The sequence below is a fragment of the Neovison vison genome, chromosome 7, assembly GCF_020171115.1.
Source record: "Neovison vison isolate M4711 chromosome 7, ASM_NN_V1, whole genome shotgun sequence".
NCBI lineage: Eukaryota > Metazoa > Chordata > Mammalia > Carnivora > Mustelidae > Neogale > Neogale vison.
In genome coordinates, this window is record NC_058097.1 from 200,633,128 (window position 1) to 200,766,326 (window position 133,199).

Sequence of the window (133,199 nt, forward strand, 5' to 3'; positions counted from 1 at the left end):
GTAATCTCTATATCCAGCGTGGGCTCGAACCCACAACCCCCAGACCAAGAGTTGCATGCTTCTCGGACTGAGCCAGCCAGATGCCCCATCACTGCACTTATTACTGGTATGTTAACTCCTATCACTTGGTGACGGTCATGTCTGTCAGAGTTCTCCCCTTTAGAATCACTATATTTTATCTCATATTTCATAAGTGTCTCGCAGGGAGATATTTTGAGACTCTGCAAATAATCGGTCCCTTATCACATTCCCTCCACTATTTAAGAATTCACTGATAATCGCCTGACCTGATTACTGCTACAGTGTTTGACTAGTGGTGATTCTATTTCTGACATTCCTCTGACATTCCTTTGACATTGGTTAACTGGAATTCTTCTTTTTTTTTTCAATATTTATTTATTTGAGAGAGAGGGAGAGATCACAAGTAGGCAGAGAGGCAGGCAGAGGGGGAGGTGGAAGCAGGCTCCCTTTCTGAGCAGAGAGCCCGATACGGGGCTCGATCCCAGGACCCTGAGATCATGACCTGAGCTGAAGGCAGAGACTTAACCCACTGAGCCACCCAGGCGCCCCTGGTTAATTGGAATTCTAACGCTGTTTCTTCTCGTTTACTCATTCAATTACTTACTTAGAGCAACATGGGCTCATGGATATTTACTCATTCTATAGGTTTTAACCCATCATTATCATTATTTTCTTACTTAACTTATTCCAGGCTTGGCCGCTGAGAGCTCCTTCAAGTTCACTGCCTTCATACATTGAACAAATCGCCATTATTAGAGTATTTCATATTGATATATAGTTCACATATCACACAATTCACCCCTTTAGAGTGTAAAATCTAGTCATTTTAGTATATTCACAAGATTGTGAAACCAGTACAATGATCAAATTCTGGAATATTTTCATCATGCCAAAGGGAAATTCTATTTCCATTTGTAGACACTTCTTTTTAATTTTTTTTAGCAGCTAAATTTGTGGTAATTTATTTTTATTTATTTTTGAGGGAGAGAGAGTATGTGAGTGGGGAGGAAGAGTAGAGGGAGAGGGAAACAGAATTTTTTTTTAAGATTTTATGTATTTATTTGACGGAGAGGGAGAACACAAGCAGGGAAGAGGGGCAGAGGGAGAGGGAGAAGCAGAGGGAGTGGGGAGTCTGATGCGGGGCTTAATCCCAGGACTCCAGGATCATGACCTGAGCCGAAGTCAACCACTTAGCCCACTGAGTCACCCAGGTGCCCCCCACTTTGCATGTTTTTTGATTAGGTTGTTTGTCTCTTTGTCATTGAATTATAATAGTTTTTGATTTATGTTGATACTAAACCCTTATCAGATACATGATTTGCTAATATTTTCTCCCATTCTGTGGACCGTCTTTTCATTTTCCTGATCGTGTCCCTTGATGCACAAATTTTAGAATTTTCAGTGTAGTTCATTTTACCTTTGTTGCTGTTTATGTTTTTAATATCATACCTAAGAAACCATTGCCAAGGCTAAAGTCCTAAAGATTTACCCCATCTTTTCTTCTGTTTTATAGCTTGAGCTCTTACATTTAGCTCTTAGTTAATTTTTGCCTTAGAAATTGCATATGAATTTTTAGGATCAGCTATTCCATTAATGCAAAAAAAAAAAAAAGACTGTGATGTGAGGATTGGACTAAACCCATAGACAATTTGGGGGGAGTATTACCACCTTAACAATATTCAGCCTTTCAATCCATAAACATGGATGCCTTCCCATTATTTACATCTTTAATTTCTTTTGGAAATGTTTGTAAGTTGTCAGTGTACAACTCCTGCATTTCCTCGATCAGACTTATTCTGGGATATTTTATTCTTTCTGATGTTATTATAAATGGAATTTTTTCTTAATTTCCTTTTTAGATTGTTCATTGCTAGTGTATAGAGTTCAGTAGACTTCCTTGAGATCTACCATATTGATTATTATGTTGTTTATGTCTTCGATCTCATTCCTTATTTTTGGTTTTCTTCTTCATCTGTCTTTAACCGAGTGTGATATATTAAAATCTCCTGTAATTAGTGTATTTCTATTTCTATTTATTTGCCCCCTCTGCAGTTTCTACATCTTAAAAGTGTTTACTGGAGTGTCTGACTGGCTCAGTCAGATGAGTGTGTGACTCTTGATCTTGGGGTCATGAGTTTGAGCCCCACGTTGGGCATAGAGATTACTAAAAAAAACTAATTTGCTATGCTATTTGGTGCATAAATATTGACAAATGTTACAGCTTTGTTGTGAATTATGGCTTATAATATTTAAAAATGCCCTTTGTGTCATGTCTAATCTATTTGAATTTAATTCTATTAATTTAATTCTATTATTCTATAATTCTATTCAATTCTTTTATTCTGATTTTCTATTTTAAAAATCAGAGCATTATCTCTGATTTTTTATTGTTTCCATCTGCCTGGTGTACCTTTGTCCATCCCCTTATCTTTAGTTTCTCTGAATCATGTTGCTGTAGCTGTTTCTCTTGTAGAGAACGCATAGTTGGGTCTTGCTAGTTGAGCTCCATTAAAAACTTTAAAAAAGGGACACCTGGGCAGCTCAGTCAATTAAGCATCTGCCTTCAGTTCGGGTTATGATCCAGGGTCCTGGAATCGAGTTCTGCATTGGGCTCCTTGCTCAGCAGGGAGCCTGCTTCTGCCTGCTGTTCCCCCTGTTTGTGCTCTTTCTGGCTCTCTGACAAATAAATAAATAAAATCTTTTAAAAAATTGAAGAAATAGGTGAGTTAAGCTTTAAATGTACATTTATCAATATAATTGTTATGTTTGGTGTTAATTCTCTGTCATAATGTTTTATAGTTATGTTTGTTATATTTAATATTCTTTTTCCTCCAATATTTTATTTAAATTAAAATTGTTCATGTGTAGCATAGTATTAGTTCCAGAAGTAGAATCCAGTGATTCATCACTTACATATACTACCCAGTGTTGGGGCGCCTGGGTGTCTCAGTCACTGAGCATCTGCTTTCGGCTCAGGTCATGATCCTGGGGTCCTGGGATCGAGCCCCACATTGGGCTCTCTGCTCAGCAGGGAGTCTGCTTCTCCCTCTCCCTCTCCCCCTGCCTGTATTCCCTCTATTGCTGTGTCTCTCTCTGTCAAATAAACAAATAAAATCTTAAAGAAAAACAAACACGTGGTGTTCATCACAGCAAGTGCCCTCCTTAATGCCCACCATCCTTGTAGCCCATCCCCCACCCACCTCCCCTCCAGCAACCTTCAATTTGTTCTCTATAGTTAAGAGTCTCTTATGGTTTGCCTCACTCTCTGTTTTCATTTTTCCTTCCCCTCCCCTATGTTTGTCTGTTTTTCTTAAATTCCACATATGAGTGAAATCATATGGTATTTGTCTTTCTCTGATGGGCTTACTTCACTTAGTGTAATACCCTCTGGTTCCATCCACGCTGTGGATTTTTTTTCTGTATAAAAATCTTTATTTTAACATTTAAAAGAGTCACATTTCACTCTGACAGTTTTATCAGGCTTGGCCACCCAGTAAGTTACACATATGTCAGTACTTAGAAGGTTTGCATCCCTCTTTAACAGTGGGAGTCAGGGTGAAGTGGCCAGTCTCCCCACGGTCAGACCCCAACTTGCAAATGGCAAGATGTCATTTTTTTATGGCAAGTTATATTCCATTATATATATAATATATGCTATATATTATATGTAACATATATCATATAATATCTACATTATATAATTATGATTATATTTATATAATTTATATGACATATAATATATAAATTACAATTATAATTATATAATATTTATATATATATTATATATATGATATATATGCATTACATCTTCTTTATCCACTTGTCAACCAATGGACATGTCAACTCTTTCCATACTTTGGCTAGTGTTGATAATGCTGCTATTATATTGGGGTGCATGTGCCTCTTTGAATCAATATTTTTTATAGTAGTACAATTACTGGGTCATGGGGTAGCTCCATCTTTTCTTTAGAATTTATTTATTTTTTTGAGAGAGAGTGGGGGGAAGGGGCAAAGGGAGAGGGAGAGAGACAATCTCAAGCAAACTCCCTGCTGACCACAGATACGGGGCCTGATACGAGGCTTCATCCCATGACTCTGAGATCATGACCTGAGCCAAAATCAAGAGTCGGATACTTAACTGACTGAGCCACACAGGGGCCCTGGATAGTTCTATTTTCAACTTTTTGAGGAGCCTCCATACTGTTTTCCAGAGTGGTTGCATCAGCTTGCAATCCCACCAACAGTGGAGGAGGGTTCCCCTTTCTCCGCATCCTTCCAGTACCTGTCATTTCCTGACTTGTTAATTTTAACCATTCCGACAGGTGTGATGTGGTATCTCATTGTGGTTTTGATTTGTATTTCCCTGATGATGAGTGATGTTGAACATTTTTTTTCATGTGTCTGTTGACCAATTGTTATGTCTTCTTTGAAGAAATGTCTGTTCATGTTTTCTTCCCATTTCTTAATGGGATTTTTTTTGGGGGGGGGGTGTTGAGTTTGATTAATTCTTTGTAGATTTTTAAACTAGTTCTTTATCTGACATGTCATTTGAAAATATCTTCTCCCATTCCATCCGTTGCCTTTTAGTTTTGTTGACTGTTTCCTTCACTGTGAAGAAGTTTTTTTTATCTGAATGAAGTCCCAATAGTTCACTTTTGCTTTTGTTTCCCTTGCCTCTGGAGACGTGTCTAGGAAGAAGTTGCTATGGCTGAGGTTAAAGAGGTTGCTGCCTGGGTTCTCCTCTAAGATTTTGACGGATTCCTTTCTCACATTTAGGTCTTTTCATCCATTTTGAATTTATTTTAGTATATGGTGTAAGAAAGTGGCCCAATTTCATTCTTCTGCATGTTGCTATTCAATTTTCACAACACCATTTGTTGAAGAGAGAGTCTTTTTTTCTATTGGATATTCTTTCCTACTTTGCAAAGATTAGTTGGCCACATAGTTCTGGGTCCATTTCTGGGTTCTCTACTCTGTTCCACTGATCTGCGTGTCTGTTTTGTGCCAGTACCATACTGTCTTGATGATGACAGCTTTGTAATACAGCTTGAAGTCTGGAATTGTGATGCCTCCAGCTTTAGTTTTCTCTTTCAACATTACTTTGGCTATTTGAAATCTTTTCTAGTTCTGATATTTCTTCCTCTATGCGGTGTATTTTCTTTGATACATTTTTAAAGGATTTTATTTATTTATTTAGAGAGCGTGAAAGTGTGAGCAGAGGAAGGGGCAGAGGAGAGAGAGACTCTTAAGTAGACACTGTGTGTGGGCAGAGGTGGGATCTCTCAACCCCGAGCTCATGACCTGAGCCCAAGAGTCGAATGCTCAATCAGCTGAGCCACTCAGGAGCCCCTATTCTTTGATCTTCCATTTATAAGTTTATAGATACACAGGAAAGCTTATATATTTTGTTCTAGCGTTTGATATTGTGTTTATACTTAAAAAAAAAAACTCTCCATTTCAAAACTCTATCTGGCTTATCCATTTTTACTGGCACCTTTAACCCTCCCCTATTGCCTGTTTTATCAGCCAGGGTCCAATCAGGAGAGAAATCACACAGTAATTTGAACACGGGAAGTTGTTTTTGTTTTTTTTTTTTTTTAAAGATTTTTTATTTTATTTATTTATCAGATAGAGATCGCAAGTGAGCAGAGAGCAGGTAGAGAGAAAGGTGGAAGCAGGCTCCTCACTGAGCAGAGAGCCCCAGATGGGCCTGGATCCCAGGACCCTGGGATCATGACCTGAACTGAAGGCAGAGGCTTAACCCACTGAGCCACCCAGGCGCCCCTGAACGGGGACGTTTAATATAAAGAATTATTAACCATAATAGGTGGCTGAAGTTCCAAGACATCGGCCAGCAATAAGAAAAGAGAACTCCAGGGGCGCCTGGGTGGCTCAGTGGGTTAAGCCGCTGCCTTCGGCTCAGGTCATGATCTCAGGGTCCTGGGATCAAGTCCCGCATCTGGCTCTCTGCTCAGCAGGGAGCCTGCTTCCTCCTCTCTCTCTCTGCCTGCCTCTCTGCCTACTTGTGATCTCTCTCTGTCAAATAAATAAATAAAATATTAAAAAAAAAAAAAGAAAAGAGAACTCCAAAGCATATAGAAATAGCAGATAAAAGAAACATGACCCAAGCTGAAGGCAGACGCTTAACTGAGCCAGCCACCCAGATGCCCCTCTCACTGGAGATACTCTGATGCAAAACCGAGGTGAGGTGCTGGGAAGTGCCGTCAGGCCCTAGAGGAGGCTGGTGCTGGCAAAGCCATGGGTGCTGGAGCTGCCTGATGCCTGGAGCCCAGGTACCCGAGAAGAGAAGCGCGGGACATTGTCTTGTGAGTCCTGCGGAGACTGGAAGGCAATCTTCCTGCTGCAGTGGCTCCTCTGCGCCCTCTGCTGACGAAGCTTAGTAATGAGCCAACTGGCCAAGACCAGTATTTGAAGGGCCCAGATTTATTTTCACAGAGCAGCCAGTTAAGAGTGAATTTGGAGCCGAGAGTCACCCATACACCATCAATGGGCTTTACCCTATTTCCCTCCCTCTCCCTTCTTATCCACGCTTTTAATTACACTAATTATCGAGATAAACATTTTTACTTATTTACCCTCATGCCCCCTTTGGTTTAGCCTTAGGTGGGAGATACACGTGTATCATCATGGCTGGATGAAGCACCTTCTCTTTCAGACGGCTCCTGGGTGCCGAGTTCCTAAAGTACTCGTTGAAAAACAGAAAGCTCTTTCCTATGGCCTTCACACTTGCAGGACGACTTGTTTGAATATAAAAATCCTTGGTTCACACTTTATTTTTTTTTTTTTAAGATTTATTTATTTATTTATTTGACAGATAGAGATCACAAGTAGGCAGAGAGGCAGACAGAGAGAGGAGGAAGCAGGCTCCCTGCTGAGCAGAGAGCCCAATATGGGGCTGGATCCCAGAATCCTGGGATCATGACCTGAGCCATAGGCAGAGGCTTAACCCACTGGGCCACCCAGGTGCCCCAATAAATAAAATCTTTTTAAAAAAGTTATTTGATCTTTCTTTCTGAAAATCTTGAGCTAGCTTTCTTTCTTTCTTTCTTTCTTTTTTTGAGATACAGAGAATGAGCATGGGAGCAGTGGGGCAGGGGGCAAAGGGAAAAGGGGAGAAGAGAAAGAAAATATTAAGCAGAGCCCCACCTCACTGAGATCCCGACCTGAGCTGAAATCAGGAGTTGGAAGCTTAACCAACTGAGTCACCCAGGCGCCCCTAGAGAATTCTTTTTTAAAAATATTTTGAAATCTAATAATTTTATGAGGATGTGTCTCAACATTGATTGTTCTGGGTTAGTTTTCCAAAGTTCCCAGGGGGCCCTTTCAAGGTGCAGATATTTTTGCTCTTGGAAAGTTTTCTTATAGTGTTAAATATCAGTTCTGGTTCATTGGTTTTTCTTCTAAGACTCCAATAACACAAACGGGATTCCTTCTTTGACAATGTTCTGTCATAATTTTGTTCGGACTTCTACTTTTTAATCTCATGTTCTTGGTCATTTTCCTGTCTTTTATTATACATTTATTTGAGTCCATCCTCCCTCGGGCATTTTATAATGTAATCTATATTTCTGGATAATTTTGTATGTTTCTTCCCTTTCTCTCCTGAGTTCAATCAACCTTCTATATTCTTCTCCTGGGTTTTATCTATTTCCATTCTTTTCAAAATTTCTCATTCTGGGGAATTCTGCATATCTTCAAATGCCTGTTTTGTGTACACGTAGTTCTGTTTAGAGTGCTGTGTTTAGCTTTCTCATGTTTTGTGGCTGTTTATTCAGGAGACTGTGTAAATTTTCCTTCATTGACATGCCATGAAATCCATTTTTTGATATTTTGCCATGACTCCATGTGAACCTGTTAATCTTTTCTTGCACGTTTCTGTGGTGCTGGGTGTTTTATTCCAAGTTCAATGCTCCCTCTTCTGCCAACTCGGAGAGTCCAGATGCTTTCCCGGATTTTTTTTTTAAAGGTTTTTTTTTTTTAAAGATTTTATTTATTTATTTGACAGAGAGAAATCACAAGTAGATGGAGAGGCAGGCAGAGAGAGAGAGAGGGAAGCAGGCTCCCCGCTGAGCAGAGAGCCCAATGCGGGACTTGATCCCAGGACTCTGAGATCATGACCTGAGCCGAAGGCAGCGGCTTAACCCACTGAGCCACCCAGGCGCCCAGCTTTCCCGGAATTTTGTTCGTTTGGAGAATGGGGAAGGAGTTTTGGGTCCTTTGATTTTCTTCTTTTGTCTTGCGGAGCCATGAAATTTCTCCATTTGCTTCCCGTTTGAAAGCCAAATGCCAAAAGGTACTTCTCCCTTCCTTTCTGCTCTTGGCTTTCCCTGAATCTATGTGTTTCAAAGACAGCCCACTCAAATCGCCGGGTACTTTGAAATTCCTCCCTTGTAGTCAAAGCTCTGACCTGCTCTAGACATGTCTTCACATTTTCCGATTTCAGGTGGACTCCGTCTTTCTGGGAGGTCTTCCATCCAGCGTTGGCCATTACTAGCTCTAGTTTCTCGCCGCCAGTCTGCCCAGAGCCTGTGCAGGGTGGGGTTGGGACGGGGACATGGGTGATGTTTTGCTGTCACTTGTTTTTTGTTTTTACTTACATGTACTTTTTTAAGTTTGAGCATTTTATCTTCAAGTTATACTAAGGGTTACTTGGTTTTGTGTAATTTATCTTTCTCTTTTCTTTATTCCAGGTTATTTGGTTGGGGGCAGGAGATGGGCACCTGCGTTGCTACCATCATCTTCAGCAAGCTGGAAGCCTCTCTCAAATATTTGTTTCTCATCCCTCCAGCTTTGGACCTTGCTAGTTCAGAGTCCTTACTACCCAAGCATGAATGCTAATGGACCCAACACTGGTTCTTTTGAACTGGAGGGGAAGACCGCTCCCTTGGCATGTTGCCTCGTCGTGCCTTGGAACCAACAGCTCTGGAAGGTTGATTGGTCCTGATGATCAAGGAAGAAATCATTGCGGCCACACGATGGAGAAGGGGAGTCCCCAGGACTCAAGGAATGAAAAGACCTTCGACACAGGCAGGCTTACAAAGGACTCAGACTTCTTAGGGATGAAGGTCACCTTACTAGGTAAAGAGCCTTGAAGGTTTAAAAAAGAAATAAGATATAAATACCAATCTGGGGTTGAGAGATAAAATACAAGATGCCTGATTATATCTGAATTTCAGAGAAACAATTTTTTGGGGGGTAAAAGTATGTTCTAATGTTTGGGACCTATTGATACTAAGAAATCATTTGTCTTTTCTTTGAAGTTAACTGGGCACCCTGTACAATATTCTTGTTTGTGAAAGTTGGAGGTCCCCATTATGGCCTTGCAACTCGTTACACAATACTTTCTTCCTTGCAAGTAAAATATAGCTTGACCAATATCCCTCCTATGTCTTTCCTCTTGTGTCATAGGAGGTGTGTGTTATTAATGATTGCCGTCTTAATCCAGCGACTTCGTTACAGTATACCGAGACGGGATTGTGACTCAACTCTCAACACCTCCATATCCATGAACATTTCCATAGCGGCCAGGCCAGGGCAGGAGAGGGCCAGGAAGCCGAGTGGTTAGCAGTGAATGTTTTGCCCCAGAATGGACCCTCTGGGTTTCAGTAGCCCGAACAGATCTCATGGCTGGGCCCAACCTCAGGCAGGTGGGGAAGGCTATGAACCTACAGGAAGTGGAGAACCAGCAACTGGAGAACATCGCTAATGTCCAGATGGGTGGCCAGCGGCTCCTGGAAATTGGGATTTTCCCTTTGGGGAAGAAATCTTGGTTGTAGGAGGGGTTGTCGTGGGAGCAGGCTGGTGTTGCTATGACCTTCGAGAAGTTGAAGTGTGAGCTGGGGTATATGGATGGGCGTGTGCCAAGGGGTGGATGGCGGTGGATGGCGTGGGCTGGTTCACTCATGTCCATCTCTACCTTCCTAGGCAGACTGCGAGCAGGCGGAGACACCTCTTAGTCAAGTCAAGCCCCTGCATGCCTTATGATTCAACAATTCTTCTCCTAGGAGTGTGTATCCCAAGGAAACTGTCACATAGACACAAGGAGGGGACATCTATGACACCCACCGTGACAGATGTGTGGCAGGGGTCGAGGAGTTGGGGGCCTCTGGGGCCCAGCACTGGAGAATTGGGCAGATGCATGGATGGCTAGACAGATGGAAGAAAGGGTGGCTGGTGAGTCCTTACACCGGAGTGATCTCCATCTTTGGCTAAGGATTAACCCTACATCCTGTGGCTGAGGGCAAAAAGAGAACAGGCAGATTTTCTGGACTCCCCTGTCCTGGAGGTCTGTGGGAAACATACGGCCCACTCACGGGAAGCCTCTGAAGGACGTGGATGGAGGAAACCAGGCCAAGGCCGTTGTGCAGCTTCAGGGGCTCAGTCTTTCTATCGGGTGCCAGACGCAGGAATCGTGGGGGTCAGGAGGCCCTGCTGGAAGGCCCATCCACCTGCTGACATCCGGCCCCGCCCCTGGTGCTGAGAGAAGTCAGACTCCAGGCGGGGCCGTGGGCTCTGGAACTCGGCGGTGCCGCGGCTGGCTCCCAGAGGCCCCTCCTGGAGCCTTCCCAGCCACCTTGGAAACAGTTGGTTATCCGCAGTCCCTTTCTGCCGCAAACAGCTGGACAAGCTTGTGTCCTGGAACCAGCCCCTTCCCGATCGGCTGTGGCTGGCTCAGCTCCCACAGCTGACTACCGTGCCTCAAACTTGGCACAGACCTCCTGACCTGACCTGGAAGAGCCCCGCTTGTCCCAGGTCCTGCTCTCCCTCTGGTCCTGCCACAATCCAGAGGGCGGGACTGGCTCCCAGAAACCTGGGGGCTGGGAGCCCGAGAGGCAGGGACCACGGAAGTTAGGCCCCAAGCCCCTGGTCCTTCTGGGGTCCAGCACTTCCTACTGCTGCTCCCGCAGCCTCCTGAGGGCTGGCCCAGGCCTCTGTGGCCCTCCGGCCCGTGCAGCTCTAGCTTCTGACGATGCGGTTATGGAAACCTGCTCCGAGGTGACAAAACACGATTACTAACCAGCTGGGTGACCACAGGAAAATCATTTAACCCCTCTGGCCTACAAATTTCCTCATCTGTGGGGCCCTGCTGAGCTGTTGCAAGCATGGCGGGAGGCATGGTCTGTGGAAAAGACCAGCGCGGTGCCTGGTTAGCAGAGCAGCTTTGCAATACATTTGAAGCTGAGGTATCTCACATATTTGGAAAAAGGTCAAGGGGAACGAGTTTGTCTAACCTAGAAGATTCTTAGGTCCTCAGGTGGGGTTGGGGGGAGGAAAAGTCAGCTTCGTTGTAGCCCACAGCTTGGAGCCTCTCTCTCTCTCGTCTCCCGAACTATACTGACCAGCCCTTCCTTGAGCTGGTTCCAGTCAACGTGGCATGGAGACCCCCTCCAACCCCGGGAGGGGCCACCGGACCCCTGCAGCTTCCTCTGTTTCTGTCCTTTGGTCAGACATCCTAGCTAGGCTGAGCTCCCCGGGGCAGGGACCCCGCAAAGCTTGGAGGAGGCCCAAAGCCGGCTCCCACATTCCTAAGTTACTGCATGGCTTCCAAGCGGGGCCTGACCCTCTTTGGGAAGCAGAGATACGGATGCTTTTTCTCCCATTTGCCCAGCAGGGCAGCGGTTCCTTCTCTGAAGGTTTTCCTGGAGCCTCTCCTCCCCCAAGCCCCCTGTGCATGCCCCCAGCCAGGGCTCAAAAGGAAACACACCCGTGAAGGTCATTAGTGAATATGTTTGTTTTTTTCTTTTCTTTTCTCATCCCCCCGCCTTTTTTTTTAAAGAAAGGAGCCACAGGACTGTGTTCTGGCCCTCAGGGCCCCCCCTGAGCAAGACTGTCTCAGGGTCTTGCCTAGTGTCCGGGTTCAGCCAGCAGCTGAGAGCCCACGGAGGTAGTCCCCGGCCAGAGGCAGCACAGCCCAGTGGTCCGTGCGCAGGGCCACAGGCACTCCGTCGGCCTGGGCCGCCTCCAGTCGCAGCAGCAGCCTCGAGTCTGGGGGCAGGCGGATGGCCACATGGTAGCTGGTGGGGGGCTGGGCCACCACCACAAAGGGCTCCAGGTGGCGGGACACCAAGGCCTCCAGCCCCTGCGGCCCAAGAGGGCACCAGAGGCGACTCTCGGCGCCCTTTGGCAGGCAGGAGTCCCAGAGCTCCTCAAAGAAGCCCTGCTTGTCCCCGTCGTCGGGGGCCTGGGGGAAAGGCAGGAAAAGGTCCTCGAAGTTCACGGGCACAGGCGGCAGGTGGGCGTGGCACGTGAGGCCGGCGGGGGTGGCGTACAGGGCGCGCACGCTCAGCTGCGTGGGGGCCGGGAGCCGGGGCTGCAGCGGCAGGAGCAGAGGGCTGCAGGGGCGGCCGGGGCGCAGGCAGGGCACGTGGACCGCGTCCAGCGGCGCGTACAACTGGCCTTGCACGCGGAAGCGCAGCTCGAGAGAGAACACGGGCTCCAGCACCTCCACCTGGAGCTGCAGCACCGGGCCCGGGCCCGCTGCTCTGCGGGGCCCCACACTTAGCCGAATCGGGGCCGGGGCCTCCTGCACCATCAGCACGGCGGCAAAGCCCTGATTCTCGGCCACCAGCGAGGAGGTCAGTGCCGGTGCGGCCAGAGAGGGGCCCAGGGCCACCCCTAGCTTAGGCCCCGCCAGGTGGGCCAGGAGGATGTAGTAGAGCCGGGCATGGTCCCGTCCGTCAGGGTCCTCCAGCTGCCTGGCCAGTGCCTGCAGCAAGTCAGCCAGGCCTTCCCGGACACCCGCCAGCATCAAGGTCCGGCAGACCCGCAGCAGAGCCTGCTGGAGGCCCCAGTCTGTGCAGTGGGCCGCCGCAGCTCGTAGGAAGCCTAGGGTGGCACTTGGAGCATTCCCGTCGGCCACTTTCGCCAGGATCTTCAGGTGCCAACGAAGGGCCTCGTCTCTGCCGGGTCTGGACACCACCTCCTGCCGCAGCACCACCCTCAGGGGCTCCCCCAGCTCGGGGCCCACCCTATCCAAGAGATCCACAAAATGGGGAGCCAGCGCAGGCCGGGCTCGGTATAGCTCGGCCAGCCCGTGGGTCAAGGGCGTCAGCACCAGAGGTTGCGTGGCTAGGCAGCGAACGACCAGGTAGGAGGCCTGGAAGCAGAGAGCAGCCAAGGCCCGGGGGCCCCCATCCAAGGCTGCCCTCTGGCGCAGGCCAGCCAGCAGCTCCCTTAGGTAACGCTGGGGGCTCCAGTCCTGGCCTTTCTCCTCCTTTTCTTCATCTTCGGCACAGAGCAGGCACAGCAGGTGCAGGCGGGCCAGGAGAGTCATCGGGTCATGAAGGAGACTGGGCAGGAGGCTGCGGCCCAGCCGGGTCCCCAGCAGCAGGGGGGCGGCCTCCTCCCCGCCAGGGCCTAGAGGGCAGTTCTCAGGGAAGCTCAGCAGACAGTGCAGGTAAAAGAGGTGGGCGGGTAGGGGCAGGGAGGGGTGCTGGGCGGCCAAGGTGAGCCTGCGGAGCAGCAAGGCCTCATCCTGGGCTGTGAACAGGGCTTCGCCAAAGGCCGCCTTGAGTGCCAGCACCGCATGCAGGAGTGCCAGCTGGGCCGTGCCCAGCAGCCGTACCAACTGTGGCTTGAAGAGCACTGGCGGCTGTCCCCGGAGACCCCGCAGAGCCCAGCCCAGCAGCCACAGAAGCTGGGCCTGAGCCACAGGAGTGAGTAGGTAGGAGGAGTCCAGAAGCTGGGCCACAGCAGCCCGCAGCTCCCGGGCCTCCTCAGGACTGGGCTCCAGCACTGCAAGGCCACACTCCTCGTCCTCGGCTGCCGACCAGCTGGGTGCCTGGGGCTGCGGGTGGGCACCCCCCTCCTCAGCTAGTGCCCAGTTCCAGGGACCACCTGGGGTGGGCGCATCTCCGGCCACGAGCAGGCCCTGCAGTCCGGCCTTGGCCTTGGCCCGTATCACCAAGGCGTTGCGCAGAGCGAGTGCCAGCAGCAGGCTGAGCGGCTGGACCGGGCCTTCTTGCCCCAGCAGGCGCCGCAGCAGCCCCAGGCAGTCCCCCAGCAGCCCAGGCTTGCAGCTCTCCAGCTCCCGCAGGCACTCACACGCCGTGGCCTGCAGGGGGCGCTGCTCCGAGGCGGGGCCAAAGCCTCGCCCCAGATCGCGGCCCGAAGCCAAGCCAAGAAGTAGTGGCAGGAGCCGGCGGGAGGCTCCCGAGGTGGGGCCCAGCGCGTCTCCGGCCGCCAGGGCTGTGGTGGCCGCCAGCAGCAGGGGCCGCCGCAGGGCTGAGGGCCGTGGGGGCAGAAGGACCAGGGTGTCCAACAACGAGGTGGCGGCTGCCTCGGCTGCAGCGGCGTCCGGCCACAGCTGGGCTGGGTACTCCAGGCTCAGAGCCAGCAAGGAAACCTGGGGATGGGAGATTTCGGTGGGAATCACGACTATGTGGTTCGAGCGCGGGGGCCTGAGGTGACCAGATGGCCCAGGGCGGGGGGATGCACGCAGGGCCTACCTTGGTCTGTTCGCTCAGCTTCTCACTTCTCAGTTCGATCAACAGGTCACGACCCAGATCCTCACCCTCGGGACCGGCCATGAAGGCGGACGGGCTGGCCCGGAAGGCGCCCAGGCGCTGGGCCCAGGTTTCCCGACTCGGGGGTCCCATGGTGCCGCACCCAGGTCCCTGCGAAGAAGCGAAGGAAGGTCAGGCCCGCGGCCGCCAGAGGGCGCGCGAGCACCTGCACGCACCCCGAAGGGGCCGCCGTCACCCCAGGGCCGCCTCGCAAATCCCAGCCGCCCCCTGCCGCGCGCAGACGCCAGCGGGGGACCCCGCGCCCGGACCCCGAGATAAAACCGAGAGGTCTCGGGGGCGACGCCCGAGCGGGCAACCAAGGGTCCCCGCGGGGCAGGGCCGCCGGCGCCCGGTGCGTGCCGAGAGCTCATTACGCCGCCCGCCCGCTGTCCGCACCGAAACCACAGCGCCGCCCCGGCCCCCGGCGCCCGCGGTAACGGGCCGGCAGCTCTCACCGCGCCTGACTCAGCCGCCGCGGGCGCTCGGGCCGGCCGGCTCCTTCCGGGCGGCGGCGCGCGGCGGGGCGGGGCGCGCGGCGCGTGGGCGGCGGGGGCGGGGCCGTAACGGGGCCACCGCCTCCCCTCCCGCCCCGCCAGCAGGTGCCGACTCGCCGGTTTCGCTGGGGCTGAGTAACTGTCCCGCTGCGTGCGGGGCCCCCCTTCCCCGAAACCGCCTCAGGCCCGGGCAGAGGCGGTGGAGCTGGGTGGGCCCGGGCTCCCGGATGCCGGGGTTCCGTCCGGGCGGGGGCCGCGATCCCAGGGCCTTCCGACAGCCCGGGCCCGCCGAGCCCGCGAGGATGGCCACCAGCACGTCCCCCCTTCCCCACCTGCCGGCGTCCGGGCTCTCCGCACCCTGCGGAGGCCGTGGGGTGCGGGTCTCCGGGCTCCCAGGGTGACCGCTGGGCGGTGTGCAAGGTGCGGCCCCAGAGCGCCCGCAGGAAGTGCTCCTCGCAGCCCCGGCCGAACCGGTCGGGCGGGCGCCTCCGGGCTTGGCTTCGCTTCTCCGACGCCGGCCCCGGCCACCCCCATCCTCCCGGCTGGGCTTGGGGGCGCGGAGCCGGCGCCGGGGTCACCGCGGGCGGAAGCTGCTGACCTTTGCCTTAGGCCATACCAATAGCTGACAGTCGCAAGGGCTGCGGCAGCCTAGCCAGGGTAAAGCTGGCAGGGCAAGGCCATAATCCTGGAGGAAGCCGGAAAACAACGGGATGCCGACGTGCAGAGTGGCAGGGCCGGGTGGATCACAGGGCTCGCGGCAGGCCTGGCACGGACCTGGAAACGGAGACTTCGCCACTAAAGACCTCGGGCCAAGTGGTGCACCAATCCAGCACTCTTGGAATTCCAGAGGGCAGGATCGGAGCTGTTTGGCCACACTCGGGGGTCGCCTGTAGCTCACAGAGCAGTGTCTCCTGGGCCCGGGACCGCAAGGGCGGATGCCCCATTGACCGCTGGCTTCCGTGGCCCAGAACTGCCGGCGTCCAGGCCCCACAGGCTACAGTAAAGCCCTTAGCTCTAATTAGCCAGCTTTGAAGATGAAACAGACCTGAGCCCCCATGTTCTGGCTACTGCCAACTCGTTTCTCTCCTTTCTCCAGGCTCCGCAGGCCCCTCCCCACCCTGTCCTGCTGCCCACCAGATGGGAGGGGGTAGGGAGTGGTAGGGTAGAGAGCGCTGGAAAAGAGGCTCTCTGGGTGCCGGTGGTGCCAGGGATGCCAGGGGCATGGAGACAGGGACCCACCCCGAGGGACAGGTCCAGCTGGAAAGCCCGGTCCCAACTCTGGCTCTGGCTCCATAGTTGACTCACAGGCGGCAGCCCCAAACCACTTCCCTCTAGGTGCCTCAGTTTCCCCATCTATAAAATGGGAGTGCTGACTCCCGCCCAAGAGACTGCGGGGTGGGGCAGCCCGGCTAATTAAACCGAAGATGAAAGAGGCCAGGATGAGAGCAGCCCTGGGAGGGAAGGCAGCTTGGGGGGAACAAGGAGCCTGTCTGGTTTCCCTGTCTGGGGCCCAGAGGGTGCTGATAACCACAGGCCCCTAGACCTCACCACTCACAGGGAGGGAGGAATGATTATTAAACCTCTTTTTACAGTTGGGGAGACAGGCTTCAAAGGGTCAGGAAGTCTGCCACTGGCTTTGGCCCGCATTTAGCCTCTGACCTTCAGCAGCGTTTCTGAGCTTTGGCTCCTTGGGGCCAGGGGTCTGGAGGGAGGGAACCTGTGTGTGGTGCCCGATGTGGTGGGTGCATCCACACAACTCCCAGGCTCACAGCCACCCTGGGGTACCTGGGGATGGCTACCATGTACAGATGAGGAAACGAAGGCCCGGAGAAGTGCAGTCACTTGCCCCAAGTCATAGAACCCCTAAGAGGTAGAGGCTGGACCTCAGCAACAGCCCCCTACCACCCCTGACGCCCTCCTTCCACATCAGCTACCCTCAGCCCTCGGAGGGTGTCCAGGTCCTGGGATGGGCTTTCCCCTTACCTGCCTGCCCAGATGTCCCTGCCCTGTTCCCCTCTAGGATGGTGGCACTGGTCTGTCCCTGGCACAGGCCAGGCAGAGAGTTAAGCTCAGCCCATCAGCACTGCGCACGGTCATTCCAAGTCTGCAGCCAGCGGGCCCGCCGGGGAAAGCGACCCCCCAGCCAAGAGGGCCCAGGTATGGGCTGCAGCCAGGTAGCGGAGCAGGGAACTCCCCCACTTGAAGTTCACACCTCATTCCTTCTCTTTCTGCTGAGTTTCCAGCCTCCAGGGTGTAGCCCAGCTCCTGGGAGATAGACACAAGGCTTGGAAAAGGGAAAGTCAGTTTTCTGAGGGGTCCTGAGCCTCAGTTTTCTCATCTGTAAAATGGGGACATGGCCAACCCATCTTCTCAGCACTGGGTGCTCCCTGGGGGATACAGAGATGTCTAAAAAAGAACACCTCAATAGGCAAATCCGTAAAGAGCAGAGTAATGGATGCCAGGAGCTTGGGGAAGAGAGAAATGGGGAGTGACTGCTCATGTGTACAGCGTTTCTGGGGTGATGAGAATGTTCTGGAAGACCGTGGTGATGATTGCACAACTCTGTGAAGGGATACCAAATCCCCTGAAGTGTATACTTTGAAAAGGTGGATTTTATGGTCTATGAATTATATCTAAATAAAACTACTAAAATGGTGTTAAAAGAAAAGCGGTCCCTTGTATACAGAACTTAAGACGCGGGAGGGGGACAACAAAGAAACAGGACAAATAAAAATTTCACAAAGGAAAAGATGCTGCGAGGAAAACAGGACGGGGTAATGGGTGAGGCGGTCGGGGTGGGGGACACTTGGCTGAAACCTGAATGACAAGAGGTAAGCAGTCATCAGGTGGAGAAAAGCCTTCTGGGAGGAAGGCACAGCGGAGGAGAGGTCAGAACAGGACCAGGCTCTGGCCCGTTGGGAGGATGGCGGGCACCCGGCGTGCTGGCGCGCGCAGAACCAGCAGGAATGGGGAGGCCAGCGGCTGGGAGGTCGGGAGGGACCAGAGTGCATCAAGCCCCCAAGATGTTATTCCAGCTGCCATGGGAGCCACGGGAGGGCTTGGGCTGGGGGGAGACAGCTGGCTGGGGAGGGGGAGGGGCTTTCTGTGGCCTTGGCCCACGGTGGCAGCTGTGGATGGAGATGTGGGCATATGCGGCTGATTTGGGAACCCCTGGGACTCAGCGGAGGGTAGATGTTAGGGTGACGGAAGAGGGGGGACAGATGACCCCAGGCTTTGGCCCTGAGTACTTGGTTCCAGTCTCCGTGGTGGGGAAGGCCATGGGAACTGAGGAGGGAATCAAGTCTGGCAGGCCAGATGCGCAGCCACCGTGGAAAGCCTCACCTGGGTTCTTGGCCTTCTCTAGCAGGAACTTTTGGCTTCTCCCTGCACAGCTCCAGAGGCTCCAGATGGCCCAGAAATGCCCCTCCTCTGGCTACTGCCCCCTGCACCCCCCAGCTCCGGCCGAGGGAGCCTTCTGCCCACCTGGACATCGGGACAGTTGGGAGGCCCACGGGCAGGAACTCTGCAGAGGTGAAGGGGTTGGTGTCCTGACAGCACTCATGGTTGCTCAGGGGCCTGGCTGCCTCCCCGAGGCTATTGTTACCTGGCGCTGGAAAGGCCACTACGTGAGCCACACAGAGGCCGTGGTGGCCGTGGAACCATCAGCCTGCTTGATGAGTCTATTTCCAAAGGCTGCTAGACTTCCGGCAAAAGCAAATCAACATCTCTTGACCTCTCTGAGGAACAGAGCTGGAACTAGGAGCCCCACTTTACAGATGCATAAACTGAGGTCCTGACAGGTTAGGCGGCTTGCCTCGACTCCCCAGAGACTAAAAAAGTCTGGGGCACCCCGACTCCAGGCCCTTGCCTGCTTGTGCTCACAGCACATCTCATCTCCTGGGAGCCCTTCTGCCTTCAACCTCCCTACTTCCCAGTCCCTGCCCTGCCTCTACCCTCTCCCGGCTTCCCTGCTAAGCCTTGTCTGGGAACAGGAAGGGGTAGTTCAAGACCTTCTCCATCTAACTCCTGCCCCAGCTCTTTCTAGACTTCTCAGGCTGGGAGCCCAGCATTCAAGGCGGGAGCCAGCCTCGACTTTTCAGGGAGCACCGTCCTGGCTTGCTTGCTGGAGTTCTGCCTTCCTTCACTCCCCTGTCCCAACACTATGCCATCAAGAGAGGTCCACTCAGGACACCTAGAACCAGAGCTCATGGCTCCCTTTGCAGATCGCCAAGGCCACCATCACAGCCCTGCTCGGATAGTAGTGTCCTTACCATCTCTCCAGTCTTCCTTCTACCACAGCTTTGCACCATACGGAGCCTCATGCGACCTGGCACAGCCGCCTCTTCGACCTCAGTTCCCACACCGGCCATCCCCTCCCAATACCACCTCGTCTTTTGTTTCATCTCACGACACTAGCCTCACTCCCATTCTGGGGCCCCAGGTGTCCTTCTGGGGATCTGGCTCTCCCGCCTGCTCGCCCAGCCGGCCCCTACCTCTTGCTCAGACCTCAACACCCCCACCTGTGACTATCCCAACACCGAAGTCATGCATCGCACTAAAACTTTCCTTCTTTCTCTGTCTGCCTGGCAGACAGGAAGGAAGGAGTGAATGAATGACATCTGACACTGTGTGGACGGAGCAGAAGGAGCCTGCCCTCATGGAGTTCACAGGTTAGCTTGGTGTTTATCCAAGTTCATGCACATTGTCTCATTCTAGGGCGGCTCAGGAACCACAGACTACACACCAGCAGCCTATGGGGCAAATCTGACCTGCAATGGTATTTTCTTTGACGTGTTCCATGGGGTTTTTTTAAGGATTTTTTTTTTTTTGAGGGGAGCCTGGCTGGTTCAGTCATTAAGGGTCTGCCTTTGGTTTGAGTCGTGATCCCAGGGTTCTGGAATCGAGCCCTGCATCGGGCTCCCTGCTCTGCCAGAGCTCTGCTTCTCCCTCGCCCACTCCCCCTGCTTGTCTCTCGCTGTCTCTCATCCTGTCAAATAAATAAGTAAGATCTTAAAAAAATTTTTTTGAGCCAACTTTAAAAAATTGGTTGATTTTACATACAAACCTGGGTTTTTGGCTTCTTTTCGAAAATGGACGGATGTGGCCACACTGGGTTTCTTTGTTCAAATGACACGATTATTACTGCCCTTTTAGACAGCCACATTCTGCACCGTCCCTACCGCCCTCTCCATCTCTCTCTCCCTCCCTGACAGCCTGCGTCAGTTGCCTTCGGTCACTGAACCTGCCCTGTTGCTTTCCTTCTAATAAATTTGCTTTGTATCCATTGCCTCTACCAAAAGTTGGAACATGAAAAGCTGAATGGGTCACACGAGTCAAGAAAAAGAGATATTCTTTCATGCAACAAGTATTTATCCATAACCCACTCTGTGCCAGGTACAACAGTGGATACTGGATACCAGAGATATAGCAGCAGATAGCATGGGTGACCATCCCTCCTGACACTGTGTGACATTCTTTCCACAAGTGGAGACATTTGAGTTGTTCCTTACTAACCTCCTCCCCCCAACAAGAAAGACTGTGCTTCTTGTGTCCAAGGTCATCTGTGAAGACTTAGTTTCCACTAAGCACCTACTGTGTAACAAGCCCTGGGCAGGGTCTGGCACAGCCGAAATGCTCAATAAATATTTGTTGACTTAATTGACTAAATCTACTTCCTAGACACACTGTGTTGGAAAATGTTTCTCCAGGATTTATTCAAAAGGTAATGTGCTCACTTCACGCCAGTTGAACCAAAGGGTGCAGGTAAGAAGGGAGGGGTGACAAAGTATGTTTGGGGTGCGTGAAGGCAGAGTCCTAGGAGAGGAAGGGGCAAAGAGCAGCGCCCGCTGCCAGAGCCCACAGTGACCCCAGGAGGTAGGTGACAGGATTCCCAGGTGATAGACTAGGAAACAGGCTGGAAAGGAAAGGCCTTTGGCCAAAGTCACAAGCCCCAGGAGGGAGTGAAGGAGGAAGCCACCTGTTCCTGAAGTGCACACTCTCCCCGCCCACCTTCAGGGGCTCCTGGACCACCTATGGGGGGTGGAATGTAGAGGGCCTGCCCCAAAGTCCTTCTGCTTCCCTTTGACTCCTGACTTTTGGAATTGTGTGAATTCATTTATCAGACTCATTTCCTCTTAATCTGTTCCAGCAAATATTTAACACATGGAAAAGGTGTATGTGTGGTAGAGATCCTGAAATGTTTATTTTATATGGGAGTAGACGGAGAGCTAAAAAGAGGAAGGGGTCCCATTCCTGACCCCAGGACACCAGCTGGTAAGAGAAGCCCAAAGTGTCACAGTAACTTGGAAAGCAACAAGCACTCCCAGGGTGGGCCTCCCTCCAGCTAAACCTGGGGGCTGGACAGAGTCTGTTGAACGGTTGGGGGTGGGGGGTAAAGGGGAGGGTGTGTGTCCCAGGCTGACCCTCAGCCGAGGGTGGGCTTTTGCGGGAAGCAGACAAGAGCCCTCTGCCTTGCAGGGGCTGAAACCAGGCAAAGTAGGTTGGGCACCTGAAATCTGGCTCTTTGGGACCAGGATGAGGGTGTTTGCGGGAGTGTAAGCCCCAGCAACAAAGGCGCTAGGGTCTTACGGATCTCAGTGGACTCGGAGAGGTTTAAACGCCCCTTCCTCCACGAAGCCCTCCTCCCTTCCCTGGCCTGAAAGCGGGCTGGGACGGGGACCGGCGATCGGCTCTCCGCGGGCACTCTCCGCTTTGTACAGTGGCCGCGTCGTCCCCGCGGGCCCGCCCACCGGCCTACGCGCTCCTGGAGCCTCGCGTGCCTGCCCGCACGGAGCCGGAGCCCGGCAAATACCACTTGGCTGAACCACGAATTGCTCAGCCGGGCCTTCGGGATCCGGGCCGCCTGGGTCCAGGCCCGGTTCAACAAGTGTGGGCGGGACCGCCCGTTCCCGCCCGACGGCTTCGCGCCTCCCCGGGGGCCCCGGGCGCGCCGTTGGGCGAGTTTCATTTCATCCCCCGCAGAGCGTGCGAGCGCGGGTGCACATAACGTTGCCCCCTCCCCTCCTCGGCTCCCCCCGAAACTCCGAAGCTTCGGTTCGCGAAGCACTAGCTAGCGCTCCCGGCAGGGGGGGTGGGGTTCCCCGGCGAGCGGGCAGCTGCCGGGCCGGCGGGGCAGCCGGGTGCTGGGTGCCCCGCGCTGGGCACCCCCCCTCCGCCCCCGCCCGGCCACCCCGCCCAGGCCGCGAGGCCACCTCACCGGCAGCGGAATGGAAACCGGTTCGACAGGTAACAAATAGGTGGGTTGTCACCGTTATTTCCCAACGCATGCGCCGTCGCTCCCCGGGACGCTCCAAGCTAATTAGCTCAGATCACCCCCCCACCCCGCCCCAGCCACCAACACACACCGCCGCGAGCCAATAAAGCGTGAACCCGTCCGTCCGGCTCGCACTTTAAGACTTCCCGAGCAGCCGCGGGGGACGCCAGTCGAGCCGGGAGACGCTGACCTGCCGCTTCCCCGGCCGCGCGGTGCACCTGGCAGCAAGGGCCTCGGCCGGCAGCGAGGGCGGCAACGGCCCCGCGGAGTGGGAGGCGGCGGCGCGCGCCGTCCCGGGCACGGTCTCCCCGCAGAACGTGGGGGGCCCTTGGCGACTCGTTCCCCGAACCGCCCCCTCCCCTCCCCGGCCCCCCCCGGCTCGGCCCGGGGCAGGTGGGACGGCTCCCGGCTGTAGTTGCGGAAGCGGACGGCGCCGGGCGAAGAAGGTTCGAAGATGCCCCGCGCGTTCCTGGTGAAGAAGCCGTGCGTCTCCACGTGCAAGAGGAACTGGAGCGAGCTCCCCGACGAGGAGCGCGGCGAGATCTACGTGCCAGGTGAGGCGCGGCCCGCCGCTCCCCCGAGCCTGCGGCGCCCGAGGGGCCGCGGCAGGGGGCCGGGGCAGGGGGCCGTCCGGGCGCCGTGCGTGCGGGGCGCAGCGGCGCGGGGCCGGGCGGGCGGGCGGACGCAGCCGGGGCGCCCGATTTAATGTTTAAGCGGCCGCGGCCCCGTTAGCCCGGGGCGCGGGGGGAGGGGAGAGGAGGGGGGACGGCAGGGCGGCGGCGGAGGCGCCGGCTGGGGGCGGGGGCCGGCGGGAGGGGGCGGGGGCAGTTCCCAGACCCCGCGGCTGGGCCGGGGGCGGGCGGGTCCGTGGCGCGCGGGTCCGCGCGGGTCCGCCCTCCACCCCACCGACCCGAGCCGCGGCGCAGGGGAGGCAACGGGGTGTGTCACCGCTCCGGCGACCCTCCAGTCTCACGTCGTAAATCCAGAAAGCGGGGACTTTTATGAGGCGGGAGGAGGGCACTGGAGCGATGCCACCTCGGGGGGCAGGGAGCGAACTGGAGCTTCAGCCGCAATTTGTGCAAAATGTAAGAGAAAACTCGTTTAAGCCGCCTTCCTGGATCTCTCCGTCTTTCCCACACTCCGGTGGCCAGAAGGTCGTGGTGGGGGTCAGGCCGCCAAGGGTTCCCGGCCGGCCGCCCCGCGGAGTGCACCGAGACCCGTGGGGACGGTTCCTGGCTACGCCCCGCTTGTCCTGGGGACCAGGGTGGGATCAGGTCTCACCGCCGGCAGAAACGCGCCTCCTTGCCGGGGACATACTTGCAGAGGACGCAGCTGAGCGGACAGTGCTTTTCACGAGCCCAGCCCCCCGCCAGGGGACCAGGCACCCGCGGCCGCTGGTGCACCCAGCCTGTTTTTGGAGGACGCCTTGACAGCGTCGCCTTTGAATGAGTAACCCGAGTTGTTTCTCTCTCCAGTGGCATCTTCCTCTGGAAGTCCTGAGAACACTTTGGTGCCTTCTATCCTCCTCCACCCCCAAGAAAATCTTTGGTCGGGAGAAAGGCAGCTTCCTTCCGAACTCCCCCTCCCCTCGCCTTGCGGGTGGGGCGCCCCCCCCGCCCCCCCCCCGCGCTGCACACCCAGCCCAGCGCCTCCAAGGGAGGTGGAGGTGGGGGGCAGGGGTTGTAATTAACCAACCGACTTTGACCCTTGATCTGCAGGCTCCCTGGCACCGCCCAGGGCCTTGCAGGAAAGTGGTGAAATGAGGGCAGTGAGGGGCCCTGTACCAGCTCCTGCCTCAGTTTCTCTCCTAGAATAAACTGGTGGAGACAGTGGGTGTAGTGGTGAGATCTCTGTGACCTGACGGGCCAGGAGCCAATGGCCTGTGACGCTGTTGGGATGTTTCGCAGATTATCTCAAGGGCCTTGGCGCTTCTTCTAGAGCCTCCTTAAAACAAGGGGAAACTGAGGCCAAAACGCAGCTCACCTGAGGTGGACTAGGGTGTGGGCCCAGGATTCTGTGCATAGTTTCCTGCCTGACCAAGTTCCTGGCAGGTGGGTTGGCGGTGGGGGGGGTCCCCCCTCCAGAAGGGCCGCGAGAGGAACGGAGCCCCCTTCTTTGCTCCTGCCTCCTCCCTCACCTGTGTTTGTCTTGCTGCTTAGCTGCGCCTTCGGATCTGATAAACTGAACTTGGACTGTGTTAAAGGTGAGCTGAGCCTTGCGGGAGACTCAGTGTGCTGTTATTTTTAGTTTTATTTCACATCCCAATCAGTAACAGATCATGTGTTGACTTTTACAAAGGACAAAGAAATTCCGTTTGTTCAAATTATTGACTTCCTTGCATCCTGGTGACTTTCCCCACCAGAGTTCTGGTGGCCCTTGCGGGAGCGGTGTGCGGGGCTGTCCCTACAGGGGATGGCCGAGGAGGGCTTCCGGGTGGTCTGTGCCACCTGCTGCTGGTGTCCAGGGCAGGGAGCTGTGCAGGCCTCTCTCGAGACAGGATCGGCCCAGATGGTTGGGTCCGGGTCTAAACCTGGAGGGCACGGGTGAGCGTTTACCCTCGTCGTTCTGGGGAGGGTGAGTCCTGTGGGATGAAGCAAAGGGTAGAAGGCAAAGCACTTAATTTAGCTTTTAGAAGCCATGTGGCCCACTGGAGAGTTTTCCCACAGGTTTTGGAAATGAGAAAGGGAATGTTCTCGGGCCACGCTTGGGTGCCTCAGATGGCTGGAGAGGGGGGAGTGTGTTTTGTGGTGGCTTGTCCCCTGGCTGAGCCATTCCATCACTAGCCGACCATGACCCCAGGAGCCGGCTGGGCACGTTTCCTTCACCCCACCTCACAGGCTCAGCACGTTGTGACCAGCTAAGCATTGACCCCAGTCTCACTGGGAGAGGCCCTGTGGGAGCTGGGGAACAGGGAAGCCTTTGAGGTCTGACCTTCCTGCCCGACCCTCGGAGACCCTTAAGGCATCAGAGAGCCCCTGGGAGGCTGAAGGCGCAGGGCACCGGTACCCGGCACTCTAGCCTCTCTCCCTGAGGCATGATTCTAGAAGTTCCCATCCCCAGGGCAGAACCTTTTCCTGGCCTCACTCCCCTTCCAAAGCCAAGGGGAAAAGCCCAGAAGCGGGCACAGGGGGCTGTGAGGTCATAGAGGAAGAGAGGCCGCAGGTTACCTCTCTGGGCCCAAGAGCCCAGCCTGAGCCCTTCACGCTCTGCCCTCCTCTCCCAAGGCGTTTCTCCCTTGTTCTAGCAATAGAACAGAGAGTAATGCTGGCTTCTCAAGAAGGAAGCACCGGTACCCACTAAATTCCATCTCTTGGACTGAAGGGGAAGCCAGGGAAAGGGGATGAAGCCCTGTACTCCAAGCCCTTGCTGAGCCACAGTGGAAAGTCAGGAAGGTGCTTGAAGGCAGATGAGCCTAGGAGCAGCCTAGAAGCCAAAATGCCCTGCTCCCAGATATGGGCATCCCAGGGCCGCTTCTAGGCCCCCCTGCACCCCTTTCCTGGCATTGGGGCCTCTGCAATCTGTCTCCCCAGTTCACCAACACACTCCCACCCCAGGGAGGCAGCCAGGCCGAGGCAGGGGAGATGGGAAGTGCTGAGCCGGGAGCTGACGAGGTAGGCCAGGAGCCTGGCTGCTCACTGTCCAGGCCGAGGGGGACCGGCTTCTCGGTCCGCTCTGGGCCCCCGAGTACGTGTGTTCGGTGGGAGGGACTGAGGGCTGGGGGGGAGATCCGGCCTCCAGTGAGGTCATTCTTCTAATTCCTGGGAAATGCTGGCAGGGAAGGAAACGCCTGCTATGTCTCCAGGCAGCAAGACTGGGAGCACAGAAAGCCACCCAGTGAGTGGGGACGGAAGAGCAACTTGGGCCTGGGTAGTGGCCTAGATGGGGCTCCTGCCTGCCCTGTGGGGCGCTGTCCCATAAGCTGCCAAGCTGTTTGCTCCCGGCTGGGGTGACCCAAGACAGACTCCTGCCAGACCGTTTGTCCCAGAAAGAAAGCAGGTGAGGGCAAGTCCTCTGGGCACAGGGAAGACTAGAGCGAGGGTGGCCACTGTTGATGGTCACTTGCAACACATTCGGAGTCCCACAGAGGTGCCCGTCCCCGTGCTGGCTGGAAGAGTGGGATGGGGGGACGGCAAAGGGAGGCACAGCCCGCAGCTGGTCAGGGCTGCCCACCCTGGCACCAGGGCCGAGGTGCCCGGCGCTGAGGGGCCCGGTGTCGACTTTGAAAGGCAATTGGGAAAGGGGAAAAAGAGATTGCCTGAGAGACACTTGGCATTCACAGGATGGAAGCCACAGGCTGGGGCACAGGCCCGTTGTTTCCAGGGCTGCCCATCTCTACCAACTGGCTGGCCCTCACTGCTTTTCTGGCACTGCTACCTGACCTGCAGGGGCGGGGGGAGGTGGGGAGAGGGGCACGGGGAACCCCTGCCTCTCCTGATAAGGGGGCAAGGCCAGCTCACACCAGCGTGGGTCTTGCTGATACATGGTCCCTCCTGATTTGGAAGTTGAGTCACGACCCACCCCCCCACCCCCCGCCCACCAGGTCAACGCCAGCAGCCCCACCCCCCCCAAACCTCCCTCCAGGGTCGGGGATCAGGCATCCTCACATGTGCCTCACCTGCTCACCTTAGAGAGCAGCCCTGACCGGAGGCCTGGCGTGGGGGAGGACCTGGCCCTCTGGCCAGCGTGCGGCCAGCAGCATGCAGTCAGGGGTAGGGCCAGGCTTGAGAGGGGGGACTTGCTGAGGACGAGGAGTTGGGGAGCTGGCCCTTGGCTGGAAAGCTGCCCCGGGCTCCCTGGGCCCTCCGCGTCACCCCACAGAGGTGAGCGGGGCCAACAGAAGGGGAGCCCGTGAGCCCCTGCGGGAGTAAGTGGGGAGACGGCCCAGCTGGTCCGGCCCCGCCGCGCTCCGCAGCTGTGGGCGGGCGAGGAGTCGCCACAGCCGCCTTGCCGGAAACATCTAATTAGGGGACAGAGAGCAGCACAAGCAGGGCCCGACCAGTTCTGCTCCTGCCTCCTGCCGCCAGGTGCCACCCAGTGACACCCAGGGACAGGAGCGGCACGCCGATGAGCACTCCGTGTGCGTGCGGCGGCGGCAGGGTGTGCTCCCGGGGGTGGCGGGAGGACAGGTTTGGCGGGCGGGGCCGAGGCAAACATCCCCACCCTGGCACCCTACGGCGGCCGTCCAGCCCCCGCTGCCCCTGGCTGTGGGGGGGGGTAGACCGCCACCCCCTCAGTGGAGCCAGGGGGAGCCCAGAGCGACAGCTCGCTCTGAGCACAGACTGGTAAGCCCTCACCTGCTGTCACTCCTCCCTCCGCCGTTGCCGGGGCGGCTGCTGTGGCTCCCACTTCCAGGAGCTTCGCTCAGGCTCTCTGATACTGAAAGACAGAAGCGGGTAGCTTCCTGTGGGTCTCTACCTGGATTGAGAAATGGAAATTGTCATTCAGCTTTGAATTCTCAGCCAAGATCTCTCTCCAGTGGCCGGTAAAGCGGCCTCAGAAGCCGCCAGCACTCTGACAGCCCCCACCCGGTGTGCAGACCGCCGTCACCGTGGGGAGGCCGGAGGGACCCCGAGAGCTTGCCCCCCCACCTCCCAGCACCCCCCATCCCCCCCGCCAGCCTCCCAGGGTTCCGAGGGAGGAGCCGTGCCAGCTCAGAGGCCGGGCCTGGGCCAGGCACTGGTGAATCAACACCCGGAATGAGGTGGCTCATTAAAGTCCCCCGGACAGACGGACGCCAGTGCCAGCAGAACGGGTTCTGGGCGGCAGGCAGGCGCATTCTTCCCTTGTCAGACCTTTGTTGTGTTTTGAGGGGGCGAGAGCCAGGGCCTCTCCCGAAACTTCTTCGGTGCTTTCATATTCGCGCTTCCTGCATTAGTAGCTCCTGGGCCTGCCTTGTCTTCTGCCTCCAGCGCCCCCTGTCCTGGGGCCGCCCCTCCCTGGGTCCCCGGGCCTCTCTGTCTCAGCAGCTCCTGGGCCAGGGGGTGTGCTGGGCCTTGTCCGCTGGTCTGAGCCTACACTGGGTCTCCTAAGTCCGTCTTCTAGAAGCACCCTCATCCTTTCCTTCCTATGCCCCTCTTGATTTATCCTTTCGAAGCTTGGAAAATGTTCCTGGCCTATGGCGTTTAGGGACCGCAGATCCTCGCACTACAAGACGGGTTTGAACCACATGGCAGGGGCCGCTCAGACATTGGGTCCTTTCCGTAAATACAGCACAGGGCTGGGAATGTGTTTTCTCTTTCTTAGGATTTTCTTCATAACACTTTTCTTTCTCCAGCTTACCTTATCCTTATGACACACAGAATATGCAAAACGTGTGTTCCGCTACTGTTTCTGTTCTCGATAAGGCTTCTGGGCAGTTAACGTTCTGGGGCAGCCAGAAGTTACATTCGGATTTCTGATGGTGGGGGTGGGACTCTGTCCCTTAAGCCCTGCCCAGTTAAAAGGTCAAGTGTATAGAGTTTAGCCTTTCGGGGAAGAAAAAGACTGATACATTAAAACATTAGCTAGTCTGGCCCCTCTTTGGTCCCCTCCGTGTGGCTCAGGCAGCGTGTCCTCCTCCCTGCTCCGCCACGGGGGCCCAGCCTCTCTGGCCCCGTTCAGTGTGAGCTGTCCCTGGCAGGGAGCGGCCGCCACCGAGGGCTGCCAGGTATCGGTGCCTTGGAGGGCGGAGGCTGGGAGCCCAGCCCTCGGTGTGCTATGGCGAGCAAGCGGTCCCCGCTGTGGGGCAGGCTTGCATAAGAGCTGGGCACGGCGCCCAGGAGACCGTTCCGTGGCATCCACCTGCTGCCGCCTGACCTCCTCCCTGCTCCACCTCACCTGTCCTGTTTGCCTGCCGCGCTTGGCCGGTGGGAGTGGTGAGCCTAGAGCCCCGCAGAGCTGCAGCAGACCCCAGCCAGCCCCGAGGACCACCCGCTCCCCCAGGCCAGCGGCTAAATCGGCCTGTAGAAGCAGCCCAGGTCGGCCCAGGCCAGGGGCCAGGGATGAATCCCCGGACCCAGGGCCTCCAGTGGTGCCCCCTTGTCCACGCAGGAGCACAGATGAGACCTGGAATCCAGAGGGACTGGCCCAGGTGGGCCAGGCGGACAGCTCTGGAGGGATAATTGGCGGGGCAGGTTCGGTCCTCCCAGTTCCGCTAAGACACAAATTACTCAGCAGGCAGACCTGTGGGCTGTGGTGCTTGGCGGGCGTCCCCTGTAATTACCTTAATGGGGCAGGAGGGAGGGGCAGCAAGTACGGGCTGGGGACAGCCTGCCGTGCCAAGGTGGAGGCTCCCGAGCCCAGCCAGCCCACTGCCCGGCAGCTGTCCGGAGAGACCCCTGAATCCTGTTCTCCCTGCCAGACCCCTCACCTGGCTGTTCTTCTCTTTGCAGTCAGTCTGGGCTTTTGCCCACCACAGCCCTACCGGGAGCCAGAGCCGTCGGTGGCTGAGCCCCCGTCTTGCCCCATGGTTTTGGACATGAGCCTTCGGGACTCCAGCTATGGTGTGGCCCCAGGGCCCTGCGTGGTAGCCCAGCTGCCCTCCGAAGACATGAGTCGTTTGGCAGAGCCCCAGAGCAGAGACCACGGCTTTCTGCGCACCAAAATGAAGGTACTGAGTCTCATACCGTCACTGAGGACCGGGAGTGTGTCTATAGACCTGTGTCTGGCCCACCAGACCGGGTGCAGTGAGACCCAGGCAGAGGCTGGCCTTGGATCTGGGCCTGGGTTTCTGCCGAGAAGCGGACCCAGCAGGGCACAGGTTGGGGCGGAAAAGAAGAAAAGTAGGTCTAAAGCGACAGTGTCGTACTTTGGGAAGAAGCAGCAGGGCCTCAGAGATATTTCACCCTTGGGAGTCCGTTCTAGGAGTTGCTTTGGTTTGTTTCTGGCCTTAAAGGGAACCACCTCTTTGCAAGCCCTAGGAAAAGTGGGAGACAGGAGCCCGGCTCCGCCCCTTCTCCTGGCTTCCCCTCCGTGCTGTGCTGCGCCCAGAGTGAACTCTGGAGTCCACCTTGTGGTTCACTGTCCCTTGAGGCAGGTGCCCTGCAGTTTCCCTCTCCCCCAGTGTGCCACTTCTGTCCCCTTTGGCCTCTGAGGCCTCGCATCGAGGGCAAAGCCAGGGGAGCCGCCCGCTGCACTCAGCCTCAGCGGTGGGAACCGTAAGGAGAGCAGGAGGCAGTAGAAATGCCCCTGCTTTCGAGGAGCATGCAGCCAGTGAGGCTGTCCCTGGCCGGGCCCGAGTTCCTAAAAGGTCTAGGCTCTCGAAGCACCTGCCAGCAGCGATCTAGTGGAAGGGTTCTTGTAGCCCTGTTCTCTGTGCCAAAGCACTGAAGAAAGCTGGCACCAGAAGGCCCTTCCTTCTTCTCTTCCCCATGTAGGCCAAGTGCATGTTGTAACTAGAGGGAAAGCACCCAGACACAGGCTTGTCAGGTGGCCAGGGAGCCAGCACAGTGGCCCTGAGCCCCTGTGGGCCTTCCTGTCATCCACTGGACCCTGGTTGGTAGGAAGGGCATGGAGAGAGGGCAGAGGGCACAGGATGGCAGGTGCACCTGAGGAGTGGGTCTTGACCTGAAAGGTCGTAGCTGGCCGGCAACAGAGGGCCTTTCCCTGGGGCCTGAAGCGGTAGAGGAGGAGCTGATGGGTGGGACGGGGTGGCAGGAGGAGGGGTCACAACAGGGCCGCCCACAGAGCACAAGCAGCCTCTGGACGGTCATGGATGTGGAGGATGGAGACCGCGTCTCCCTGTGCGGGCCACGCGGCCGGAAAGGCACGGCTGACACTCGGAGCTGCATCCTCTCTGAGGGGCAGAGGGTGGCCAGGATTTGCTTCCAAATGATCCAAGGCCAAGGGCTAGGTTGGGATGGAAGGAGAAAGCAAGACCGGCCCTAAACGCTACATGATGGTCGCTGTGGTCACGGTGCTCATCTCCGTATCTGACAAGATCTGAGATTTTCCGTAGTAACAAAAGAGACGAAGAAGGTGTCTAAGTAAGGGTCGTGAGGATGGCAAGGGGCCTCCCCTCACACCGCGACGGGCCTGGCTCTGTACAAGCGGGGGGCCGGGCTCCAGGCTCTGAGCGGCGGCCCCGGAGGCCGTGTCCGGGTCGTCCTCGGTCCCACCTCAGAGGAGGCGAGCAGAGGGCACAGGTGCAGAACAGCAGCTTTGGGCCCCGCGGCGGGAGCCTTCCTGACAGGCGGTGGTGACCGGCCGTTCGCACAGGGAGCTTGCTGCAGGTCTCTAGAGAGGGCAAAGGGGCCGGGTGGCCGGGGGTTGGGGAAGCCGGCAGCAGCCTGACCATGGACCCGAAGTCTCCTTCCGGCCCCTCCCGCGCTGATGTGTGAGGCAGCGGCACAGAGGTGCGGCCTCCGGAGGGTGAGCTCGGCTGTCCCTGGGCCATGGCATGCCCCCCTGCAGCCCATGCTCTGGACGGCTGTCGCAAACCCCATCCTCACCCACAGGTGACCCTGGGGGACAGTCCCAGTGGAGACCTCTTCACCTGCCACATCTGCCAGAAGGCCTTCACCTACCAGCGCATGCTGAACCGCCACATGAAGTGTCACAACGACGTCAAGAGGCACCTGTGCACCTACTGCGGGAAAGGCTTCAATGACACGTTCGACCTGAAGAGGCATGTCCGCACCCACACCGGTGAGAAGAGCCCCTGGGAGTCCCTGCCCGGCGGGGGAGGGGAGATCCACGGCCTGGGAGGGGGCGTCCTGGAGCGCAGGGCAGAAGCCCCCCGTGGCTCATGGGTCGGTCCCTCAGGGAGCTGGAGACGGGACGGGTGTCCTCGGCTCCTCCCGTTCAGAGTCAGGTGTCCTGGCCTCTCCACGTCAGGGAAGGGGCCCACGGGCTTGCCGTCGGCTCGCTGACCCCCACGCGCCCCTCCCCGCAGGTGTGCGGCCCTACAAATGCAGCCTGTGCGACAAGGCCTTCACGCAGCGCTGCTCGCTGGAGTCCCATCTCAAGAAGATCCACGGCGTGCAACAGAAGTACGCGTACAAGGAGCGGCGGGCCAAGCTGTACGTGTGCGAGGAGTGTGGCTGCACGTCCGAGAGCCAGGAGGGCCACGTCCTGCACCTGAAGGAGCACCACCCCGACAGCCCGCTGCTGCGCAAGACCTCCAAGAAGGTGGCTGTAGCCCTGCAGAACACCGTCACCTCCCTGCTCCAGAGCAACCACCACCTCTGAGCGGCCCCGCCCGGCCCGGGTCGCCTGCCCGCTGCCCGGCAGTGACTGGGCCTAGAGCCCCCTGCGGCTCACATGTCCACTCAGGCCTGGCGCTGAGCTCTGCTCATGTTTGCGTTTTTGTCTGAGGGGCAGAGGCCACTCTGAGCCCGGACCAACGTGGGCGAGGCCCAGGGTGCCTTCCCCGTGAAGCAGCCCGCCTACAGTGAGAAGACTTCCTTCCCAGAGGACGGATGGGGATGCTCGGCGGCCATGCTGCTCCGGAGCGCGGAGCATGGGACCGGGGCCACAAGCTCCCCCCAGGGCAGCGGAGGGAAGAGCAGGGGCGGAGAGCAGCTGGGCAAAGCAAGGTGCTGGGGGAGCTGGCGCCCGCCTGCCCTGCAGTGTGCCTAAAGCTCAGGGCCATGGGGGCCTTGGTCCTTCCCTCGGGGCGGTGCATACTCTGTGCACAGCCACGGACGCTCCTGCACACACAGGAGGCCTTTCCACACATCACCTCATTTTTAGGAAACCGACAACAAGGTGCCAAGGAAGTTTTATTTCCTTTTTTTTTTTTGACACATGTACAGATATTAATATATTTTTGGTGCCAATGGTGGCTATTTTTAAGAGAGGATGGAGCTGGCTTTGTTCCCTCTCCATGCAGTTCTATTTATCCTGGACATTTCATACCTCCTCTGTGCCTTGGCTCTGGGGGCAGGTGGGGGGCTTCCCCAAGCCACCCCCACCCCTTGTACCTCCCGAGATATCTCACCAAAGACCTTCCTCCAGTCCTGCCTGGGGGCTGCCCATCTGCTGGGGTAACGCACTGTGTTGGCTACTCCCCCTCCCCCGGGGGCTCTGCTTCCCTCCTACATCCTTTCAAGGCCTGCCTGGGGGTTACCTAGAGCCTGTTTGCCTCCTAAGAATGGACCTTTTGTGGAACAACTCACCGTTGTGGAGGCCAAGAGTTTGTCCAGGGGCAGCTGTAGGAGAAAGGCCCGTGGGGTGATGAGTCCTTGATCCACAGAGTCCACTGTCTGGGACACTGAGAAGAGAACAGGACCAGGCTGCAAGGCCTGCCCTTTCCTGGGTTGAGTGAACAAACCTACGGCAGCAGCGAAAAATTGGGACCCCTCAGAGGCCCCTCGGGGGGGCAGCATTAGATATTTGAGGCCTGCTTTCTGACTTTTTCACGTGGCTGGGTTACGAGCGCGTGAGGAACAAGCCATCCCAGAACTGGTTGGCGCGACTGGAGGAAATCAGCCACCAGGCTCTAATGGTGTGGCTGGGTCTCCTGCTAAAAAACAGGAGAAGGGGTGTGGGTCAAAAAGGAGAGAGGGACAGGGCTGGAGCCAGCCTGCCGAAGAAGGAGAAGGCAAACTGGAAAGCGGTCCGAAGAGTGCAGCAGGCTGGGCCGGCCGAGCCGCTGGGCAGAACCAGGCCCAGACTGAGGGGAAGGTGCTTTCTCCGACCGCCCTCTGACTGTGTACAGATTGTTCTGGAAGACTCCTGTTTTATTTTACTTTAGAGTGTCTGGGAGCTGCTGTATTCTGGAAGTTATATAGTATAAAATAACCTTATCTGGAAGCTCTGTTTCGTTTACATTTCTGTAGCCCTGTGTTATTGCAATCGGAGGGAGCCCTAATGCTCTGTGTTGTCTGTTTTATTTTATAACTTTCCCCCAGCTATTAAAATCAAAGAATTATCGTTTTCTGAGTTTCTGCTTTTTTGTCTTATAGACCTCTTTTTCCACCCGCAGGGAAATCAATCAAAACGGTTGTTGCATCCTAGGCAAAGCTTTCCCCTTTTACGGTTACCAGTGAGCCTCAAGTCAAGCCGAGACTCTGACCTGCACGGATGCAGTGGCCTGCCCCTGGTCTCGGCACTCAGAGCCTGCCGCCTGACCCCTGGGCCGCTCGCCCCACCTGCCCTGTGCTCCTGCGTCCTGACGTGGCCGCCGGGCCAGCATAGTCACTCGTAGTCCGGTTTCCACTTCCCTTCCTACCACCTGTTAGGACCACAGAAGGAAGACAGTGATCCCAAATGACAGGGCGCAAAGGTCACATCACTTCCGGGTCGGGCACCTAGTATCGGGCCAGCTACATCCGCACAGCTCGTGTTCTGTGCCGGGCACCTTGCGTTTCACCCACATCGGCTCACTTGATCTTTTGGCCACTGCCTGGAAGACACGGCCATTCCCGCCGTGAGAAGCTGGGTAGTGGGCCTGGGTCTCGTCATGAGCTCTGCCGCCACGACACCAGGGTGCAGCCCGTCCCTCCGGGCCATTCAAACCAGGCAGGAATTTAGAGATTAACTGGTCTTCCCCATCACCTACCTAGGGTCACCTGGGGAGACCTGATCACTCTGGGGACTCAGTTCTGTGTTCTTCCATCATGTCCCCCCTGCTAGATGGACAACCAAGGAGGGGGGGTGGCTGCCGGTCCTGGGCCTTCGATGTGATCTTCCAGGAGGTGTGAAGAGGGTTCATGTCCTGGTGCTGTGAAGAGAAAGGAAAACATGGCTCTGACCTTTAAGGCTCCCTGTAAGAAGCCCAGAGGATTGGGACGCCTGGGTGGCTCAGTTGGTTAAGCAGCTGCCTTCGGCTCAGGTCATGATCCCAGGGTCCTGGGATCGAGTCCCACATCGGGCTCCTTGCTTGGCAGGGAGCCTGCTTCTCCCTCTGCCTCTGCCTGCCTCTTTGTCTGCCTGTGCTCGCTCGCTTTCTCTCCCTCTGTCTCTGACAAATAAAAAAAAAAAAAAAAGAAGCCCAGAGGATTGATTGCCAAGGGCCCCTAACCCTCTTTGTGTCTTTCAGTAGCCAGAGGATCTTTATCACGAGAAGCCTCCCAGTGTGAAAGGCCAACCAAACCCCATTTCGATCTGTCCCGAGATGAGCCGAAGCCATTGTTGGAAAACCCAGATGATGCACCTCTAGGCCAACCTCATGAGGAGACAGGAGCCAGGCCTAAGCTTCTAGGAAGCCAGGGGTGGGGGTGGGGGAATGTTCCTGGGGCTCCCCGGGAGCTGCTTTCTCTCCCACTCCTTAGAACTCCTGTGCGGGACAGGGCTCTGAGCGAGGACCCCTTCTTGTGGCATCAGGCCAGAGGGCCCCATTACAGGCCCATCATACTCTCCAGACCCTGTAGCGTGGGTGCCGTGGGAGAAAAAGGACAAGCACAGGGTGGAGGGTGCGCTTCCACTGACTGGGAGATGGGCCCCAGCCAGGTGGGGAGAAGAGAGGAATGGGGGTCAACATACAACCAAGGGCACAGGTGTCCCGGACTACAAATGCTGTGGGACCCCACAAGGAGTCTGTTGCATCTGAAAGAGTAAAGACTTCTTGGAAGAAGTGGAGGCCCAGCCGGGCTGGAAAAACAGGGGATCTGAACAGAACCGAAGAAAGGGGAAGGTGTTTTGGGTGGAGGCAGGGGGCGTGGGGAAGAGCAGGCTGAAGCTCAGAAGTGTGGGCAGAGGGTCTCAGTCCGTCCATCAGCAATCTGGCTGCCTGCCTCCTTCATTCAGCACAACGGAGGCATTTTTGGAACCCTGCCCAAGGTGCGGGGCAGAGCTGATAAGACCAGAGTCTGGCGGGAGAGCCGCTGGGGGCCTCGCAAGATGGCGTCACTGAGGATAAAAGCAGAATCTTATTCTTACAGCCAAAAGCAAAGCAAACACACGTGGGGAGCGAGCAAGTGCTAGGAAGGTTTATACCTTATATTTTTACGTATTTTCTAATTTTTTTTTTTTTACAATAAGCATATATTATTTCTAGAACCAGAAGAAAATAAAGTTGTAAAACAATTTAGGGGGCTTAGCTGACACAGAGTTCAACACATCAATGGGGAGACGGAGCTGCCCGCCTCCCCAAAAGTCAAGGTGATCTTGGGCAACATTAGGAGTGTGGCGTCAGCAACCGGCGTCGCCTCCCTGCAGTCAGGGCTGGTCACCGGGCCGTGGGTTTGAGGCCCAGTCCTGTCTCATGCTGTCTGTGGGGCCTTGCGCAAGTGACCTAACCTCACAGTCTCTTCACCTATAAAATGAGCTGGCTTCCCGAGCCTGAAAGTCCCTTTCCCATATAAAGACTTTATGTCTCTAGGCTCCCATCTTGAGAAAACCTTTGAAGAAACTCACCGACAGCGTGTGGTGGAGATGTGGTGGGTAGTGGCCATGGCCAGCTAAGCGGCAGCTGGCTTGAAGCGGAGGGCAAGGCTGACCCCCGGGGGTTCCAGTGTTGAACCAGCAGCAAGAGGGGAGGATGAGACTGGGCAGAGCGAAATGCAGGGATTGGAAGTCTTCCAAGTCCCGGCATGGCTCACCCAGGGGGTGACTAATTGGGTACGGGGGGAATGGAAGGGAGCCCCCTGCACTGTATTTGGAGGGCTGAGTCTGGGAAGCCACTTGTTAGCGATTTCTTTCTTTCTCCTTTATTTTTTTATTTATTTTTATTATTTTTTTAAGATTTTATTTATTTGACAGAGAGATCACAAGTAGTCAGAGCAGCAGGCGGGGCAGGGGGCTGCGGGGGAGCAGCGGGGGAAACAGGCTCCCTGCTGAGCGCAGAGCCTGATGCGGGACTCAATCCCAGGACCCTGAGATCATGACCTGAGCCAAAGGCAGAGGCTCAACCCACTGAGCCCCGCAGGCGGCCCTTGTTAGCGATTTCTAACAGGACTCTGTCACGGGACTGAAGGCTGGACGAAACAATCTTCAAGACTCTTTCTACCAACAGAATTTGAAAAGGCCAGGCTGAAGTGCAGCGGTCAAGACTTCCAGGCCTGTTTACAATTCCCAAGAAGGCAGAGCCGAGGTGAAATGCTGGTGAACAGAAAGGAATAGGAAAGACAACACTGGAAAGAGACCAGTTGGGGGCCTGTCTCATACGCTGGGCTTGAAAGGACGGAGACCTGGACTGGCTGGGGGAAGCAGACCCCTTCTCACTGCCTCTGGCCCTGGCCTGTCCCCTAGAGCCACCCAGAACCAGGCCACTCCCTGGGGAGGTGGGAGCCACTTGACACAGGGTATCCTACCCTCTTCGTGTCCAAGACCAACGTGCCTTCCTCCCCTCCTTATGCCGCCCCCCCTTCCCAGGTTTCTAGAATCTGTTTTGATATTGCATCCCCCACCACCCAGGCTAACGCTTCCCAGCTTTTTTTAGTTCCTGTAGCCAATCAGTCAACTCCCCTCAATGCTCCCTCTGAGCCTGCCCTTCTCTCCAGGCAGCTCTCCCCCAGGGGACCGGTTCCATGGCAAGATGGGCTCAGACCATGCAGATTCTGGTCCACCGCCACGGTTGAGCATTGAGAATTAGATCTGCCAGGTTCTGTTTCCTGAATATGAGAGCTGGGTATCAGGTGACTGATTTCCTCTGTTCCTCACTTATTCTCTCTACATCAACTGGGCAAGGACTTCTACCCTGGTCCATCTTTCGAAGTAGAGTAACACACAAATCCGGGGTCTCACAACACGCTCCGAGGAAGGGGGCAAGGCACCAGCCGCACGGTGTGACCTGCCCCGATCAGATCACAAACAGGGCCACCACCGGCCCTTAGACTTCTCCTCTGACTTTAGGCTCAAGGGGCTGCCACCCCCACCCCCACGGAGAAGAAACCTGGGCAAGTGAGTGTCACAGGGTGGTCTGCTCGGTGTCCCCACTGCCAGGCCACACTGCCCATTGGCATCAACAGCAGCTTCCTCTTTCCTGAGACCCGAGGGACCCAGAGAGGCTCCCAGGGTCCCAGGCGTCACTCCCTGCTAACCCCAGACCCCTCGAAGTGAGCGATTGCCTCAGGCAGACACGTCAGTGGTCCTAGACTCGGAGCTAATCACGGCTTCCGCCTTCCGCTGGCTGAGCTCCTACTATGCGCCAGGCAGCCTCGGGCTTCGCTTCCCTCTGACGTCATCACTAATCTCCACAATGACCCTAGAGGTAGCTATTACTGTTCTATTTTTAAACAAAGAAACTGAGGCTCAGGGAGATTAAATATCTTGCTCAAGGTCACATGGATGGCAAGCCATGAGGCCAGGCTCCATCCTGAGGGACCCCACCCTCGAGTAGAGGTCTCTGAAGCTCCCCAGTGTCACATATGTCAGTAGGGCTGAGGAAAGGAAAGGAGAGAGAACACGCGACATGATTGGGCACGCCCCTCCCACCTCTCTGGTGGCCTATGCACCAGCCCCAAGGTCGGCGCTGTTGCTGTCTGTCCAGACAAGGAAAGGGAAGCCTAAAGAGGTCACCTGCTGTCAAGGTCACCATGTCCAGGGGCCCCTGGTTGGCTCAGTGGGTTAGGCCCATGCCTTCGGCTCAGGTCATGATCTCCGGGTCCTGGGATCGAGCCCCGCGTTGGGCTCGCTGCTCAGCCTGCCGTGGGGGCGATCCTGCTTCCCCTTCTCTCCCTGACTGCCTCTCTGCCTACTTGTGATCTCTCTCTGTCAAAATAAATAAAATCTTAAAAAAAAAAAAAAGGTTATCACGTCCACCTGGCCCCCGGCTGGAACCCCCAGCCTCTCACTGTTGAGCATCACACTGACTTCCCTGAAAGCATGTGGAAACAGAAAAACAGGGAGTTCTGGAAACTCCTAAGTCAGGCTGTAGGGAAAAAGCCAAAGTCCTCTGCGGAGACCAAGGGGGCCAACAGTGTGTGAATCTGGCTCCTACCACAGAAACGCCAGGGATCTTGTTCCTGTTAAGGTTAAGGCCACAGCCATCTTCCAAATATGCCAAACCCGGAGAAAGGGCGGGAGGGGAGACACTTAGGGGAGTGAGAGCGGGTCAGGGCATTCCAAACCCACAGGAGCTCCGAAGTGAACTCCCAGCATCCACCCCCATGTGTACCCTGACCTCCTCCCTACAGTCCCAGTTTTCCAAGGTAGCGATCTTGGCAGGGAAGAAACTCATCCTGTCCTCACCACCTGGGCTTGTCCTGTCCAGCCGGCTCCTGCCCAGCCCCCTCCCGACCTCCCCCGCCTCTTGGTGGGGGGGGACTCCAGGTAACAGGCCTGGGCTCCTCCTCCTCCCCATGCGCAGTAGCTGAAGGACACCAGGAGAACTGGTAGGACTTGCGTCCCTTTTGCCAGAGGCACAAACAAACCTGCCGGCGGTAATAACAGGGCAGAGGAGCGGACCGCCTGAGACTCAGGAGGCCCTCAGGCTCGCTGCCAGCCACCCCTGCCACAGGGCCTTGCTCAGAAGCAAGAGGCGCCCTCAGAGAGTGGGGTTCTCTCCAGTCTTGCCATAAGAGACCTAATACTTCCTCCCCCACAAGATGATTCTCTTCTAACACCCCCGAGCATTCGCTTCCAGCATTTTCCAGAGGTTCAAGTCAGGGTTTTCTGAAGCGCTATTCAGAAGCCTCGGGGGGGTTCATCATCACCCCCCAAGCCAGAGGCTGGTGTAAGGGGAGGAGGGGGTGAGGTTTGGGAGGTCAGGGCAGAAGGGATGGGAGTCGTCCTTACCGGCCTTGGTGCCTAGGAGGGCAGGAGTGGTGTTCCCTAAGGAGGCCAGAGTGCTTGTGGGGGTGAGCACTGAAGGAGGAGGCCTTTAAAAGTTTACTCTGTTTGAGAGGAACTCAAAAGTAGAAAAAGTAGAGGAAAAAGAGCAGAGCATCCACGGTCTGGTTGGCAGAGCCAGGGAAATCAGTATGTACCCCAATTCAAAATGGGCTTTGAAATGAGATGTAAATGAGTTTTTAGCAGATACAAATTCAGCCTCTGTATAAAGAGTTCTTATATATCAATAAAAAATAAATATATACCATTGAAAGCCGTAAATAGTATGAATGCGCTATTCATGAACGAGCTTCAAATGATCAAAATCATATGAAAAAATTCAGCTTCGTTCAAAATCAAAGAAATGGAAACTAAAATCAGATCCAGAAGTCTATCATAAAACTGGTCGTAATCACGAAACAATAGGGACAATCTAAACATTTAACTCTAGAGAACCATTAAGAATTATAACGAAAACTATGTATCCAATAAACACGACGGTATAAAAATATTTCCTAACAGGAAAATGTTGGCAATATACTAAGTGTAAAAAACAGATTCCGAAACCGTGTTATGGGTGGGCCCATTTTACATCTTGGTAAACACAAGTAAGTCCACGCGCACATCATAAAAATTACAGAAGACTAGACACGGCACTTACAGTACTGAGTTATTACTCAACGGTAGCATTACGGTTTTATTGTCTTGTTTGTTCATCTAACTTTTATACTTTTCCTACAATGATCCCTTTTTGATTTTGCAATGAAAACTTCTGGGGGACTTCGAAAGAGTCTTTGGCAGAGGAAATGTAGGAAGAAGGCTGATGTCGGAGGTCACCTGAGGTGCAGAAGTGGGGGTTAGAAAAGAGATCCAGGAATCACAACTGTGCTGTTACTCTGAAATCTCTAGGGGGCCCATGACCTTGCAGAGAAAGCCCAGAGGATGTGCAGTCGGAGAATGAATGAATCCCAATTCTTCCTCAGTTGGCCCTGAGGAAGGCACTTTATCTTTCAGAAACTATCAAGTGGAAGTAACAGTAACACAGGATTACTCTGAGGATTAAATAAGATAATTATTTGCTTTGTGAGGTATAAATCCCTAAACGAACGTGAGAGGTTGTCATTCATAACATTCATCCCTGCCTCAGCCTTAGCAGGAAAGCTGGCCAGCTGCCCACGGGTCAAGGTCGCGCTGGCTGGCTGCTGGGAATGCTGGATACGCTGGAGTGGAGGCAGGGGGTGGGGGGAGCAGTTTTCCCACGTGGCTCAGGGAAGCTGATGTCCTGGTCCGTGGCTGCAGATTTTAAAAAGCCAAAGAAAGTAAACTCACTCTGAGCTCAGAGGAAGGGTTTTGGAGACCTTCTGACTGCCCTCTAAGGAAAGAATACGGAGCCTGTGCTGAGAGACCCCGGGTTCGTGTGTGCTGGGCGCTGGGAAAGGGGAGAAGTGGCCCACAGCACAGAAGTCTACCCGTACTTGTTTACTGATGTTTGGGCAAGATGCTTGGGGCTGAGCTGGGCGGACCGAGGATGCCACAGCTCGTCATCTAAGGAGACTGGGAGAGGCTGGGCGGTGGTTCTGGTTAGATGGGTCCGCGCCCTGCACGAGACGAGGGAAGTCACGGCTTCTGGGCGGAGGTGGGAGGCACGCCAATGAATCATAAACCCCTCTCATTCATAACTGGTTAGCTGGCTCTTACAGGGCCACGCACGGTTTTTACGCAGTATGGTGCCCGACTGCCCCCTCAAAAAGCGCCACTTCCCTCCTCCCTCTAGAAGAAAGGGATCTGCTGACCCGCTGACAAGCTGAGTACCGACCCACCACGTTTGGAGACTCCGTGTTGATGGTGCCTCTCCAAGGCCTTCAGATCTTCCCTCTCCCATTTCTTTCTTTGTTTGCTCCTTCTCTGATGCCCCTCCCGCCTTTCCTTCTGTTCACCGCCTTTTCTTCTTCCGAGTTCGTTTCATGGCTCTTCCTCTTCTTGTTCCCCAGGGGTCCCTCTCCTTCTCAAGGCCACCTTCTGTCGGGTTCGGGACCCAGGCAGCACCTTCCTCTGTGCTCTTCATGTCACAGGCACCCGCCACTCAGAGCCTCTCGATGCTGGGGTGTCCTGAGCTGGAGCCCAGCTGTCCGCAGCGCAAGGCTGCCCCTCCTGCGGGGCTCCCCGAAGCTCTGGTTCACGACCTTTACTCCTTGTTTCTCCTACTCCCCTCCTCGATTACCCAACAAGCCTTTTCAAATCTTTCTGTAACTAAGTTTTTCTCCTAATCCTCCTGCCAACCCTGCTCCCCTGTCCCCTGCCCAGGTCCCTCTCTCTTCTGTGGGGGCCTCTGATCTATCTGTACCTTGCTGCTGCTGACATGTCCTGGACTGAAACCCTGGGGTGTGGCTTCACCTCCTTGTCGGTGGGGGAAGAGGCAAGGACAGCTGTGCGCTCCTGTCGGCTGCCCCCCACCCCCTCCGCTCTAGGCTTTTCTAGGTTCTTCTGTTTATCCCCACGATCCAGGCGAGAGCTGGGATGGGAGTGTTTTCTGTCTCTTTTATTCCTTAGAACCTCATCCCGCTGTATTTTTTCCAATTGAAATCTCATTTCGAAATCTCCTACCCAAAGGGTTTCCCAGTGCCTCCCAGTTTTGAATCAAGCTGTTGTTTACAGCACACCCGGATCAGGAATAGAGACGTCGGGGCGGGGGGGCTAGATCTGATACTACGCCCTGAAGACATTCGTGTGCCCGAATCAGTCACTGGACTGGTGGCACCTGGACAAACAAAACTATTTCCTTCTTATCTCCCAAGAAGGAAGAAACCAAGTAGGCTTCAAGCTGAGAACAAGGACTGTCCAGAAGGCAAATACCAACTTGGCCATGTTCCTCCCCTGGGGAGAAGTTTGAGGGAGGGCGGTCTCCGGGAGTCCAGCCTGCCCGCCAGGGAGATCTCTCGAAGCAGCCCACAGGATTCTCTGGCCCTCAAAGTGCCCAGCCCCTCCCAGGGGGCCATTTCATAAGAACATGCATGCTAGTTCCCCACCCAGGACTAACGGGGTAGATTTCTGGCCCTAGGGACCCTGAGTCAGGAGCAGCCTCTAGAACAGACACAGGGAAGTGGGTCAGTGTTTTTTGTTTTGTTTTGAACAAGCAGATTGTTCCATGCATACAAAGGTGACCCTCCACCTGCCTCGGTAACCTGACAGCTCTCTGTCACCAGCAAGAAGGGTCCACCTGTGGTCCTTCTGATTCTCCAGAAGAAGCTGATGGATCAGTTGGGTTGAATGGGCATCCTGGATCTCTGCGCCATGTTCTGGCCAACAAATGAGTCCACCTTGACTTTTATTTTTAAAAATCTATTTAAAGCCCCAATTCTTTTTTTTTTTAATTATTTTTTTTAGACAGAGAGAGAGAGAGCGTGTGCACGTGCACATGCATGAGTGAGGGGGAGAGGGAGAGGGAGAGGAACAGACTCCCGATTGAACATGTAGCCTGACCCAGGGCTTGATCTCAAGACCCTGAGATCATGACCTTGAGGTCACGACGTGAGCTGAAACCAAGAATCCCGACACTCAACCGACCGAGCCACCCCAGTTCTGCATCTAAGTCCCAGAGAGCAGATTCCCTTCGCCTGAATGGTCAGAGAACAATATGGACATCGAGGCAGCCTCGGGAGACTCTGCTCACCCTCTCTTTGAGGTGAATGCTGTGGACAGGAGCTGAGCTCTTCTGTTCCTATAATTTGAGAAGAGAAAACAGCATCTGACGCCACAGCAAAGCTCCTAGTGTTGGCACTTGGTGTCACTCTTGCTACACCTTGCCTCAGCTCAAAGCTCTCCACGGACTGGTGGCAAGCACCACAGACGGGCGGCAGAACTCTCTCTCCCCCCCCGTACACACACACACGCGTGTGCGCACACACACAAATGTCGGGGCAGGAGCCCAGTTCTCCCGAGGAAGGGCACGTGTCCAGCCAGAAGGATGACAGGCGTCCCACACGGTGAATGGTAGGAGGAAGGGCCTCAACTTCCCAGAGAAGCCTTGGGTGGAACCCAGGCTCCTGGAATTGTTGCTTGCTGACTTTGCCGATGTTTCCTTAACACTCCAAATTGTTCAGAAGACAATCAAATAGCACAGGCATGCTCGTAGAAACACTAAGAGTCACTTGACGTCAAATTGGCAAGTTTTGGTGACAGAAACACAGACATGAACCATCGAGAGCTGCAAGGCTTGCTGTCTCTCTCTTTTTCAAGACCTTGGCGACCAAAACTTTGTCGATCCCCAGTGGGATTTGACACAGTTTTTCCACTAAGGACACCTTTTGGCGCCCCCCAAAAATGCCATATTCCCTTTTAGTTGGTCTAGTTAATTAGCATCATGAAAGTTCTCCTCTTGCCTGTTCCATGGCCACTGTCCCATGTTCTCAACTCCCTGAGCCTCTGCTGCTTCTCTCTCATCACTCAACCATTGCCAGGTTCCTCTTGGTAAGGGTTTAAAGAGCTCCCACTGGACTCCGGGCTCACTCCAGAGTCTCTTTCTGCAACCACCCCCCCGCCCTGACACACATTGTCTCTAGAAGATTCCCTTGTCCTTAAGGCTCTTCCACAGATGAAGAGCCCTTAGGATCCCAGAGGATCCTCTTTCTCTGAGGCACACAGATCGAACATTCTTCTTACAGAAAATCTAACCGCTTTACCACCCACGAAGGAAGGTGGTTCTGGGTGAAGGAGCCGCTTGAGAGTCACTGACGAGTGCTACCCAAGAGGAGCCAGTCTGGAAAGGGCAGCCTGCCCCGGCACGGCCACACTCTTATCTGCAGCAGCTTGCAGGAGTAGCGGTGTGTAGCTGATGGGGTTCGCAGTTACTGTTCCCTGCGCTGTTCCCTGCTCCCGGGCTCCTTGGCTGTTCTGAGCCAGAGCTCTCGGGGAACGCGGGGCTTCACTGTGTCCTCCCAGCAAGAGTTCTGACATCTCAGCTCCCCAGGGAGTGGCGGGGTGGGGGGTGGTCACCGTTTCCCTGCTGCCTCGTCTTTAAGAACACCTCGTGAGCGTGCATCCTAGGTTCCTAGGTTTCACGAAGATCATCTTACCTCCCGTCTACCTTCAAATCATTCCTGAAACAGGGACTGGAAATATTTAGTCTGGCAAGTTGCACCGATGGTGATGGAAGGTCCCATGATGAGGAGACACTGGCTGAACTACCACGTATCCTACTTCTGGAGATAAGAGTGTTGATGCCCAGGTCGGGGGAATGAGCAGCTCCCACCACAGGACCCTGCGGTGCTGGGGCCCAGGCCCTCCTGCTTTCTCTAGGGCGGCATCCCCAGGGTAGCAGATAGAAACCCTGGACTGTGGGGGCACAGGAAGTGATCCAAGGGTAGTAGTGAGTCAGGCTGCACTCTTCTGGAGGTAATTCAGAGTATTTTATATGACCTTTATCCTATGGATCTTATTACTATCCAAGGGAAGAAAGAAGGAAGGAAAAGGGCAGGAGATTTTTCATTTCATCAAAACAAAGCAAACGGGGCACCTGAGGGGGCTCGGTCGGTAGAGCATCCAACTCTTGGTTTCAGCTCAAGTCACGATCTCAGGGTTATGGGATCGAACCCCATGATGGGCTCAATGCTGGGTATGGAGCCTAACTCAAAAAATTAAATTAAAGGAGAAAAGAATTACATACATACCTAAAAACATGGACACTGGTCCTATGGCCCTAGCAAATGAGACAGATTGCTGATTGTGTGTGCATGTGTGTATGGGGAGGTGGGAGTGTGGTGGTCTTTGGTAATCTGAGGGTTCCGACTGACTTTCAAAAATGGCTGAATTTGACTCCGTCCATCCTAAAAAGTGTACCAAAGTACAAATACCCCCCGCCCTGCCTTCCTCAAACTTTGTAAACAACAGAGACGCTCACTAGAGTAATTAGAACAAAAACTGTCAGCTAAGGGGTTTGAGAAGGTGTGGCTGGAGCGTTCTGTGTGTTTTCTCTAAAGCCGGACGTGTAGACCGTCCAACATACAAGTTTAATGAGCTTGTAAATTTGGAGTGACTCTTCACATCTTGTAGTGAGGTCTGGAGTTCAACTACTTCACCCCTGACATCAAAGAGGCAGTAGAGGATGCTCGTCCCTAAGCGTGTCCTCCAGAGTTGGCTCGAGGACTTCTTCCTCACAGCTTCTCCACCTACCCAAACAGGCAACTGATCTGAATGATTCAGTCCCCAGGGTTCTGTCCAGGGAGATAACTCCTGGCATTCAAAGATGCTTTGACATGTCTGATCTCCAGCTGCCCCTCCCTGGTCTGCCCCGGCTACCCCCAAAACACCTCTTAAACAGCACCAAGATTCTTTAGGGACTTAGATGCTTCCCGTAAGATATGGTACTCACCATGGTTAACTCCTACAAGTTCACAAGCTTCTCTAATGCTCTAGTTCAAAGCATTTTCAGTTCAGTAATCTCTGTTTGCTCTAGTGCTTTCTAGTGTTTTCTACCTATGGTATTTCTTTTTTTTTTTTTAAGATGTTATTTATTCATTTGACAGAGACAGTGAGAGAGGAAACACAAGCAAGGGGAATGGGAGAGGGAGAAACAGGCCTCCCGCTGCGCAGGGAGCCCTATGCAGGGCTCGATCCCAGGACCCCGGGACCACGACCTGAGCCGAAGGTAGCCTCTTAACCAACTGAGCCACCCAGGTGCCCCTACCTACAGTATTTCTAAACATTCATTTAATTGAACTTAGATTGTGCATAATGTGCTACAATGGGGCAAACTAATCATACGAACAGCGTCTTGCTGACAGGGTAGGTCTAACACGGGAATCACGCCGTCAGCACTGTCGGCCCACGTGGGGCAACATCCAAACCAGCTGCAGGGGCGCCCCACGTCATGTGCCTCGACCATGTGCCTCGAGGCACACGTCACAAGGCACATGCGGGTGACGTCACTCATCTGGGCCATGGCTGCACTGGCAGGGTCTAAGAGGCTCGCCCTTCCCAGTCAGTCTGTTTTTAGAACCAATATCTGTGATGCCACTTCAATATTTACTCTATTTCTGATCCATTGCAGCCCGGAGACTTAGATAAAATAAGCCTGAAGCTGAATACTTCATCACCACTTTTTCCAGAGCCCCAGGACAGCACCGCTGATATCTCAGGCTGTGCGTGACCTTGCTACCCCACACCATGCAATGCTCTATTAATTAAACAGACAGTCAGCCTTAGAACTAGGCCAACCTCATCTATCCAACTTAAGCCCTTGATTCCATTCCTTTCCGTCCAAGACTATTTAGAGGAAATTTTTCACTGACTGATAATGCAGCAGTGTTCTCGTCGTGCCCTGAGGTCAAGTCCACAGCCAACCCCTAATATCCCACAGCTTCTGACATCTACCCCAGTATGCGGAGCCTCCCCTGTGAGTTCTTATTTTTCAGGCTCTATCCTTCTCATGGGTTTTCCTGTGATTCGGAGGATATAACCAAGACAAAAGGAAAGTCCCAATCCTTTGTGTGGTCGAATGAGTAAAAACCTTAAGACAAGGGAATCTAGGAAAAATCTTCATGACATCCTAAGAAGTCATGGGGCCAAAGTTCCTGACACTGCCCTGCCAGCCCCGAACCAGGTGGAGACAGACTTGCCCTTCCTTGGGCTGATTTAGCTCCACCGGCTAGGTCTCTACACCTGTGCTCTCTTTCTCCACCTGCCCCACACTGAATCAGTGCCCAACCGGTTACCTCCCAGGGCTCCTCTAGGGCATCACCAGGTAGAAGACCTTCTTGGGGGAGAGGGGGACAGCACCATTCGAGAAGCCTAGCACAACCCCGGGAGTGCCATCCCAAGCCCTCTGCCTTTGGCAGGTACGTGGGGAGGACTCGGGAAAGAGGGGTGTCTTGGGATGTGGCAGCTCGGGTCGAAATGAGTAACTGAGCCCAGGGGGCAGGGAGAGGGCCCGAGCAGGGAAGGAGTTTCCTGAGACATGGCTGCACAGGTCTGAGCTGGAGGCCGTGCTAGAAACTGAATGACGAAACAGAAACGCCTTCATAGTGGTGATCAAAATCCCAGATTAGCTTGGCTTTCTTTCTTTCCCCCTTTTTTTTTTTTTTGCTCTAATTTATGTCCATATGACTTTTTTCCTCTGAGCGCATGAAACTTGCACTTTTCCTCTTCTTCTTCAGTACTGTTCCAGAGGCAAGAGAGATAGGAAGTACCAGGTTCTGGCGTTCGGCCAGATTAGGTCACAGGTGGATAGATAGATCTTTCTCCTGACGTGCATCAAATCTAGCCAATAGATGTGCGGGTCTGACATGCACTGTGTGCTGTGAACCGGCGACTCCAGCATCGAGGAGCCATGAAAGACACAGTCTCTGCCGTTAGAAGCTTTCGTGGACTGATTGGGCCACCGTGGCTATTCCTGGCTTCCCACACCTGCCCTTGAAAGAGTGCACAAGGTCAGATTTTTCTAAAGGGAAGCCTCAGCCCTTTCTTACCGACTCGCTGGGTAATGAGACCCTTTTTTTTCGCTTAAGACCCATCTTCCACTGGTAACAGCTTATGATAGGTCGTCTCCAGGTTTTCTGTCCTCCCTCCTACTGAAATGCTCCAGGAAAGCGTCACGTTCTATAAGTCCAAGCACAAATCTTTCTATAAAACGAATAAGTCTTCCCAAATTTGTTTGCCTCAGCTGGGACTGGCATAAATCATTTTTTCTAGAATTGGTCTCCATTGCATATTCCATATTCTTCTCATCTTTGACTTTTTTTAATGACCAAAAGAGAGGCTTGCCACCTAACCCTCAAAATGGTTGATAAACGATTTCTGTCTTTCTGCACCAAAATATTTAATGTCCTACAAATACAAGTAATTATTACCAATGGACCGGTATCATGGGTGAAAAAGGAATTGGAAGGATCCTCACCAGTGCTCGGAGCCCTGGGGATTGCAGCTCGGCTTCCCGGCCTGGGCAAGGTCACTGCTAAGGAGACAACGCCCGTCACTGCTCACCTGCCTCGCTCATGACCACATTTTCAGAACCGAGGAATGGCAGCAGTCTTGAGGCATGGCCTGGCAAAGGGCCAGTGTATCTTCTGACTCCAAAACTGAGGTTGTCCCAGGAAACTCGATGTCGTGCGGCTGACCACAGGACAGGTCTGCAAAGCCATTCTCTGCTGCGTTCAGCCCAGGGCTGGCTCAGGGGTCTCTAAATCATCCTGTCCCTCAGTGCTCAACCTGGCCCACTCTCCTGGGACACCCAGCGTTTATACCATTGGTGAAAGCAGACATTCAAATAGTCCTTCAAAATGCCGTATCCACAATGTTTGTTTTCCTTTCTTTCCACGAAATCGGTCTCCCCTTTCAAAACGAGAGATATCAGCAGTTACTGAACATGACCGTGTGCTTGTTTCCTGGGCAGGAGGAGGCGTTCCTGCTCTCTCGAAAACTGGCTCTTCCCAGATTAAAAAGTAATTATTCTAAAAGAAGGTTTGACGGTTAAAATTAAACCACAGCCCCAAAGCTCTCAGAACCTGGCCTCTGGACAAATGCCAGAGAGGACGGCCGTGGGCATCTTGCTGAGAAGCAGCAAAAGGGACCCACTTGGAGGAAGCGATCCCCAATGGCCACGTTAGAAAATTAAGTAAAATGTTGGAACCTGCTCAACCACCCTACTTCAGTTAGAAGGCACTTTTTAACAACATTAGGAAAGCGAAACTAGCTGTGGGTGGGGTGGAAATGCTGCCAGGTCACCTTGCCTCAAGAAATCCGACGAGCCCGCCGACATGACGGACGTGCGGTGTTGGCACCAGCACGGCCCCGCAGGACCGCGTGGCTGCGAGGACCTCGCTCGCAGTTTCTGTGGCTCCCTGCCCGGGGGCTGTACCTAGGTTTTGGTGATCACTAGGCTCGTCACTTGAGGTAACTTGGGTTCCCAGCCATGATTTGTAATTCCTTGGCGTGATTAAGAAACAATCATCTAGGAAAACACAGATGCACGCACTGGGGCGCAAGAAGGGCCGGAGGGTGCTGGGAGCTTGCTGGGTCAGAAGTCTGGCGGAGGGGGCGGTGCTGCGGCAGGGCAAGGGCCCGGGAGTCTGGTGAGGCAGCTCTGAGGCCAGCCTCGCAGCGCCCTCTCCTGGAAGGCTGGGCGCACACCAATAGGGCTGCGTGGAGGAGGACCCGCCGGACAAGTCTTTTCCCAGGCAGGTGCATCACTGACCCCTAGGGGGCAAAATGCTTTTCGGCTTTACCAGAAAGAGGGCCAAAGCTAATAAAATCCCCACCAGGTGGCAGTAGGCAAGGCACAGCGTTCTAGATCTCCGTTTCCACATCTATAAAATGGGCGCAGTGCTAACGCGAGCGGTCCGCGCTGACCTCAACAGATGGCTATCGGGAGGAAGTGAATGAAGCATCACAGCTTTTACTTTACCCGCCTTCCTGCTCGCTGCCCTAACATAATCCAGGTCACTTCCCCGAGGTGATCTTTCTTTTTCAGGATCTCTGAACTAAGGACACAATTATAAAAACAATACGGTCACGTTAGCCTAAGCTTTACTAGCTAGTGGCATCTCACTTCTGGTAGCTTTAATAAATCCACAAATGTTGGGGCTCCTGGGTGGACTCAGTTGGTTAAGCAACCCACTCTTGATTTCAGCTCAGGTCGTGATCTCAGGGTCCTGAAATTGAGCCCCAAGTTGGACTCTGAGCTCAGTGCGGAGTCTGCTTGTCCTTCTCCGTGCCCCCTGCTTGCTCTCACGCACTCTCTCTCTCTCAAATAATAAATAAAATCTTTTAAAAAAAACACATTAAAGTAAGAATTTCACAGATGTTTTAAACACAATTTTCAAAACATTTTTATATAAACAATGATCTATTTTTATTTTGTATTTTTAAATTTTAATTATTTTATACATTCTTTTTAAAAGATTTTATTTATTTATTTGACAGAGAGACACAGCGAGAGAGAGGGAACACAAGCAGGGGGAGTGGGAGAGGGAGAAACAGGCTTCCTGCTGACCAGGGAGCCTGATACAGGGCTCAATCCCAGGACCCCAAGATCATGACCCCAGCCAAAGGCAGATGCTTAACAACTGAGCCACCCAGGTGCCCCTATTTTTCTTTTTCTTTTCTTTTTTAAAAATATTTATTTATTTATTTGTGGGTCGGTGGGGAGAGCACAAAGAGGAAATGGCATGCAAAGGGAGAAGCAGGCTCCCCGCTGAGCAGAGAGCCCGATGCGAGGCTTGATCCCAGGACCCTGGGATCATGACCTGAGCTGAAGGCAGAGGCTTAACCCACTGAGCCACCCAGGATGCCACCCAGGCACTGATCTAATGTAAATTAATTTTCTGGTAATTATATAATCAGTGTCTAAATCCCTACTAGATTATAAGTCCCCTAAATGCAAGAACCTCTGTGTTCCTTGCCACTGAGGCCACTGTGTTGTGGCCTCAGTACCTACGTAGTATAGTTCCCCTGCAGAGTAGATCCTTGATAAACATCTTTTGAATAGACACATGGATGAGTCATTGGAACTGGGGAAGGCCAGTCAGAAGCACGAAGGTCAAAGTCAGGTATGGGGCAGGGTGGTGGTGGGGGGGATCTTTTTTCAAGAGCAGTGATGGAAACAAATATGAAAAACGTAAGAGTGGGATGATGAAAAAGTTAGAAGCCAGGTAGTTGCTCAACAGCATGAACTCACCAGATGCCGCTGGACTGTACACTTTCAAACGGATAATTGTATGTTACGTGAATTTCACCACAATAATAAAAAAAATGAAAGGGCAGAACTGTAAGATAATAATTATAATCCCGATGGTTTTAGACACCCTACAAAAATTTGATAAAGTCAATACAAAGAGGACAACTTCTACACCGTGCTTGATGGTAGACATAAATATTTCTATAAAGGATTTCATCTTTTCCTCCCGACAAGCCCACAGACTTGCAGACGAGGAAACGGTGGAGTCCAGGAGTTCAGTTGGTGACTTCTTTCTCAAACAGGCCAGGCCACTGCCCACTTGGAGGATCTGTCCCCTGTGGGGTTCCCTCCCTGCCTGGGAAGGATTTCCTCCAAACCACTGCTTCTCCCTCATCTCCTGCTGGTCTCTGCTTCAAGAGTCCCCTCATGGGAAAGGCCTTCCTAGTCACCCCATCTCAAAGAGCAGGCCCCCCACCCCTGCCTCGGGTCATTCTTTCTCCCTTACCCTTTTTTTCTTCAAAATTCTCAGCTCAGATTATGTACTGACATGATTTTTCTGTCTCCTTCTGTGACTGCCTAAGCTCCAGGAGAACAGGGTTGTCAGTTTCATTTTCTGTTACAGTCCTGCCCTCTGGCTGAGTGCCTGACGATAACAGATGCTTACTAATTATGTGTTCAGTGAATGAATAAATCTAATTTTCCCATGTACTTGGCTGATCTTTGGGGGAGCCTAGGTTTTTTAGGCCACACTACAAAAATGAAATTATGATGCGACCGAGATAAAATACCAGTTATTCCTGGTTTACGAATGAATCTCTGCAGGCTGGTGTTGTCCCCGGGAGCAGGACACCTGCCGGTTGTACCCCCCACGTACAGCATGGTGCTAAGTACCGAGCATCCGCCAGTGTCTATATGAGATCAGTGAGAAGCAATGGATTCGGAGTGTTACGAAACGAGAACTGGCTGCAACTGCCGCTGGAGTCCCACCCTGGCTGTGTCTATAGGGGTGGGGAGTGTCTGAGGAGGAGGAGGCGGGGAAAGAGGAAGGAGCAGGTGCTGGACAGGGGTCAAAGTCCAAGGAGCAGCCCCATGGCCTCACAGGTCCTACATAACTGTGTACAAATGTCTCCAGAGACTGAACTGATTTGCAGTCCGACCCTTGTATGGCAACGTCTAGCTCCCAGGGAAAAGTTCGCAGGGCTGGCCTATTGACAGTTGGGTCACTGTGGTCCGACATACAGATGACCCTTTTGAGATGGACAGCAAACCTCTGAGACCCACTGGCCATCCCAGAATGGTACCCAGCGGCCTCCGAGAAATTTGTGCCCAGCTGTAGCAGCTGCCTTCCCCAAGGTCCTGAATCTGGCGGCGGGGCATGGGGAAAATCTGTCCGGTGTCACACAAAGAACAGGAGTCCAAACTCCTGAAGCTAGGATGTCAGCTCTGTTTCTTGCACCCGTTTGACCCTGAGTCTCTCGGTGCAGTTTACAAACTGCAGACAAACACACAAGCACAAAATCCGTCACTTGCACCCTCTGACCACTGCCATGGGGACTATTACACCTTAGACGTCACAAAATATTTGATATGGAAAAATACCTGTTTGCCATCCTGTGACTCATATTTTAACGTAATTAAGCGTGTTTTCAGATCTGTAATAAATCATTAAACTTAAAAAATAATATTTTGAAATTGAACTTCTGCAGAGAATTCCGAGCGAAGGAATGTCAGCTATGGCCCACCCACACCCCACGCACAGGCAGACGGGCACGCACATTTCCCCCCAAAGCTTCCTTATAACGCGTCTAAAGTACACAGTTCAAAATTCAAGCAAATAATTAATTACTGGACAAATTAAACAGAAAACAGTCCCAGCGTGATTTATAAAGCTGACATTATGTCTGCCGTGTCCCAGGGCATGACTGATATTTCCTTTTACCTGGGGCTGGTTTCAGGAACCATGACCATTCACCTTTGTCCTCACTCCCTGTACGTGACCCTCTTCTTGTGGGCACTCAAGGGTGAGCAGGTAGTTATTTTTTCTCAGTTCCCACAGCATGAAGGAAAGAAACAAACAGTGCAAAACATGTTGCTGCTGTTATCTTATATTCCCTAAAGTTCAAAAAGAGTATTTAAGCATCAGTGGAGGTCTGGGCTCAACACAGGATTAAATGCTCAAACACAGCCTAGCTTCAAACTGGACCGTCTTGTGGCTGAGAGATGCGAACTCGGACGCCTGCGGAGGAGGGCGCGGATCCCGGGCTGGTGGGCTCTGGCCAGCGGGGGAGCACGGGTGCCAGCTGAAGGAGACACGGAAAAGGCAGCAAGGGTTGCTGCTCTAGGGGGCAGGCATGGCCAGATATTCTCACTCTTCAAGATGATCCAGCAGGTTTTAATGCAAATCTCTAGTACTTTTTAATATTAGCAATTCGTTCTAAAAACTTAAAAAATATATTCTATAAACCAAAGATAACATGGCTATGGCTTGATATGGCGCCCAGCAGCCTGTTTGTGAACTCTGCAGGGGAGCAGGGGCAGAAAACGATTCCAGTGGGTTCTAGGCCCTCATCTGCCACTCACTAACTGCTTTCTGAGGTGGTCACTTCACTTCCCAGTCACTTGGCACCAACATCCTGTCAGCTGCTGACGTTACTGGGTTCAAATCCTAACTAGTACCACACTATAGACCTGCCTCGTCACTTTCACTGACCACTCCAGGCTCCAGCGTCCTCTCCCGTAAAATGCAGAAAAGAATACGTCCCATCTCATGGGGCTATTATGATTCAGTGAGATACCGCAGCAAAATGCCTAACTCCAGAGTAAGCACTGGGCGACACCTGTCAGCTGTTGTCATCTGTAGGTTTGGCCCCTCCATCCTCGCCATCTATTTGCAGTGAATTGGCAGTCCTGTTCACTAGGACTTCTGAAACCTTCTCCAATCTATCCTCTGGTTTTTGCCCTCACTTTCTCTGCCTTACTTCATGGCCTTGACCTCTTTATCTTGAACTGTTCACTCTAATGATCTGATGATCTCATCTCCCGCTTTACTGAGCACCTACTCAGCGCCCCACTCTGACTCATCCTCATGCTGCACCCACCTAAGTCCATCTCTCAGCCTGGCAGGCGATGTAAAGTGAAGATTTCATGATGTCACTCTTCTTGTCCTCTACAGGGCAAAGGCTAACTTCCTTCAACCTGCATTCAAGGCTGTCCCCAAGCCCTCTCCTGAGGGAGCCATGCAGTCCCCGGTCATTGTCAGCAATCTTCTTCTTTCCCCTGAGAATGTTTGTTGTCCTGTCCTCACCCAGGGCTGACCGCTTCTCACCATTCTTCCCCCCCTAGTCCAGCCCCAAGCAGTCAACTGCATGAGGAAGCTTTCTCTGAATGACCCCCTAATGACCCCCTAACGAGCCTCATGGCCAGGCCCTCCCTCTTCCACAGTTCCACCATACTCAGTACCCAGCACCCTCCTAGGCCACCTCACACTGCATGGACATCTATCTGTAGAGATGTCTATCTCAACAAGAGATAGGAGGCCAAGGGCAACAACCTGGTCCTACACATCTGTTGCATTCCCAGCTGGCACATAGTTAGTGTTTAGTGTTTGCTGAATGAATTAACGGGACCAGCAGAGGGGGCATTTGACAAAACCCAAACAATAATGTCATTTTTAACACATCTCATGGCAAGAAACAGGGATCTTTGGGACTATCCAAAGAAAGACTAGGATACTGGAAATATATAAAATCACTCAGAAGTCCTCAATTCCCTCAAATGTGTTAATTTTGGTTAATTTTAGCAAAAAAGGATATTACATATACAAAGTTCTAGCTATGTAGATGATTGAAAATATCTGCACTTACAAGGTGGCTGCCATCTGTTGTAGTGTCTCAATCTTCATTTTTTTGTTTCCATGGCCTCAGTGGAATGAATCTGGTATCCCAGGAGAAAGTGTAATCCAGTCAAAGAATAAGTCTGGTTATTCAGTTCATGACTTATATGCAGTCTGAGAGACCCATACAACTGTCTTGACCTCATGCCTGTGTAGGTATCCCATAAGAGAGGCAAGGATTTCTCGGTGCCCAGAGAATCGCCAAAGGAGCCTAGTAGTAGATGATCCTGGGAAGGCAGAGACCTGGGAGGGAAGATAAACACCACTGAATTTTGGCACTGATGTTCCTAAAAACTTGCCACTGAAGCACTCATTCAACCAGCTTCATTGACTAGACGGAAGGGCTGTTACCCAGCCTCAGTCCCCAGCCCCTGGGCAGGATTGCAGGCCTTGTTCTGATAGGCTGGGAACCGAGTAGCAGGGCTCATCTAGTAGGAACAGAATGGGGGAGGGGAGCAGTTCATGAAAGTGGTTTTCTGGACCTTCTGGGATCAGGCTGCCTGGGCTCAGGGCATGGCCCTGGCAGTTTCTAGCTGGTAGAGCTTACAGAGTAATAGTTTCTGTCTCAGAGAGCTGTTGGGAGGATTAAATGACAGCATTTAAAGTGCTTAGCGTGGTACCTATGAAATTATTCAGATCATTATAAGAATCCAGAACTGTCAGCTGTCATCACTTGCCAAGAAGATCCTCCTACTGGGTCTGAGCCTTCGGTGGCTTATCTTTTCAACTCTGCCTACACCCTATATCTCTACTTTACTGTCCAATGGTGGGATCAGAGTTCCTAGAGAAGAGAAGAAAGCAAGCTGTAAACTTCAGACCAATAACTAAGCAGAAATAACAGAGGCAAGAGGCAAATAACAGAAATAACAAGAGGCAATAGCAGAGGCAAGGAGAAGAAAGCACACTACATGTACAGATCACCTGCTCGCGTGCAATGGCTCAAGCATAAAGATGGACGTAGATTCTCCACGACCAAGAATGAAGGGAGAAAACAAAGGGGCAGGCCTTCGAACTGCGGAGGGAAAATTCTATACCTAGACACGCCTCAAGTGTGGAATCAAGACATTTTCAGGCACTTGAGGCTTCAAAAAATGTGAGGTATTCTAAGGAACAGGGTAAATTACTACAGTAATTTCTCTTTAGATGTTAAATGATACTGACACAGGTAAAGTCACTGAATGTGACTTCAATTCATACCACAAATACACGCTGAGTGCCCACTATGTGTTGGTTGGACAGTGGACTAGACTAGGTAACCCAACAGGAAGGCCACACGGATTCCCTCATGCAGCTTCTGTTCTAGAGGGAAAATGGATAATAAGCAATGACAGAAGGGAAGCTCGGAGTCAGGAGGTGGTTAAGTGCTACAGAGAAAGAAACCAGGACCTATAGCTCCAACTCCAAGTACATAAAAACTATAGTGGTTAGAAGAATGAACTAAATGATGCAATCTAGACACAATCAGGTAAATAAAAAATGTGGGACATCTATAAGCAAATAGGCTTGAATTCTTTCAAAAAGTCAAAGCTGTTAAAAATGAAATTAGAGGAGATTAATATAGATTGAAAAGAATTAAGAAGCACATTCAGCGTATGAGCCCTGATGAGATGCTGGGCCAAGGGAAAGGTTATAAAAGATCTTTTGGGGACATGGAAAGAAATTGTAATATAGATTGAATATTAAATAATATTAGGGACTTATTCTTTTTTTTTAAAGAGATTACTTATTTATTTGACAGAGAGAAAGAGAGAGCAGAAGCAGGGGGAGTAGGAGAGGGAGAAGCATGCTCTTTGCTGAGCAGGAAGCCTGTTGTGGGGCTCGATCAGGACCTGAGCTGGAGGCAGGTGCTTAACTACCTGAGCCACCCAGGCGGCCCTAGGAAATTATTCTTAATTTTTAATTAATTTACTCAGGCATTATCTATATGGAGGAGAATGTCTTAATTCTTAGGAGATATGTGCTGAACTACATGTGAATAAAGTAAATAGAGCAAACCGTTATCAGCTGCTCAATCTTGGTAAAGAATATTTAGTTGCTTGTTGCTCTACTTTCAATTTTTCTGTATATTTTTAAATGTCCAATATAAAAAGTTGGATAAAAAGGAAAAGAGAAGATCAGAAAAAGAAAGCATAGGGGCACCTGGGTGGCAGTGGGTTGGGGCCTCTGCCTTCGGCTCAGGTCATGGTCCCGGGATCCTGGGATCGAGCCCCGCCTCAGGCACTCTGCTCATCAGGGAGCCTGCTTCCCCCTCTTTCTCTGCCTGCATCTCTGCCTACTTGGGATCTCTCTGTGTTGAATAAATAAATAAAATCTTAAAAAAAAAAAAAAAAGAAAGCATAGACTACTTTTTAAGAGGAATTCCATTGTAAAGGGAATGTATTAATTTCCTAGAGCTGGTGTAACAAATTACCACAAACTGCATGGCTGAAAAAAACAGAAATTTATTTTCTCTGGAGAATAAACTTCTAGAGGCCAAAAGTCCAAAATCAACGTATTGGCCAAGGCTATGCACACTCCCTACAGAGCCTCTAGGGAAGAATCCATTATTTGTCCTTCCAACTTCTGGGGGCTTCTGACACTCCTTGACTTAGGCCGAATCATTGCAGCCTCTGCCTCTGGGGTCACATGGCCTCCGCATCTGCTGGGTGTCTGAGCTCCTTTGTCTCTTCTAAGGACACTTGTGATCACATTTAGCGTTCACCCAGATTAGCCAGAATAAACTCTCCCTCTCAAGATCTTTTTAAGTCAATCACATTTTTTGCCTTGTAAGGTAATATTCACTCTTCTGCCATATGACATAATATGGAGAGGTTCCTGGGACTAGGAAGTGAGTATATCTTCAGTGGGGGCCCCACTTGTGCATACCACTGGGAGCAAGAAAAATGGAGCAGTAGCTAGAGGTGAATGCGGCCAAGAGACCACATTCTTTTTCAAATCACAAATGAAAGCAATCATGGCATGTTTATAAGAAATGATGTAGCAGTTTTCTGTACACTGAAGTTTATCTGTTCACTGTGCTCGTCACTTTCACAGAGGAAAATTCACAAAGGAAAGAGCAAGTTACCTTCAAGATGAAAAATCAGAGTTACACTTGAGAAACCAATCAAAAACAATCAAAATGTAATGGAGGAGACTTTTATCAAACATGGTAGATTGAGCACACACACGTTTATCTCCAAACCCCACCAAGATGAAAATAAAAGGATAAATATAATACAAAATAAAAAGATATGAAGACCATTAATTAACAAGCCCCACCTGCGCACACAGAGTAAGATCAAACATTTTAGGAAAACTTCCAAAACAGACACACACACACACACACACAGTCCAGAAAAGGGGGAGTAGAATTCAGGGGAAGTAATATGAAAAAGCAGAACACTTAAAAACTGAAAATTTCTTCCTCGGAGATCTAAAACAACATGTACACAAAACAAAAAACAGAAATGCTATACATAAAAAAGAAGCAATCAATGAATAAGAGAGTTGAAATTTAAAAAAATAAAAACCTCAATAGAAAGGATAACAAGATAAAGTTAATGAAATTGTCCAGAGAGTAGAATAAAAAAAAGAGGGACACAAGTAGAAAAAAAGATAAGGGCTCTAACTTGGGCTCCAGTGTCCTCTAGTAGAACCTAGAAAACTGGAGGAGAGGGCAGGGTGAGTCATTAGAGTGGTAGAAAACAGGTAATTTACATAGGGAAGAAAAACAGGTCATATCCATAGAATAAAAAAAATTATTAAAAGAACAAAACTGAAGTTACAAACAGCAACATTCAGAAGTTAGAAAAGAGGGGCGCCTGGGTGGCTCAGTGGGTTAAAGCCTCTGCCTTCAGCTCATGATCCCAGGGTCGTGGGATGGAGCCCTGCATCGGGCTCTCAGCTCAGCTAGGAGCCTGCTTCCTCCTCTCTCTCTGCCTGCTTCTCTGCCTGCTTGTGATTTCTGTCAAATAAATAAATAAAATCTTTTTTTTTTTTTAAAGTTAGAAAAGAGTAGGGCAATGCCTTTACAATTCTAAGGGGAAAATATCTCCCACCTAGAGTCTCGTAACAGCTAAGCCTCGTAGCTCTTCATCCCCATCCCTTCCTGGCAGACTCAGATGCTCTCCCTTCCTCTCTCATATTTACCCCTTCAACGTCAATAATGTTATGCTTGGCTCTAATTTCTCCTCTCTGACTTGCAACAAATACATCAAACATGAGAGAAAAGTCAATATTTTCAGGCAGATAAGGTATCACAAAGTTTACCTCCCATGGTCGCTTTCTCTGGAAGCTATTAGGTGATGTGGTTGGCCAAAATGAAGCTGTAAAACAAGAAAGAGAGAGAGGATCTAAGAGCCAGGCAGTAGGAGATCCAACACAGAGGAACAGAGAGAAGTGTTAAGAAGCCCAGAAAAACAGCAATGGGGCAAGCCTAGAATACAGCCAATCTACATCAGACCCAGAGAATAAAGGACTCAAAGAAGGAAATTGCCAGGGAAAAAATAAAATCGATGAATTATGGTTAGGTTTGACTACATGAACAAAAATGTGGCATGAGGTTTACAGATCTTTTGGAGGCTTTGGGGAAAATGAGCAAAAAGTATGTAGAAAGCAACCAAAAAACATGAGCCTATTATAAATTTTTGTTTTGATATTTATGATATGATGTTTCTACTCCTCAGAAATATTACAGACCTTATTTTTTTTAAGTTGTTATTTATTTATTTGACAGAAAGAGAGGGAGAGAGAGCAAGAGCGCACAAGCAGAGGGAGCTACAGAGGGAAAGGGAGAAGCAGGCTCCCCACTGAGTGGAGAGCCCAACGTGGGGCTCGATCCCAGGAGTCTGGGATCTTGACCTGAGCTGAAGGCAGACACTTAACTGACTGAGCCACCCAGGTTCCCCAATATTACAGTGTTTTAAAAGTACATGGAGGAGGGGCATGTGGGTAGCTCGATCAATTCAGTGTTTGATTCTTGGTTTCAGCTCAGGTCATGATCTCAGGGTCATGAGATCGAGCACAGCAACGGGCTCCGTCTGGGCATGGAGCCTTCTTAAGATTCTCTCTCTCCCAGGGCGCCTGGGTGACTCAGTGGGTTAAAGCCTCTGCCTTCAGCTCAGGTCATGATCCCAGGTTCCTGGGATCAAGCCCCACACTGGGCTCTCTGCTCTGCATGCAGCCTGCTTCCTCCTCTCCCTCTCTCTCTCTCTCTCTCTCTGCCTGCCTCTCTGCCTACTTGTGATCTCTGTCTGTCAAATAAATAAATAAAATCTTTTTTAAAAAATCTTTTAAAAAATTATTCTCTCTCTCCCTCTGCCTCCCATCCACCACTTTCTCTCCCCTCCCCCAAAAAAGTATATAAAGGGAAAAGGGTGAAATATTTCTTTCATCCAAACTATTCATGGCTGCTTTTTGCCACCTCCTACATCCCTATCCAAGAGACAAACAGGATCTAAGAGCCCACTTTCTGACGTTGATGCCTTGACTGCAGGCATCTGGGGAGTCTTCTCTCTTCCGTGGAATGAGAGTGCATGATGGATGGCATGGAGACATAGGAGACATAGGACATAGGAGAAAGCCCCAAAGGAGACTGACACAAGGGGAAAAGTCTACGTGATTAGATGAATAACCAATTCAAAGATGGAAACAGTAATAACGCAACAGTTGAGGTAACTTCATATGGAGTCTGAGTAACTCAAATCTGATGTGTGGGGGTGAGGGAAATCCATGGAAATGGTGGGTTATTGTGGTGAATCGAGCCCAGCATTATTCTGGCTACATTTGGAGGTTAGTTAAGAGGGAAGATTCAGGAGGATGGCTTGGTCCAGATATGCAGGGCCCTGCGAGAGGCCTGTCCTATTCGATTGTAAAATTGTCTTACATGGGAGAGGGGCGTACAGAAAGAGTAAAGGAAATAACTTGGAAACCCAACATACATAATCATTATGATGGGCTTTGACTTCTTACTTTTTTTTTTTTTCCACTTCTTTCTTTTCTCTTGCCTGTGTCACTTTGGACCCCCTTGTTTCTCTCCAGGATCATCTCTCAGAAGACTTCTTGGCTCACTCCAGGTTGCATCTTCCTTCACAGCCTTCATTATCTACCCTTTATCCTGCTGTCATTCCCCATTTTTCTCACTATGCATTCTTCTCTATCTTATAAACCAATCACACGCTAAACTAAATCCTCTAGCTCCTCCCAAATCCATTTCTCAAACATTTCCCAACAAGCCCGTCAGTCACAGCTCTTCTCCAAGAGAACAATCTCCATGTTTCCTCCAGGTAGCAACACATTATCACATCTTTTTTTTTTTTTTTTTTCTCCTTGAAATCTTCCCATTCCCCTTGTTCTCATTCTTCTTCATTTCCTTTGGTCCTAGCCTCCACCTCCATCCTCAAAAGCTCATCATTCCCAGCCTCTCCTTTCCTCTCTCATATTTACCTCTTCACAGTCAGTACCGCTCTGCTTGGCTCTAATTTCTCCTCCTTGACTTGCACCACTTCCGCTGCCTCTGTTTCCTTTGCTAGCTCCACTCCTTCATCGGCCTCACTCATCATCACCTTCATCTGTAACCTCTTTCTCTTCGATAGAAACAGATTCCTCAATAGGATCATTCACTCCGCCCAAGACATCCTTCTCAACTCCCACTGCTTCCTCAGTCTCTTGTAGCTCATCACTCCCTTCCACCCTTTCAAAAGGATTTTCCATCTCAGCATCAGTAATTTTCATCTGTTTTTCATCATTAGTCACTTCTAGCACTCTTTCAGTTGTCTCTTCAGTTACACTCTCCATCCCTGAACCCTCCAGCTTGTCTGCACTTGACTTCAGTTTATCTCCAGTGGATCTCAAATCCTCTCCGCTACTTTCTGGCTTCTCTTCCCTGGAGCCCTCCTTCTCTCCACTTGACCTCAGCTTCTCTTCACTCAGACTCAGCTTCTCACTTGATGTCAACTTCTCTCCACTCAGCTTTTCTCCACTTGACCTCAGCTGCTCTCCACTTGACCTAGGCTTCTCTCCACTCAGCTGCTCTCCACTCGGCTTCTCTCCACTCGACCTCAGCTCCTCCTCATTCTGCTCTGGTGTATGTGGTCCGGATCTCAGGTCCTCTCCTCTGATCCCCACCCCACTAAATTTCAACCTCTCTTTAAAGCCAGACCCCCTCCTAGACCCTGCTGTAGTCTCTGCACTCTCCGATTCAGCGCCTATTTTGTCTCTAATTTCTTGTTTCCCCCCCATCTCCTTTGGGCTGTTTTTCCCCAAACCTGCTGGAGCCTGTAATGAACTTGCTACACCGTGCACTAACTTCATATCCATCCTTTCCGGACTCTGGCCTGACTTCGCTTTCAAGACCACTTTTCCCACATCTTCCGGTCTCCAGTGCTGAGGGTCAAGCTTTGGGTCGCCCACTGGAGGCTTTTGGGTATTTCTACCCAGGAGCTCCATTCTCTTCCCAATCACAATGAGCCCGTTCCAGGGCACCCACACATTTTCTCGCAGCATCTGTGCCCCTCTGCTTCCCGGGTCCAGGTGCGACCACCCGTGGACCCGGGCCCGGCCTCGGGCGCTCCGGCGCCGGGCCTTGCGGCGTCTCCTCAGGACTCTATGCGGCTTGCCCCGCAGACCCCTCATGCCCCAAAGCGGAAATTCTAACGGAACCCCTTTCCCCAAAGACACTAACCCACATCCTTACACCTCGTCCACCCTCCCACCCCTCCTCCCCATCCCCCCCACCCCACCCTCCCAGCCTCCCACCCCGCCCACTGGCTCTTCGCTTCGCCCACCGCCCCGAGGGCGCGCGACGGAGCTAGTGCGCACGCGCAGAGCGCGCGAGGCGGTTGGAAGGCACGGCCTGGAGCTGCGGCAGCGACAGACGGCCTGCCTGGGGGCGGGGGGGGCGGGCTGCTGACGTGGCTCGACACCACTGTAACCCCCGAACCCCCGACCCCAGGCCCCATGGTGTCGCCCGTTCCCGGCCCTGGGTTACGTGCTTCCCCTTAAAAGCTGGAGCCAAGCAAGGGAACGACAGGCGTTGTAGCCAATGGGGTCGCTCACGGTGAACCTGGTAGCCAATCAAAAGGCGGAGCTGCAGAGGAGCGGGTGGAAACCACGCCCGATTCCAGGTGACTCCTAGCAGGGAGGGGAGCGTGTCAGCTGGTAGGGTCCCGTGCCTCGGGCGCGCTACCGGGGGACGAAGCTGCGGGAGCGCGCGGGCAGTGGCCGGCCGCGGAATACTTGTGTGCGGCGGCCAAGAAGAAGGGTGATGGAAGGGCGGCAAGAGGCTGGGAAGGAGAGCAAGGTAAAGAAAGGATGCGAATCCCCTCCCCCCCACCTCACTCCACGATACCCAGTGATGCCCAATCAGGGAGTGGGACGTGTGTGCATGTGTTCGCGCGCACGCGTGAGCTAGAGAGACCTGAGCAAGGGGGGGGGGCACTGTGGCACCTGCATGGGGCATGGTGAGGATGGCAAAGGGGGCAGGGTTTACCTTTGTCATGACAGATGGAAAGGGACCTGTCACTGCCACTCCTCCCCTCCGCCGGACCAGCTCACGATTATGGCTTAATAGGGAAGAAGAGGAAGGAGGGATGTCAGGGATTGGGAAGAGTACCCTTCTCCTTTGCCAAGGGAGCGGGGGAGGGATCCAGTACAGCACTAACGGCTTCATTTGTGTACCTGTGTTCATATAATCGTAAGATCATTAATTCTTCATTTTTCCCTCTTGACTTCATTCAACGAATAGTTATTGAGCATCATTGGGCTCACAGAGGTGCACACTTTTCAGAACTGGATGCGTGTGCATAGTGGGCGGTGGCCGAGGATAAGGATGGAGTAGCTGTGGTCCATCCTTGAAATCCCATCTCCCTCAAGCAGTTACCAAACAGTACAGGTTACAGGAGAGATACTAAGGCAGCAGGAGGGGACAGGAGACTTAGGGCCCCATTGTACCAATGAGTCAGAGTGTGTGTGTGTGTGTGTGTGTGTAGGGGGCGGGTTGCAGTTGGACAAAGGGGAAGGCTGCCCTGGGGATATCAGAGAAGCCAAGTGAGGAGTGGGGTTCAAGGGAGTTTGGAGAGGTGAGGGGGCTGAGAGACACAAAGTATAGAGCAAAAAATACCCATTTCAATGTTTATGTTCATATTCATGGCTAAATTAATTAATATACATAAAATGCTTAGATCAGTACCTGGCCTATAGGAAGCTCAAGTGTAAGTGTTAGCTGTTATGTTGTTGGTGTTGTTTTGTTGTTGTTACTGTTATCATATGGGATATCTACTAGGCTATCAAACCGATGGGTCCATCCCCAAACTTTGTAGGTACCAGACTCTCTGAAAGTGCAGTATTAGATCCTGTCCTCTAGAATAAGCATTACTTTCTCTAAGAGTCTCCTTTAAATAGAAAGAAATGGAAAGAATACTAAATGAAGATGTAAATAAAAATATAATAGAAGAGAAAATGAAATAATATAAAAATACTTGACTAATCTAACAGAAGACAAGGAAAAAAGAATAAAGCAACAAAAAAAGATGAGAAAAAGAAAAAAAACACAAAAAGCAAGATAGTAGGTTTATAGTTTATGTTAATAATTACAGTAATTATGAATAGACAAAACACTCCAGTTAAAAAACATATTCAGAGGGTGCCTGGCTGGTTCAGTTGGTAGAACATACAACTTTTGATCTCAGGGTTGAGACTTGGAGCCCCACCTGGAGTGTAAGGTTACTTAAAAAAAAATTGAGACTGGACTTTTTTTCAGATTGGATTTTTTAAAAAATAGGCTTCATGCCCAGCGTGGAGCCCAGAGTGGGACTTGAACTCACAACCCCAGATCAAGACCAGAGCTGAGACCAAGATTCTGATACCACCCAGGCGCCCCTCAGATTGGATTTTTAAAAGACAACTATATTCTGTCAAATGACACATACTTTTAGGGGTGCCTGGGTGTCTGAGTTGGTTAAGTGTCTGACTCTTGATTTCAGCTCTGGTCGTGATTTCAGGGATGGTGGGATGGCTCTGGGCTCCATGCTCAGCAGGGAATCTGCTTAAGATGCTCTCTACTCTCCCTCTGTACCCCCCCAACATGTATACTCTCTCTAAAATAAATAAATAACTCTTTTTTTTTTTTAAGAGGCATACTTTAACTGTAAGGACCCAAAAGAATGCTGGCATAGCTATATTAATTTCAGACGAAGTAGACTGTGAGATAAGAAGTATTAGAAATAAAGAGGGACATTTTTTAATGGTTAAAGTGTCAATTCAACAGGAAGATATAACAGTCCTAAATTGGGGCACCTGGGTGGCTTGGTGGGTTAAAGCCTCTGCCTTCGGCTCAGGTCATGATCCCAGGGTCCTGGGATCGAGCCCCGCATCGGCCTCTCTGCTCGGCAGGGAGCCTGCTTCCTCCTCTCTCTCTGCCCACCTCTCTGTCTACTTGTGATCTCTGTCTGTCAAATAAATAAATAAAATCCTTAAAAGGAAAAAAAATTGACTTTCTAAAAAAAAAAAGTTCCTAAATTTATACGCAACTAATAGCATCATTTCAAAATGTGCAAAGGAAAAGATGACAGAATTAGAAAGAGAAATAGACAGCTCACAATTACAACTGGAGGTTTAACACAACTCTCTCAACTGTAGAACAAGCAGACCAAAAAAAAAAATCAGTAAGGATTTTGAAGATTTAAAATACCATAATTTAAAAAAAAATACCATGATTGGGGCACCTGGGTGGCTCCGTCAGTTAAGCATCTACCTTTGGCTCAGGTCATGATACCAGGGTCCTGGGATTCAGCCCGCATGGGGCTCCTTGTCCAGTGGGGAGCCTGCTTCTCCATCTCCCTCTCCCTGCCACTCCCCCTGCTTGTGCTCTCTCTCTCTCTCTCTGTCAAATAAATAAATAAAATAATAAAATACCATGATTAATCAACTTGATCTAATTGGTTTAATTAGAGCTCTGTACCCAACAACTGCAGGAAACACATTCTTTTTGAGTGCACTTGAAAAATTCACCAAAATACATTATGTGTTGGGCTATATTGCAAGTATCAAGTTTTGAAAGTTTGAAATCATAGAATGAGATCTCTGTCCTGGTAGAATTAACGGGGAATCAAAACAAAAAGATAACTAGATTCCAAAATACTTGGAAAGTAAGCAACGTGCTTCTAAGTAACTCACAGGTCAAAGAAGAAATTAGAATGAAAATTAGAAAAATGTTTAAAGAAATGGTTTTGAAAATATGATAATCAAAACTGGAGATACAGCTGAAGAAGTACCCGGGGGAAAACTTATACCTCCAAATGCATATTTTAGAAAAAAAGAAAGATTGAAAAAAGTCAGTGATCTACATTTCTTTTTTTGTTTTTTTAAAAAAGATTTTTTTTTATTTATTTGACAGAAGAGATCACAAGTAGGCAGAGAGAGGGAAGGCTCCCTGCTGAGCAGAGAGCCCTATGTGGGGCTCAATCCCAGGACCCTGAGATCATGACCTGAGCCAAAGGCAGAGGCTTAACCCACTGAGCCACCCAGGCACCCCTTGTTTTGTTTTTGAAAGATTTTATTTGTCAGAGAGAGAGAGCACAAGCAGGGGGAGTGGCAGGCAGAGGGAGAAGCAGGCTCCCTGCTGAGCCAGGAGCCCAAGGTGAGACTCCATCTGAGGAAGGACCGTGGGATCATGATCTGATCCAAAGGCAGAGACTTAACCAACTGAGGCACCCAGGCATCACAATGATCTACATTTCAATCTTAAGAAACTAGAAAAAGGGGCGCCTGGGTGGCTCAGTGGGTTAAATCGCTGCCTTCGGCTCAGGTCATGATCTCAGGGTCCTGGGATCGAGGCCCGCATCGGGCTCTCTGCTCAGCAGGGAGCCTGCTTCCTCCTCTCTCTCTGCCTGCCTCTCTGCCTGCTTGTGATCTCTCTCTGCAAATAAATAAATAAAATCTTTAAAAAAAAAAAAAAAGAAAGAAACTAGAAAAAGAAGAACAAGTTAAACTCCAAGAAAGTGAAAGGAAGGAAATAATAAAAAGCAGAAATCAATTAATAGAAGATAAATATAAATGTACAGAAATACAACAATGCCAAAAATAGTTTTTTGAAAATATTTTAAAAAATAATAAGCATCTAGAAAGACTGATGAGAGAGAGAAAGAGCGAGACCGAGAGGGAGGAAGGGAGAAAATATTAATTACCAATATCAGGAATGATAAAGTACATATTGATAAAGATGTTTCAGTCATTAAAAAGACAGTAAGAGGGGCACCACCTGGGTAGCTCAGTCAGTTAAGGTTAAGTGTCTGCCTTGCCTCAGGTCTGGATCCCAGGGTCCTGGGATTGAGACCCACATGGGGCTCCCTGCTCAGTGGGGAGTCTGCTTCTCCATCAGCCTCTGCCCCTCCCCCCACTCATCTTTCTCTCTCTCTCTCTCTCTCTCCCTCTCTCTCTCAAATAAATAAAATTTTAATAAATAAATAAAGAAAAAGCTTATGCCAACAAATGAGAGAATTTAAACAAAATGGACAAACTACTTGAAAAATGCAACTTACCAAACCTGAAACAAGAAGTAGAGAATTTCAGTAGTCCTATATTTATTATAGGAAGTAAATTTATAATTAAAAACTTTTCCAAAAATACCTCTCTAAGCAATAAAATTCCACGTGTGTATTGTTTGAAGCCTTAAAGGAAAGCTAGTAACATTCTCATGTAAGTTATTCCAAAAACAGAAATAGAAAGCACAATTCAACTTATTTTAGGAGGACAATATAACCTCAATACAAAAACCTGTCAGGAAGAGGTAGATGATGGTGATAATTGAACACCATGAATATCCTTAATATCAATAAACTGTACACTTTAAAATGGTTAAAATGGTAAATTTTGTGTTATGCATGTTTTACTACAAAAAATCCTATCAAAAACATTAAAAGAGAGGAAAAAGACAGTTTATTTTGTCTTGTGAACATAAATGGAAAAATTGCAAACAAAATGTCATCAAGTTGAATAAGCAGTATATAAAAATATGATACTTCAGGGCACCTGGGGAGCTCGGTTAAGCATCCAGCTCTTGATTTCAGCTTAAGTCATGATCTCAGGGTCATGGCGTTGAGCCCTGCATTGGACTCCCTCAGCACAGAGTCTGCTTGTCCCCCTCCCTTTGCCTCTCCCCTCAATCACTTGCTTGCATGGGCTCTCTCTCTCTCTCTCAAATAAATAAGTAAATAAAATCTTAAAAAAAAAAAAAAAGAAACCAAAAAACAAAAAGGTAATACTTCATTATGAAGGCCTTGTTCCAGGAATGCAGGGTAGTACAATATATGATGATCAATCAGTGAAATTCAGGACATTACAGAATGACAGGAAAACCCATTATATATCTCAATAAAGGGAGAAAACGTAGATAAAAATCTTACCAAACTAGGCATAGAAGGGAGTCTCATTGATCTGATAAAGGATTAATCATTTTTAGGATTTTTTTTTTAAGATTTTATTTATTTATTTATTTATTTATTTTGGGGCGGGGGGGAAGCAAGCTCCCTGCTGAGCAGAGAGCCCAATGCGGGGCTTGATTCCAGGACCCTGAGATCATGACCTGAGCCAAAGGCAGAGGCTTAACCCACTGAGACACCCAGGTGCCCCCAGGATTACATTTTAAATGCATTACCTCTGAGATCAGGAACAAGTCAAGTATTTCCTTTTTCACATATCACCACTTCTGCATTGTACTAGAGGTCCTAGCAAATGCAATAAAGCAAGAAAAAGAAATAAAAGGTATAAAGTTTGGAAAGGAAAAACTAAAACTGTCATTATTTTATATTATAGGATTTTATCTGGAGGAAATCCAAAATAATCTACAAACTATTAAAAGTAGTAAGTAAATATAGCAAGGTTCTTGGACATAAAGTAAATATAGAAAAATCAATTGTGTGTTTCTACATACTAGCAATAAATAACTAGGGAATTAATCTTTTAAAAATATTTCAAATAGGGGTGCCTGGGTGGCTCAATGGGTTAAAGCCCCTACCTTCGGCTCAGGTCATGATCCCAGGGTCCTGGGATCGAGCCCCGCGTTGGGTTCTCTGCTTGGCAGGGAGCCTGCTTCCCTTCCTCTCTCTGCCTGCTTTTCTGCCTCCTTGTGATCTCTGTCTGTCAAATAAATAAATAAAATCTTTTTTAAAAAGTCTATTAAAAAAAAAGTAAAATATTTCAAATAGCAACAACAATAAAAAAACATCATAAAATACCTAGGAATAAATCTAACAAAAGATGTGCAAACCCTTTACAGAGAACACTACAAAACATTACTGAGAAACTTTAAAGAAGATTTAAATAATTGGAAATAGATTTCATGTTGATGGATTGGAAGACTCAAAATTATAAAAATGTCTATCCTTCCCAAATTGACCTATAGATTCAATTTAATCTCAATCAAAATCCTGGCAAATTTTTTTGGGGGTGTAAATTAACAAGCTGAGTCTACAACTTAAACAGAAATGCAAAAATCTATAATAGCCAGAATGATTTTGAAAAAGAACAGGTTTGTTAATTCTATCTGATTTCAAGTTTGTCAATTACAGTAATCAAGACAGTGTGAAAATATCAAAAGTACAGATGTATGGATCAGAGAAACAGAGCAGATAGTACAAAACCTATAACACTTATGAAGTCGATTTATTTTCTACCAAAAAAAGATTTGTACCAGAGCAAGTCAATACGCAAAAGGTAGTTTTTTTTTAACAAATAGTGCTAAAATGACTGGCTGTTATATGACAAAAATGAGTCATAACCCATACCTTACATTGTATACAAAATGAAGTGAAGGTGGATCATAGACCTAATTATAAAAGCTTACACTATTAATTTCTAGAAGAAAAAAAATAGGAGAACATCTTCATGACCTGGGGGTAGGCAAAATTTTCTTCAAGGGTATGCAAAAATCCTGCATCATAAAAGAAAAGAGCTTGTAAAATTATAGGTCATTAAGAGAGAAAAGGCAACCCAAAGAAGAGTAGATATTGACAACACATGAAACTGACAAAGGACTTGTCTCCAGGATATATAAAGAGTCCCTACAAATCAATGAGAAAAAGACAATCCAATTTTTAAGAGAAGGGAGGGGAGGGGCACAAGACTTGAATAGGCACTTTACAAAAGATCTCCAAACAGGTGATGGATACATAAAATGGTATTTAACATCATTCCTCACCAGGGAATACAAGTTAAGCCACAATCCACAAATACCCTGCCCCCACCAGTATGGCTAACATGAAAAAGACTAACAATTCTCAGTACTGGCAAGGGTGTGGTGCCACTGGAATTTTCATACAATGCTGGCAGGAATATAAATTTGTACAATCACCTTGAGGAACTGGTGTGTCTGCGAAAGATTTAAACACATGCCTGCCCCATAGAAGACACATGGAAGAATGTTCAAGGCAGTTTTATCCATAATAGGCCAGCCTTGAAATAATCTAAATGACTACCAACAGTAGAGAGCGAGGGGACGTGAGCGGTGGGCTGGTGACAGTCTATGTACTGGTGAGCCACGCTTGAAGGTACAGTGGCTTCTTCCTTCACTGGGTACAGTGGTATAGACTGAGTAGGTGTTTAATAACGGTGTGTGGAAAAGCTCAATGCAAGAATGAACTCGTAGTCTGGGGGCTCACTGGTCGGGATGCCTGAATTCAGTAACCAGCAGGGGAAGAGGTGAGCTGGTAGCTGAGAAAGTACTTGGGGTTTGGGATTTGAGAAACTGGCTTCAAATCTGGCCCAGCCACTGCTGATTTGGGACAACTTATTTCACCTCTCTGGTGCTCTCTGCAGAGCAGGGAGAAGCCGGACCGCTTCTGAGGAAGGAAGTGTGGGAAAGTGTTGTAGTGATTGTAGAGCCCCGAGCAGAGACTCCCTGGGATCCCTCTAGCTGGTGACCCCAGGGCATTGAAGAGGCAATGCTGCTGAGGCGGGCTGTGCAGGAGGACCCGGAGTGCGCCGTGAGGATGCGGTCAGGGGCTGTGGTCAGTCGTGTCAGAGACCTCCCCTCCCCGGCAGCCCTCCTCCGTATCAGTGGACCTGCAGGGAGACAGTACCTTGCAGGTGGAGATCTCTGATGCCGTGAGCGAGCGTGACAAGGTGAAATTCACCGTTCAGACCAAGGTGAGGCTGCCAGAGGAGCGAGGGGGAGTTGAGGCGGTGGCCTCGGGAGCTCGAAGAGCCCGCTTCCCCCGGTCTCGCTTGCCTTGGGGGTGAGGGCCAGATGCCAACGTCGACTTTGGGCCCTGTTCCTCAACCTGGCTCCTGCCCCCTGCCTCTCCGAGAAAGCAGGCATCTTGCCTCCTCTCCAGTTGCCTTTTGCCTCTGGCCCCGAGTCCTAACCATCCCCTGTCCGTCATCCCGACGGAAATCATGGACCTTGGGCCTCACCTGGGATGTGGGATTGGGGAAGCCCGAGAGTGGGTGCCCAGGATGCCCGGCGGGTCCAGGGTTTGGGGGGGAGGAGAGACCCCTCAGCCATGCTTCCCGGCTTCCAGAGCTGCCTCCCTCACTTCGCCCAGACGGAGTTCTCAGTCGTGCGGCAGCACGAGGAGTTCATCTGGCTCCACGACGCCTACGTGGAAAACGAGGAGTACGCCGGCCTCATCGTGAGGACGGGCCGGGCGGGCTGGGGCCGTGAGGGGCAGGTCTGGGTGCTTGGCTGGGCATGGCAGACCGCGCGACGCTTCTGGGGGTGGGTGATGGCCTTCTCAGCCATGAGAGACCTGCCCGCTCTGTCCCTCCTTCGAGCAGATTCCCCCAGCCCCTCCAAGGCCAGACTTTGAGGCTTCAAGGGAAAAGCTGCAGAAGTTGGGTGAGGGGGACAGCTCCATCACGCGGGAAGAATTTGCCAAAATGAAGCAGGAGCTAGAGGCGTGAGTGCTACTTCCTTTCCTTGAGCTCCAGGCCCAGCCCTGTCCTGAGAGTCCCCGGATTTCATCCCCTGTGGTTAGTTAGAGACCCTGACCTCTGACCCCAGGGCTCCTGAGGGGAAGGGGGCGGGATGATCAGAGCCAAGGAGGGCCCTTGAGCTGCCTGCTGATTTCCGCAGGGAGTACCTAGCTCTCTTTAAGAAGACAGTTGCAATGCACGAGGTCTTCCTGCAACGCCTTGCGGCCCACCCGACCCTGCGTCGAGACCACAACTTCTTTGTCTTTTTGGAATATGGCCAGGATGTGAGCTGAGCCAGAGCACACCCTTGGGTCACCCTTGGGGGTTGGGCGGGGAGGGCGTTAGGTGGGTTCAAGCCTCCTTCTCATCAGCTCCAAGAGTGACGGGAGTCTGGGGTGCGAGGTGAGAGCGCCCATCCCAGCACCATACTCTCCCCTGTGTGCCTCAGCTGAGTGTCCGAGGAAAGAACAGGAAGGAGCTTCTTGGGGGATTTCTGAGGAATATCGTGAAGTCTGCAGATGAAGCCCTCATCACCAGCATGTCAGGGCTCAAGGTGACCCCTGGGACCCCTCTGTGGATTCAACCCAGGGCTTCAAGTCCACAGCAAACACTGAGGCCCAGGGTGGCTGCGGGAGGGAAACCACCGGTGGGCACGGCCTAGAGGGAAATCGTGCTGCCCCTGCGAGTCCATGGCCACCATGTTCCTGCTGACTCAGTGTAAGCGGCTCCTGTCTGGCTCTCTTAGGAGGTGGATGACTTCTTTGAGCACGAGAGGACCTTCCTGCTGGAGTACCACACCCGCATCCGGGACGCCTGCCTGCGGGCAGACCGTGTCATGCACTCCCACAAGTGTACGCAGGGCCCAAGGGGCCCTGGGTTCCCTGCCCCTTCCCCCTGGCATGCCTACTCCCTATGGGGAGAGGAGAGAGCAGGAAACATCCCGTGTCTCTCCAAGACACAAACACTGGTGCTGGGGCTTGATGTGCAGACCGAGGGGGTCTGATGGAGGGCTGTTCCCCAACAGGCCTGGCAGACGATTTTATCCCTATTTCTGCTGCACTGAACAGTCTGGGAACACAGGAAGTCAACCAGCTAAAGACGTGAGGACTCCCTCTCGCCCTTCCTGCCCCTGTCTATGCCTGTAATACCGGGCCTGCCCGCGAGGGGTCACTGTGGAAAAGTCCTATCAGCGTAGGTGGGAGGTGAAGTTCCTGCTGGGATTTGGGAAAGACGCCAGGGAGATTTCCCCACTGCAGGGCATCAGCAAGGGTAGCGCTAAGGGCAGCGCTAAGGGCAGGGAGGCTTTAAGCAACACCCTCTCAAGACTCCTGCCCTAACTCTCCCCACTGCCTCCTAGGAGTTTCCTCAAATTGGCAGAGCTCTTTGAACGACTAAGGGTGAGTCCTGCCTTGTGTATTGGAAGGGCACCCAATCAATGATCCTTTGCAGGGACTAAATAGCCTCCTCCTAGAAAAGGACAAAGCTCGAGGATCATTTCGGAACATTTGGTGATAACTTGGGCCAGTGATACCCTGGACTCACCCTCAGTCAAACCCTAGTTTAATGAGCTGGAGAGGAGACAGGGATCCAGTCTGAAGTGTGCGTGCGGTGATGGGGGTGGGGGTGGGAAGCAGGCCTGGCAAGCCATGTACAAGGATGGGCCATGTGCCTCTGGGAGGTTGCCCCGCATTGCCAGCATCCTGCCCCCCACACACACTTCCTGAACTCTCCTCCAAGAGTCAACGGCAGTGTGCCAATCTTTCTAAGACTGCCTGCTGGATCATATCTCCTCCCTGCTCAGGGACCTTCGGGGACCCTGCCCTTCCAGAAACTGCCCCAAACACAAAGCCCAAAGTCCTTAGTTTGCTTTTTAGGCCTTTTGGGATCCAGCCACTGCCATCTGAGCACTGCCACTGACCTCATGGTTCCCTGAACACGTACGAGGCTTGCACACCTGCAGAGCCTTTGGCTGTTGTCTGATTCCTACTCAGCCCCCAAGATCCGGATCAGATGCCACTCCTCAGTCAAGTTTTCCCTGGCCTGCTCCCCTGAACATCAGGGTTTGACCTGGAGTGGTCATCAAGTGACTCTGTTGGCTGTTGAGAGGAGCAGCAGCACCCATCCCTTAGCTGCTCCTCTGCAAGCTCCTTCCCCAGCCTCCAAACTTCCTGATACAGAAGCTGGAGGGCCGAGTGGCATCTGATGAGGACCTCAAGCTATCAGACATGCTGAGATACTACATGCGAGACTCACAGGCAGCCAAGGTAAGATATGTCCCCAGCACAAACCTTGGGGCTGGAGGACAGCAGGACTGGACCAACAGGGGAGGGCAGGCAGATGAGGCCGTGGGCTTCGACGATCCTGTGCCCCTGCTGGCCCCAGGACCTGCTGTACCGGCGGCTGCGAGCCCTAGCTGACTATGAGAACGCCAACAAGGCACTGGACAAGGCACGCACTAGGAACCGGGAGGTGCGGACTGCCGAGAGCCACCAGCAGCTGTGCTGCCAACGCTTTGAACGCCTCTCTGACTCAGCCAAGCAGGGTAAGCCCCATGGCCCCAGAGGCCCTGCCACTGGGCTTCCTACTCTGCCAGGGTCCCCACTTTTCCTCCCTCCCCTCCAGAGCTCATGGATTTCAAGTCCCGCCGCGTCTCCTCCTTCCGCAAGAACCTCATAGAGCTGGCAGAGCTGGAGCTCAAACACGCCAAGGTGAGCCCTCCACCCTCACTGTGCCCTCTGGCCACCTCCCTCCCACACCTCTAGGTTCTTACCAAGTACTGGCAAGCATGTATTGGGGGCAGGTGGTCTGGGAAACTCCCGTGGACTTTCAGGGTCGTTTCATCTTGGACCAGGACCCTTCCCTTCTCATCATGAATATGCCCTCAATAAACGGCAGCTGTTATTGCTGAGGACAAGAATGCAAGAGGGAGGGGGGCATGACTTACAAGTGTGGGAAGAACGCCCCTTCTATCATGAAGCAGGGTGGCAGTGGTGGGGGACATCAAGGTCCTCTCTCCTATGCAGGCCAGCACCCTGCTTCTCCGGAACACCCTTATCGCCCTCAAGGGGGAGCCTTAGAGCAGCTACAGCCTACTTCAGGGCCTTGAGTGGCAAGAGTCCCCCAGATTTCCCCCAACATACCACCTCCCCCACCACAGCAACCACTAGCCAGGCCCCACGATCTCCCAGGGCAAGCCCATGCCCCACTCCCACCCAAAAGGGCCAGGTCCTGCAAGAGGAAGCTAGGGCATCATGGGTACCATACTTGGCCACAGGTAAGAACCCCGACCTCAGGGAGGCCAGGGGTCTGGACCTCCCTCCACTCCTGGGAGTCTGGGGGACAGCCCCGGCCCACCCGGTCTCCAACCCCCCCTCCAGCCCCCCCCCCGGAGTTCATTTGTCCCCAGCCTGTTCACAAATAAAAGCTTGCTTTTTGTAGCAAGGAAGCCTGCTTAGTCCTTACTTCCCACAGCTCCAGGGACCACCAGGAATATAACCAGGGCACTATGGACACCAGACCCTGGGCACCCCACCCCACCCCCACCAGTGCCAAAAGTAACTACCCTTCCTGCTTCCCACTTAAAGAGACACTGGCAAACTCCAGAGAACCAAGGAACCAGCTTTAACAGGCTTTTCCCTTCCCCCCCCAGTTTGGGTGTGTGTGTGTGCATGTAATAAGCCCGCATTCCCACCCGTAGGGTTAGATTTATAGAATACCTTTACCTCCCAGGCTGGTGAAAACCCAAAGTACAGATCAGAGAGCCTGCAGCAATGCTAGCAAAAGGCTTGGGGCTCCAGCCAACACCCTCTTGGTTAAACACAGGGAGGTGGGGCCCAGGAGACTTGGGTCTGAAGTCCCGGGATCCACCTGGCCTGGCCCCACCCCGGACTCTAGTCACATCTCCAGAAGGCTAAATGCTCAACTTGGCTTCTGACTCACAGCAGCCACTGGACCCAGCCCTCATAAATGAGTCAGCCATCCATGAAAGAAGACAGAGGAAAACCAGGGATAACCTTAAAGACAGAACAGCCCAAGAGGCACTTTGTAACTCATGATCTCACAGCCCACACTAGGCAGGCCTGAGCCTGGGGTTGAACAGGCCTCACTGCCCAGCTGCCCACCCAGGGAAGAGGCTACAGGAGAGTGTTCAGGTATGAAGGCCATTCTGCCCGAAGGGCTCCTGCAGACGGCAGCAGACACACCCCAGTTCAGCTAAGTCCCCAACAGTCAGTTTGGGCCCAACCAGTGATACCCTCTATGAGTGAAAACTGTCAGAGGACAGCTAAGCCAGGTGCTGCGACCAAAGGAAGTGGGGGGGGGGGGATGGAGGCCGGGTCCAGAGAAGAGACACTGCTCATTATCTCCGCATACCTTCCCCGGCAAGGTCCCTTGGGCCCCAACCCTGAAACAAACATCCCATTAGTGAGCCTTTTTATTGTTGTGTGTGTGTTTTTTTTTTTTTAATTGAAGGTCCCTTACTGGTCCTGCTTCCACGGGTGGCCAAGACCAGGGGAAAATGGGAGGGGAACCAGGCGGCGCAAGGAGGGGTCATCTCCACAACATTCCATTTATACACAGAACTAAACAGACAAGCACGGAGTCACTATTGCGGTTAGAAGTTGGCAGCATGGGAAAAGGGAGGAACAGGTGGGGAATTGGGGTGTCGTTAAAAAAAATACAGGCCCCCCCCAAACTGGGGTGCCTGGGGGGAACTTGGTCTGCTTCAACCCAAGAGGAATCAGAAGATCAAAAGCAGTTTGGGAAGGCCAGAACCGTCAGGGATAGAGGGAAGAGGAAGGTCCAGGGGGTGAGGGGGGCTGTTTGGCAACTGGGGTGAAGGGATTGCCCTCCCCCTGCTGGGATCCCCCCAGCCCCTCCGGTCTGGCAGGAAGGGGGCAGCCTGCAACCCCCATGGGCAGGGTCTGGGGCTGCCAGATGCTCCAGGCAGGGGGCTGGAGGGGGCTCACAAAGGCTTGCCCTCCAGGGAGATGACGGCACTGCCCCCCAGTTTCTCTGCCAGGGTGCAGCGGTCCTTGACCTCCTCGTAGCAGTTTGCTTGTAATTCATGCTTGATCCCTGTGAGGAAGAAAGAGCATCTGTGAGCAGGATGGGTTGGGGGAGGGGAAGTTGGGGCTGGGAAGGAGCCAATCAGAACAGATGGAAGGGACAAGGTTACCTTCCAGCAGGCAGGGAAGAGGAGGGGGGAGGCATCTCATATACCATGCCTTTCACCCTGCTCTGCAGCCAAAGCCTGGATGAAAAGGTACATGGCACCCATGCTGGCCCTTACCCGTCAGCTTTTTCTTGATGGCATCCTTGGAGCTGGCATAAATCATTTTGCTCTTGAGGGGTGCAGACTCAGGTGCCCTGGAGAGAAACGACAGAGAATATGCAACAGACTTCTCTCTCCAAGTCTGGAAGTGCCCTCAAGTGAGAGAGGACTTCAAGCACTCGGGCTTTGCTCAAGTTCCCTACTGACCAGTGTTTGTTACAAGTCCTCCCCCCAAACACACAGAGGTCCCCATGCTGAGAAAGCAGGGTGAGCCAGAGCTAGGGAGGCCACAGAAAGAAGCCCCTGCAGGGAAGCTCACCAGAAGATAAACACCAGGTCCTCCTTCTTGCTCTCCTTGGTCTCGTAGGTTGCGTCGTAGAGGGCATAGCGGCAGTCCTTGTCTGGCAGCATCTTGACAAAGGTGGCGTAGGGGTCATCTACAGTCTGGCCCACATCACCCACCAGGATCTCCTTGCCCTCCTCCAAGATGATGTTCTTCTTGTCCTCGCTCAGGCAGAAGAGCACCGCCTTCTTGCGCTTCTTCACCTCCTCTGGTGTGGAGGACTTGCGCACCTTCATGTCATTGAACACTTTGATGACGCCATCAGAGACCGCCACGCCCGAGGCCTAGGGGATGAGCCACATACGCTTCAGGAAGGAAAGACTTTGGGGGGCGCCTGGGTGGCTCAGTGGGTTAAAGCCTCTGCCTTCAGCTCAGGTCATGATCCCAGGGTCCTGGGATGGAGCCCAGCATCCCACTTCCTGCTCAGCAGGGAGCCTGCTTCCCTTCCTCTCTCTGCCTGCCTCTCTGCCTACTTGTGATCTCTGTCAAGTAAATAAATAAAATCTTAAAAAAAAAAAAAAAAAAAGTAGAGACTTTGGGACTCCCCCTAAAAAGATCTTAAGATCTCCTTTGCAATCTTAAGAGACCCACCTCAGATACCAACAAGTCCTCAACCAAGAGATCATTACTCCTTCCCAAGACAAGTGTCAATATTTTGCCACCCCACGAAGCCACCGTCCAAGGACCAAATGAGACAACACCAGAACGGGAGCCCTACAAGAAACCTTTTATCACCTAATTCAACATCACTCCTCCCCACCCAACATCTTATAGTCCAGAAACCAAAAACCTGTTAAGCAGCAGAACCTCGGCTTTGACGTGAGCCCAGAATTAAAAGAATCCACAGGCTCCTTTCTTACTCACAGTACTCCATCTCAGCTTTTGGATAATAGTCCTGACTCAAAACTTCACAGACAGGAAAGGGAGACCCAGGCACCCAGGTTAGAGCCACCTCTTCTGGAGACAGAACGAGGACCCCCAACAATGGTAGACAGGACACCAGTGAATTTAACAGTTCTCGTTAAGTCCATCAGAACTAGTAGTGCAGTTGTTCACAAACCATCCTCTTTGCTGGGATCATCTTCAACCAAAGCAAGAATCGCAGTCCCTAATTAAAACACTAACCCATTAACTCCCCGTCCTCCGGGGAAAATGTAGGACCCGAAGATCGCTTGACGTTAAGTTAGCAGGTCAAAACCAAATACCCGCGGTCCTCGCGAGCTCTTTAAACGCCTACTCTGGGTCGTGTTGGGGCGGGGGGCACCCTAGCCTGGAGGGGGGCTGCTGTCCACAGTGAAATCTGCTGCGCCCCCCGCGCCCGGAACTGCAGAGGAAGCCGGCCACGTGACCAGCCGCTTCCGGAGTAGGCGGGGAAAAGCGCTCGCCCGGGCAGGCCCCCTCCGGGAGAAAGCAGTACCCGGAGGCAGGAGCACCCCCAGGGCCTCAACCCCGAGGAATCGCCTTTTCCGACAGGCCTATCAGCCCCCTCCGCAGCCGGCCGGAGCCTGGACAAGTTACACAACCTTCAGTTCTCGTAGCCCTGGGGCCGAACACAGGGGGCGGGGTGGTTTCCGGGCGGTGCCTGCCTGGGTCACTTCCCTAAACTCGGCTCCACCCTCAGGCCCCATCCGGGAGAGACGAAGGCCCCGCTTGTCCAGGGCTTCGGGCCCAGCGGCTGGGCCTGAGCGTCTGCGCACGCGCCGGCGGACCGTGCCGTTCCAGCCTCTGCCGAATATACAGAGCGGAGAACCCAGATGGCTTTGTGGGCTCCCTCGCAGGGCCGTGATCTCCGCGGTGCAAAGCCGTGGCTCCGGGTCGCGCGGCGCAAGCCCCTAATCCCCAGCGTCAGCACCCGGACCCCTCCGCCCCCGCATCCCCCTGGCCCTCCGCCCCCGCCCCTCCTGGGCGCAGACATCCCTGCCACCTGCTCTCTACAGACCCGCCAGCCGAGGGAGGGTGACGCGGAGACAGGAACAGCCCTTGGGTGGGGCGCGCGCGCCGAGACCGCTCGCGCGCTTTTCCTTCGCCGCCCCCGGGCCGGGTTCCGACGTCGCGTGCTCTCGTCGAACGCGCGACCCCGTGAACCGACTTGGTTCAGCGCGCGCCAGCGGCAGCTCCGCGAGGGGCGGGCGCGCGCGCGCGCGGAGGACCCCCCTCCCCCACAGCCGGTGTCCGCGCGGGCGCAGCAGCGCGGTGGGGGAGGGGAAGGGAGTCCAGGGGGCGCGCGAGCGACGGCCGAGCCAGCCCTCCCCAGCGTCCGCGGGCGCGCACGCGCGTCCCAACACCGCCCGCCCCTCAGCCCGAGACCCTCATCCCGCCCGGGGCGCTGGGGGAGGGGGTGCCGACGTCGCTCCACCGTTCCCTCCCCCGCGCGCGGACGACCGATTCGCAGCCGCCTCCCCTCAGTCGCCATGGCCTGCTGCTCACCATGTTTCCGGAAGCGAAAAGGAGATAGCAAGGAGAGTCAGGAGAGATGAGAGCCGCTGCAGCTGCTGCCGGGATCCGACTGAACGCGGCCTCTCCCGGCCCCTTCCGTTTAGTATGAGCCGCACAATGAGGGGCGGGGCGGGCTTCCGGCGCTCCCCCCACGGGCCGACGGGAAATGAAGTCCGAGGGTCCTGCGCCGTCCTCGGGCTCACTGGGTAACAGAGTCTTTTTCGCCAGCCGGCCTCCCAGCGCCACATTACATGCTGGGAAACGTAGTCCGAGACAGCCGAGAGGGACTGGGGTTATGGCACGGAGAGCGCGCCCATTGGTCGAATTTTCCAGGAAACGCTCCGCTGAGCAAAGGCCCCCCGCGCTAGGTAATGTGACCCGAAAATGAGCCCTCGACCCCGCCGCTCGTCACCTGCGGCGGAACTGTTTCCTAAAAATCCATCTTGGCAGGTTATGGTCTGAAAATTTCTAAATTGAAGCAACTGTTTATTGGCCTGGAATCCTGTCCTAGATAGAGCAAGGAGAATCGCAAGTGTAAAGCGTCGTCAACCTTCATATTCACCTTTTATATGCAAACCCACTGGTCTCCTGAGAAAAGGCCATATGCAACTTAAATAAAATTAGAATAAGAGAAAACACACAAGAGAAAGGCTACAAGGAAGTCTTTGAAAATAGAGCTTTGTCCTTGTTTTAAAGACGTCTGGCAAGTTCATGAAACAAAGGGAGAAGGACAGGGGATCGTGCGATCAATTCAAAGATCGTGTGCCTTTTACTAGAGAGAGTGAAAAGAAAACATATATATTAAACCAGATTTGCATCACGTTCTCGAGTGGTAAGCTAGGCATACAGTTAACTTAAAACGCGGAAAAATTAAGACACAGCTCTGTATTAGCCTGAGTTTCAAAAAAAGAAACGGGTGGGGACTACGGGAAGTTTTCGATGGCCTCGAACGAAGACCTTAGGCCTTAGTCTTAGCCTCTGCGGAAAGACTACAGAGTGGCAAACAGGGTAACTAAGGATATTGATCCCATCAGCAGAATAAAGAGTGTTAATGAAGAGCTGGAAGCCTGGTCTTCAAGACCGGGAGTGGGGCACCTCGCAGGGCATGCCGGGGATTGTAGTCAGGGACATCCCGCTGCACCGCCCACCAACCGAGTTCCCGGGAGCCCCAGGTGGAGGCCGCCGCCCGATCCCCAGCCCGGTAAGCGACCCTGTCAGAAAAGGAGACTGTCTCCACTTTTTTCAAGCCTCGGAGTTTCCAAGAGTAACGAGGAGGGGGAGAAAGACTTCGGAGTTACCCTGGAGACACGCTCCCGCCCGCCCCTAGCCACGGGATGCCCTAGATGTCCTTATTAGGACAAGAGACTAGAGGGGGTGGGGCCAACCCGAACGCCAGACGGAGGCTCCTTATAAGGCTGCCTCCGGAGGGAGGCGAGAGTTCGGAGCTGGCTGGGAGGGTGGGGGGAGCCGGGTTCGCGGTTGGGCGGAGTCTGAAGGGGCGGGCCTGGGGCTGAGGTGCCCGCCTCTCCACTCCTCGAAGGCGGGACCCCATCTCCTCGCGACTTCCGTAAAACAGCTGGGGGAGAACTTAACTCCCTGGAGAGATCCTCGAGGACCTCCTTAAGGGTCTCCCACCTCCAATGAGTCACAAAAATGACCTATGTGTTCTCCCTTTCAACCTTCGTTCTGGCTCTTACCTCCAGTCTGCTCCCCTGAATCTAACCACGTACCCATCTCAGGCCGCCCCCTCCCCCCGCCGTGAGGCCCAGCACCTCCTATATGTCCCCCTTCTACTTGTCCTCTGTTCCCCTCCGTCCTCCTAGCTTTGGCTTTCCCTGAATGTCCCCGACTTCGCTCCCCTCCTCCACTGCTAGATCTCCACGCCTCGCTCCCCCCACCCCCCGGGGATCTCGTTTTCTTCGGAGGGTCCTTAGCTCCTCCTACATTACCTTTGTATCTTCATCCCCAGTACTGCTTTCTAGATGTCCGTCCTATAAATATACCTGCACTCATTTGCACCCCGCCCCGGCCCCCACCTCTTGGGCTTTTCAGAAGCTTAGTCCCTCTCCAGCATCCCCGGCAAAGGTGAGACTGAAACTGACAGCCTCAGGTTCCTCGGTGTTAAGCACCACCCCCAGCCAGCCCTCCCAGCCACACCGGGGCGCTGTCGGCCTTTCTGTCTCCGCACAAAGAGGACACCCCGCCACCCCACCCTGCCACCCCAGCTCTCGGAACTGGGTTGGGAGGAAGGGGCGGGACAAGACTGGGGGCGGGAGGGTATGGGTGGGGCCCGTCCTTTTGACTGGTTTGGGACGGGAGGGGCGAGGGGGTGAAAGGCCGCAGAGAAAGCGCCGGGCACCAACCGCTTAGAGTAGTGCGGGGGTGGGGAGGGCAGCAGGAGGCTCTTCTCTAGTGCCCCGCGTGGGGCCACGTGATTGGAGAGGTCCCGCCCTCACCCTCCCGAGTCAGGTGTTCGAATCCCGTCTCCAGAACTGGCGGCGTTCCGGTCGGGTCGGCGCGAGGCGCCAGAGGACCCTCCCTGAGGCTCATGGCAGCGCCGGTCCGCTTGGGCCGGAAACGCCCGCTGCCCGTTTGCCCCAACCCGCTCTTCGTACGCTGGCTAACCGAATGGCGGGACGAGGCAGCCAGTAGGGGCCGCCGCACGCAATTCGTGTTTCAAAAGGTGCGTCCGGGCTCGAGGCGGACAGGTGCGGGCAGGTGAGCCAGCCAGCCAGGCCCGCCCTGACCCGGTACGGTACCCCTGCCCCGGCCAGGCGCTGCGCTCCCTCCGGCGGTACCCACTGCCTCTGCGCAGCGGCAAGGAAGCTAAGATCCTGCAGCACTTCGGAGACAGACTCTGCCATATGCTGGACCAGCGGCTGCAGCAGCACGAAGCATCAGGCGGTAAGCGCTAGAGTCAGGGTCCGTGGTCCCCTGAGCCTCCCCTAGGCGTAGGCTCCGTAACCACCTGGGTTAGCTTCAGGTTCCCCACTCATGTCCAAGTTGCTGTTTGACCTCAGGTTAGTAGCTGACTAGCAGAACCTCACCCCTCTCGCCTACTACGTGAGCTGGCAGCGTCCCAGACCTTCCCTCCTGCTGGGTTCCGTGGCATTGACTCTCTTCCGTTGCTGCAGGTGACCATGCCCCGACTTCATCTGGAGAGAAGAGTCCAGCCCGGGAAGGACCCTTTGCCACAGTCCAGGATGCTTCCATGCCAGTGAGACGTGGGCAAGGGGAGTGAAAAGGAAAGTGGGAGCACCAGGAGTAAGATTTTCTGGCTGGGGGAACTTCAGGCCTGGGTCCACATCTGCCACCAGTGATGCCTGGCTTTCGGCAAATGACTTACTCTGCTGCTTAGTTCTCTTCTCTGTAGATGGAAATACTGAATGATAATAGAGTCAGGTGAGAGTTCCAGAATCAGACTATTTAGGCCAAGCCCAGTAAGTCATGACGATTGCTATTATTGCCTTTTCTTGCCTTACCACCTCTGTTCCCCAACCAATGGTAAAACTGAGGCTGGGTCAGACAGATGACACGCCCACCCTCCCCCCACCCCCCGCTCCAACCTTCCCACCATCTCATCCCAGCCTTACAAGTCCTCCGATCATATGACCCAATTTCCAGACAGGGAAACGGAGGGGCAGCTGAGGGACTCATTCGGGGCCGTGTAGCCTGCTGAGACAGGGCCTGAACCTCGGCCCTGCCAGGGATTCAGTCCACAATGGCTGATTGGTTTCCATGTTCAAAGCCACGGTGATTCTTTCAGCTTCCAGCCCAGCCCAAAGCAGGGGGCTCAGGCAGCTACTGGCCGGCTCGGCACTCAGGCGCCCGCGAGATCCTACTGCTGCTCTACAGGGAGCACCTGGTGAGCCCGTGGCTGGCCCGGGAGGCAGGAGCACCCAGGCACTGGGGCCTGAGGCTCCTGGAGGAGGTCGGCCCTAGTACTGCACCTATGTATCTAAGCACCCTAGCGCCTAGCACTTATCTGGGTTACATTTTTGCCTTGGTTACAGAATCCTAGTGGCCACGGCTTCCTAGCCAAGGAGGAGCTGCTGCAGGGGTGTGCCCAGAAAGCTCCCAGGGTGAGCCCTGAACGGGGAAAGGATGGAGCCGAGTGGCGGCGGGTCAGACCCTAAGCCCACCAGGGACTTCCCTTCTTGGGAGCAGGCGGTGGCTTGGGGCCCAGGGAGTTGGACTTATGGTACCGCCAGGAGCTTTCTAAGGGTCTCTCTTCCCCTATGCACAGGTGGCCCCTGGGAGTACTCGACCCTGGCCAGCCCTCCGCTCCCTCCTGCACAGAAACCTCGTTCTTAGGACACACCGGCCAGCCAGGTGGGGTCGACTACAGGGGGAGACAGGAGGTGTGTGTTGGGCGTTGGCGGGGGAGAACATGCATGACGTTCTGAGCGGGGCCCTGCCGTCACCCAGCAAATCGCAGGCCTTGTGCTGTTGAGTTGGGTGTGGGAAAGGAGGGCCTTACTTGCAGGAGTCCATATCGTGGGAGTACCAAGAGGACCCGAGAGACCAGGCACTAGGCAGGGGGGAGGAGAGGGTGCCACAGGTTTTACTGGAAGAGCAGAACGCCTTTGCTGAGGACCCAGCATCTGGACACGTCTTAGAATTTAGTGGGGGAGAGATGCAAGGGCAGCACTCTGGAGAGGAGGGACAGGGTGTCCGAGATGCGCTTGTTGCAGACCGAGACGTCCCTGGGCAGGCCCCAAGAAGGCTATCTGAGGAATGAGAACACAGCCCGGGGGGGTGACTTGTTTGGGCAGGGGTCGCCAGGGCTGGTGGGACCAGCCAGGCCGGGGGCAGGCAGGAGGCAGGAGGGCGGGCCAGGTGTGAGTGAAGAAGGGAGATCTGTGCTCATCAGGTACTCGCTGACGGCGGAGGGTCTGGAACTCGCCCGGAAGCTGGCTGAGTCAGAGGGCCTGAGCTCACTGGACGTAGATAGCAGGCCAGAGGAGCCCCCTGGGGAGGAGCCAGAAGTGCCAGGAACGGCCTCTGCTGAACTGTGAGGAGGAGGGGGAAGGGGGGGACCGTGGGGGGGACAGAGGTCTCCCAGAAACAAGGCCAGCCCTCTCCCCATCATCTCCAGCTGAGCTGCCGCACCCACTTGGTTGCGGGGGGCGGCGGTGGGGGGGGGGCTGCCTGGCACCGGTGTCCTGGCCTCAGACACGCCGACGCCCCCCTCCCCCTTGTAGTGGCGCCAGTGAAGGGAGTGTCCAGCAGCCACCCCTGGAGCTTGAGCCTGGAGAGTACAGGGTGCTGTTGTGTGTGGACACCGGTGAAGCCAAGGGGTGAGGGGGCTGGGGGGCGGAGGAGCAAAGGAGGCGATGCTGGGGGAGGGGGTGGCAGGGGCCTGCCCTAGTCCAGGCCGCCTGTCTCACAACTCGAGGGCGGGGCACAGGCCGCAGCTGCTTCTCCAGCTACAGCGTCTGCGTGTGCCCTACATGGTGCGCAAGCTGCACGTCGGGGACTTCGTGTGGGTGGCTCAAGAGACCAAGCCCAGAGACCCAGGTAGGGGTGTGGACCGAAGGGCAGGTATCCGAGGCAGAGCCCTGGGGGGTCCGGGTGTGCGGGGATACGAGCCTACGGGACCCTTCTTGGTCTCCTGGCAGCAAGACCCGGGGAGCTCGTCCTGGACCACATCGTGGAGCGCAAGCGGCTGGATGACTTGTGTAGCAGCATCATTGATGGCCGCTTCCGTGAGCAGAAGGTTCCTAGAATGGCCTCGCCGTGCTCCCCATTCCCTCTCGGCTCTAGGGCCCCTCCGAAGCTCAGGGGTGTCTGGCTTCAAGGCAGAGCCCCCATAGCCATTACCCCCATTAGAGATGCACCCAGCCAGCTCCAAGATCAGAGCTCTCGGGCCCCTGTGGGCGCACAGTAGGTGCGCAGGGTGACTGGGCTGGACTGAGGGACATATTCCAGAGCCCTTGGGCGGCCAGCGCCCACGGTCCAGGATAAACAAGACCCAGACCTCCAGGAGTGGAAGCAAAGCGGCTCAGTCTGGGTACTGGCCGCTGGGCTGGTCGCACAGAGAGGCCGTGCGTGGACCGAGCGCGTGCGAGAATGCCCGTCATTCAGAGATGATGGGAGGCTCCTCCCGACAACGGTAACAGCGTGAGCAAAGGTGGAGGCCCCGAGACAGGCAGAAAAGCTGGGGAAGACAAAGAGGTGGACTGGTGACGATTTTGAGTGTGACGTGATTGACAGCTGGCACCTGACCCCCCCATCTTGTCTCCCTCCCCAGTTCCGGTTAAAGCGCTGTGGCCTGGGCCACCGAGTGTACCTGGTAGAGGAGTACGGCTCTGCGGGCCACCTCAGCCTTCCCGAGAGCACGCTGCTGCAGGCTGTCACCAACACTCAGGTGAGCCCGGAGGGCCAGGCCAGGTTGGCGGGGACCCCATAGTCCGCGGCTCCAGCCAGGAAGCTCCTTCCTCTCCTGGGTGGCCTCCTCTTTCCCAGGTCATCGATGGCTTCTTTGTGAAGCGCACAGCAGACCTCAAGGAGTCGGCTGCCTACCTGGCCCTGTTGACACGGGGCCTCCAGAGACTGTACCAGGTGAGCGGGTGCCCCTGTCCCTGTCCCCCCAAGTACCTGGGCCCTGGGCTCCCCTGAGGAAGTGAAGCGAGCAAGATGCCTGGTGTTCGGGCCCATTGAGGCCTAGGATTGGGCAAGGACTGGCCGGGGGTGGTCCCCTAGAGCTCTGGCCAGGCCTCAATTCCCTCTCCCCTCAGGGCCGTACCCTCAGCAGCCGCCCCTGGGGAGCCTCCGAGGCCTCTGAATCAAGGCCGGGGCCCTCCCCAAATCCTCTGTGCTCACTCCTCACCTTCAGTGACTTCAACGCAGGTGCCATCAAAAACAAGGTACTGCCTCGGCCTACTCCTCCTCATGTGGCCCAGCCCCAGGCCACTCCTGACACGGTCCTCCCTGCTCCTAGGCCCAGTCCGTGCGCGAGGTCTTCGCCCGGCAGCTGATGCAGGTGCGCGGAGTGAGTGGGGAGAAGGCAGCAGCCATAGTGGACAAGTACAGCACCCCTGCCAGGTAGGCCCCGCAGAGCTCGTGGGGGGCGGGGGTCTTCCACCCCTGCCCTACCTGGCTCTACCTGTGCCTCGTGGCGGGGTCTGGCTGTGCCGGGGCTGGACAGACCCAGAGATGGACAGACCCGACTGAGTTCCTGGAGATCAGGTGGTAAGGCAGACTGAACCCGCTAGGACCAGACTGTATCCCAGGCCCCTAGGCGAGGCTCCAGGAGGGATGGACACCTTCCGCCAGGTGTAGCAGAGGCGGCTTCTAGAGGAGGGGTTTGGGCCATGAAGATGGGGCCAAGTGAGAACATTTGCAGCTCCATGAAGGGTGGGTGAGCTGGACAGAAGAGGGCCTTGAATGCCAGACTCGGGAAGTACGGCAGCAGTCCTGACTCCTCCTGTCTGGCTCCCACGATGGTGGCCTAGCTGCCTGGAGCAGGCCATCTGTCCCCCTATTGTCAAGCTTTAGAAACTCAAACGCCCCATCCCACCCCCAGCCTACTGGCCGCCTATGACGCCTGTGCCACCCCCAAGGAACAGGAGATGCTGCTGAGCACCATCAAGTGTGGCCAACTGCAGAGGTGACAGCAAGGAAAAGAACCCAGGGGAGGGGTTAGGGCTGGGGTGCTCTGGCCCATGGCCTGACCGTCTCCTGCTTCTTTGTGCAGGAATCTGGGGCCCGCTCTGAGCAGGACCTTGTCCCAGCTCTATTGCTGCTACGGCCCCCTGACCTGAGCTATGCCATGAGGCCGACTCTGCCTGCCCACACACCCCCCCCCACCTTCACAGGCTAGCCAGCTTTTTAATCTGAATCTGTTTGGCCACAATAAAAATATAAGTATTTGCAGCTTTCTGTATTATGGAGATGATGCTGGGCCCCACGGGCCTTGTGAAGTATCCAGGCAGGAACTGGGGAGATCAGCAGGTCCACTGGTTTTTAAACTGAGCTCCTCGGGACCCTGGGGTTCCCTGGGGGAGCACTGAGACTACCAGGGAGATGGAGTCAGTGAGGCGTTGCAACTTTGAATCTAGTTTATGTCGTCGGAGTTCCCCGATCAAATAACATTTCCTTCAATAACAAGTTCTGTATTTTGGAAAAATGTCTGGAAAGTGCTCATGGCCTAACTGCCTCATTTTATGGATTGGAAAACTGAGGCACCGGAAGCTATTAGGGTTTAGCCAAATTGATAGTTTGAGGCCAAGCTGGGAGTAAAACCCAAGGCCTCCATTGTCTACAGTGGGGTTTCCCAGGTCCCCCGCAAACCAGTCAAACCCCAATTCCTGGGCTGGGTCCTGAAGCCTGCAGCCTTATTACCTCCTTTCTCATAATGTGCATGGTTGGCCAATCCCGGCCTTGGGGATGCAGTTCCCAGCTCCTATCTGTGGGGCCCCCTGAGCCTGAACAGAGGCATTCCCCCCTGCTTTGGGTGACTGGCCCGCCCTCCCACAGCCGGGCCCCTTACCCGATCCGGGATTCACTACGGTGTTCCCCACCCACCTCAGCCACCAGGACTCCTTCTTTCTCCCTTTATTGCCTTTCTCTTTCTACTCTTCACAACAGCATCTGCCCTTGCAGCGAGCACAGACATCCCTGAGCCCCAGGCTCTCCGGCTGCAGGAAGCCTCTCCCTCCCTGAGGGTCCCCCCCACCCACTCCTCAGAAAGTGTAGGCCCCCACGAAGACGGTGAGTCTCAGTACAGAACTGGCCCGGTAGCTCATGAGGGAGTTCATGGTGACCATCTCGAGGTCCAGCACGTACTCCCGGGGGCCCGTCACGGGCCGGGCGAGGACCAGCATGGCGCTGACATTGTTGATTTGCTGCAGGGCACAGTGGGTGGGGGGACACGTAGATCACGTCAACCTACACTCCAGGACCCTGTCCTGGCATCACCTCCCTGTCCTACATCTTGAACCCATAAGCAGATAGCTGTGAAGGAGAGAGCTGGTCAGGCCGTGATCTCAGGCTCCCATCCGGCTCTGTGATACCCATGACATCTTGGCTCTGGTGCACCCAGGCTCCCACCCTCAGAAATCTCCCACTGGTGCTCTTCCCGCCCTTTCCATCTAGTTCTTTTGTCTGACCAAAGCCACCTGATGCTTCAAGGCCAGATGAAAGACTTGGGAGTGATGGGGCCTTTGGTGACCTGGAGCAGGTGACTTCCCTTCAGAGCATCCAATTTCAGAAAGAGAAAACAAGGACTGATACCAGATAAACCCTCAGACCCCTCTCATTGTGAATCAGGCCTGGACCCCTCCTGCCTAACAGCTCCACCAGCAGCCAGCTAGGTTCTTGGACCCCAGACCCCACACCAACCCCTGCTGCCTCTCTCTCCAAGGCGCAGCTCCATTTGCTTGCCTTCCCCAGACTCTGCTTTGTCTGTTACCTGGACAGGCATGTGCCTTGTCCCAATGGCATGTCCCATGCCAGTGCCTTGTTCTAAGGGTGAAGAAATTGAGGTCACATACAGAAACCAGTGCAGGGACTCAAACCCCAGTGTCCAAGTGCCTGGTCAGAACTGCATTTAACAACCTGTAGTTTGTATTGAGGGAATTTAGAATACCCCTACCTTTCTACAGAAATTCTACCTCCTGGGGGATGGGGGGGCTTTGAGAGAAGAGGCGGGGCATGGTGCTATAGCGGACTCTTTCACTTAAGGTTGCCTGGAATTCAGTTTTGGATTATGCATGTTAGTTGATGGGTGCAGTTAGGGGAAAGCCTTACCCTAATGTAGAAGTCCCCCTGCGAGTTTCCTGCACGGATCTGAAAGGCATTGTAGGCACCAGGGTAGACAGAGGTCGCTTGGATCTGGAACACATCCGCGGGCACACTGCGCTCCGAGGTGATGCTCATGTAGCGATGCACGATGGAGGAGGGCTGCTCCCGGCACAGAGGGTTGGAGGCCGGACAGAGGCAGCGACTAGAGGCCCCGAAATGGGGACACGAATGAGGTCCCAGCCCATATCCCAAATCTGGTCCCACCCTACAAACAGGGATCCCCCAAAGGATCCTCCCACTCTTGTCAGAACAGTTTGCATGGTTTACTCATGAAGGACTACAATTCCCATAGACCCTTGAGGCACCAGCCAGGCCAAACGGTGGCCTGTCTGCCGCAGAGCCCTCTGGGCGTTGCAATTTTCAAGGGGGTGGGGGTGTCTGGCATCACGATGACTCACTTGTCAGACACCTGGACGTAGGGCTCCACGCAGCGGTTGGTGTCCACGCAGCGGTAGCCCCCGTGGAAGTTGACACAGGTTTGGGCCTCAGAGCACTGGTGTGCGCCCGACTCACACTCATCAATGTCTGTGTCAGGGGAAAGGGGGCTGGAACCCAGATGTCGGGCCAGCAGCCTCTGATACCACCCTACCCACCCCACTGGGGCCACCCATACCTTGGCAGAGGCGCGTGGCCAGCAGCTGATAGCCCTGCGGGCAGTGGCAGGAGAAGCGGCCAGGTTCATTGACACAGCGGTATTGGCAGAGGTAACTGGAGTAGCTGCACTCATCGATATCTGAGGGACAGTGTGGATGAGGGCTCTGGACCAAGGGCAGTCCTCCCTGTTCAGTCCCACACAGGTTTATACAGAGAGCCCGGCCCTGTGTTGGGCTCGGTATGGAAAGACGGAGGGTGGTGAGACAAAACCTTCAAAGCTCGGTACGGGGACAGAGGAGTCAGAGAAGGCTCTGCCCAGACTGCCCACTCCCAGAGCTCTTTGCCCCAGCACCGCCGGTCAGTCCTGAATGGAAGCACTGCGAATCTAGAGGCTTGGCTTTAAGTCCTGACCGAGTCTGGGGAACCTCAATGTCCCTGTCAATAAAATGAGTGGGTTAGACTAGATGTGCCTTGAGGGCCCAGCCTGTTACAGTTTCCAGTAACTTGCCGAATTCCTGTAACCCACAACCAGCCTAAGCACACGGTCCCCTCCCACCAACCACGAGCTCACAGACAGGAGCCACGGGTCCCGTTCTGGGTCCCCTCATGCGGCCTAGCACCGAGCCAGGCACCAGTGGGGCCCATACAGCAGCAAAGCATAACATAAACAGGGTACCTGGATGGCTGACAAGGAGTGAGGAGTCCAGAGAGGACCCCTGGTGCCACCTCACCCTAGCTGTGTGACCTTGGCCGAGTCATTTAACTTCTCTTCGTTGATGGACTTTATACTTATGATTTTTTTTTAGCAACCCTCCCCCCAAACCTCGGGGGAGACAATACTGTCCTCGTTTTGCCGAGGAAGGAAAAACTCTTACTTTCATCATAGGATCACTGGCAGGATTAAACAAGGCCAAGTATGTAAGGGAAATGGGCTGCACAGGGAAGGTTCTCAACAAACGGTAGTTCACTTTAAAACATTGTGGCTTGGGGCCTGATGAAGCCTGTCTTGTTATGTCCCGCCTCATCCTCAAGACAACCCACTTCACAGAAAAAAAATGGCTCAAAAGAGTAGCGGACCCTAGTCCAGGATTTGAATGCGCGTCCACTTGACTCCCAAAGAGGGGAGCACCCACATCCTTTGTCAGCCTCCCCACTGAGCTCCCGTGCTCCCTCGTGCTCCTCCCCACCCCGTGCCTTCCCCCCAACCCCACCCCAGGCTGGGAGTTCTGGTAGGCCGGTGTGCAGGTACCGGCCAATCAGCCAGACACAGAATACAGAAGAGGTATGTGGGTGTGGAAGGGACGGGACAGGGAGACATCAAATGGAAGGCTGTGTAGCAGGAAAAGAAACACAGCACGACACAGGGCCTGGGAGCCCCATGGAGGAACCCCACGGAGGACGGTGCGGGGAGCTCTCACCACTGCAGGAGAAGCCGTCCCGATGTAGCTCATAGCCCTGGTTGCAGCGACACAGGAAGGTCCCATAGGAATTGAAGCAGCGTTGCTCACACGGAGCCCCCATGTCACACTCGTTCACATCTGGGGGTTCAGGGGCAAAAAAAACAGGAGGGGTGGAAGCCAAGGAGCTGCCCAGAGTGCCCACTTTCCCCAGGCCGGTCAGAAAGAGAGCTCCGGCGCCCCCGCCCCGCCCCGCCCGGGGACCGAGGAGCCTAGCCTGGCCCAGCCTCACCTACACAGGAGCGGTTGTTGGGTCCCAGCTGGAAGCCCGGCTCGCACTGGCAGCGGAAGGAGCCGGGCAGGTTGACGCAGCGGTGCTGGCAGTAGCGGTAGCGGCACTCGTCTATATCTAGGAGGGAGGTCGGGGGAGGGGGCAGAGGGCACCGGTCAGCCGGGACTCACCCAGTCCCGTGACCAGTGACGGGAAGGCAGAGGTGGCAGGGGATGAGGGCCAAGCCTGACAGTGGGCCGGCCCAGGGGGTCTGGTGCTAGGGTGAGAGCTGGGCCAAGGGCATGGGGTAGGGACTAGAGACGCTCTTTCCAGACTCACCCACACATTCAGGCCCAATCTTGCGGTAGCCGTCGGGGCAGGTGCACTGGTAGGAGCCTGGCAGGTTATGGCAATCCTGGCTGGGGCGGCAGTCGTGCAAAGCCTGGGTGCACTCGTCCACGTCTGTAGGAGACACCACTCAGCCCCTGCCCAGGAGCCCGTGCACCACCCAACGTGACAGACACCTCCTCACGGGGAGGACACAGACTGGGGACCGTCCGTCAGCCTGGGAGCCACCAGGAGAGGACCCTGCCCGGACTCCCAGGAGTGCTGACTCCAGGGCCTTCCTCCAAGGCTCATGGCAGCCGGGGGCGGGGTCCAGATCAGGAAGAGGGGAAGGGAGCAGAAGTGAGAAGGACAGCTCTGGCAGTGGATCTCCAGCAACTGAGAAGGGGGCTCCAGGTGCTGGCTGGGGCAATGGGACAGGAGCTGGGATCACCGGCGGCAGGCCCCACACGAAGTGAGGATCCGGAGGGCAATCCGGTTAGCCCCTGCCCATGAGCAAGGGAGCAACTGTGGTCTGAGTCGTTAAGATGCAATGACGCCTGGTGGGAGGACCGAAAGCCCTGGAGCCAAGGGGACCCTCACTCACCCACACAGCGCTCTTGCTCGTCAGGTTCGTAGCCTGGTAGGCAGGGGTTGGGGTGTTCAGCGGGAGGCACTGGTGGTGGCGGGCCCTCGCCATGCAGGTCATTGATGACGGCAGCTGAGCGGGGCAGGCACAAGTAGCCCCCATAGTGGTTGATGCATTTCATCTCCCCCTTGCAGGCCTCAGGGATGGTCAGGCACTCGTTGACATCTGCAGAGAGGGGCCTGCTGGGCACAGCCAGTCTCTTGGGCTGGCTGTGAAGTGGGTGGCAGGCAGGAGCCCAGCTCGGCCTTCTGTAAGCTGTGTGGCCCAGGCAAGGCCTTTCCCCTCTCAGCTAAGGTAGCCTGATAGGCACCCCCATACTCTTGTCCCTAAGAAGGTCTCTACTCCTCCCCAAAGCCCTGGCCCTGGCTCGGCCCAAGAGTGACGTGCAGGCCTCTTTACCCCCACCCCACAGACACTGCCCTCCCAGGACATGATGGGACAAAGCTTGACAGGAGAGTAGTCAGAGGTATCCAAGACCCAGCGTCTCTGGCCTACTGAGGGGTGGGGGCAGGGTGTCCTGGGTTTCTCGGAGAGGGAGGGGCCTACATGGCTTCTCCACCCCTAGCTGAGCTGGCCCCCAGAGAATCAGTGCTGGCCTCTGCCAAGCCAAGCTGGGCAGAGGACAGGTCAGGGCTCCCCGATGCTGTTCTTGGAACTAAGGTGCCAATCCCTTTCCCAGTTCCTGGGGGTGGGTCAGTCCCCCAAACGTACTCACCCCGGCAGTGCTGGCTGTCAGGGTCCCACTCATAGCCATCTGTGCATTCCTACAAAGGGACCAGAGATGACCAGCAGATATCCCCAGTCCCCTTCAAATGATCGGGCCAGGATCAAGGGCCTGAGCCTGGACACCCTCCCAGCCTGCTTCAAACAATGGCCCTCAGCCGCTTCACCAAGCAGGGGAGGGAAGTCTTCCCCGGCAGTAACCACCCCGGGATCCTGGTCTCTGCGTCCCTACCCAGCCCATCCCAGGCCAGCGGCCCCACTGTCCCCACCGTGTAGCTGTCGGGCTCCTCCGAATCCTGGGGAGACGCTGCCCCCAAAAGCAGCAGCAACAGCGCCCAGAGCAGTAGAGACCCGGGGAGGCAGGAGGTGAAGGGGAGCATCCTGGGGCTGGGAGGTGGTGGTGGTGGAGGGGTAGTGGGGGAAGGGGGGGTCAGGACCCTTCTGCCACGCACCTCCCCCACATACCCCGTACCAGGACTCAGAATCCCGGCCCCAGCCGCCTCCCGCTCGGGACCGGGCTTGGGGTCCCTGAGCTTCCCAGGGCCGAGGGCCCTCTCCTCCCGCAGGCCGGGAATCGGGGCCCACCCGTCCCGAGCCGCCCCGCCCCCGCCCGGTCCCCCAGTGGCGCCGGCCGAGGAGCGCGGGCCTCTCGGCTCTGCGCTGACGCCGACTCCACCGAGACTCCCGCTCGCGCCCTCCCCCCACGGACCGCCACTCACTTGAGCCCGCGACGCCCCCGCGGCCCGCGTGTCCGGCGGCTCGGTGGTTCGGGCAGTGCCTGCGGACAGACGGACGGGCGGACGGCGCAGCTCCCTGGACGCGCGGCCCCAGGAAGCGCCCCCCGCCCGTCCGCCCGCCCGCCCGCCGCGGCGCGGCCCACCCCGGCGCCTCCGCCCGCCCCTCGGCGGATTCCTGAGCCCGCGCCAGGGGGAGGGACCCCGACCCCCAGCTTCTCCGCCCCCGGCCAGCCGCAGGCCCCCACCCGGTCCCCCGCGGCGCTGCCCGGAGCCGCCTCCCGGCGCAGGGCCAGGGTCCCCCTAGCTCCCCATCCTGGGTATGGCCTTGATGCCAGGGCCCCAGACTCATCCGTGAGCCCCTAGGCCCTCACTTTGCGCACCCCACTATATCATCCTGCGCACCTGGACCCAACCTAATCTGGGCTCCTAGAATTCCACCCTGGGCAACCACGTGTTAATGCTGGGGCCGCCACACACTCGGCGCCTCCCAGAATGTCATCCTGGGCAATTGGACCCCACCTAATCCTGGGGCTTCAGATCCTCGCCCTCCGCCCCCCAGAATCTTATTCTGCGCACCCGGACGGTCACTCTGGGACTATCGAAATTTCATTCAGGGTCCCCACACCCTCGCCCGAGGACAAGACGTTCCCAGGCCCAAAACTGTCCAACTCTGTCCCTTCTCGCCTCCATCCCTAGGGCTGTCAGCCAGGTGGTCCCTTCACTGGAAGACAGGCTTCCTCCCAACAGTCGGTCCGCGAAACTACAACAGTTTGGGAACGGGGTCCGCAGTTCCCTTTTGGCCCAGAATGAATGGAAGCCCCGGAGAAGGCAGGCAGGGCTGAGCTTGCGCGTACAGGACGCCAGGGTCCGGTGCCAGTCCTCCTCCCAAACGGGTCCCCACCCCCACCCCCAACCTCGGGGTGTCTGCCTTCTCTCTCACGCAGAAGTCGCGCCTTTCGGGGAGGAGTTTGGGCGGAGTTGGCTCCCAGGAAGGGGCGGGGCCTCTTCCTGCCCACGTCTCAGGGCGGGGCCAGACGGGAAAGGGCCGCGTGTCCCGGGATCTCCTGCCTGAGGGCAGACGAAGTGCGGGAACTGCTGAGCGGTCTCTTCCGTTTCCCATCCTTGTTTATCTTCACAGTCGCCCCCAGTGCAGCTCCACCCAGGGAGAGGGTGTACTGATGGGGGCACATGGGTCCTAAGGTCTAGCCCTTGGGGTTCAAGGTAAATCGGAGAGTGCACGTCCCTCCCTCCCCAGATCCTGGGGGCAAGGGGGGCAAGGGTGCTAAAAAATAATAGCTCTTTAAAACCAAAAAGATAGTCAATAACAAGTGTTGGCGAGGATATGGCGAAATTGGAGCCCTCATACACTGTGGGTGGGAATAGTCCTCTTTGAAACAGTTTAGCAGGACCTCAAAATGTTACCGTACATGACCCAGAAATTTCACTCTTCTTTATATACCCAAGGGAAATGAAAACATATGTCCACTGGAAAAGATCCATATACATCATTCATAGCAACACTGTTCGTAAGAAGCAAAATGTAGAAACAATCTAATGTCCATTAATTGATGAATGGATAAAAATATGGCAATATGATGGAATATTATTCAGCCATAAAAAGGAATGAAGTACTGATGTGTGCCTAAATGAGGATGAATCTTGAAAACATTACCCTAGGTGGAAGAAGCCAGACTCAAACAACGTCATATTCCACTTATAGGACACATCTAGAATAGACAAACCTAGGAGACCAATTAGATTAGTGTTTGCCAGGGGAAGGTGGGGGACTAGAGGGTGGCTCCCAATGGACATGGGGTTTCTTTGGAGTGATGAAAATACTCTGAAATCAGATGGTGGTGAGGATTGTCCAGTTGTGCAAATACACGAAAACTACTGAATTGTATCGAGGGGTTTTTTTTTTATTTACTTAAGTTATCTCACATGGGGCTCAAACTCACAACCACAAGATCACAATCGTGTGCTCTTTGAGCTCCAGTGAATTGTATACTGTTGGTTTTTTAAGAGATTTTATTTATTTACTTGAGAGAGAGAGGGGAGAGGGTCAGAGGGAGAAGCAGACTCCCCGCTGAGCAGGGAGCCCGATGTGGGACTCTATCCTGGGACTCCAGGATCATGACCTGAGCTGAAGGCGGTTGCTTTACCAGCTGAGCCACCCAGGCGTCCGAATTGTGTACTTTTAAAAGGCTGAATTTTATGTCCTGTATTTTTTGTTTCAATAAAGCTGTTAATTTAAAAAAAATAGTAAAAATAATAGTTCTTGGTTGTCAAAGTGTAACCTTCCCAGGTACCAGCATGCATCTCATGAAATCCTCCTGCCAAGCCAGGGAAGGGGTGCTGTTATCACCCTGTTTCATGGGTGAAAGAGGCTGAGATTTGTCCAGGAACAGCCAGAGTGCTAAGGACAGGACCTGAACTCAAATCACTCTGCTTCCAAGACTCCCTGGGCTCTCCGCCCAGGACCCACCATTTGAATACCTCTTCTGTGTCAGCCGGGGTCAACGGTGCCCACAGTCGCTCCTCACCAAAGGAATTGTTGCCACTTAGAGATGAGGGTGTGAGGCCCGGAGGGGAATGACTGGGTACACAGTTGGCAACTCCATTTTTGAGTCTTGGCACTGTCAGGCATGAGTACGCCCACCACTTGGCATTGCCTCCTTGCAGTGCTTCTCCTGACCTCCAGGACCCTGACTTTCCAGGTCCTCATCCCTTCTGCACTCAGTCTGGTCCCTCAGGCCCACCCGACCCCCTCACCCCCATTGCCATACTGTGAGAAGAACGAGGAACAGGACGAGGCGGTGGCTGCCACTTACTGTGCCCCAGACCCTGAACTTTCCTACTGAAAACCCGTGACAACCCAGGCACCTGGGTGGTTCAGATAGTTAAGCATCTGCCTTTGGCTCAGGTCATGATCCCAGGATCGAGCCCCATGCTGTCTCCTAGCTCAGAGGGGAGCCTGCTTCTCCTTTTCTCTCTGCCCCCGGCTCCCCCAGCTTGTGCTGTCAAATAAATAAAAAAATCATAAAAAAACCCTAAACAAAACAAAACAACCATGACAACCAATTGTGAGGTCTACAAACACACATCAAGGCTGCTCCGGGCTCAGGGATGGCCTGGGTGCTGTGGACGCAGGTGCGTCAGATGCGTCTACTGTGGCTGAGACGCAGAAACCAAGTGGGCAGAGGCACAGAAGGGGCTCGAAGGGCTGCAGTTTCCACCAGAGGACAGGGAGCAGGGTAGGCTTCTTGGAGGATGACCCTTGAGCTGACTTCGTTTCCCAGGATGATTAAGAGTGCTTCCCCCAGGGGGCAATGACTACCCTTCAGCCCCATCCAGGGTTAGAGGCCTGAGGGTCCCCATAGCCCCTGGACTTCACGACACTGACGGCCACACATGGCAACTGCTCACTTTGGATCTGTCTATTCCTGTTTCCTTAAGGACTGACTGATTCATCTCGGTATCCTTAGACTTGCTCAGGACAGGGTGGGCAGACGGGCTCTGCTGACTGAAGAACAAGGCATAGTGGGCAACAGGTGGGCTGAGGGCTGTAGAGGACAAAAGCCTACAGGCCGGAGGCGGATCTTGTGATCCGGGGGTCCACCTCCCTCTCGCAACCTGGTTTCTCCGTGGCGGTTTCTCCAGCTCCGCCCTCTCAGCCCCTCCAGCTTGGTTAGCACAGCTTCCTGCTCCCCGCACTCTCGCCTACAGCACTATGGCCTACACCATGGCACCAACCGTCTACCTCTCCTGTCTCCTGGCCCTGTTGGTGGCAGGCCTGGCTCAACACATCAAGGACTCCCTCTGGGAGAAGGTAAGTGCCGCTCTCCTTGCTTCCTATGCTCCTCCCTCTGCAAGGCTCCCACCTGGGGCTCACCCTCTCAGAAACAACTGGCTTTATTCCCATTTCTCAGAGAGAGCAACTGAGGCTGGAGAGGGGACTGACATGATGCCATGGGGCCCAAGCTAACACAGGGGGACAGAGCAGGCTGAGCAACTGGTCCCCTAGCCCGAGCCCTGAAAGGCTGGAAGGCAAGGTCTGGTTCCAGCAATGACTCCTCACCTGCTCTCTACCACCCCCACCCCCCCGCACTGTCCCCTTGGTTCCTTCTCAGGACCTAGATCCCGACACGCTGAAGCTGGAACAGGTCTTCGAGTTGTTCCGCGCCCAGTACAACCGGAGTTACTCAAACCCCAAAGGTATCACGGGGCATGTACATGCCCAGTTTACCCCCTCCCCTTCTCCCATTTAATAGATGAGGAAACCAAGATTCAGGGTGGGGAATAGGCTGGGCCAAAGCCATTCAGCAAGACCACTGGCAGGGCTAGGGGTATCCTTCCTGGTTTCCTAAATGCACAAAGAGGGCCATGATCATTCTTTGCTATGAAGTTGGAGGGCAGGAAGCACCTACTGGGGTCTACCGGAGTCCCAGAGAATCTCCCACTTCCACAGCCATTTTCTTGTCACTCCACGCAGCAGGCCAACTACCGTCTACTCATGAGTTCATTCAGAAACACCAAAGATGCTCATCTAGTCCTCAAGCTGGGGACTCACTCTCCATGTCCATGAGGTCCCAGCCCTGCTCCTGCCTTCTGGGTCTCATCTTCATGGCGGTGGGGAGGGTGGGGGGTGGTCTGGGCCTAAGTTCCAGCCCAGGCTGCCCATGCCATGGACCCATAACCCCTTATCCTTCCCCACCTTCATCAAGTTCCAGCTCAGACCCTGCCGTCCGAGGTGTGGGGCAGGTGTGGGAGGGGGCAGAGAACGACCTGGCAGGAAGCCAGTCTCTGACCACCTTTCCCTTCTGAGTCACTCTGCCTTCAGACCCTTTACTTGTCTTCCCTGTGGGTGGGCAAAGATGTCCCCTTTACTGTCTCTGGGGAAAACCCAACCCTAGAGGGGCTGGGGAGCCACTTCCTTGGCCCAGTTGTCTGCAGTGGGGCCTGCAGTGGCCACAAGAAAGGAGCCAGTGTTCACCTGGGTGGGTGTGAGTGGGAGGGTGCTCAGCCAGCAGCCACTTCCTGCCTCTGGGGGCTTGGGAGGCTGCCGAGAACCATCACCTCTTGCTCTAGAGTATGCTCGTCGCCTGGAGATCTTTGCACACAACCTGGCCCAGGCTCAGAAGATGGAGACAGAAGACTTGGGCACGGCCGAGTTCGGGATGACTCCATTCAGTGACCTCACAGGTATTGGATGCTTCCTGGACCCTAGGTGGTAGGTGGGGAGGCAGAGACTTCTCCGGGGATACTGGCCGATGCGCAGGGCTGAACTTCAGCTTTCACTTCCCAGAGAGAGGGACTCTGAGGACCAGAGGCCTGCTGGCTTGCCCCAAATCACAAAAGCAGGGCCGGGTCTGAGTCCTAGTCCAGCTCAGGGTGGAGACAGCAAACGCAGGGGGATGTGTCCCAGGGAGAAACTCGGCTTCTCTCTGGGCCTTGATACCCTCTTAGGCGCCTGCCTCCCTGGGTGTTGTGGGGACTCAAATAACCCCGAGTGTGGATGGCTGGAGCGGGAAAGGCACCGTATGGGGGAAAGGGGTCAACACTGTGACCCTGGTGGCCCTGTCCATCTCCCAGAGGAGGAGTTTGAGCAGCTCCATGGGCACCAGAAGATAACACCTGGAGAGACTCCTGCTGTGGGCACAAAGGTGGGGTCTGAAGTGGTGATGGAGTCCGTGCCCCCTAGCTGCGACTGGCGCAAGCTGAAGGGCGTCAAGTCACCCATCAAGGAGCAGGTATCTACCCCCATCTGGCCCCGTCCAGCCTCAGTGGCACGGGAGCGGGGGGTTGGGGGGTGAGGGGAGAGGCCCGGACACCTTCCCACCGCACACACCCCCACCCCCCCGCCCCGGCTAGGGAAACTGCAACTGCTGCTGGGCCATGGCCGCCGCGGGCAACATCGAGGCCCTGTGGAGCATCAGATACAACCAGTCTGTGCAGGTCTCCGTGCAGGGTATGGCTGAAAGAGGGGGGCATGTGACGGGGGGAGAATGGGGGGTGCAGTCAGCCCACGCCGTCCTTTCTGGCGCCAGAGCTGCTTGACTGCAACCGCTGCGGGGACGGCTGCAAGGGCGGCTTCGTCTGGGACGCGTTCGTAACTGTCCTCAACAACAGTGAGTGCCTCTCTAGGCGGCTTCTGGGGGCAGAGGTGGGGCTGGCGAGGGAGAGATGTTCAGGCCCTGAGCCTCCGCCCTGGCCTTGCTTATCTCCAGGTGGGCTGGCCAGCGAAAAGGACTACCCATTCCGGGGGAGCCTCAAACGCCACAAGTGTCTGGCCAGTAACTACAAGAAGGTGGCCTGGATCCAGGACTTCATCATGCTGCAGAACAATGAGCAGAGTGCGGCGGGCGGGGGGGGGGGGGGGGACGACAGGACGTGGGCAGGCCTGGGGGCAGGATGACAGGGACAGACAGACAGACCAGGATAGAGGCAAAAAGACTGGGTTAGAGACAGAGATGGAGGCACAGAGTGGTGGGGGTGGAGGAGAACCAAGAGCCAAGAGCAGGGGGCACACGGGAAGCAGGGCCTAATGGCACCTTCTGCCCCTCAGCGATGGCCGACTACCTGGCCACCCATGGCCCCATCACCGTGACCATCAACATGAAGCTACTGCAGGTGGGAGAGGGTCAGGAAGGGGGGAGGGGCACCTAGGGGAGGTGGCCCCAGACTGAGCTCCTCTGCCTTTGCAGCAATACAAGAAGGGTGTGATTAAGGCCACACCCGCCATCTGTGACCCCTACCTTGTGAACCATTCTGTCCTGCTTGTGGGTTTTGGGAAGACCAACTCAACGGAGAGGAGGAGGGCAAAGGGAGGCCATTTCTGGCCTCATCCTCACCGCCCAATCCCATACTGGATTCTGAAGAACTCCTGGGGTGCTGAATGGGGTGAGCAGGTGAGTGTGATCTTCCCGAGGGGACAGGGCGGGTCAGGCCTCTCCCCTACTTCTGGCCCCATGTCCCCTTGACTTCCTAGGGCTATTTCCGGCTGCATCGTGGGAGTAATACATGCGGCATCACCAAGTACCCGCTCACAGCCCGCGTGGACCTACAGGGGAAGAAGGCCCCAGTATCCTGCCCTCGCTGAGCTTGTGCCGCCGAGCCTCAGCCCTCTCCCACCATGCCCGCTGCCTCCTCGTTGGCCCCAGCAAAGGCTTTTGCCCATCCTCCTGATCTTGCTATGGCTTGAATAAACCAAGATGAGCTCCTTGCCTTGCACGTGAACTCAGCTGGGGTGGGGAAATGAGTTGGCAGAGCACAGACACCCCACACTCTGACACATCCTAGGCTCTGTGGGACCCCCCCGTCCCCAAGCATCCCTATGCACAGTCACCGGGATGCTCAGAGACAGGTGCGCGTGCGCCCAGGCACACTCCTGTGCACCTCCAAAGTCGTGGCAGCTTTATTGTCAGTTCGGGCAGGGCGGCAGGAGGGAACCTCAGTCATGATAGAGGCGCAGGAGGCAGCCACGGAGGGTGCCCATGTAGCGGTCCCAGAGGGCCTGGTGCCTGCAACGGAAACAGTGACAGTGGCCATCACCTGAGTCCCCACCACGGATGCTGCTCCAAGAGCTTCATGCACCTAAGCGCTCCCTCCCTCCTCACACTGTTCTTACGCTCATTATCATCATCCTCCCATTCTACGAGGGAAACTGAGGTGTGGAGAGGTTCAGGACCCTGACCAAGGTCAGGTCCCAGTCTTTAAGTGGGGTGGCCCACACAGAGACTTCCACCCCTAGGGCAAAAGACAGAACCCTGAGTCTGTAGGAGGGCCAGGCCCTGGAAGGAGGTTGGCTACAGCAAGGCCAAGCTGGAAAGGAAGCCTGGGCTCTCTCACCGGAAGCCATCCAGGGAGTGGACAGACGCTGAATACTGATTCAAGAAGAGCCGCACATCACTCAGTGGCCAGTGGTCAGAACGGCAGGGTTCCACGAACTGTGGGCCCAAGGAAATATCTAGTATCAGTACAGTCCAGGGACAGGCCAGGCTGGGGATCAGAGCGCAGCAGGCAGGACAGCTCACCTTCTCCACGAGGTCCACAAACAGGTCTCGGACATCCTTATTGTGGGTCAGCTTGGCAGCCACATTCACCAGTCCCCGGGACAGATTCTGTGGGGCAGATAGCCTGAAGTTCTGCCTTCTGTCCCAGAGGCTGCAGGCTGAGCCCAGAGGCTGGAGGAGGGGGCAGGCCCCTCCCCAAATCTACCTCCCTCCCTCAAGCCAACAACTCCCCAGTTTGTTCCCCGCTGCCCGAGGTGGGTAGGGGGAGGAACAGGGCTACCCGCCGGTCAATCTCCAGCATGAGCAGAGCTGGGGACAGTACAGTGAGGCTGAAGATGTCCAAGGGACTAGAGGCCGGATTGGGCCACAGACCTTGAAGTTGGCTTCCATCTCAGAGAAGACACCAAGCTTTCCCCGAAGGGCAGTACACACCAGGCTGCAGGGAGACACGGTAAGTCTGGAGATGCCTGGGCCCCCACTCGCGCCCCGGCCTGAGGACCCTCCAGGGTCACCTCTTGTGTAGGTCCAGAAGGTCCTTGTCAGCCACAAGCATTTTGAGCTCCTTCAAGTCCTGGAGAAACTCCTTGTCTAGATCCACGTCCATGTCATCCACCTGGGAGTCTGGGGAAGGCCCAGCGAGAGAATTGGGGTAGGGGTAAAAAACGTCTCCAGTGATGTCCCAAGCCTTCCACGCCTGCCCCCTCAGCACACCCCAGTGAGACAGAAAAGGAAGTGTCAGAAGGGCGGAGTCACTTGCCCCAGGCCACAAATCAGTGGCGGGCACTCTGTCTGCAGATGAGCTGTGCAGGGGGGACACGGGACTAGGAGTAGCAATGGCTGCATGAAGAAGAAAGGTCACTGGAAACCGGGGCCTGCAGGAGAAACTGCTGGTGGGGACGTAGGCCCTGGGAAGTGGGGAGGTGTCCGGGCAGCTGGGTGAGTGGGGGCCTCACCGACGGCTCCAAGGGTCCAGTTCTGGATCATGAGCTCAGCACAGTAGGCAAAGTCGCCAAAGCTCAGATACTGCAGTTTTTTCTTCCCTGTCTCGAAGCGGTTGTTGGCAAAGAAGACGATGGCCGCGTAGTCCCTGCAAAGATGGGAGTGGGCCTGTCAGGGTTTCAAATTCCTTTTTCGGGAGCAGCTCGCACCGGTGACATTGGCCGGGGCATCTGATTTCTGGCCTGTCTCTGTCCCAGCTCACTATGTGACGTGCTTCAAGCCACTTCTCTCTGGGCCTCCCTGTATGTGTACAGAGGTTTCATCCCAGGTCTCCTAAGGGTGGGGGAGACCTAAGGATAACAGTTACCATTTACTGAGCCCTTCCTAAGCCCCAAGGGCTGCACCACAGGCTTTACATGCGACAGCCCCCTCCCTGGTAAACAGCCAGTCTGATCCAAAGCACAGACCGGGAATAGGAGAGCCACTGCCCAATACAGCCAGGGGGTCAAGTGGGTGGGGGTGGGGAAGGTGGACCTGCCTCGTGGCCCAAGGAAGGAGCGAGCAGGAAGGGGAGATGGTTGGCTTCTTGGCCGGCCCCTCACCTGGCCAACCGGTCAGACAGGAGAAAGTGTTGCTGAATGTTGTCCACCAGGGAGCCCCGCATCTCCTCCACCACCTTGAAGACTCGTTTAAAGTTGTCAAACTGCAGGGCAGTTAGGGGAGGAGGGAGGGAGGACTGGTCAGAGGCTGGTCATCTGATAAAGTGATTACTGAACATCCCTCCCTCACCTATGCATCTAACCAGTCAACAGATGCTGACTTAGTGTGTAGTATTCTTTTTTTTTTTTTTTTTAAGATTTTATTTATCCATTTGACAGACAGAGATCACAAGTAGGCAGAGAGGCAGGCAGAGAGAGAGGAAAGGAAGCAGGCTCCCTCCCGAGCAGAGAGAGAGCCCGATGCGGGACTCAATCCCAAGACCCCCAATTATGACCTAAGCCGAAGGCAGAGACTTTAACCTGAGCCACCCAGGCACCCGATCATGTGGTATTCTTAAGTAAACTATTAACTGCTAATACCTGTTATCGATTCAAGCATCTTGCCCTGGATAAATGTTTACTCACTCCTACCTCTGAATTCCTCTTATTTTATATCATGCTTTCCAGCCCTTCATGAGCTGGAACTGACCCTCCTGGCTAAGATCCAGGAAGTTAAAAAAAAAAAAAAAAAAAAAAGAGCACATGCTAAGCTGTATATAAGGAGTACACAAAAGACAGAGAGAAAAAATACTAAAGGCCCAGAAAGGTTGCTTCTCCCTTCTGGGCCACCAAAAAGCCTTGTGGAGAACGTCCAATCTGACCCTCTGCTTTGTATTTCAAGGGGGCAGATGAGACCAAGAATAGTATACCCTCCAGGGCGGAGTGGCAGGAACAAAAAGAAGGCCAGGGGCTGGAGAAATATAAGCTGAGAAGGCTGGCAAGAGACCAGATCACAGAAGAGCATGAAGGTCAAGGCCAAGAGGTGTGGCTACTATCCAGGATGGAGTGGGAAAGCCAATTAAAGTTCACGAGGAGGGGAAAGCTGTGGTCGGATCTGAGCTTCTGAAAGAGCAGCTCCCACCAGGGAGTAGGAGATGCTTTGGAAGAGCAAAACAAGCGACAAGAGACTGGGTATGAAGCCCCTGCCACAGTCAGACGTGGGAAAGGAGAATGGAGCTGGGGCAACGACCAAAGGGTTGGAGTGAAGACATGGGATGTTGTGTTGGGGGACAGGGACGCAGTGCCCACTTGTCTCCGGCAGCTCTTGAGGGTGATGCCTGTTTTGGTGCTGATGTCGTCCAGGTCTTTCTTGGTGCCCTTGGACAGCTTCTTGCCCAGGACCTCCCGCACAAAGGCCTCGTCAAAAGCATAGTACCTGCGTGGAGGCAGAGGTCACCACTGACTTTCTACATAGGAGGGAAACGGGGGGGGGGGTTCCCGGCAGGACCTAGGTTTGGCCCCTCCCAGTCACAACTTTCTCAGACCGTGTGTAATTACGTCCCATCCCAACCCGGGCCTCGGTTTCGCCCTGCAAAATGGGTATATGGTCAGACAGGTTGGCGTCCCACCTCTCGATGAGCAGCGCCTGTCGGGAGGGCGGGATCTGGAAGATGAGCTGGTGCAACAGCTTAGGCGGTGCGTGCAGCAGGCGCTCGAGCATGTGGAAAGTACGGTAATGGTCCATGGTGTCGCTCTGCAGCACCGCTGCCGTGGCGCCCGTCTGCTCCAGGATTCCCGAGCGCACCCTCAGGGCCACCGCGTCGCTCACTGGGGAGTGGGCGCTAGCTTTAAGCCCCGCTCCGCGAACCCCCAGGCCCTCGGGGGATCCCAAGTCCGACTCCTATAAAACATCCCTCACCCCTGCCCACTTCCCCAAACGACCCGAGTCCTGGCCCCGCCCCCTCTCCCATCCCAAACCACCGCTCCTCCTGACCCGCCCCGCAGACGGCCCCCCACACACCCGAGTAACCATCCAGCCAGAGGCGATACACGTCCTCGTCGATGAGGGTCGTGTTCCCCACGAAGATGTCCAGCTCGCTGGTCATGGCGACGCCCGGACCCGGGCGCAGCCGCAGCGCCCCGTTCGGAGCGAGCACGGCCCGGGCCGGGCGCGCCGCCTGCAGGCTACTTCCGGGAGCGCCGAGATTCGGCTCCGGGCACCCGGAGCCAGAGATGGACCACTTCCGGGACAGAGAGGGTAGGGGCCGAAGCGGCGAAGAGGAGTAGCCCCTCCTCCTAGCGGGAGGGGCAATCCCAGGCTCCTTGGCCCCGCCCGGTAGTCCTACCAACCGTCACTTCCATCCTGGCCCAGTCTGCAGGAAGACTTCGGGAGTCGAGGCCGACGGACAGTCTTCCCTGCGCCGGCAACCTTCCCCCACACTTCCTTCTGGCTTTTTTCCTACTTTGTCATCCCTACTTTGATGTGTATCTTAAATGTAGAGGTTTCACAGGTCTCTGTCCTAAATCTTGTCTCTTCAAAAAATATGTTTGACTTAATCTCCAAGGGCCCTTGCTGGGAGCCCCTCACTCCATTCTGCGGCTGAGAACCTCATCTGGGCGTAGGGCACCTGCTCCCATGGTTTTAACTCCCTCACTCCCTAACTCCTCCCTCCACCCTCCCCGCACTAATAATGACCTCTCTTACTCTGCAGCTCAGAGCTCTGGCTGGAGTCCACGTCAGGAGGACTGCCTATATGCTCCTCTTTCTACGCTGTCTACCCTACAGGCCCCTCAAAAGCTAGACAGCCCTCTTTCCAATCTGTTTCTTTCCTGTGTTCCTATCTCAGTGACAGTCCCAACATTAACCCAGTTCTCAGGCCAGAACCCTGGACTTTCTCCCGGAGTCCTCATTCTTCACGTTCAGTTCTGCTGATTGGCCTCCTGAATATTTCTAGGATGTTTTGTCCTCTCCACCCCCACTGGCACTGTCCCAGCCCAGTCCCCCTGCAGAGCTCTACCTTGCCCACTGACACAGTGTTTTTACTTATCTCTCTGCCTACATCTCTTCCCCATGATCCATCCCACACAGAGCAGCCTGAATAATTTTTTTAATGCACGTTTTTAAATGGTACCCCTCTGCTTAAAATCCTACTGGCCTGTGACAACGCTCCAGCCAACTACCTTTTTAGCTTCTCTCCCTCCCTTTAGCATTTTCTCCACACAGCTACCTTTCGAAAACATCCAGCTACTTTCAACGTCCCTAAAGCAGCTAGGCCCCCAGCATCTTTCACCATGCTATTCCTGCTCCCTGAACTAGCTTTCTCTTTACTTGGCAATGCTCTATATGTCTTTCGGGGCCCCTCAGATTACCACCCCTTTGGGGAAACCTTTTTGGGGGGGCGGAGCTCCCTCAGACCATGCCTATCCCCCATTTACTTCTGGTTTTACACAGCCTGTCTCCCCCACTAAATTACGACCCCATTTGGGCCTGGGTGGCTCAGTCGGTTAAACCTCTGCCTTCGGTTTAGGTAATGATCCCAGAGGTCCTGGGATTGAGTCCTGGATCAGGCTCCCTGCTTAGCGGGGAGTCTGCTTCTCTCTCTCCCTTTCCCCCTCCCCTGCTCATGCTCTCTTTGTCTCTCACCCTTTCTCAAATAAATAAAATCTTAAAAAAATAAATTACGACCCCTTGAGGACAGGATCAGAATCTTAGTCAAGTTTATTTCTGTCTGGCCTTTGCACACAATAAAAGTTTATTGAATAAATGAATCCCTATATGCACCTCCCCCAGGGCAGGAAACGTTCCAACAGCGTGTAGGCTGATGATGAGTCAGGCACGTTTGGGCTCAGAGTTCCGAAGGGCTGGGAGCGATGTTCACTGAGCCAAGAATCTCCAGTATGAACGAAGTTAGGAAAGTTGGTAACGAGAACCGTCTGTGTTCCGTCGGGGAGTGGGCATGAGTCTGTGGCCGACGTCGGAGTCTTGGTTCTCAGGAGCTGAGAGGCCTAGGCGAGAGCTCGAGGCAGTTTGAACTGGGAAGTACCAAGCGCCTAGTTTGGGGTTCGCGGAGGGTCGTGGGGCTCAGACCCGCGGCGCAAGAGGGTCTGCAACTCCGCGGTCTGGAGTGGGCGGGGAAGGGGCGCTCTCTTTCTCTGTATTCTGCGCTCAAATCCCGCCCCTTTCCGGGGAGCCTTCCGTGGATTGGCTGTCCTTCCTTAACGTCACACGGCCCCGCCCCGGCGCGCGCCCCGCCGCGTGCCCACCCCCGGGCGGCTGCTGCAGCCTACGCTACACAGGCGCTGCCTGCCGCCCGCGGAGCCGGAGCTCAACCGCGAGAGCGCAGAGCTCGACGTGGGCTCCTGGGCCGCGGCGGCGGGCAGGCGATGCTCCAGAGGCCTGAGCAGCCATGGAGGCCGAGGCGGGCGGCCTGGAGGAGCTGACGGACGAGGAGATGGCGGCGCTGGGCAAGGAAGAGCTGGTGCGGCGCCTGCGGCGGGAGGAGGCGGCGCGTCTGGCGGCTCTGGTGCAGCGCGGCCGCCTCATGCAGGAGGTGAATCGGCAGCTGCAGGGTCACCTGGGCGAGATCCGCGAGCTCAAGCAGCTCAACCGGCGCTTACAGGCCGAGAACCGTGAGCTGCGCGACCTCTGCTGCTTCCTGGACTCCGAGCGCCAGCGCGGGCGGCGCGCCGCGCGCCAGTGGCAGCTCTTCGGGACCCAAGCATCCCGAGCTGTGCGCGAGGACTTGGGCGGTTGTTGGCAGAAGCTGGCCGAGCTGGAGGGCCGCCAGGAGGAGCTGCTGCGGGAGAACCTGGCGCTTAAGGAGCTCTGCCTGGCTCTCGGCGAGGAGTGGGGCCCCCGAGGCGGCCCCGGCGGCGCTGGGGGCTCAGGCGCCGGGCCGACACCCGAGCTCGCCTTGCCTCCCTGCGGGCCCCGCGACCTGGGCGATGGAAGCTCCAGCACCGGCAGCGTGGGCAGTCCCGACCAGTTGCCCCTCGCCTGCTCCCCAGATGACTGAGCGCTCAGCTTCCTTCACGTCGACGCCCGACCAGACTGCTTCCCAAGCGCCGGGACTGCGGTGGACCTCGGGACCTGGACGCCGTGCCGCCTGCGTGCGAGGGGCCGCTGGCATGGATTTGGAAACTCTGGCACTAAGGAGGGCCCCTCGCTTTCGCTGGTGGGGCAGCAGGGGAACTGGAGGCTGGAGCGGAGGGACTTGCTGGGGGCGGGGTGGGGGCTAATAAACTGGAACGGAAGCAGAGCCCGTGGCCTGGGCAGCGTCTGTTTGGGACTCGCCGGGGTGGGAACGAGGGCGGGACGTTGAGACAGGGTACCATTGCCATCTGGAGGGGCTGCAGAACTAAGGCGGCTGACTACCCCAAGACCTCAAGCCTGGGGCGGGATGTGGGACCGTGGTAAGCCCCTGGCTCCCCCCATTAGGCCTCGGGACAGGCCGTGATCCGGCCCCTGAAGTGGCTCCAGCTCCCTTCCCGGCTCCTTCCTGTCCAAGACAATGGGGCAGGAAGCAGGTGTTGGGGGCCTAGAACCCAGTCTGCAGCCTCCCCCGAGGCTGGAAGGGGCGTAACAGCGCCCTCCTATGGTCCGCGCGGGAGTGCTGTGGGCCTCCATCAGGAGGAAGAAGATAATCCTTTTGGCTTGCACCCAACAGCACTCTCTTTCTCCCCTCAGTCCTGGAGATGAGGCAGCGCAGATGTAATCTCATTCGTCAGATAAGACAACTTAGGTCCAGAAATATCAAATAATTTGTCCAAACTCATGCAGTAAGTCCGTAGAGGTGAGACGGGAGCCTAGGGCTTCTGATTCCTCTGGGTTCAATGAGACCAGGCCAGAACTTCAAGCCTTTTATTCCATTTTGGTAGGTTTGTATAAAAATACTCTATGTAGGAAAATAAATAGCAGCTGCCTTCCTTGTGGAGGCTTGGATTCCCTGGAGCTGAAGTCTTCTCCGAGCTGGGGGGCTGCAGGTTGGCTCATCACAGAAGACTCTGGCACTCTCCTGCCATTCAGGAGGGGCCAGCAGAATGCCCTGGTTCCATCACTTGATGCTGCTGGCAGTGTGGGGCTGGGTGAGTTCTTTAGTGTTCTAGGCTGGTAGAGTATCACCTGTCAAGAGCAGGATTGGGTGGACTAGAGGAAGAGGGTGATGAAGACTGTAGGTGCTGTCTGGAAGGGCTTGGGGCTCTAGAGGACCTCGAGGGCTCTACAAAGTCCTTTTTGGTTGCCAGGAGTTCCCTCGCACAAATGGGAAATATTTTGTTTCTGATTTAGTGCAAATTGTGCTAGAGAAGCCAGCTCTGGAAAAACAGTGGGTAGCTTTGGTGGCCCCAAGCTGGCTCTCTGAGGACGCAGAATATGCCCAGTGTCATCTGGAGGGATGGAGAAGAGCCTGCTGGGATGGGCTTGGGATACAGTCCAGACCAGCTGGACCAGTGGGTGGGGAGACATTGGCTAGAGTGGCACCCGCCGGTATGGGGGCTGGGGTGCCTCATAAGGCAAGGAGGGTGGGGGAGCCCAGAGGGTCAGAGGATGGGTCCCCGCTGCTGCTGCTACTCCTGCGATGGGCTGAGGCGCAGGGCTCAGGGGTGCTGGGGTAGGTGAAGACCGGACTAGGGGTGAAAGGAGTCAGGGAGGGTGTGGTCATGAGCGTGGGGGTGTGCAATGCTTCGGGTTCAAGCACGGGCCCCGAGGAAAGAGAGATACAAGGTACAGGGCGGGAAGGTGCTGGGGGGCTGCTGGTGCCGCCGGTACCGCCCGCGCCGCCAGTGTCGCACTCCGTGGCCCCTTCCGGGATTTTGCAGATAGGGCGGTGGGCTTCGAGCACCAGCTCCAGGCGCTCCTTCTGCTTCTGCAGCTCCTCAATCTCTCGCTGCAGACCGGACTTCTCGTCCTCCAGTTTATCGGTCTCCTGCGGAGGGTTAGGAGTGGAGTTAGAAGATAAGGGCTGAATATGGCGTAGCCTCGGGAGGTGGTGGTAATTGGGGGTGGGGGTGGGTCTCCAGCGAGTCTGGACTACAACTCCCATGAGCCCTTGGGAGAAAAATGGGCTCGGCTCCCATCAGGCCCGGGAGCATCTTAGAAGGAGGTTGTCTGCCGAAGCTTTAACCCTCCTCTCCCTCTGATGGGAGTGAGATGGGCTGTAACTAATTTTTCATCGCTTTTTCCTCATCGTTTTCTGCGAAGGACTGCTCCGACGGGATCTTGGGGGAAGGGGCCTTCATATCCTGGTGCCCTCTGGGACCCCTCAGGCTCTGGGGAGCCACGCCCCTCTGAGCTTCGGTAGACCGGGGCCTGGACACCCTCCGCGCCGGCCGGTGCTCACCGCCTGCAGGAAGTCGGTCAGTTCCTTCCTCCGGTTCCTGCACTTGGCCGCCGCCAGCTTATTGCGCTCGCGCCTCACTCGACGGCGCTCCTCCTCCTCCGGGCTGATCTGGATGGGTAGAGGGAGTAGTGAGGTAGACCGTGGGCCACTGGTCGCCCGGCACTCGCCCTGTGGGGTGGCCCAGGGCTAGGACCCTGGGCGACGGTATGGCAGTGCAGCCCCCCTCTCTCCCACCGCGCTTCAGGGACCACACAGCACCGGGACAGGTTCCCCGCACTCGCGCTTTAGTGAGATTGAATTAATCAGATTTCCTCCTCGCACCCAGCTTTTTGCCTCGTCTGATTACTCTCAGAATGCCCCCCCAACACCCACACACTCCACAAACCTTTACCCCTCTCCATCTCTCAGGACTCCACTGAGATACCCCCACTCTTCCAAGAAGGTTTCTCTCTCATTTACCACCCAGAAGTGGCCTTTCTTACTCTGAGCCCCTGGGGCCCAGCCGCTCTTTTTCAAAGGACCCTCATTCTTTTCCGTCTCTTGATAACCAAGTGTCCTCTTCCCCAGAGGCTGTGAGCACTAGGAGAGGTTGGTGAGTGTTGTGGCTGAGTAAGATGTCTTTTATTAGGAACCTATTACATGCCGGTGAAGAGCTTTACACAGATTCTTAACCAAATTTCCCATGTAAGGAACTGAAGCCTGGAGAGGAAGAATAACTCGTTTATGGTCCCAGAGCAGAAATTAAAACCCACTCACTCTGTTCCACATTGAGAGGGCGGCTGATGGAGACCACCTCCCCCAAAAGAACCCCACTTAGAGCTCACAGCCCCAGTCTAGGTGTCCCAGAAACTAAGAGCCCCATAAGCACAGGGCTGAAGAAGTCCAGGAGCCTGCCTTGGGCTCACAGTGTGGCCCTCTTCTCCAGTTGGTCAAAAAGGTCTGTCTTAACTGCACATCTTTGCAAGATCCTGAACTCAGGTCAAGCTCCTTAATGTGCAAGCTTCACTCCACTACAGTCTCATGTACCAAAATGAAGGAGGAGCCGCTCCCCTAAAGACCCTCTATCTCTTATTTATTTTGGCAAGGAACTGTATTTTATTTTATTTTTTTAGCCCTGTGAAGGCAGGAGCCTTGGTTGGGGAGCCAAGAGTCCCCAGCTCACTCTGCTTCGAGCCTGTTAGGTCTGGATGAGACAGTGTGGCTTGATGGTCAAGATCTCACTTTCGAATTGGAAAGACCTGTCTCCTTGCTCACTACTTGCATGATCTGGACAAGTGACGACCTCTGTGTGCCTTCATTTCCCAGCTGTAAAATGGAGAAAACCAGAGTGCATTCCCCAGAGGCTTTTTGCAAAGATTAAATGGGACAGAGAGACTTAGACCCAGAGAGTAGCTGCAGGGAACCCTCCCCTTTCTGTTCTCTCCCCAGCTCCGTAGACAGCATGTGCTCACCATCACCATCCATGTCAGCCGGTAGAGACCCTCTCCCGTCCACCCACTTCTCCGTCTCTTGCTCCACGCGTCCACCTTACATTCTCATCTTCATCCCTGTTCTTGCTCTGCCAACCTCTCTACCCGGAATGTCTTTTCCTTCATCTCTATCTATGCAAATCCTACCCATCCTTCTAGGCTCCAGAAAGCTTTCCCTGATCTAGAATTGACCTCTTTGCCCTCTGGATCACCCCAGGGGCTCCTATTACTTTCTGCCTTGACCAGGAGTCACCAATGGCCTTACCTCCCCACCTCCCCCTTTCTAAGCCCGTGTCCTTTCGGCCGAGAACTTGTCCTCTGCCCCTCAGCACCCCTGTGGGCATCTGCACCAGCGCAATGCCTCTGCTACGTACCTGTTCACAGGGCCGGCGTCGCACCCCTGGAGGTGGCCCTAGGGCCCGGATGACTCCTGGCCGGGGCTGCGGGGAGCTGTACGGGGGGTAGGCCAGAGGCCTGGGGTAGCTGCTGGGTCCGAGGAAGTGAGGCTGCACCATCCACTGCAGCTCCTGGCTGCCACTCACAGCATTGACACTTGGCACGAGGTGGAACTTCTGAGGGATGGGACATGGAAAGCCAGGGATGAGGTCTGTGTAGAGTGAGGTGCCGCTGCTGGACAGAAACCACACCGCCGTCCACCCTCAGTGCAGCTGTTGGTTCTGAGAGACCGGAAAGAGCACAGCCTGACAGAGAGACTGACTTGGTGACAAGTCTCTGCTTACGAGCTGTGTGACGTCGGGCAAGTCTCATAACCTTGCTGTGCTTTCTTTCCCCTATCAGAACCAATACTTATAAAGTATGGATTCCAGGCACCATACCAACCACTTGACAAATTACTGACTCATCTAATTTGCACAACAGTGTCTTCTTTTTCAGACAGGAAGACAGTTGTCCACAGACACATAGCCAGTAAGTGGGAAGTGGAGTTTGGGCCCAGGCATCCTCCTGTATTCTGCCTGAATCCCATCTGTACAAAGAGGAGAATTCTGGCTCCTATCTCCAAGGCTGGCTGGGTGAGCGAATGGGCGTGACAGGGCCTGGGAAGTGGCTGGTGCCCAGTGCAGGGGGCTCTGGTGGGCAAGAGCCACTGGCCTGGGTTGAGGCTGTCCCAGTTAACTCTTAGCTCAGCCCCTTACTGGCCATGACTCGGGGCAAGATATTTAACCTCCATCCTTGTTTTTAATATGGTTGTAGGTGAGGATTATGGCATCTCATTGATGCGAAGAGATGCCCTTTAGTAGCTCTGAAATCACAGTTCACTTGGCAGCTTTAGAAAAATTGACTGGCACAAAATAATGGTGGGCTCTCAACTCAGTGAATTCTTAGATTCAATGAAACCTCCCTGAACCATGCGGGCTGCACTGTAAGCCTTCCGTGTATTACCTGCCAAGATTTTCCTTCAGCCAGAAATCTGAGAAAAGGGTTGAGATGGGGATTCAGTGTTGGGGAGGACTTGGGGCTGGGCCTTGGCGCCCAGGCCTTCGGGAAGCTCGCCACAAGCCCAGGCAAGTCCAGACAGCGGTGTCCCCTGCCCAGCGCTGCGGGCCCAGTGGCCCGGTGACCCCAGTTCCGGGACTGAGGCACTGCCCGCGGCATCTCCCGCTCCCGAGGTAGTCGGGCCCCGGGCTGCTGCGGGCCAGGAAGGGAGGGGCGCCCCGGGTGAGTCAGCCACCGTGACTCGGCCGCTGTGACTCGGCGGAACGGACGCCGCTCCTTCCCTCCCCTAACGACACGTGCGCGCTGCCCCTCGACAGGAAGTGGGCACCTGCAGCCACCCAAGTCCCCCCAGCCTGCAGCGGGGCGCCGTTTGTTGCCGACAGTCGGGAGACGCGGGAGCTGCCCGCTGCAACACCCCGCGCACTTCCCGGCATCTCGCAGCCTCCTCCGGCCCCAGCCTGTAAATTAGAGGCGGAGAGAACCAGTCTCCCGGAGCCCAGCAGACTCCACTGCTCCGAGAAAGGAACGGGGACTTGGCGACAGGGTACAGACAGACAAACGGGCACAGAGACGGTCACAGACAGTGTCGAGGATTCCCGGTCTGTCGGAGGTAGCCTGCCGCTGGATGTCGCCCCCCTCCTGTGTGGGGACTTATCGGCGTCAGCTCAGACTCCGGATCCCGGGGGATTTAGTCCGTGATGGATCAGACCCTCTGCTCCTGTCCGAGCTGGGACTAATCCCGGGCTAAGGGGCGCCTTTCCGACGCGGACAGGACGAAGAAATCAGTCGTGGACGGGAGGAAAGACAGAAGGTAACAGAGACAACAGGACAGATAGACAGTAGACAGCGAAGGAAAAGGGGGCAAGACAGAGGGGACGTTCGCAGATCTTTGTCGCGCCTGCCGCGCGCGTTCCCCTGGGCTGTGGGGGAAACGTGCCTCTAGACGCGGGAGAATCCGCGGCCACGGCCACGGCCCAGATCCAGTCCCCCCTCCTGTTCGCGGCCCCAGTCCCAGAGTGTGCGGTGTCGACCGCAGTGTCCCAGGCGCTGTCCACCGGGAACCCCAGGCGTCGGGTCCCTCTCACCTGCTGGCCTGAAGTGGGGGGCTGCGCCGGGCCGCCGTACGCACCGCCGGCCGCGGAGCTCGGTCCGGGTTCCCCGAAGTCTCGGAACATGCCCTGGCTGGCTGCTTCGTGGGGTCCGCGTCGCCGGCTTCGGTTCTGACTCACTTGCTCCTCGCGGAGTCTTTTCTTTTTATGAATGAAAAGTTCTCGGGCTGAACCACTTCGATTGGGAGGGGGAGCGGGCGATTTTCAACGGCGCTGGACACCTCAGGGCTCCACCTCCCCAGACGCTCCGCCTTTTGCCAATCCGCACTGAATTTGTCTACGCCTCCTACAGTCCAGTGACCGCCTTGTCGTGGGGAAAGGGACGGACCTGGAGTCCCCCAGGACAGCGGCGGGTCAGCCCCTTCTGACGTAGTTGCCCATACATGGTGCAATTTCCTCGGCGCGCCCAGGTGGAGCCGAGGATTCCCCCGCGGATTTACGCACCTGTAAGCGGCTGGGCGCCGCACCCCGCCCGGGAGCCCAGGCTTCGGACCGGCCTTCCCAGGCGCAGGCGCGGAGCCCACTCATCGCGGGATCCGGCCTTAGTGTTGGCATTCGTCAGATGGCACGAAAGAATCACACCTTGTGGCGGGTGGGAGGTTGGAATGATGAATGAGAAAGGGGTCTGCAAACAGTAAAGTGGATCATAAATGTGATTGTGCTGGTTATTATTTTATTTACGGGGTGCTTACGTCGTACTTAACTGCCGTCCAAGGCTTCACACCTGCTGGCATTGTTTTAAGGTTCAGGTATACTAAAAAGTGGGTAAATGATAAATTAGGGTTACCGAAGGGTGGTCTATTTTTTTTTTTTTTTTAGATTTTATTTATTTATTTGACAGAGAGAGATCACAAGCAGGCAGAGGCAGGCAGAGAGAGAGGAGGAAGCAGGCTCCCTGCTGAGCAGAGAGCCCGATGCGGGCCTCGATCCCAGGACCGTGAGATCATGACCTGAGCCGAAGGCAGCGGCTTAACCCACTGAGCCACCCAGGCACCCAAAGGGTGGTCTATTTTAAACGTTTACGATGAACAAGTTAATGGCTTGAACTACCCACAAATACAAGGTGACTCGATTGTGCTACTCCTGGGATGATTTCAGAAGTTATAACAAGTTTTGATTCAGAGCCTCCATAAGCGGTTAAGAGACTGCGGAGTCGGCCATGGGACGCATTTGTCCTATGGTCTGTTAAATGCCATCTTCTTTAAATACTGTCACCGGTCCTTGGGGCTCTGTGGTCAGCAGCCTTATTTGGAGATGTGCCAAATTTCAACAACTAAAGCCAACACCGTGGGGAGTAGGTACCATGGTCCTCCCCATTTTACAGATGGGGGAACTAAGGCTGAGGTATGTTGAGAAGAAGTGCCTAATGTCACAAAGCGAGGGGCTGAAGCAGGTTGCCAAAATCAGGGCCGTGGGAGCTCCAAACCCACGCTCAGGCAAGATTTCTCCAAGTCCTCCCTCACCCTTTTTTCACCAGTGCAGAATGTCAGTGCTGAGAGGACCACCCCAAAGCTTCTGGGCTTCTTCCCATTCTACAGATGGGAGAACTAGACCCAGCAGGAGTAAGGGGCTGCCAGTGTCCCACAACTACAGAAAGAGAGCTGGGCTCTCCTGCTTTCCACGGCTACCTCCGTTTGGCCAGCTCCAGTTTTGTCATCAAGGAAGGAAGAGATTGGGGAAAAACAGGGTCCTGGGCTGCTCTTCCTTGGGGACTGAGGCCAGGGTCTGTGGGTGCACTCAGGGCTCAGAGACACAAAGTCAGGTGGTATAGCTCAGCGGTAGAGCATTTGACTGCAGAGATACAAAGCCAGCTTGGCCCTGGGCTTCCAGTCCCAGATCTACCATTTTCTGTCTCTATGACCCTGGGTGGGTCACCTTCCCTTTGAGTCCCAGTCCCAGTGGGAATAATTGAGCCTCCTGCTGACCTCATGGGGTTGCTATAGGATCAAATGAGATCATAAATGTGAAAGTGCTTTGTAAGCTGTAACGTGCTGTGCACTCAGAAGGTGGTTCCCAGCTTGGTGCCTCTCCCTTGCCCTTGTTCTACTCAAGGCTTGTCTTTCTCTAAAAAGAAAAGAAGCTAACAGCAGTTTACCAGACTGAGAAATATAGAGGTGAGAGAGAGAGAGAGAGAGAGAGAGAGAAAGAGAGAGAGATTTGAGCCAGTGTGATCCTTGGAAAAGAACATGCCTGCCGGAATCAGACAGTTCCAGGTTCTGGAGTTTGAATTCTGGTTTGGCTGCTCACCAGCTATATGACCTCGATGAGACACACCATCTCTCAGAGCCTTTGTAAAATGGAAACATAATGATGACTACATCTCAGGGTGGTTCAAGAATAGAAATAAAATAATATCACATGTTTAGCCCTGTATATAGTAAGAACTTGACAAAGAGCAAAAACAAATACACGTGTTAATACAAAGTTCCAGAAGCGGGAGCCCTTGGGGTTCTGATCACAGGCTAAGGCAATCACGCAACACACACACACACTAACTGATGTTTGAACTCTTTGGCTGAGTCCAGGTTGGATGGGTCAGGGTGACAAAGGCGGCCAGGTGGTGGCACATGTGAGGACTGATGCAGATCAGCCCTGATGGCATACACCCACCTGATCCAGAAACACCACCCCGTCCCACTTGCCCAGCATCCTGGGGGCAGGGACAGAGCAAGGCCTCCGATCTCAAATCAGTGTGTGTGTGTGTGTGTGTGTGTGTGTGTGTGATTACATGGTTTTCTGAAAGTCCCTTCCTGCTCTAACCGTTGGTGGAGCCACAAGGAGGTCCTTTCAGAGGCAGCACATTCCAAGCTCCTCAGTCATTAACTCCTGCTTCGTGGCTGCAGTAACGTTCCTGGCCCCTGACCTCACCAGCTCCCACCCAGGGAGGCCAGGCGTGATTCCCAAGGGGCCACTGTGATTGCAGGAGTCTGGGGGCCCGGAGGTCTGAGACACCAGGGCACTGTCCCCTGGCACCCTGTGTGAGCCTGGCTCAGTCACCTCCTTCTCTGAGCCGCAGAGAATGCCCATCTCTTGGGGCTGCAGTGAGGAAAAGGAGGTAATGAATGAGTGTGCTTGGCACCCAGCAAGCTCTGTCAGTGCCCCCAGGCTGTAGGAGGTGATGTTTATGTGTTCCATTTTCCACTCACTTATTATTTTTTTAAAGATGTGTTTATTTATTTGAGGGGGAGGAAGAGAGATTGTGGGGGTGGGGCAGAGGGAGAGAGAGAAAAATCCTCCAGCTGACTTCCCACTGAGCATGGAGCCCGGCTCAGGCTCAATCCCAGGACCCTGAGATCATGACCTGAACTGAAATCAAGAGTCGGACACTTAACCTACTGTCACCCAGGCGCCCCTCCATTCACTTTTTTTTCTTCAAGGTTTTATTTATTTCAAAGAGAGAGAGAGAGAGAAAACAAGCAGGGAGGGGGATAGAGGGAGAGGGAGAAACGGGTTCCTCGCTAAGCAGGGAGCCCAATGTGGGACTCCATCCTAGGACTCCTTCCACCCTGGGATCGTGACCTGAGCTGAAGGCAGCTGCTTAACCAACTGAGCCACCCAGGTGCCCCTCCATTCACTTTTTAAAGCGAAGTTTATTTATTTTATAAACGGGGTTGAAATTTACATAACATACAACTAACCATTTTGAGCGTCGACTTCAATAGAATTCTGCGCACTCACAGTGCTGTGCAACCGCCACTTCTCCCTAGTTTTCAAAACTTTTTTGTTATTCTGAAAATCATCCCAGCCCCCTGCAGAAATTAGTCCCAGGGTGTCTGGGTGGCTCAGTGGGGTGAGCCTCTGCCTTCAGCTCAGGTCATGGTCTCAAGGACTGGGATCGAACCCCGCATCCGGCTCTCTGCTCAGTGAGGAGCCTGCCTCCCCTTCTCTCTCTCTGCCTACCTCTCTGCTTCGTTGTGATCTCCCTTTTCGTTAAATAAATAAATACATAAATAAAATCCTTAAAAAAAATCACTCCCAATCCCCATCTCCTGGGAACCACAAATCCTCTTTCTGTCTCTGTGGATTTGCCTATTTTGTACATCTCATATAAATGAAATCATACAATATGTGACCTTCTGCATCTGGTTTCTTTCACTTAGCATAGTGTTTTCCAGGCTCATTTATGTTGTAGTATGTGTCAATACTCTGTTCTTTTTTTTTTTTTGCTGAATAATATTCTATTGTATGGATATACCACTATTTATTTATTCATAAGTTGATGGATATTTGAATGTTTCTCCTTTTTGGATATTATGACTAATGGTGCTGTAGACATTTGTGTACAAGTTTTTTTGTGGACAGATGTCTCATTGATCTTGGGAATGTACCTAAGAGTAGAACTGCTGGCTCATATGGTAATTCTCTGTTTCACCTTGTGAAAAACTGCCAGACTGTTTTACAAAGTGGTTGGACCATTTTACATTCATACTGGCGGGTATAAGAAGCTTCTAATTTGCCCACATCCTTGCCAACATTTATTATTTCTGTTTTTGAAATGAAAGACATCCTAGAGGGTGTGATATGGTATCTTGGTGTTTTTTTTTTTAAGATTTTATTTATTTATTTAACAAACAGAGATCACAAGTAGGCAGAGAGGCAGGCAGAGAGAGGAAGGGAAGCAGACTCCCCACTGAGCAGAGAGCCTGATGCGGTGCCCGATCCCAGGACAAGGATCATGACCTGAGCCAAAGACAGAAGCTAAATGAGCCACCCAGGCACCCCTGGTACTGCCTGATCCTAGGACAAGGATCATGACCTGAGCCAAAGACAGAAGCTAAATGAGCCACCCAGGCACCCCTGGTACTGCAGCCACGAAGCAGGAGTTAATGACTGAGGAGCTTGGAATTTTAATTTGCATTTCCTTAATAACAGATCATGTTCCTTAATGATGAATATTTTTTCATGTGCTTTTTTGCTATTTATATATATTTTAGGAACAAATGTCTATTCGAATCCTTTGTCCATTTCTTTTTTTTTTAAGATTATTTATTTATTTATTTGACAGAGAGAGATCACAAGTAGGTAGAGAGGCTGGCAGAGAGAGAGAGAGAGAGAGAGGAGGAAGCAGGCTCCCTGCTGAGCAGAGAGCCCGATGCGGGACTCGATCCCAGGACCCTGAGATCATGACCTGAGCCGAAGGCAGTGGCTTAACCCACTGAGCCACCCAGGCGCCCCATTTCTATTTTTTTTTTAAGTTGGCTCCATGCCCAATGTGGGGCTCAAACTCATAACCCCGAGATGAAGAATCCCATGTTCTACAGACTGAGCCAACCAGACACCCCTAGTTGGTGGGGTTTTGTGTGTGTGTGTGTGTGTGTGTGTGTGGTTGTTGCATTATAAGAGTTTTTCCTCTATTCTGGCTAGAAAACCCTTACCAAAAATATTATCTGTAGCTATTTTCTCCCAGTCTGTAGGTTGTCTTTTCACATTTTTCATAATGTCTTTTAATGCACAGAAGTTTTTCTTTTTAAAGATTTTATTTATTTATTTGATAGACAGAGATTACAAGTAGTCAGAGAGGCAGGCAGGGAGAGAGGAGGAAGCAGGCTCCCTAATGAGCAGAGAGCCCGATGTGGGGCTCGATCCCAGGACCCTGAGACCATGACCAGAGCAGAAGGCAGAGGCTTTAACTAACTGAGCCACCCAGGTGCTTCTGCACAAAAGTTTTTAAATTTTTTATGAAATCCGATTGTTTTTTCTTTTGTTGCTCATTCTTCCAGGGTCAGAGCTATGAATCCACTGCCAAATTTGAACATCTACCCCTATGTTTTCTTCTAATTGTTTTATAATTCTGTTCTTATATTTAGGTTCCTGGCTGAACTGAGGTTTGATACACATCTAGTGAAGTGTGCTTATCCAATATGTTCAGCTCATGTATGTAACCCCATGCAGCTACTGCCCTCATTACGATAGAGGACATTTCTAGCAGCTTCCAAGCTCCTTCTGCCCACCCCACCCCTCTCAGTCTCCACTCCCCACCCATGGGTACCGCTATTCTGACTTCTAGCATCATCGATGACTTTTGCCTGTTCTTCATATAAATGGATGTGTCCTTTGGTTGCCGATCACACTCTGTTCTCCAGGATAAGTGCCCAGGGGTGGAATTATTGGGTCACAGGGTACCTGGACATTTGCCTTTGATTTTCTCCAACAGTCCTTCCAGAGTGGTTGGACCATTTTACCTGCCACCAGCAGTGGATAAGAGTTCCAGCCACCCCCCACCTGGAGGTTCTTTCTGTTCACTTCGACAATTCTTTCCCTTGGTTCTGGCCCCATCCGCTCTCTCCTGGACACTCTCCACAGCCTCCAGCCAGGCTCCTTCCTCTCCATTTCCCACCCCGGCAGCCTGAGGAACTCTTTTAATATTCTGACCATTTCGCTCTCAGACTTGGACCCTTCTGAACACTGGCACCTTTTGAATTCTATGCAGGAGGCCTGAGGCCTGGAAAGGAGCCTGCTGTTCTTTTAGGTTGATTGTGGGGTTCGTAGGGCCATGAGGATAACACTAGGCTCACACTCATCAAGCTCTTACGAACTGTTTAAAGTAATGTATTAATCCTCCCAACCATCCTGTAGAGATAGCTAATAATGTTATACCCATTTTACAGATTAGAGAATGGAGGCCCAGGGGAAATTAAGCAACTTGCTAAAAGCCACGCAGTGAGGAAATGGTGCAGCCAGGATTTGAACCCAAGTAGTCAGTCTCGAGTGCCTGTTAGTCCTTCCCACCTCGCGCTCCTCACTCTCTTCACTGCCTTGTTAGTCTGCCCTTTGAAACTGGCCAGAACCTTTAACATGGCATTCCAGGTCCTTCCAGAGGTAGGCTGCCTGCCTAGGCTCTACCCCCTTATGCGATGTGCCCCAAACTTGCTGCTGAACGGAGCCTCTTGCCTTCACACAGGCTGTTCCCTGGGCCCAAGATGCCCTTCCTCCCCCCACCCCACCCCAACCCGGCCAAGCCCCTAGCATTCTGCAGGTCTCCGTTTCTCCACCGCTTCCTCAGGAGGCCTTCAGTGAGTCCCTAACCTAGGCTGAATTCCTCATGTGACGCGGTCCCATAGCACCCTGCAGGATTCCTTTTTTTTTTTTTAACCTGCTCTGCATAACTATAACATATTTTATATTTAAAAGTTTTTTTGTTTAAAGATTTCATTTATTTATTTGACAGAGAGAGAACACAGGGAGAGAGGGAACACAAGTAGAGGGAGTGGGAGGGGGGAAGCAGGCTTCCCACTGAGCAGGGAGCCCGATGCGGGACTCGATCCCAGGACCATGGGATCATGACCCGGGCCGAAGGCGAATGCTTAACGACTGAGCCACCCAGGCACCCCTATCTTTAAAATATTTTAAATATTCTGTGTTTGGGGGGATTTTCTAGATATTATTTTAAGTTATTTTATTATTTTTTTTTAAGATTTTGTTTATTTATTTGAGAGAGAGAGTGAGGGCAGGAGCAGGGGAGAGGGAGAAGCAGACTCCCTGCTGAGCCGGGAGCCCAACAAAGGAAGGTAGATGCAGGCCAAAAAAAAAAAAAAATCAACTTTGTTGAACTCTATTTTGCATCAAAAACATGTATTGGTCAGTTGTTTGACCATCTTAGACACCCATGTGAGCATGTCCTAATGAAGATACAGAACATTTCCATCCCCTCCCGCCCAGAAAGTTCTCTCCTGCCTCTTTGCAGGTCCCCCACCCTCGCCGAATGTCCCTTATCTCAGTTCTACTGCCACAGATCAGTTCTGTCTCTGGCCTCCTGTGTGAGCTCTTTTCTGGCCACCGTCTGCCTTGCACCATTATGCCGAGACTCCCCCGGATGCGTGGCGCAGTAGTTCACTCCTTTTGATGGCTGGGTCCGACCCCATTGCGTGATGGGCCAGTTTCTGTATCCATTCTCCTGAATGAACTGAATATAAAGTCAAGTGGAGCCGGCTGTGGGGGAGGTAGAGATGATTAAAGACTTGGTCTTGGCCCCAGGGCACCGACAGCTTCAGGAGGTGATCAGACACTGAGGAAAACAGCTGGAAAACCGCCTGGGCTGTTTCCACCTGGGCAGTAGGTGGGCAATGCTGGGGGCAGGAGCGGGAGAGCACCAGGGGCCGGAGAGGAACCCCCAGGACCGAAAGATTCTTTCCCACTGGGGGAGGGCAGGCTTCCCGGCAGGGGTGTATTTGAAGCTGGGGCAGCTGTTCCTGGGGTTGGAGTCGGTGGGCACAAAGGCCTGGGTGGGGGGCAAAGAGAGGGGAAGCCCGGGGACTCTGAGGTCCAGAGCGCGTGGTGGAATCTGTGTTGGGCTGTGAGTGGGAGGGGTGGGCAGAGCGAGGCCAAAGCCAGGGTCCTTGAATGCCCGCCTGCCCGAGGAATTTGACTTGGGCTGGAAGACAGGGGGACAACTGAATGGTGTTTGAACAGGGAAGTGACTTGTGCCCTGTTCTCTGAGGCTGGAATCCAGGGTAGAGGGGGCTGGAGCCCCTTGTGGGGAGGTCTTCTGGGCCTGGCCCTCTAGACTCTCAAGGTCAGAGCCGATCATGCAGTGGGCCCCGGGCCAGGAAGAGGGTGAGGTGTGAGGAGGGCTGGGCTGCTGTGTCCAGGACCTGGGTATCACCCTATCCATTCCCCAGGTGCCCATGGAGCACGCACAGGCATGCAGCATGCCTGTCCCTCTGCTGTCCTTTGAGGCTCATGTCACCTTGCCGCAGACTCATCCCCATGAAGCAGAGGAGGACCCTGAGGCTCCAGAGAAGGAAAGGGATGGATTAAGCGGGAGTCAGGGACCGGGCTACCATGTCCCCACTCTTGTCCTGGGGTTCCCTCCCCCACCAGCTACCTCTCTCCAGCCCAGGGCATCCTGGAGAGCATCAAAGACCTGGTCCCCAACGCCTGCATTTCTGATCTGTTCTGCAACCTCAGACCAGCTCCTTTTCCTCGGGACCCTCAGTTTTCTCTTCTTACAGATGAGTAATTGACGTACTGTGGGCCCTGGAACCAGAAGTTTCTGTGGAGACCCACCTGGGGGAGGGGGAGGGCAGGACAGACCCCCGGGTCCCTCACCCCTGTTCCAACCTGCACAGCTTGGGGAAGCAGTGGTGGACAACCACAAGGGATCTGGAGTCAGGTGGCCTGGGTTTGAGCCCCAGCTCGGCCACTTTCTGGCTGTGTGATCCAGGCCATTCTCTTATTTTCCCTATGCCCTCATTCTCTTCTTTGTGAAAATAATATAATGATTGTACCTGGTTTTCAGGGTTGTTGGGGAGTAAATGAGATTAGGTGTGGATGGCACTTAGCAGAGGACTGGTTTCTTGTAGAAGGGTTCAGGGCGTGTTCGCAATTTCTTGCTGTCAAGTTTTGTGCCACGTGGACCATTCTGTCTGCACGGGGGGCATCAAGGGTCCTGCTGTCAGTACTCAGAACTGCTCTGCCTGCTCAGCCTAGCCCCTTAGGTTCTTGGAGCAGCTCCTGCTCCCTGCAGACCTAAGCCCCGGGTAGTTAGGACCTGTCACCAAGTTCTTGGGCTCTCCTCACCCTCTGGGACCTGGGGCTTACCCCCACCCCTGGGCTCCAGGTTGCCAGTCCCTGCTCCAGGCCAGGAGGGGGATGAAACGCTCATCCTGGGATAAAAGGCTGGCAGACCTAGGCTGGGCCAATAAACCACCCCACCCTCGCTGGGAGGACCTCTGGGCACCCATGTAAACTGAGTCATGGGGGGCAAGGGGGGTGAGTCATGCGGCCTGTGAGTGGGAGCCAGATGGGGCAGAACTTGCCTATGGAGGGCCTTTGGCCATGCCTCATAAAGCCACAACTCTCAGGGACCCTCTGACACCCAGCAGGACCCCAGCCTGCTGGGGCTGAGGGGCAGGGGTCTAGAGGTTGGGCTCTAAGCTCACAAGCCAGCGCCTGTGTGTTCCTGCATGAGCGTGTCTGTGCGGCGGCCGGGAGGGGAGTGAGGCTGGCAGACAGGAAAGGGAGGCTCTGGCTCTGGAGGAAAGGATGGGGGTTTGGAAAGGAGTCAAAGCCCTAAGAGAGGAAGAGTTTGGCGGGAATGCATCTCTGCCCTCTCCTGGCCTCTGGGGGTTTGGCTGATTTCTTTTTCCCCCCTGCAGGACAAGCTTTCTCTTTTTAGCCTGGGAGGAGCCAGGGTCCAGTGGGTGACATGACTGTCCTCTAGAGTCCCCAGGAGCCAGAGCCGCTCAGTGACACCTCAGTCACTAAGCTCCCTGCTGCAGGGGTACGTAGGAGCACTCTGGGGAGTTGTGGAGGCTGCTAGAGCGTTTCTAACCTTGACCGTGGCCAAGTTACTTTACCCCTCTTCTGGCTGCAGTTCCCTCCTCAGTAAAACGAGGGCTGTGAGGACCAAAATGCATTAATGTGTGCAAACTGCTTGGAGGAGCGCCAGGTACCGACTAGGTCATGTGCCCGTTTGTTCTTACTATCTGAGCCCCAGCGTCCTCAACTAAAATGGGGGAGGGAAGGGGGTGAGAGGCACCCCTTGTCGGGCCATTGCTTTGGTTCCAGTCTCTGACGTCATTCCCTGGGAAGCTGCCCCTCGTCCCCCACCCCACTGCCTGCTGACCCTGTCCCTCTGTCCTGCGGTGGGGGGGGGTCACAAGGGAGAATGGGTTCAGTGGGTTGCTGGGCTGTGTGCCCTCAGGTTACCCCCTCAGTGTCTCGGAGATGCGCGTCAGAGAAGTGGGGAGTTTCCCTCCCCGGATGAATCAGCTTTGTGACCCAAGCCTCATCCCTGCCAGGGCCCCTCCCAGCAGGCGGGAGTGGGGTGCAGTTGCCCTGCTGGGAAAATCCCCCAGACCTCACCAAAACCCGGGCTGAAACTTTCTCCCAACTCAGCTGTTTCCTGTCTTCCCTACCCCAGCTGAAATCAGGGGTCAGGTAGATATTCTCCTCATCCCCCAGCCAGCCCCTCTAGAGCCTCCTACCTGGTGTTTGGGGTACACAGGACATGTGAGTGGGAGGAGGTAGATTGTGTGTGTGTATGGGGGGGTCTCCTTTCCCAGGCCTCAGTCATCCTTTATGTGGTTTTATAAAAGAGGGCTGAGCACAGGGGTTTGTCCAAGTTTACTCAGCCTAGCCCATCCTGGGCCTGGGCTGTTTCTTTGCTCCAAACAGGGCAGAATCCCCTGCCAGCCCGAGGGGGGCGATCTTGGGGAGCTCCTGGCCTGGTAGAGAATCGGTCCTTCCCCTAGGCCTGGGAGACGGGCAAGCCTTCCTGCCCAGGTAGGCTTAGTCATTGTACTCTCTGGGTCTCAGTTTCTCCATCAGTCAAATAGGAATCTTAAGTCTTGGCCCAGTCTGTTCTCCCCGGCAGTTCTGAGAACCCACTTTGTGTGCTTTACAAGTCAGATCCTAAGTCCTGGCTGGGCCTTGTTTGCCTTAGCAGCCCCTCATTCCGGTGGCGCTTTCCTGCAGTGGCGGCTCAGTCATGCCGTCAGGGTAGAATGGCCTGGATTCAAACCTTAGCTCTGCCTCTTACGGCTTTGTAACCTGGAACCAATTTGGGCCTCAGTTTCCTCGACGGCAAAAACGGCAATAATAACAGAGCCACGTGAGGCTTTGAGAGGATGGAGGGAAACATTCAGCACAGTGCCTGGCTCTTGTTATGAACAGAGGAAACAGGCCCGGAGACAGAGTGACTTTCATTCACTCATTCACTTCTTCGATGTGTATCTGGCACTTGTGCTCGGCCAGGTCCTATGCTGGACCCTGTAGACCCCCTGCGGGACAAAGTGGAGCCATTGTCCTTGTGGGGGGGCCCCCCACACAGATGAGAGCCGCAGTGGGGTGGGTGTTATGGGAGCCTGGGCTGTGGATGAATGAGGAAGGAGAAATCTCTGGGAGGAGGGGCTGTGAGGTGTGTTTCGCCAGGAAAGCACGGGAGGGTCAGGCACACCAAATGGAGGGCATGAGCAAGGCACCAAAGCGAGAACGACCAGCATGACTGCAAGAAAACAGGCAGCTGTTTGCTTCTGGAGCAAGAAGGGTGAAGCAGAGAGAGGAGGAGAGGAGTCCGGGGGAACAGGCAGGGCTGGATTCAGATTGAAATCTGGATTCAGATTTTAGTTGATTTATGGAGAGGTTGCTCTGGCCAAGCACTGTGCTAGGCTCTTGGGACAGGGCTGAGATTTTGGATGCTGTTCTTGCTTTCACTAAGCCCCCCAGTCTAGGCACGCGGCTCGGGGACCAATGGGAGATGGCATCAAACGAGTGATTACATAAGTAACCTCCCGACCCTTGCTGAACAACAGGTGTTCAAGCAGAAGGAACAGCCTGAGACCCAGGACTGCGTGCCAATGGGTGAAGGAAGTGCCAGTTGGTTCCAGTGGGGTGAGCACAGGCGGGAAGGGGCACCTGAGGAGAGCTGGGGCTCGGCAGGGGTCTAGGGTCATGGCTGCCTCGGGAGAGTGGACTCCAGATTGCAGGCTATGGGGAACCGTGGAAGGGCTTTGAGTAGGAGCGGGGCACAGGTAGCTCTGCAGTGGAGCTGCCTGCAGGGGGATAGATGGGGTCAGTCGGAGAGAATGGGGCAGCGGAGGCAAACTGCGGTGGTGTGGGAGGGAGAGTGAGGACTGGGCTAAGGCAAGGCCATGAGGATGGAAGAGAGAAGGAGAGTTTGTGAAATGCTTAGGAAATGTTAGGAAAGGACCATCAGATGCTGTTGATACCACCTGGGCTGCTTTGTGGGACCCATCAGGGCCTGGCAGAAGCCCCCCCGAGCCTTGGCCCAATTTGGTCAAGTGCAAAGCATTGCTTGTCTGAGGGACGCAGGGTAACGGGGCTCCAAATCAGAGTCCACCTGGGACTTCCCAGGGCTGGGCTGAGGCAACTCAGGCCTGGGGAAACTCGGGGTGAGGAGGAAGCTGGGGAGGGGGCTGAGGCAGCATCTCATGACTCACCCACTTCCACCCCGTCAGCCCGGTGGCATCTCCGCTCCCCTGCTCCAAATTCCAATTTGGTGAGGCTGCTGGAGGCTGAGTCAGCTCCGGCACGGCACGAGAGCAGCGTCCCAAGGGGCTCCTTGCCAGAAACCCTGGCCCCCGCCAGGGCCAGGCTCCCAGACTACAGTAGCCTCAGCCGAGCGGTGCTGCCCACGATCATGTGAGTGACTGTGCCTTGGGGGTTGTGAAGAACTCACGGTGGGTGAGGCCCTGGGTAACAGTCCAAGGAGGAGGCAGAGGCCGGGGGCTAAGTACTCCTCTGCTCAGCTCGCCACACGACTCTGGGAGATTTCCTTTTCCCTCTTGGCCTCTACTTCCTTGACCACACAATGGGACCCACATTTCCTAAGCAGTTTATGAGACTTAAATAAGACACATGAAGTGCTTTGCAAACTGCCCAGTGGCCCAGGATAGTCAGAGTAGGAGAAGTGAGGCAAAACGTGAGAATGTCCAGAGTCCCTTACAGCTGTGCAGGCTGCTTACCGCGTAAGAAGTCCAACCTAGGCTGTCGAAATCTAGCCCGTCCTCCGCTCACCGGGCTGTATTCCCTAACCTAGAAATGCTAGGGCCAAGAGGGTCCCCTTCCCTAACTGACACAAATACACCCAGTAGGGCCCAGTAGTAGCTCCTCAGACTTTGCTGGCTCAAGCCCCTAGATTTATGGGAAACCACTAAGAAACCGATTCGGATTCTTGGAATGGAGGAGAAGCAGGACTGGTTTTGCAGAGGCTCCCAGAGAGGCTCCCAGCCTTGGCAGGGAGATGAATCTTATTACTGGGGAGCAGTTAGGGGTTCCCAGGTCAGGTAGAGAAGTCTCTTCTGGTCCTGCCTCTCTCCAGAAACCAAAGCAGGCAACCAGTATTTTAAAAAACACTCCAGACACGGACCCAAACTGGGCTTTATTGAAATGCCAGGAGCAGGCACATGTCAAAGTAGTAAAGGAAGGAAGGAAAGAAAGAAGGAAGGAAGGTGGTGCAGGCTGTGAGGTGGCAGGGGAGGGGCAGGCCCCATGTCCATGGCCCTGGCATCCCCTCTCTCTGCCAAGGGCTGAGTGGGTACAATTACCCAACCCCCCGCCCCCCACGAAATAGCATGCTTAGGCCTGCAGGGCCTTTGCCCCCTGGACTGTGAAGGCTCCAAGAGGGACCGGAAGCACTCATTTTTGTCTCTTGTGAGGGAGGAGAAGGAAAGGTTTCAGAAGGAGAGGTACAGCTAGGGATGAAGGTGGCCGGGGCAGGCTCTCCTCCTGGGAATCTGCACCCAGTCTGCGGTCCTGGATGACAGAGGGGAGCAGCAGTGAAAAGAGCTGAGGGTCCGGCCCTCAGGGAGCCAGAGCCTCCAGCTGGTGGGGACTTGAGTCAGCCCTGAACAGAGGGCAAGAGTTCAAGGGAATCGAAGATGCAGGCAGTTCCCGGTTGGCCTACTGACTGACGCAGTCCTCAGAGCTGGGGGGCTCAAATTCCGTGGGACAAAGAGGAGGAAGACGGGAGAATCCATCCCTAGCAGGGAGGGGGGACGAAGGGGGCAGAAGGTGGTCTCCCCTGACCGGCCGAATTAGGTCAGTTCCACATTGTTGGCGCGGTCCAGCACACGGGAGCCACGGGTACTGCCCCCCAACTGAAAACGACTCTCGTAGAGTGTGGGGCAGAGGTGCCAGCGGTTGGCTCGGTAGATGCCCAGGTAGGTGTAGACATCAGGCTTGTAGGTGAGCAGACACTTGATGCCTGCCGCACGGATGGCCGCATCCGCCTCTAGCACACCCAAGCGGTCCGTGAAGTCATCCGTGTAAACACAGATGACTTGGCGCCCCCCCTCCCTGGCCCGTGGGCTCACCTTGGCCACCTGAAGCCGGCCCTCCACCACAGCCCGAGCAATGCCGGCCCAGGCGTGGTCCAGCTTGAAGCCAGGTGCCAGGTGTATCAGCCACTTGCCAGAGAGCACGTGATGGGTGATGGCCAGCTGGCGTAGGGTGCTCGGTGTGATGGGCCGCCCACTGGTCTGCAGAGCTTCCCAGGCTGCCTGCAGGCCCTGCACATCACCCGAGTTGGGGACATAGCCCTGCCCATATGCCGCAATCCAGCCCACAGGCTCAGAGTTGGGTGAGCCAGGGTCCCCATAGCGAGTAACTTGGGAGGGTGGGTACTTGGCCAACCAGGCATCCAGCTCGGCGGCAGGTGTAGTGCGGGCATCAAACACCAGCCAGGGGTCCATGTCCGCTGCCATGGCCTCTGCGGCCAGGTGTTCAGCAGTGAAGCCATCCTCACGGCCGCCTGGAGAGTCTTCCTCCTCCATCTCTTCACCGGGCTCCATCCTGCTATGGAGGAACCGAGTTAGGGCAGGCCCAGGACACATCTACAGCTTGGCAGGGCCCTAGCAAGTGCGGCCAATGAGCTAAACTGTGGCCTTGGGCGAGACTTAAGGTCCCATGCCTCAGTTGCCTCATCTCTACAGCTGACAACTCTTCTGTCCCCTAGAGCTGTCGAGCCTTAAACGCCGGAGGTAGAATAAGGGCTCCATAAAGGCTGTTGCTCAGCTCATTATCACTCTCCCTGATGCACAGACCAAAAACTGAGGCTCAGAGAGAAGTGACTTACCCAAGGTCACACCTGCAGTGAGTGACAGGGCCGAAATGTGAATTCAGGTAGGGAAGCAAACAGCCCAGCTACACCTCCTGGCCCTGCCAATAACTGGCAGGAATCCAGAGCACTGGGATTTAACGAAGGGAAGCAAAGAAGCGCACGTTCGCGCAGCATCGAGTAAGGCCCAGTAGGGCCAGACCCTCGAGGATGGCGCTGTCGGGTCCACCTGAAGACAAGCACGCTGAGGCCCAGAAAGAGCAGTGCCCGGTCCAAGGCCAATGGGGCGGTAGCCGGACTGGAACCCAGGCTTGTTAGAGCCTAGGAGAGCGCCAGCCTCGGGCCAGCCGCGCCCGCCGCCATTAGCGCCCACATCCCGAGCCGCGCCCCCGCCCAGCCCTGCCCCGTCCCGCAGCCCCGCCGTCACCTTCGGCCTTCGCCGCGCTCGGCGCCGGCCCAGCCCCGCGCCCGGTTCCGCTCCTGCCGGGGCTCTGCGCCGCCGCCGCCGCCGCCACTGCTGCTGCCGCCGCCGCCGCCACCGCCGCGCCCCGCCCCCGCCACGGCCGCCGCCGCCGCCGCCATCTTAGCGCCCGCCGTCTCAACAACAACTTTATAGACAAGCGCAGCACGGGGCGGGGCCACCGGGCCGGTCTGCCGCGCCGCGGGGCGGGGCCTGAGTGGGGAGGGGCTGACCCCGTGGGCGGGGCCGGGATCCGGGGGCGGGGCTAACGTTCGTTCTCCTAAGCTTGGGGGGCCGGCGGGAGTGGCGGTCCGGTCCGGGATCGTCGCGCACCGCCGGGGAGGCTCCAAGGGGAGGGCTCTCCGGCCCTGAGAGCGGCGTGCTGACCGGCGGCGCTAGGACCTCGTGGGGAGCGGCGGGGGCGGAGCAGGCGGCACCAGGACCCGGGGGAACCGCGACAAGCGGGCGGCGAGCAGGCCCGGGGGCCGGGAAGCTGCGGACGGCGGCGCTGGGCCCGGTGCGGCGAGAGAGGCCCTGAGATGCCGAGCAAGAAGAAAAAGTATAACGCGCGGTTCCCGCCGGTGAGCACGTGGCCAAGCCCGGGAGGAGCAGGCCGGGCTCCCGGGAGGCTCGGGCCCAAGCCCGGCTGGGTGGGGGGGCGGGCGCGTCGCGGTGTTCGGGGACACGGACGCCCCGCCCCCTTCCGTGCTCTCCCGGCATCGGGGCCCCCCGCCCCCTTTCTCCCGGATACCCTCTCTCATCCCCCCGCCCCAGCACCCCTTTCTGGGACGGAGGTGACAGGGTCCGAGTTTTCTGCCCCCTTCCCAGGCGCGGATCAAGAAGATCATGCAAACTGACGAAGAGATCGGGAAGGTGGCAGCGGCGGTGCCTGTCATCATCTGTATCCTGTTGGGGCCTGGCCAGGTTGAGGGACGTGGGGTAGGGAGGAAGCCCGGGGTCGCCTTCTTTAGGCTGGGGATCCCCCACCCGTATTCTCCTTGACGCTCCTCAGCGCGGGCGCTTGAGCTGTTCCTGGAGTCCCTGTTGAAGAAGGCTTGCCAGGTGACCCAGTCCCGAAATGCCAAGACCATGACCACATCCCACCTGTGAGTGGCCCGGAGCTGGTCGGGCCCAGTGGCACCCTGCCCCAGGAGTTCACACACTTAGGGGAGGTGGGAGGCTGCTGAGAGACCAGCAGTGCCTCAGACACTGGTGGGTTTGAACTGGGGGAGGAGGGGCTGGGCGGTCTAGCCTAATGGGAAGGTCCCTTAGTGGAGATGGGGTGGAGGTTTTCCAGGCTCCATCCTCCTGACATCCAAAGACCCTTACTGTTCCTTGCTGAGCTGGGCCCCACCTGAATGCTGTCTTCTCTCCACCGCTTCCAGGAAGCAGTGCATTGAGCTGGAGCAGCAGTTTGACTTCTTGAAGGACCTGGTGGCCTCTGTGCCTGACATGCAGGGAGACGGGGAAGACAA

General features: G+C 54.4%; 13 protein-coding genes across 24 annotated transcripts in view; 6 read left to right on the forward strand and 7 right to left on the reverse strand.

Moving 5' to 3' along the window:
- Positions 1–11,754: 11,754 nt before the first annotated feature.
- Positions 11,755–15,033, reverse strand: AP5B1 (adaptor related protein complex 5 subunit beta 1). Its single transcript, XM_044259697.1, has 3 exons — positions 15,002–15,033; positions 14,490–14,657; positions 11,755–14,386 (listed from the first exon to the last, which is right to left on the reverse strand). Exons 2-3 carry the CDS (start codon positions 14,637–14,639, stop codon positions 11,900–11,902), a joined length of 2,637 nt encoding a protein of 878 aa, XP_044115632.1. The 5' UTR covers positions 14,640–14,657; positions 15,002–15,033; the 3' UTR covers positions 11,755–11,899.
- A 7,720-nt stretch (positions 15,034–22,753) lies between these two features.
- Positions 22,754–33,412, forward strand: OVOL1 (ovo like transcriptional repressor 1). 2 transcript variants are annotated; one of them, XM_044259698.1, is made up of 4 exons: positions 22,754–22,867; positions 29,684–29,901; positions 31,748–31,937; positions 32,185–33,412. In XM_044259698.1, exons 1-4 carry the CDS (start codon positions 22,768–22,770, stop codon positions 32,478–32,480), a joined length of 804 nt encoding a protein of 267 aa, XP_044115633.1. In that variant the 5' UTR covers positions 22,754–22,767; the 3' UTR covers positions 32,481–33,412. The 2 variants fall into 2 exon arrangements, with proteins under 2 accessions (XP_044115633.1, XP_044115634.1); XM_044259699.1 differs by lacking the exon at positions 22,754–22,867 and adding an exon at positions 24,473–24,516.
- On the reverse strand, positions 24,546–63,115 carry LOC122913695 (ABC transporter F family member 4-like). The gene is made up of 7 exons (XM_044260340.1): positions 61,454–63,115; positions 59,753–59,808; positions 55,476–55,747; positions 34,795–34,956; positions 33,410–33,504; positions 27,608–27,728; positions 24,546–24,894 (listed from the first exon to the last, which is right to left on the reverse strand). The coding sequence occupies exon 1, from the start codon at positions 63,113–63,115 to the stop codon at positions 62,033–62,035; it is 1,083 nt and encodes a 360-aa protein (XP_044116275.1). The 3' UTR covers positions 24,546–24,894; positions 27,608–27,728; positions 33,410–33,504; positions 34,795–34,956; positions 55,476–55,747; positions 59,753–59,808; positions 61,454–62,032.
- A 526-nt stretch (positions 63,116–63,641) lies between these two features.
- On the forward strand, positions 63,642–75,597 carry SNX32 (sorting nexin 32). Of its 3 annotated transcripts, none has more exons than XM_044259708.1 (13): positions 63,642–63,782; positions 71,519–71,623; positions 71,998–72,108; positions 72,254–72,375; positions 72,552–72,675; positions 72,840–72,944; positions 73,137–73,242; positions 73,416–73,491; positions 73,749–73,788; positions 74,569–74,655; positions 74,774–74,933; positions 74,985–75,099; positions 75,415–75,597. In XM_044259708.1, exons 1-12 carry the CDS (start codon positions 63,747–63,749, stop codon positions 75,065–75,067), a joined length of 1,155 nt encoding a protein of 384 aa, XP_044115643.1. In that variant the 5' UTR covers positions 63,642–63,746; the 3' UTR covers positions 75,068–75,099; positions 75,415–75,597. The 3 variants fall into 3 exon arrangements, with proteins under 3 accessions (XP_044115643.1, XP_044115642.1, XP_044115644.1); XM_044259707.1 differs by having other exon boundaries at positions 63,653–63,782; positions 75,014–75,099; XM_044259709.1 differs by lacking the exons at positions 63,642–63,782; positions 71,519–71,623 and having other exon boundaries at positions 72,002–72,092; positions 75,014–75,099.
- Positions 75,598–76,820: 1,223 nt separating this feature from the next.
- Positions 76,821–80,850, reverse strand: CFL1 (cofilin 1; the record flags this gene model as incomplete). Its single annotated transcript, XM_044260341.1, has 4 exons — positions 76,821–77,467; positions 77,682–77,758; positions 77,983–78,290; positions 80,434–80,850. Coding segments are annotated over 4 exons (915 nt in total), but the record flags the coding sequence as incomplete, so codon positions are not given.
- Positions 80,851–81,626: 776 nt separating this feature from the next.
- On the forward strand, positions 81,627–88,320 carry MUS81 (MUS81 structure-specific endonuclease subunit). 3 transcript variants are annotated; one of them, XM_044259700.1, is made up of 18 exons: positions 81,629–81,643; positions 82,412–82,527; positions 82,933–83,125; positions 83,217–83,346; positions 83,577–83,659; positions 84,209–84,307; positions 84,456–84,524; positions 84,689–84,774; positions 85,316–85,456; positions 85,647–85,742; positions 85,853–85,962; positions 86,064–86,161; positions 86,696–86,812; positions 86,911–87,006; positions 87,183–87,311; positions 87,386–87,489; positions 87,971–88,054; positions 88,142–88,320. In XM_044259700.1, the coding sequence occupies exons 3-18, from the start codon at positions 82,991–82,993 to the stop codon at positions 88,206–88,208; spliced, it is 1,644 nt and encodes a 547-aa protein (XP_044115635.1). In that variant the 5' UTR covers positions 81,629–81,643; positions 82,412–82,527; positions 82,933–82,990; the 3' UTR covers positions 88,209–88,320. The 3 variants fall into 3 exon arrangements, with proteins under 3 accessions (XP_044115636.1, XP_044115635.1, XP_044115638.1); XM_044259701.1 differs by lacking the exon at positions 82,412–82,527 and having other exon boundaries at positions 81,627–81,643; XM_044259703.1 differs by lacking the exons at positions 81,629–81,643; positions 82,412–82,527; positions 87,183–87,311 and having other exon boundaries at positions 82,718–83,125.
- A 223-nt stretch (positions 88,321–88,543) lies between these two features.
- EFEMP2 (EGF containing fibulin extracellular matrix protein 2) lies at positions 88,544–95,778 on the reverse strand. Of its 3 annotated transcripts, XM_044259704.1 has the most exons (12): positions 95,347–95,778; positions 94,927–94,985; positions 94,477–94,594; positions 94,200–94,248; positions 93,443–93,649; positions 92,851–92,973; positions 92,533–92,649; positions 92,262–92,381; positions 90,863–90,982; positions 90,648–90,774; positions 90,196–90,391; positions 88,544–89,291 (listed from the first exon to the last, which is right to left on the reverse strand). In XM_044259704.1, exons 3-12 carry the CDS (start codon positions 94,585–94,587, stop codon positions 89,130–89,132), a joined length of 1,332 nt encoding a protein of 443 aa, XP_044115639.1. In that variant the 5' UTR covers positions 94,588–94,594; positions 94,927–94,985; positions 95,347–95,778; the 3' UTR covers positions 88,544–89,129. The 3 variants fall into 3 exon arrangements, with proteins under 3 accessions (XP_044115639.1, XP_044115641.1, XP_044115640.1); XM_044259706.1 differs by lacking the exon at positions 94,477–94,594 and having other exon boundaries at positions 95,347–95,392; XM_044259705.1 differs by lacking the exon at positions 95,347–95,778 and having other exon boundaries at positions 94,927–95,043.
- Positions 95,779–98,441: 2,663 nt separating this feature from the next.
- On the forward strand, positions 98,442–102,163 carry CTSW (cathepsin W). Its single transcript, XM_044259710.1, has 10 exons — positions 98,442–98,773; positions 99,075–99,159; positions 100,033–100,146; positions 100,537–100,694; positions 100,816–100,912; positions 100,992–101,072; positions 101,172–101,297; positions 101,510–101,574; positions 101,649–101,852; positions 101,933–102,163. Exons 1-10 carry the CDS (start codon positions 98,675–98,677, stop codon positions 102,041–102,043), a joined length of 1,140 nt encoding a protein of 379 aa, XP_044115645.1. The 5' UTR covers positions 98,442–98,674; the 3' UTR covers positions 102,044–102,163.
- Positions 102,164–102,342: 179 nt separating this feature from the next.
- On the reverse strand, positions 102,343–106,554 carry LOC122913131 (FGF1 intracellular binding protein). The gene is made up of 10 exons (XM_044259711.1): positions 106,395–106,554; positions 106,003–106,201; positions 105,683–105,809; positions 104,498–104,598; positions 103,910–104,043; positions 103,469–103,577; positions 103,329–103,392; positions 102,978–103,064; positions 102,793–102,890; positions 102,343–102,464 (listed from the first exon to the last, which is right to left on the reverse strand). The coding sequence occupies exons 1-10, from the start codon at positions 106,477–106,479 to the stop codon at positions 102,395–102,397; spliced, it is 1,074 nt and encodes a 357-aa protein (XP_044115646.1). The 5' UTR covers positions 106,480–106,554; the 3' UTR covers positions 102,343–102,394.
- A 2,130-nt stretch (positions 106,555–108,684) lies between these two features.
- On the forward strand, positions 108,685–109,632 carry CCDC85B (coiled-coil domain containing 85B). Its single transcript, XM_044259713.1, has one exon. The coding sequence runs from the start codon at positions 108,781–108,783 to the stop codon at positions 109,387–109,389; it is 609 nt and encodes a 202-aa protein (XP_044115648.1). The 5' UTR covers positions 108,685–108,780; the 3' UTR covers positions 109,390–109,632.
- Positions 109,633–110,219: 587 nt separating this feature from the next.
- FOSL1 (FOS like 1, AP-1 transcription factor subunit) lies at positions 110,220–115,897 on the reverse strand. The gene is made up of 4 exons (XM_044259712.1): positions 115,721–115,897; positions 113,555–113,752; positions 111,712–111,819; positions 110,220–111,297 (listed from the first exon to the last, which is right to left on the reverse strand). The coding sequence occupies exons 1-4, from the start codon at positions 115,808–115,810 to the stop codon at positions 110,878–110,880; spliced, it is 816 nt and encodes a 271-aa protein (XP_044115647.1). The 5' UTR covers positions 115,811–115,897; the 3' UTR covers positions 110,220–110,877.
- A 13,671-nt stretch (positions 115,898–129,568) lies between these two features.
- C7H11orf68 (chromosome 7 C11orf68 homolog) lies at positions 129,569–131,846 on the reverse strand. 4 transcript variants are annotated; one of them, XM_044259714.1, is made up of 2 exons: positions 131,692–131,846; positions 129,569–130,999 (listed from the first exon to the last, which is right to left on the reverse strand). In XM_044259714.1, the coding sequence occupies exons 1-2, from the start codon at positions 131,844–131,846 to the stop codon at positions 130,243–130,245; spliced, it is 912 nt and encodes a 303-aa protein (XP_044115649.1). In that variant the 3' UTR covers positions 129,569–130,242. The 4 variants fall into 4 exon arrangements, with proteins under 4 accessions (XP_044115649.1, XP_044115652.1, XP_044115650.1 ...); XM_044259717.1 differs by having other exon boundaries at positions 129,569–131,002; positions 131,692–131,765; XM_044259715.1 differs by lacking the exon at positions 131,692–131,846 and adding an exon at positions 131,283–131,535.
- A 292-nt stretch (positions 131,847–132,138) lies between these two features.
- The window catches only part of DRAP1 (DR1 associated protein 1), a 2,182-nt gene continuing 1,121 nt past the window's right edge, over positions 132,139–133,199 (forward strand). The window contains exons 1-4 of one of the 2 annotated variants that reach the window (XM_044259718.1): positions 132,139–132,305; positions 132,553–132,625; positions 132,737–132,830; positions 133,110–133,199. The exon at positions 133,110–133,199 is cut by the window's right edge and continues 30 nt beyond it. In XM_044259718.1, coding sequence (XP_044115653.1) covers positions 132,264–132,305; positions 132,553–132,625; positions 132,737–132,830; positions 133,110–133,199 — 299 coding nt within the window. In that variant the 5' untranslated portion in view covers positions 132,139–132,263. The remainder of the gene's footprint in view (positions 132,306–132,552; positions 132,626–132,736; positions 132,831–133,109) is intronic. The other variant, XM_044259719.1, reaches the window with a different exon arrangement.

What these genes read in the sequence shown, in the direction of transcription:
- EFEMP2 (XM_044259704.1), bottom strand. Translation starts at nt 94,587, where the DNA reads ATGCTCCCCTTCACCTCCTGCCTCCCCGGGTCTCTACTGCTCTGGGCG. An exon ending in GATTGGGCCTGAATGTGTGG is followed by an intron (nt 92,650 to 92,850) that starts GTGAGTCTGGAA and finishes CCTCCCTCCTAG; the next exon opens with ATATAGACGAGTGCCGCTAC. An exon ending in GGACGGCTTCTCCTGCAGTG is followed by an intron (nt 90,983 to 92,261) that starts GTGAGAGCTCCC and finishes ACTGTCCCTCAG; the next exon opens with ATATCGATGAGTGCAGCTAC.
- LOC122913695 (XM_044260340.1), bottom strand. Translation starts at nt 63,115, where the DNA reads ATGAGGGGTCTGCGGGGCAAGCCGCATAGAGTCCTGAGGAGACGCCGC.
- SNX32 (XM_044259707.1), top strand. Translation starts at nt 63,747, where the DNA reads ATGGAAGGGCGGCAAGAGGCTGGGAAGGAGAGCAAG. An exon ending in TGTCATGCACTCCCACAAGT is followed by an intron (nt 73,243 to 73,415) that starts GTACGCAGGGCC and finishes GTTCCCCAACAG; the next exon opens with GCCTGGCAGACGATTTTATC. An exon ending in GAGACTCACAGGCAGCCAAG is followed by an intron (nt 74,656 to 74,773) that starts GTAAGATATGTC and finishes TGCTGGCCCCAG; the next exon opens with GACCTGCTGTACCGGCGGCT.
- CTSW (XM_044259710.1), top strand. Translation starts at nt 98,675, where the DNA reads ATGGCCTACACCATGGCACCAACCGTCTACCTCTCCTGTCTCCTGGCC. An exon ending in TGTGCAGGTCTCCGTGCAGG is followed by an intron (nt 100,913 to 100,991) that starts GTATGGCTGAAA and finishes TTCTGGCGCCAG; the next exon opens with AGCTGCTTGACTGCAACCGC. An exon ending in TCAACATGAAGCTACTGCAG is followed by an intron (nt 101,575 to 101,648) that starts GTGGGAGAGGGT and finishes CTGCCTTTGCAG; the next exon opens with CAATACAAGAAGGGTGTGAT.
- OVOL1 (XM_044259698.1), top strand. Translation starts at nt 22,768, where the DNA reads ATGCCCCGCGCGTTCCTGGTGAAGAAGCCGTGCGTCTCCACGTGCAAG. An exon ending in TTCTGCGCACCAAAATGAAG is followed by an intron (nt 29,902 to 31,747) that starts GTACTGAGTCTC and finishes CCTCACCCACAG; the next exon opens with GTGACCCTGGGGGACAGTCC. An exon ending in GCATGTCCGCACCCACACCG is followed by an intron (nt 31,938 to 32,184) that starts GTGAGAAGAGCC and finishes CCCTCCCCGCAG; the next exon opens with GTGTGCGGCCCTACAAATGC.
- MUS81 (XM_044259701.1), top strand. Translation starts at nt 82,991, where the DNA reads ATGGCAGCGCCGGTCCGCTTGGGCCGGAAACGCCCGCTGCCCGTTTGC. An exon ending in GGAACGGCCTCTGCTGAACT is followed by an intron (nt 85,457 to 85,646) that starts GTGAGGAGGAGG and finishes TCCCCCTTGTAG; the next exon opens with TGGCGCCAGTGAAGGGAGTG. An exon ending in GACACCGGTGAAGCCAAGGG is followed by an intron (nt 85,743 to 85,852) that starts GTGAGGGGGCTG and finishes GGCGGGGCACAG; the next exon opens with GCCGCAGCTGCTTCTCCAGC.
- LOC122913131 (XM_044259711.1), bottom strand. Translation starts at nt 106,479, where the DNA reads ATGACCAGCGAGCTGGACATCTTCGTGGGGAACACGACCCTCATCGAC. An exon ending in CAGGCGCTGCTCATCGAGAG is followed by an intron (nt 105,810 to 106,002) that starts GTGGGACGCCAA and finishes GCCTCCACGCAG; the next exon opens with GTACTATGCTTTTGACGAGG. An exon ending in CTGGACCCTTGGAGCCGTCG is followed by an intron (nt 103,578 to 103,909) that starts GTGAGGCCCCCA and finishes GGCCTTCCCCAG; the next exon opens with ACTCCCAGGTGGATGACATG.
- FOSL1 (XM_044259712.1), bottom strand. Translation starts at nt 115,810, where the DNA reads ATGTTCCGAGACTTCGGGGAACCCGGACCGAGCTCCGCGGCCGGCGGT. An exon ending in GACGCCGGCCCTGTGAACAG is followed by an intron (nt 111,820 to 113,554) that starts GTACGTAGCAGA and finishes CTACCCATCCAG; the next exon opens with ATCAGCCCGGAGGAGGAGGA. An exon ending in TGACCGACTTCCTGCAGGCG is followed by an intron (nt 111,298 to 111,711) that starts GTGAGCACCGGC and finishes AACCCTCCGCAG; the next exon opens with GAGACCGATAAACTGGAGGA.
- AP5B1 (XM_044259697.1), bottom strand. Translation starts at nt 14,639, where the DNA reads ATGGGACCCCCGAGTCGGGAAACCTGGGCCCAGCGCCTGGGCGCCTTC. An exon ending in AGCTGAGCGAACAGACCAAG is followed by an intron (nt 14,387 to 14,489) that starts GTAGGCCCTGCG and finishes TCCCATCCCCAG; the next exon opens with GTTTCCTTGCTGGCTCTGAG.
- CCDC85B (XM_044259713.1), top strand. Translation starts at nt 108,781, where the DNA reads ATGGAGGCCGAGGCGGGCGGCCTGGAGGAGCTGACGGACGAGGAGATG.
- C7H11orf68 (XM_044259714.1), bottom strand. Translation starts at nt 131,846, where the DNA reads ATGGCGGCGGCGGCGGCGGCCGTGGCGGGGGCGGGGCGCGGCGGTGGC. An exon ending in GAGCGCGGCGAAGGCCGAAG is followed by an intron (nt 131,000 to 131,691) that starts GTGACGGCGGGG and finishes CCTCCATAGCAG; the next exon opens with GATGGAGCCCGGTGAAGAGA.